Source organism: Lissotriton helveticus, chromosome 5_1, assembly GCF_964261635.1.
Source record: "Lissotriton helveticus chromosome 5_1, aLisHel1.1, whole genome shotgun sequence".
In the NCBI taxonomy this organism is placed as follows: Eukaryota; Metazoa; Chordata; class Amphibia; order Caudata; family Salamandridae; genus Lissotriton; species Lissotriton helveticus.
In genome coordinates, this window is record NC_136065.1 from 1,045,079,994 (window position 1) to 1,045,224,172 (window position 144,179).

At 44.6% G+C, this 144,179-nt stretch overlaps 1 protein-coding gene across 1 annotated transcript; it reads right to left on the reverse strand.

Moving 5' to 3' along the window:
• Positions 1 to 20,369: 20,369 nt before the first annotated feature.
• Positions 20,370 to 83,572, reverse strand: ANKRD2 (ankyrin repeat domain 2). The gene is made up of 9 exons (XM_078641154.1): positions 83,414 to 83,572; positions 70,484 to 70,591; positions 55,867 to 56,028; positions 55,494 to 55,601; positions 48,455 to 48,553; positions 38,988 to 39,086; positions 35,862 to 35,960; positions 27,303 to 27,401; positions 20,370 to 21,070 (listed from the first exon to the last, which is right to left on the reverse strand). Exons 1-9 carry the CDS (start codon positions 83,480 to 83,482, stop codon positions 20,978 to 20,980), a joined length of 936 nt encoding a protein of 311 aa, XP_078497280.1. The 5' UTR covers positions 83,483 to 83,572; the 3' UTR covers positions 20,370 to 20,977.
• Between the last annotated feature and the right edge of the window lie 60,607 nt (positions 83,573 to 144,179).

A 144,179-nucleotide genomic window follows, 5' to 3' on the forward strand; every position in this document is an offset into this window, starting at 1 on the left:
TCCCATGAAAACGCGTAAACAAAAGACTGCTGCCCGCTCTTTTGCAGGAAACGCTCCGAAAATCTGCAACGCCATCCCAGTCGACATCAGAACTACCCCTTCTTTCCAAAATTCAAAAGCCTCCTAAAAACCCTCTACCTCAACCGCGCCTTCCCGAACGCAATTACGTGACGCTCTCACCTCCTCCAGGCAGTCACCTGACAGCGCACCTCCACCAGGCAGCCTTCGAACACCGCACAACCACTACCTACCTCATGCCCTCTCTCTGAACTCTCAGCCCCTGCGTCTGCACCGCGAAGAAATCATTTCAAGCATTAGACTTGCCTTCCTTAGGCTTTGAGACTACCTCTTGACCCCTTTTCCTCAATGCCACTCCTCAGATCCCTCGACCTCTCTACCTCAACGGCACACCTCTGATGCTCAGCAGAACTGCAAAGTTTCTTTTTGAACTTTTTCTGTATTTTCCTACCATGCCTTTGTGCTGTATTTTGTCTCCTTTTTAGGTTTCGCCTGGCGTCGGAGCTCCTAGCTACGCCCAGTAGAAATCTTATGTCCATACAGTGTAGGGCTTAGTCCCGCCCTCCGTTCCATTGGCTAGCTCCATAAATGGAGGCTAGCCATTGGAACAGAGATCTGTCCGTCAATTGCGGAGCAGATTCGGGGGCGTTCCGACCATTTTTACTCATCCTGCCCCTTCTGACAACGTCATGCGGCCGTGGGCGGGGTTCATTTTTTTTTCTCCTCCATGTTTGTTTCGGCCATTCCGCGGCCGACCGCCGCCGGAGGAAGTCCAGGTCCAGGTGAGTGCCGGCCGTTCCCGCCGCCCCCCCTCCCACTGTCCGTGCTCCGCCCCCCCTCCCGCTGTCCGTCCCCCCCCCTCCCGCTGTCCGTGTAGTATCTAACTGGTTGTGCGGTGCTGGGGTTGGGCAGCAGACTCAGATTTTTTTTTTGGGGGTGCTGGCCGTTCCTGCCGCCCCCCCACCCCCCCTCCCACTGTCCGTGCTCCGCCCCCCTACCGCTGTCCGTTCCCCCCCTCCCGCTGTCCGTGTAGTATCTAACTGGTTGTGCGGTGCTGGGGTTGGGCAGCAGACTCAGATTTTTTTTGGGGGGGGGCGCTTATGTCGTTTTGTCACGGCATTGGGCACACTGCCAGTGTGAAATGGTTTCCGAGGGTGTAGAGTGGCTTTTCACTAAACCCGCGCCCCTGCTCTGGGTACGGCGTGGTGCCACAGCTGGCCTTTCCTTTTGGAGACCGCAAAGTGGTGCGAACTTTTCCTCAGGCTACTTCATAAAAACTCCTACAATTAACGGGTCATTTCCATATTTCACATGGGAGCCTGTGGGTGATGGTTTTGAATGAGAGCCTTTTCTCCTAAATGGGGTCGTTACACCCACTCGCTTGGCGCTATTGATATGGTTTCCGGATATTGCCCCCCTATGCAGGGTAATCACCTCACCTGCAGCGATGGGCGCAGTTACCCAGCATTCTGTGTGCAGTGCCACTTACTAACTTGCTTCAACCGGATTGGGCACGAGGGGGCATGGTTGGGGAGGGGATAAGTGGACGGTCGAGGCCTAATGATGAAATCCCTGGTCTGGGTGCCGGGGGCGCACCCCCTTCCAGCCCTCGGTGCTCGTGTTTGGGCCGCACCTGCAGGCCGGTGTGCTGCTGCTCAGCGTGAAGTGATTTACTGCGCCGAGTGTTTCTACGTGGGTGCCTCGGCGGGGCAGGCATCTGGTCGCACTGGTCCTTCCGGTCTGGGGGAGCAGCATTCCTGCCCCGGGCTGCAGTGGGGACATATCTGGGATGCTTCTCCGGGGACCCGCTGGAGATCTCCGTGACCTGATAGGAAAGGGGCGCAGCCCAAGGGGCGGGCTGCAAACTCGGAGCTGTCGGGGCCAAGTGTCACACGGTGGACGGCGAGTCTGCCCACAACGGCCAGGGGGAGGGGTGTCGCACAACAGGTGCGTTCTGCAAGACATAATTTAGTCTATTATATCGGCTTTGATTGCACAGTAAGTGACCCTACCGTGCACCAGGATACTCCCCTCTTTATGGGGTCTCTGCAATGATTCTATCTCCTACCAGCGTAAGGTGTCGGGACCTGTTACATCACACACTATGAAATGTGCATAAAGTGTTGCAAAAAGCTTGGGCTTAATATATTTCTACCCAAACCATTTTTTTAGCAGCACTTGAATAATGAACGCTTTCTAACCTAGATTACAATTGTAATTTATGTACCGCCAAATAACAAAATGAGCTGTGACAAAAGCAGTAACCCGCTGAACTAAGCACATAAAATGCTGTTCTCTTATTTGCATAGTACCTGTTATTTGCAACTGGCACATTAACCCTCTGAACTACTTTAGATGAGTCAAAACTGCCCATGGACAAAACACCAATCCCTCTCCAGCAGGTGCATTAACCACCAGTTTTCTGGGCACTTTTATAGTTGCCTGAAAACTGTGATATACAAGGAACTCTGCAGTGCTCTGCCAGTAAGGAGTGTCCCTCACCCATCAGCCTCCCGGTGAAGCGCTCACTGCGTCCGGCATTGATCCCAGGTCTGCTGGGGCGGACTTGCTGCCGGCCCGCGGTTTTTTCGTGGAGCTCAGAGGTGGTGTATGCATTATGGGACAGCGGCCATTGCTTGCTATTATGCATTGCAAGATTGCGGGAGTGTTCTAATAAAGTCTGGTCTGGTAGCTAACTGGACAGTAGGGACCGATGTTCTGCTGATATCCCGGCTGGTCCAGCCTTTCATCCTTCTGAGGTCCATAAAACGAGTGCTGTTGATTTGGTACAAACATCTGTTGTTGGGCGCCAAGATACCCTTGGGTGAACTTGAGCTTTACAAATACACATTACCGTTATGCCGTTGCAGCATAAACAATGGCCCTTCTCCCAATTTATTAGATCTTCTATAAATTTCCCTTCATTGGCTCCACATAGAGTACACCCTATTCCGGGATTAATATAATAATTCTTTTGCCACATTTTAAAGCTACTACTTGTATAAATGGACATAGCTATCTGAATGTACTCATGATACTGTATTGCATGCAAAGCATTATGGGTAGGTAGGAGTTCCAATATTTTTTTAAAGTTTATGATTTGCAGTACTGCACCTGCCACATCTCGGGCTCATATTATACATTTTTTTGTCAATGCATTATGGGAGTACCATATGTAACAAAGTTTATGATGCTCACTGGGGACCTCAGGAGCAGACGAGCAGTGCTTGTTCCAGTGTCCAGGCCCACTTCTAACATTGAAAGATAAGATGGGGCTTGTGGTTACCAACTCCAGCTGATGGGGGCGCCTGCCCATCTCCGTGGGGGGGGGGGGAGGCTCCGCCGCCTGTCCATCTCCAGGGGACGGTGTGGTGTTTATGGTGGGCGGCAGGGGCATGTGGGTGGTATAATCCTGCTTTTCGCGCTAGCCCCTCACTCGTGTTTCTTTTCTTTCCCTAGGAGCGCTCTGCAGAGATGGCAATAAAGGCTCTGGGTGTGTGTGTGGTAGTAATTGCTGTCTGCTGAGCTCGTCCGTAGGGTTCAATAGGTCTCACATTTGCGAGAGATTAAGCTAATGGCAATGTAAATAACAATGCCATTTATTTATCTGTTTTCAAAACCAACACATAAATACACATTTTGTCATTTACAATGCCAATAGCTCTAACTTTTCCAGAGGCGAAACCATTGCATTGTAAATGCTTGTTCATCATGTTGTAAAGCGCTCCGATACCCGCGGGTCTGGCTAGCGCTATAGAAAACCTCTAAATAAATAAATACATTTCAACTGCCTAGCATTTGCAAAGATCGAAGAGGCTGCAGATCTTTGGCCTTTCTCGCCTCAAAATTGTGAAATGCTCTTACTCTCAGTTTGTGGCGCAGATATTAAAACTCTGCTTTTTGATTCTTGTCTATAGGGTATTTAAACCTCAGGCTATTAACTTTTCCCTTTTCCTGACCTTCACCACTAGCGCTGGGACGCCTCTTTGGAGGCAGCCGTACACTTTACAAATGACATGATTTGTATAAGAGTATGGGCTCTGCAAATCAATCTTTAAGCAGTATCAAATATGGCTTCTAATTGTTGAAGGTTAGGTTAATTCTTGCCAGGCTCAATAGCTACTTCTGGCATCAACAAACTACAAGCACTAGGATGAGGAATTTGAATATTGGAATGTTAGGCTATGAAGCAAACCATATATCTGTCAGGAATCAATGCCTCACTCGTAAATCAAAGATGTGGGCTTCCTTCAAAGAGCAAAAAAGTATATGGTCAAAGAATAATGCCGTCAAGATAACTTAAAAGATCCAAATCAAGTCACATAAAATGGTAACAATTTAATAAAACAAGTCAAATCATACACAACAGAAAATTAGCCAAAGTGATAGCAAAGAGATATTGTAAAATAGAAAAAAGATTCCACAATACTGACCGGCCAAAAATAGTGTAAATTAATCTAGAGTTCGAATTCAGTCAAAGTATGGTTCGAATTTAAATCAGTGGGTCAAACCATGCTTTGTCACCCATTGAAGTGATTATGTCAAGTTCACAGTGAGCTTGCTCAAAGATACAGAATGTGATATTGGAACTCTGGCTCGAAGACGCCAAATTTCCAGCCTGAAGGTATCAAGCTGCTTGATTGGTAACATGAGGCCATAAGTGATATTTTAGTTTCTGATTCTTCGGTTCGTGATATTTTTAGATCGAGCCTTCAGGCAAATTGCATGCGCTATTGCTTGGGAACCTATTGTATCTAAACAAAAACTCTAAAAAAAGGGGCTTTTAGTCTGCCAATTACTTACCATTTGTTGGCATCAGTATCCCTCTTTTTTGCTGCCTTCTAATTCGGCGGTGCGTGCCAGACCGCCACGTCCTGATCTTTGTGTAGAGCATGGACCAAGTACAGATTGATTAGGCTTAATTTGGTGTCCATCTGTTGCTCATGGTAGACACAGTGATTGAGGTACTATTTATTCTTTATTTTATTGCATTTTTATATTGCGCAAACTGAACCCGACTCGAAGGTAATGGAGTGCTTTATAGGAGCACCAGTACATTACACAAGTTCACATTCATTTTTTGCGATGGGGAGATTATGTGATTTTCCCAGAACTACAGGATGCTGAGGCGATGCCAAGGCTAAAACCCAGCTGCCTGGTTCGAAAGGCTGCAGAGCTGACTGTAATGCCAAATATTGTTCCCACTGTGACAAGTTCTTAAAAATGGCAATATCCACCAACACCTCTCAAATTATAGTCCATACTTATTTATTTATGATATTTTGTTGATGGTATATTTTATTTAAGATATATATATATTTATTTATGATCTTTTCTCTATTCTATTTCACAATGCTAGGTTATGATTGAGAAAGTGTATAAATTAGTGTGATATGATTATACAATTGAAGAAGCCTTGGTAGTGTATTTTTTTAGGTGTTCTCCATCGCACCAACCATGTTTCCATGTGGTTATTTCAGAATGATTTGCTGTCCAAAACCTAAGCCTCCTGAATATAAGTACCTCTGGGCAGCATCAAGTGAGTTATTGCTTTTAAATTATCTATCTGAACTTCTAGATTAGACTATATGCACAGGTTGTTCTGGGTAAGTTAGTAGTGAGTGAAGATGTAGTTTGTGCATGAGTACAGGATGCAAAGTGTTGTGCAAGCAGTTGGAATATGCCCTCCTGACAAAGCCAGGGTCCAAGTCGACTTTCTTCAGAAATGGGACAATGCGTACTATTTAGATTGTTGAGCTTGTTGGCGGGAGGTATCTTGTCTGAGGTATGTTTTGATTATAGTTAGAAGGGCCTTCAAAGCTTCTTCAGATGTGGGACTTTACGACAGAGGGCGAGGCGATATTCTCTGTATAAGCATATAATGAGGTAGTGAGAATGTCATTAAGTTCAGAGATGATGAATTTTCTGAAACTACTTCAACTGAGTATATTGCAAGGTGTAAGGGAGAGATGGTGGATTTTTCTCAGTGCTTTCTAAGAAATTTCTGATTGAGTAGATTTTCTATGAAGAAATAATTTACATCTCATTTTTTTCATTGAATGCACCTTCTACAGGAAAGTAAGATATATCTTTAAAGCTTGTTTTTTAACAGATAATTGTAGTTTTGGTGTTTAGTTTTCTACTTATGGAGTGCGGGACTTTGATGTGAGAGTTAGGTTATCAACAAATTGTGTTTTGCATCATTGCCTTTTTTTGCCTGATCGACCTTTCAGCTTTAAACCGTTCTTTGGTATCAGAGGGTTGGGTACCTTCAGTGGAGGGTGAGTGCCCATGTTGGTTAGTAAGGTGGAGCTGTAAGAATCTAGCAGTTTCTCAATGTTGGCCACAGATGTGATTTCTGCAGTGCTGTGTTCCTGCTCAAGTGTTTAGATGAGGATGAGTGTAATTGTTGTTAGGATGGTTTTAGTGTGTCATGGGAGGAAATGGGTGTGGTAAACATATGGTTCAATGACAAAGTTATTTACCCAGTCTAATGGCATTATGGATTGCACGTTAAGTAAGGTGTGGATATGAACACACGGTCGATGCGTGCAGCTTTTCAGTTTGAGCAAGAACTGAGGTTCTTTAATTTTGACTCTATCCTACATTTGTCGTCGTTTTGCGTTGCCTTTACACAGGCTGCTCTATTCATGAAGTGTCTCTGCCCTTTGGACTGCAACGTGTTGAAAACCCCCCTCTGTCCTTGCTTTGAAATCAATCTCAGACACCAGCTGGCCTAACTGCATACAGACATGTCCTGCCATTACTGATTGACCTATAGGTGCTGTAATTGATTTACTTGTGGGTTGGGCAGAAACACGACGCAAGGGGGACGTTCTGGTTATATGATGCCTTGTTTTGAATGTTTTCCTATTGGCTAATATTTTGCAGATCTTGTATGTCCATATTAGGTATTTTGCATGCTTGCAAAAGCTAGGACTGCCCCTTACTTTTGTGCTGAGTTTGTAACCCTAAGCATATAAAAGGCCTCTGTGTTCTGTACTCTTTAGACTGCCTCATTCAGTTGCGAAGGCTCCTGTGTGACGTAGTCTCACTTAATTAAGTTTAATAAAGATGTCTTTTCATATTTCAGCTTCTGTGCCAAGTTCTTTGTATTAGTGAGACCCCTGAGAATGAAGATTACAGTTCTTCAAATGGCGCCCAACAACGCGGGCCTCATCAGAGAAGTGACTTTCTGAAGGAGTGATCTTGTCAGGAGACTGAAATCTACTGAGGAGGACAGGACGGGACTCTACTACTCTGTGCACAAGGATTCTGGGGATTCTTTGTCTCTGCAGCCCAGTATATTTCTGATCTTCCTGATTTTGATCCTCCACATGATGTCACTCCTGACTGAGAACCTTTTTGGCGTGAGTATTCTAAAAAAGGACCGTTAGGTCATTTAGAACTTGGCAGTTAGAATTTGGACAACCTTTTGATTGGTAAAAGTAAGGTAGTTTAGTAACGCTTACTGTAGCTTCGGAATTTTGGAATTTGTGTTGGCCAACTTTTGATTTGTATGGATTTTATATGCAAATTGCAATTTGTGTAGACAGGTAATGTGGAGATTTTTCTCTATTTGGTTTGGTTGAACGGTGCACGTACGAAAAGTACATTAAGCACTACTTTGATTATAACATTGTATATTCTGCCATATTTTTGGCATGCCTGTTTCAAGCTCACATAGAAGAATGTGTTGCTTTATTTGGAAGGTACCATAGTGTGATGTGAAATTAATTAGCCGGCTCTCCTAGAAGGAATACCTAAATAGGTTTAGGTATACAAACATATCGCTTCCTTGGTGATTCTGTATCCCCAGGGAATTAAAATATGGACATAATACATACAAGGATCCTTTGTTCTATGCAATTTTATGAATGAAGATATGCAGAGCGATTTTTGGTGTTCTGCTAGCCAAAGCTAGTGAATTGAGTGTATTTTCGCTTCTTGGACACACATCAGGCTGTTGGGCTGTTTTTGCAGTCTTTTGGAACACAATTGAGAAGCGTTTCTTGTAAATATGACTTACAACTAGTATTTACAAATGGTTTGGTTTAAGTACAGTCTGTGGGCTGTCCTTTGTTTCTGTTCTGAGTATTGGTTTGTGGGTTAAATGTGTGTTTAAATGTCTATGTGGTTTTCCCATTAGTACAATTTCTGTAAGTGAATAGCGATGGCGCTATTCACGAAATAAATGGCTAAAGCGCGCCGTATTGTTTGTCCTGAGTTTTTGACCCCTTTCTGTTTATGTCTGAAATGAGCTCAATGTCTGTTCGTGGTTTTTCTTGATGTTTTCAGTCTATTAAGCAAAATGTCTAAATGCTTAAAAACTAAAATGTAAATTCACATTTACTAGGAATAAAAAAAGCCTCAAAATCGAAATTGTGTGTTTTGTAGGAAAATAAACTTATAGTATTTTTTACTTACATACATTGTGTTAGATATTAACAGGCAAACACTTCAGCTGAAGTAAATTTTTGCTGAATTCAAGCGCATATTATAGAACACGCATTGATATGTTTTAGTTTGAAAAAGATTGCCACCGTGCTCATGTTACAAACATTGAGAGACAAGCTAAATAAACAGGAATATTTACCAATCTCAGGACTTCGCCCTCAGTTGCACGGGTGAATCTTTGCATTTCAGAATGTTGTTTTAAAAAGGTTCCAAAACTAAGGTTCATTATTTTGTATTATAGGAAGACATTTCAATTAAGGGTTTTCCTCTCTTTAAGCATTTCTGTAAGCATATTCTTGGCTCTGTTGCTAAATAATAACTAACCCATGTAATGAAGAAACATTTAAAAAGAAAGAAACAGTAACAGATGCTGAAACAAGATAAGGCATGTGCAAGGTAACTAAAAAGTTAACGATGTCTTGAACATTGATTAGCAATCTCAGATAAAGATCAATCAGGGAAATTGGCTTTGCAAGGTCAGTTTCTTACAGTTCATTTCAGAGTAAACCTGGTTAATGTGTACATGAACTGGGGAGGCCAGGCCACCTTGTTCGACAGCCTACCTTTGCAGGCCTACGTGGCACAGGGCAAAAAAAAAAAAAAAGAAAATGAAGTCAGATTCGAGGAATTACAGAACCTTAATATGTGGAATTATCAAAAATGATTGTGTTTATTAAAAATAATTATTAATTAAGCAAAATAATTATTAAAAATAAGTGCTACAAAATTAGTTTTTTACTATTCATGAAGCTTAATACTTATACTGTGACCTCCTAGCATTATAATTTAATTTAAGTTATGTTATACTGCATAATGAGGACATTAGCATATAGAATTTCACTTGGCGCAGGCGTGACAAACTCATTTTTCTAAGGAATTACATGAGATATGTCTAATATCCAATCTCTGCAATCTGTAAAGAACATTCTGAGGATGATTAATAAGTAATGCAATTGAAGGATCTTTATTTTTAAGTGCCCCAAATATCAAAGTCGAATTTGGGTAACATTTGGGCATTCTTGCCATTTACAATAGCTTTAAAGTGCTTTAGGCTTCAGTAAATGCATACATTTAGGTATAATACAAATTTGCAGGTTGTTCCCATTTGGGTTTGCTTTTAAATGGCTCAGTGAGCCAATGTGCCCGGTGCAGAGGTTTGAGTTTAATATCAGGGTGGAAGGTTTTAACTTTAGCTGGACCTACTGAGACCTTTATCTAATTAAGGTTGATGAAATAAGTACCATTGCAACAAGCATTTGTTCTCAATACATTAAAGAACTTAATCCCAAAGGGAAAATATGAAAAAAGGTTTTCTTTGAAAGTCCCAACATCATGCTAAATGCTCTGCAGAAATGATACATTTGTATCTCTGCTCTAAAAAATAATGTGCACTAGTTGCTTTTATTTGACAAAAAAATTGAGGTATTGCATTAAGTCTTAAACAGAAAATAAGACAAAGCTCTTTATTAAAATTTTGAAGGCTACATGCCTAAGTGAGAACGATTTGCCAATTAAGAATTATTTTTCACAGTGGAAATTGTGGCACAAAGCTAACATGGAGTGTCAGTGAAACAATTTTACTTTTAGTTTAATGTTGCGAGCTGACTGACAAGATGGTAACAGTTAAGTAATGGAAATTTATTTTTGTGTTTATTAATGTGTATCATGTTTTGTCTTCTGATTAAAAGTTATAAAGGATATTTGTTTGTTATGAGAAATGTCTCTCTTTTGTGTGTTGTGTATTTTTTGTGCTTCTGCCCACAGATCATTCATGGATTGTTCTGGGTGATTTTAAGGCTGACAAGACACGTGAGTTTGGTTGGTTGAAAAGAGATGTGTTTTTGCGTAACTCCTTTGGAAAGGAATGTTCATGTGATTTTCATGTTTGTGTATTTGGTCCTATCATGAATTGTTCTTGCTGGTCCTGTATGTCAGAAGTGACACAGTAGAGTGTATTGACAGCCGATAACAACTGACTAGTGACCAGCTGTCAAAAGGAGGGTAAGGAAAGTAAAAGAAAGTGTGAGAAAAGTAAAAGAAAGTGTAATTTTGATTTTAAACCTGACAAATTAAGCAGGCCTGAATATTGGGTTTTGGGCTGCAGGTTCACAGTGCATAAAGTGCATGCAATGGTGTTGTATGTCACCGCTTATTTACATATGCTATTTGTACTTTGTCTATGCTTTTTGTGCTTGATATACAGCGCGTATATCTGATGGCTTGGCATGTGTGTGTTTTTTATTTTTTATTTTATGCATGTTTTTGTTTTATGTTGCTGCTTTAGATACTATTACAAGTTCACCTGTGTTGTGAAGGGTTCTACATGACGATGTATATCTCTGCACAACTGTTGGGTGAATTTGCGCTGATACTAAATTTCACAGATATGATTTTTTATGCTGTGAACAAGACAGACAACACTTCACCAGTGTATGTCAAATTTGTCTATATAGTATTGAAGTAAAATAAAAGAGATATACAGGATCAAAGTGTGTCACCTGCAATTAGTCACAATACTGTCATCTTCCCTTAAGGAACAAGCAGCCCTAGATTTATGTTTCCTTGATTGGACCTAAGGATGAAATTACAGATTTGTGGCTCTTGCTAATGGTGACTTAAACGTTTCATTTTTTCCCTGAAAAAGGAACTGGAACATTAGCTGAGATTACCGTATATGGTTTAGCGGCCAGCGGTAGAGCTAACATTTGTGAACTATTTTTGATTTTTGTTCACCCAAGTAATTCCTTGTTCTTCCTATAGATTTTTCTTTTGTTACTTCTCCCCTGATTGATGTCGCATCGTGCCTAGTTATTGGGGATTTTAGCTGTGTCCTAGTCCCATTTCTCTTTTCCATATTCCTTTCACCAGTTAGCCCTTTTATTATTTTTTTATTGTTCAGGTTCACACTTCCAGATTGCAGTAATGTACCAGAAACACCCATATTATGTATAATTCCCTTTTGTATGACCAGACTGGTTTTCAAGAATTTTCTTTAGGCCTACTCCGATGTTTTCCAGTCTGACCGTCATGGTATTGATGGACTGGTTAACTGACTCAATACTATAGTAAGATAGGTTTTCCACCTCAATAGGAGACACCTTACGTTTTATTGAATATGACAAATTCAATGCCTATTCTAATTTGGTTTTTAGTTCCTTTTTTCTGCTGCTTTAATTTTTGGTGGATTAGATGTGTTCTAAATCATGGAAATACCAGGACTCTCTAGTTCTTGTCTTTTGTTTCCACATTTTGATCATTAGCCTTTGTATTGTATAGTGCACCTGATGCATAGTTATTAAAAGGGAGGTATCTACATGTCCCTGATAATCTGTATCATGTGATTTCTCTTTTGAGGTGTTCTAGAAAAGGAATTTAGGAACACCTAGACGTAATCATTGAGGGAAAGAAATGTTTGCCCCATTAGACAATGCCACCATGTGTGAGGACATCCATTCAGATAGAATTCCCATGTAGCTATCTACCCTTAGATGGTAGAGGATATGCTCTCACAAAACAATTGAAGAAGCTAGAGGCACTGTTCTGTCTACTACCTTTGTCTTTGTATTGCCTTTGAGAATGATAGTGTGTTCTAGACCAGAATTGTCCCATGACGTATGGCCACTCCTTTAAAGATTGCAGGCCACCTGCTTGCAGTCCCCTTGTTATACAATGAACTGTTTTTGTACTTAATTGAAGGAAACTAACAACTGTGTCACATTTTCTACGTCACTAGGTTCTGCGGGGTTAAGTCATAATAACCTGCGGAACTCACCCACAATCCCATCAGTGACAGCTATAGATGAAAAGTCCCAGCACCCAGAAAAGAAGCAAGGCTGAATAGCGATCGCCAGCGCAGTCCCCTTGTTATACAATGAACTGTTTTTGTACTTAATTGAAGGAAACTAACAACTGTGTCACATTTTCTACGTCACTAGGTTCTGCGGGGTTAAGTCATAATAACCTGCGGAACTCACCCACAATCCCATCAGTGACAGCTATAGATGAAAAGTCCCAGCACCCAGAAAAGAAGCAAGGCTGAATAGCGATCGCCAGCGTGCCATCAATGGTATCTCTAAAGCATCGCACTTGCTCCATCAGACGGCATTGGACATCACAGAACCAGAATTTCAGTGCACAAGAGCGAAAGAGAAGGATTCTTGTTGTTTTGAGGCTTCAGTTTTCCACCTGTCATGTGCTGGTGACCTCTGACAGTGTGCAGTCCCTTGAGCCCCTTGGCCTGAGTTTTGGCCACACACCCCTTTTTCTTTGCTCCAACGGAAAGGCAGTGCACCGGAGGATCCAAGATTGGCAAAAGGCACTACATTGTGGTACCTATGATTAAATGAAAGAGCAGCCCGAGCATCCTCTGACACTGAAATGAGAGTGTTGGAGCCTGAAAGTGTTGCTGAATGTGAAAGTCTGTTGCTCTTTCCCGATTAATAGTACTTTGGTCTGCATGAGATGATCTGTGCCCATGACAAACGAAGAGCACAATATCTGTAGTGCCGGCAGCACAGGAAATATTGGTGCACTGCATTGAGACATTGAGACTTTCAAGTGAGCTGTGAGTGTTTGCCAGGAAGGCACTCCAACGGATACTGAGAAGTACCATTTTCATGAAAGGCCTGAATGAAGAGGCCCATGCCGAAGAAAACAACAGAAGCAGATTTGATGGACAATAGAAGCCTGCCAGAGAGGCTTGGACGGACTCTGGGTATTTTCCGTGCGATTGCATAGAATGGGTGTTAGGAGACTGATTCTTATTGTTTTACTGGCATTGTCAATAGTCGCTGAAATAACTAGGAGCCCTGAAAATGTTTGCAAAATAATTTTAGGATTTGCCTGTGTAATGGCAAAAGGAGGGCCTGAGGTTCTTTAATTTTAACTCCATCTTACATTTGTCGTCGTTTTGCGTTGCCTTTACACAGGCTGCTCTATTCATGAAGTGTCTCTGCCCTTTGGACTGCAACGTGTTGAAACCCCCCCTCTGTCCTTGCTTTGAAATCAATCTCAGACACCAGCTGGCCTAACTGCATACAGATATGTCCTGCCATTACTGATTGACCTATAGGTGCTGTAATTGATTTACTTGTGGATTGGGCAGAAACACGACGTAAGGGGGACGTTCTGGTTATATGATGCCTTGTTTTGAATGTTTTCCTATTGGCTAATATTTTGCAGATCTTGTATGTCCATATTAGGTATTTTGCATGCTTGCAAAAGCTAGGACTGCCCCTTACTTTTGTGCTGAGTTTGTAACCCTAAGCATATAAAAGGCCTCTGTGTTCTGTACTCTTTAGACTGCCTCATTCAGTTGCGAAGGCTCCTGTGTGACGTAGTCTCACTTAATTAAGTTTAATAAAGATGTCTTTTCATATTTCAGCTTCTGTGCCAAGTTCTTTGTATTAGTGAGACCCCTGAGAATGAAGTTTACAGTTCTTAAGAACAAAACATGAATTTACCCGGTCTAATGGCATAATGGATTGCATGTAAAGGGAGTTGTGCATGTGAACTCAAGGTGAATGTGTGAAGCTATTAAGTTTAAGTAAGAAGAAAAAGATAGCATTAGTAAGAAAAAAACAGAACTGAAATTATGTTGGCGAATGATATATGACAATTGAGTCCGCAAAAACATAACGTGTATTTGTAAAGCACATGATCGTCCCAGCATGGGTACCTTGGTGCTTACTGAAATAGCAGATGTTTATTGTTACCCAACGGTACTCACTATATTGGCCTATGAAGGATGAAAGGTTGAGTTGAACTGCTGGGGTTAGAATCTGTGGCCATGCAATGAAACACAGATTCCTTTGTGGATGCATTAGTCTACTGTGCCACGAGACTCTACGTTTAATAAATCAGAATTAAATACTATCAATTGAAATTACATGTAATTAGGATGAATGTCAAATTGATACATTTGATGTCCCTTTATTTGATGGAATCTTAAGCATTCTACGGTTTTTCATGCAGGCTTCTCCTGTCATTAAGAGGATCCTGAATTCCAGTTTAATAAAAAGAGAAAGCTACATGAGTGCCTTTCAGCAAAAGAGAAGTGCGCAGTGCCTTGTGTATTTTGGAAGACAAAAAAGTTGATCATGTAAGATGCATGGCAGAATTCGTAGTTCCAGTAGGTGTTGCAGGTACATATTTGGAATGATCTTGTTGGTGCTTCTCACTTGTCTTTGCCACTTTTTTTCCTTTACATGTGTCTGTTTTTTCAATACATACAACCAAAAAGTGATGATGCCTTGTAACGTAAATCGTATTATTTTGTGTTATTTTTTCTGCCCATATATTTTAAATATTTCGAATATTTTCTTAGAGTATTGTTTTATTTATTTTTCTTCTGTGCATAAGTATATATTACTGAGGTAACCTTTACAGAAGTCCCTGGATAGTCAGAGGTTACTGGGCTTGGTTTATGTGAATTACAGCCATTTACCACTGGTTTCATGGTACTTAATTCTACTATTGAAATGACAACTAATCACCAAATACACTACTTTTCTACTTGACTCCAATTGTTGCGAAGTTGAGCAGTTCACGACTTACTCAGGGAGGTGGTGTGGTGTTAGTATATCAGCACTCAACTAACATCAAACACCCGTCAATAAACCACAGCCCAGCAAGTACTTTGGTTTATAAAAAGTACATTGTTACTACTCATACAGCTAGAAATACTAAGCATACTCAACAAAAGGCATTTCCAACTATTACTAATGGGTCCCACTGGATTCCCAGGGATAGTCTATGGCGATAAAGTGCATTGGCCTGTTGCCCTATGAAGGGTCATCTCGGTGGCCCTGTGGGAATTCACTCACAGTCACTCAGTAGTTCCAGTAGATCACTCTTTGCCCCATCTGTGTCTAATGTAGCAGAGCATGCCTGAACATGTCAGTGAGGCAGGACGCCTAAGTGGTGTGCACCTAGCACAGCACACTGAATGGAGGTGAGGCTGTCTTTGCCCTGGGCCAGCCCGATATATTTGCACTTTTGTACTAGGAGTGCCGACACCCACCAGTCCGTTCAGCAGGGGCAGCGATACTACAAGTGAAGAAGGTGCTGTGTCAGAGTTGTGGTTTCTGCGGTCCTGGCAGTCTTGCAGTTTGGTTACTTCCTTGGGCCCAATCACAATCCACCATCGAACCAAACTAAGGGACATATTTACAATGAAATGTTGGAGCACAGAGCTGCACCAAATTTGTCTGCACCGTGCTCCGATATTTCCATAACACAGGGATGCGCCCTATTTACAACAATACGACGCAGCTCTGTGTTTTCCTTAGCATTGGCGCTAAAATTAACTGCCTAGCTCCAACGCAGGCACCCTTACACCATGGTGCAAGCATGCCTGCGATACATGGAATGATTGTATATGGGCAGGAGGGTGTCCCTTACTGTACATAAACAATCCATAATGGCAATTTGTTAATTCAACGTGTGCTGCAGAATGTAGCAAATCGTCATTATTTAATGATTGTTTATGTGCAGGAAGGTGTCCTTTCCTCAGTGCTCTGACATTTTATTGTAAATATGCCCCTTAGTTTGCTTCAATGCTAAGTTGTGACTGGGCCCAAGGAAACGATCATTAATGGCGTTTTGCTCTTTTTATGTGGTCTGCAGAATGCAGCACACATAGAAAAAGCAAAAACAAGGAGAATTAAAAGTATTTCTCCTCTTTTTGCCATGTAAATGTCTGCTCTTGCAAATCTGGGGCAGCGTCAAAAAGCAATAGGTGTTGCAGTGGAATGCCGAGAGCAACACCCATTGCATGCCCCTTTCACACCAATTGATGCGTGAAAAGGGGCCGTATTTCAAGGTGGTGTTAAGTCAAAATAAAGTGGTGTAAAGCTGCTTGTAAATATGGAGATGTTCATAGCACCACCAGAACGTTGCTAAAAGTGACTTTCTGGTTTTGCTATCCCATTGTAAATATACCACAAGTGCCTACTCTGAGCTGTAGCAGTGATATCCTTTTGCTTGTGCAGTCTCTTCACACGTTTCCACTTTACTTGAACTGTGATGGTGGTTAGCTGCTTCCAGTGCCTGCATACTTCTCAGACCTACTCCCTCTGTTGAGTTCCAGCTGGAACCTTCAATTTCAGGTGTGTGTGCAGCGCCTGTGCTGGTGAAAACCTCATGGAGCTTGAGCACCACCCGTAGCACAGAGGTGCCAGTCTCACCCGATCTCATAGTGTCAAGTCATTCTCCTTGGCAATTTCACAGCACCTAGCCCTCACAGAAGCATTGTCCTCGTACAAGGGCATTTCCAGTGCACTTCCAAGTTACTAGAAAGAGGAGTTAACCCAGCCCTGGTGGAACTTTAAAGATTCTCCTGATCTCCATTAGCGTGTTACCCAAGGCTTCAAGTCAGGAAAACTTGGCATGGTGATTCAAAGCTTCTGCTCCATATTCACACTCAAGTTGAAGACAGACATTGTGTATTCCATAAGTTCAGTGCTGTGTTTGGTTCTGCACTTTTCTTATTTCCACACAGACAGGTCCAGAGATGGGTGTTGTCCAGAGTGTGAGCATGGTAGTCTCTAGGCAGGCCAAACCCTTAGCACAGGCTGTGCCTCCAAAAAATTGATGTGGGATTCGAAATATTGTGACCAGAATATAGAAATTCTCTAGTTAACTTTCAATATTTTAGACTCAATATTCTGTTCACGATATTTTGTCAAGGTATACAGATGTGGAGTTAAGAATAACAAATCTATATTCCGTATATATGCTCTTACCTTTCAATATTTTGTCCAAGATATTCTGATGCTTGAAATTCCATAATACACTTATAACAAAGTCACAAAAGCAATGTAGACGGCCCCACTCCGCTACCTGTTAACTTGTGGGGGGAATAGCTCTTCCAGAGGATGAGGCCAGGAAAGGGCAGGTCTCATCCAACAGTCTAACCCACTGCACTACTTTACGGAAAGTCTGAAAAAAGTTCTGCAATTGACGTCTGCTGCCTGATCTCACCCCAACTCTCTATGTTAGGTATCACTTATATTTTGTGTCACACGAAATGAAAGCCAGTGCTGTCATGATCACAGGAACGCATATCTTTCATTCAAAGGAAACATACACATTAAGCATCCATGCCCAGTATGGATGAGCAATGGATCTGGTTTCATGAAGTGGGCAGATATTTAAAAAAAATGGAAGCTGCTCGTAGGCCCGCTCCATAGCAGGCAATAGGTAAAAAGACCTGCCCTGTGGACTAACATTGGTATTGCTGCCACCACTGTCTGTTATCTGCAGCCCTGTAAGGCAATATTAGTCACACTCGAAAAGGAGGGTGCACTTGCTATACCCTTCTGACCTCTGAGCACCACTCTGAACCTCCCTCCATGTCACAAATGGCCTCAGTGTGCAAGCATGATTGTCAACTGTGCTGAGGTTTGGGACAAAACAACTACAGTTTACTATGGTAAACTGGACGTAGGGTTGCATGCTCTCCAAAGCCATGCATGGGACCCTTCTCTGTCCAAACAATTGCTACCATATTTCAGCACTAAAAAGAATTTTGAAATTAAATGTTGCCTGGCCTGCCCAGAAAGAGGGAAAAGGCCACCACATCTTACTTATGATTGTATTGTTGAGTTGGAACCCAGAAAGGATACCCCTCATTGTTTTAATGGTGAATAAATAGAGGCCTTGGAGCATCTAACCAATAAAGTCTTTAATGTGTGGTGCCACACCATGGTCTCCATCTGCTGCTCCACCTACACTGTAAAGCAGAAACTTTGTGATGTGTGGCCTTGTGTAGATTATCAAGGGCTAAGTTAGGGGACCAGTGTGATTGCAAGCAGGTCACAACAGTTTGTCAATCAGTAGATTAAATACAGAATACATTTTATAGATCAGATTGAAAAGGATGTTATACTCTATTGCTTTTATAGGAAGAACAAAAAAATGTTTAAGACAAAATGGGGGCACTTTGAATGTAACATTATGCCATTTAACACATGAAAGGCGTTGGTAACTTTTCTTTGTTAGCAATATTTTAAAGATTACTTTGTTGGATGTTGATGTTGATGTTGATGTTCTTTTGATATTTTGTAAAGACACAAACATCACATAGCGAATGTACTGTACAGCCTAAGAATACACATACACAGTGAGCCACAATCCAAGTGTAATATCCAAGTACAACAAGAAGAATCCGTGGGCTATATAATGAATCCTGGGAATTTGGCAATGGACAACTCTAATGTTCTGGTAATTCAAAAGTAGATGTGACCAAAATTAAAAAAAATATATTTTAAAAGCTTACAGCATTTGTCTATTTTTATTAAAGTTTAATTATGGATTAGGCAGTGTTGTTATTATTGCTGACTAGGTGAAAACGTATACATATGGGTAGTGCTAAGATAAAGAAGTGGCATTCCAGATATTGGAATATGCATTGTACTATGCACCCAGTGTTACACAATCCAATAGTTTCAAGATATTCAAAAATAATATTGGTGCTTTTAGTATACCTGACAGGACCACAATTTTCTCAGCTACAGGAGGATGAGCGTGTTCATGCAGTAGATGAATTCAGCATAATTTAACTACACAATTTTGATAAATGCGCTGATGGTGGGAATATAGGCAATTGGATATTGTAGACTGTAACTTGACATATAAGGAAGAATTTTAAGGAATTTGAGGAGCTTTTTACTTGGCATATCTGAAGACCCCAAGCATATAAGTGAAAGATGAGCTAAATGAATGATTTTCTTTTTCCAGATTCAATTTCTAAGCACCTTCTAATCTGTAATTAATATGACAACGATGTTGTATTGCCAAGACTAAGTGCACATTGGTTCATTGTTGTTACACACTACAGTTCTAATGGGGAAATATACTTTTGTGATCCCCTGTCCAAAACAATTGTTTAGCCCTTGTTCACCATATTTTTTCTGATACATATAATAAAAACCTATGCGTATGCCATTGCTGGAAAGGAGAATGCACATACATGTTACTGTGTAACTATAAGTATTGAACCACAAGCTTGAATATTTTTTAAATGAGTGCCATTCCATATATAGGATATTCAGATATTGATTCTCCCCACTCTATAATAATGCACACATACACGTACTAATTTTATTTGTTTTATTGAAAACAAGCAGACATTCTATTCTGCAAAATGTCTATGACGTACAGCGTTTGCGCAGAAAGAAACAAAGCCCATCTCTGAGGTAAAGAATAAGTGCAATGATGCCAAATGCAGGTCTTATTGCGAGTTAGTGTTGAAACAAGGTACTATTTATCGCATAATTAACAATACCCCAGGGCACATCATTTATCGGGCGTGATAAATAGCGCCTACTTTGAGTTTTCGGGGAATAGTATCTGGATTTTGGCGTTTAGCCCACCAAAACCCGCATGGTCCGGCAAATACTGTACACAGTTCCCCTGTTAAATTTTAACAGGTTTGTCTACTGAAATTTAACGAAGGTTGAGGTATTTAACATAATTGATAATATTCAGCAGCAATAAATAACTTGTAATTCAACAGGTGCCCAACTAGGGGGCCACACACGGGTCAGAATACCCTGACCCATTCGTAATCAGACCCAAAGGTTACAAACACTCAATAACAACTTGAAACGATTATACAACTACTGATTTGTAAATGGGTAGGTAGGTTCAAGAGTAGTATGACTAATGCATGGATGTGTTAGTAGGATTAAGACCAAGTCATTGTTGAAAGGAAAAAAATGGCAAGCGGACTGATAACTAAAATTTACTAAGAAGGAGATAGGCATTTAGGAAAAAAATAAATGCAAAGTTGTCACATTTGGATATCTGTATGGAGATAAAATGACGTAGAATAATACTACCTGCTATCCAATGAATTGGACTCAAAATTCTAACAAAACTCTCAATTTGACCAAACCAGTTGTGTTTGCTAAAGAGAGTATGGGACAGGCAGTCCTGTGAATACAACAGGGGTGTTTCAGGTCTTTCCATTATATTCCTGGAGCCACTGTAAGCATGCAAAGTAGAAAGAGTAAATCAGTTCTCCAATGTCTTGGTCAGGGTCCTGCAAGAAAACAGCGTGAGGTAGAGAATAACGATATAGTCCATGCATGGGACAGTCTCTGCAGCTTTAGCAGCGTCTACTGGAGCAGATGAACATTGCCAACTAATGGCACCTGCACATTTCATGGATCTTGGAAGACTATTTTTCAAATATGGTCAGACAAAGTATATGAAATCGCTTCTAAGACTTTGTTCTGATAACATGATTTTCTTTCTCACTATCCACATAATAGTAAGTTAGAAGCAACCCAATAAAGGTACATTTGCACTCTAAGCTACATCTTTGGGATTTGAAAGACTGATTGGGTAGCCCAGATAACTGGATTTCGGACTTCCAATTTCTAGCAGCTAGATCATTCAAACCCACTTTGGCAGCATGCAGCATAAAACAATGCCCCAATCATAATTCGACTAAGTGTAGTCGTTTTTAATAAATGTTAATTGTTGCTCATTTCATTTAAGCTTGAATTTCCGGTGACATCTTGGTGGATAACACATCCCTTGTGTCAGATTGCCACTGCTGTACCAGATCCATAGGGGTTTTTCCCTCCTGCAAGAGTAAAAACAAAGGCAGAATGTTCTATAAGAATAATATCCAGGAAATGTAATTAACGTTGCCGACAAATTTTCTGAAATAATGTATTGTACAATAACCGATTCACGTTAAACACATGGCATTAAAGTTATAAAGAAATACCGGATGTATGTTTTGATTAATCAGGCGATCGAGTTTGAGGTAGTAATGGCAAATATCAGTTTGCATATTTTCTGTAGGAAATACAGATAATGTGTCACTGTTGGTGTGGAGGAACTGTATCATCCACCTCACTTCATTTGTTTTTTAATTATATAGTCTTGAATGTATTGAAATAATAATAATTTGAGTTTTTCAAGAAATGTTTTTTCTCTGTGCCCGGCGTTCTGGTCCATATCAAGGGTATCTTTACTTTTCCATATTTTTAATCAATATACTTTTCCATATTTTTATTAATATTGATAAACATCTCTTACAACCAAGCTCCAAACATGTAAACGACAGGAGGCAAAGGAGTTCTTCAGCTCTGTGTGATAAGGTGGGAATATGACAGCTTATTGTTAAGGAAGTGCTGTTTTTGTTCCATGATGTGTACCTCAGGAATACTGCTACTGTGTTTGTGCGCCAGAAATAACCACGACCTCTGCTTTCAGTAAATTTTGGAAGCAGGAAAAACACTGTATCTATCGTCCTCCCAACGTTGTTTGCTCCACCCCACCTCTCAAAAGAGGAGGAGAGACTCCATCAGCTGGATCTCAAAAGAGCCTTAAGGTTTTACATTGATTACACTAAAGAGCATTGGCTGGACAATCAGATTTTTGTGGGTTCTTGGGGGGGGGGGGGGGTGGAGAAGAAAGGTAAGGTAGTGCAGAAAGGACTTTGTAAAGGTGGACAGTCCTCTGCATTAAGAACTGCTGCGTACTGGCCACAAATCAGTGTCTGGGAGAACTGAAGGAGTATTCTACTTGGGCCAAGGCTGCTGCTACTGTGATGACATGCAGAGCATCCACCAGAAAAAGTGTTACTAAAAGGTAAGTAGCTTGTTCATAATCTTTAAATTCTATGACAACAGTATGGTTGGGGAAGTTACTTTTTTCTCAGTTGGCACACAATAGACATTTAACAACAAAACTTTCCAGAATAAGAGGATCTAAGATTAAACTAACAGTCAGATAATACTGACTGCTCAGCGTACAGCAAGTTAACCCATCCAGCTTTCACATGTTGGGCTACAGTAAAAAGTCCAAACTGCTCAAAAGCCCAGGAAAAAGCTAAGGAGAACGAAGAACCTTTCTTTAAAAAGACAGAAATCATTTTAGAAAACAAGACACTCAATATAGAAACAAATGGTGTGTAATTGTTTTTTTGGTGTCCAAACTTTGAGAAATATAAAAAGAAGGTTTCGTTATTTGGTGCCCAAAGATTGATAATATAACAAGACATGGCAATATCAATAGGTCCGGCATTAATGTGCTGCACCCTGCACTCACATGGGCATAACTTTCACCCTGTACTCTTTTGTACGCACACCACTCGCCCTGCCCTCCCACATACACAGCTCCAAGTCTACACAAGGGCACTCCAACCTCCTTACAATCACCCTGCAAGTGAGATTTGCCCAGGCAACCATTAATTAGGTGCTCATGAAGCAGGGGATTCAATAATAAAACAACTACCTGCTGGCTGGACTAACAAACCAAATCACTGAGGAATAATTCCAGAAAATGTGTCATCATCAGTCTTGATGATGAATGGTTCTGGTCCATGGTCCTGTGGCAATCAGAAACTCCCAGCTATTATCCCACAAAGGAAAGACTACCCAACTCCAAAACTAAGCCACAAGGAAAGACTCACCACAGGGATGTTTGCCTTCAAACCCATCAGAGGACTGTTAAACAGTGTGTGGAAAAAGTAAAAGAAAGACTGTGCTCTTGCCCCACCCACACACACGTGCAGGCTGAGGCTAAGCTATCATCAGTGCAGCAAGGGATGGCTACCCAGGGGTGTGAAAGGTCACACATTCCCAGGGACTGTCTATGTACTAACTGACTATGATAAGGAAGGCTGCACTATCCTCGCTTGTTATAGCCACCATGAGAGTAAGGTCACTCCTGCCTCTGCACTCGTACAGACTAAAACGTGCCTTCAAAGTGAGTGTTTTCAGTCTACTGACTTTTGTAGCGCCAAGAGTGGCATTGTGCTACTGTCCTGAAAAGTTTACGTAGCGTCCTCTATGATATACAGTTAATCCCTTAAATGCAAAGCTTTTAAACACGAGTTGTTCATTGCTCCAATTGCTTTTGTGTCCACTAATTTGCTTAGTTAGCATGCAAGTCCCATGTTACATTCTGAAGTCTGACTCGTGTGATTTTTTTTTTAAACTATCGGAGGCTAGACTTTTTTTTGTGTGCAGATTTATATAGCACAAACTCGACCCGAAGGTATTGGAGAGCTTTACATGTGCACCAGTTACGTTACACAAGGACACATTCATTTTTGGGAGGCACATGGAGATTAAGTGATTTGCCCAGAATCACAGGATGTTGAGCTGACTCTGAGGCTCGAAAATGGTTCCCCAGCTCCAACGTCGGCAGCTCTGGTTATTAGGCCACATCCTCTCTGGTTACAAGGTACTATGAGAACTGCAGTTTAAATAGACGCAATGCTACATTCCAGTTAAAGGTGTAGATTGGAAAGGAGTAGATTGGATGTAGTCAGAGCTACAATGTTTTGTTAAGAACCCAGGATCTACATCGGCCCATCTGTACCGGCTGAGGGGGACCCCCCCACTTTTTTTCTAGCCAACAAGAATGTCTGTCAGGCTAAGCAAAGGTCAGCCTACAGACGCTCTTCTGTTCAGGTTAGGCAGCCAGGAGCATGGCATGCACTAACTGCACCGTTTCCTGGCTGCCTGAGCTGATCATTGCCAGGCCGAGGGTTTCACAACCCTGTGGGCCTGATCTCCTCAGCCTGGCAGAAGTGCCTCGAGGCCCTCCCCCTCGTGACGAAAGAGAGCGCCACCGATTACCTCGGGCCTGGCTGCATCCGTTTTCCCCTATTCCAGCAGGCATGCAGGCTTCTAGCTGTTTCTGGTGAGGCATAAAGCTCTTCCAGCAAGAGGCCAGACTCATTTGATGTCCACTCACTTCTGGGAAGATGACTTTCAGACAGACCCAAATTCTGGTTGCACATCAGTCCTCTACGTACGCTACAGAGTACTTCCTTCCTTGTCCATAGGCAACTAGGGACTAGTACCACAAGTGGCATAGAGGAGTACCAGTTTTATACAGCAAAATCATACAGGAGATGTGTATCCACTATCTGCATTTTGAGAACCGGTTTGAATGGCTCTCCTTTCAAGTGTCCTTTCTTGGCTGATCTCCAGACATGGCTATTGTATACAGTGATTCCTCCCAGAGCAGGGCAGCCTGTAGCCTGGAGCAACCACAACACAGGTGTGAGGTTTCTCCACTTGCCTGTCATCAGCCAAAGTGAAAGTGTGATCAGGGAAATACAAAAGGTGGGTCTCATCGAAAAGGCCTCCTTCACTCTGCACAACAGAGTCTGCAGTGCTGCCATTTATCCCTAGCCTCCCCAAGTGGTAGTGTTCAGGAAAACTACTCAGCAGCTCATTGTCAAGCAAAAGCCCTGCTTGAATTTCTAAAGGAAACTTGTCTCAGACCTGGGTTTTCCAAAATTGACCCCATGCCTCTATTACTCTGGCACACTCACACACCATGCATGCACCACGTAGGCTACGCACACAAACACACACAATATATATTTAGGAAACAGGAGTCTGGTAATCTCATAGAAGTAAGTAAAACTTTACACTGTAGACAAGAGGGCCTCCACCCTAGTGACACAGATAAAAACGTCTGGTCACAACTACAGATTCACAAATCACAGTACACTGACACCACCACTCTGTACTAAACCCATGACAGTAGTCCAGATCGCAGGACATGTCTAGGATCCTGGACAGGTCAAGGACAATACTCATCTCAAGGGTCAGGCCAACACTTCTGTTCACAATCTATATTAGTGTGACGCCAGGTCCAAAATCAAAGACCAGCATGTAAGATACAAGTGGTAGGGCACTCAGAGCATGGGAACATGACTCTGCATCATGCAAGGGAGATCCAGCCCAACATACCTATTTTGATATATTGGGCGACCTTGGGCAAATTACAGTATGTTGATGTCCCTCAATTCTCATATGTTCCAACCCTAGGAGTACTCAAGACCCAGTCGCAAAACCTGGATTAAGCAAGACAAAAGTGGGCACCATAATTGAAGCCTGAGCAGGAACAACTGCTTCAAGGCTTGGACCTCACCTTATCCGTGGCAACAAATCTGCCTGGAGAGTGTCACAACAAATATCCCCCATGATACAAACTTCCCTGAAATTGAGTCTTGTAATCCAGGGAAGCTTTCAAAACTGAACACACCCCTCATGCTACAACTAAATAGGAGCACATCAATCACCTTGCCAGGTCTATGCATGCCCCACCCCACCACTGCCCAGCACTTAGAGGCACGTGCTGCAAGAACAACTGTTGTCGGAGGGCACATAGTGAACATGCGCTTATATGTGGTCTGCCGGCAACATGTGAACCCTCTGAAGCAAGGCATGTGGATGGGAGGAGCAGAGATCAGGGGAAGGAGTACCAGGGGCTCCCCCTGGTACTGGCCCAAACCCCACTCCACTCTATGCACCCAATGTTCATAACGCTGAAAAACACACGTGAAAGGACTATGTAACACGGACAGGTGACACTCTTGAGCACTTTATAATGCAAAATACGATCATGTCGTGGACGCTTACATTGCACATCTTTTGTATTTCTCTAGCAAATTATACTTCATCCAGCCGGCCATACTGTTGTTATCTCACACAGCATGGAACGCAGTTTTTACTAAAATACCAGCAGCATTTTCTTTTTTTATTGCATTCACTCTATACATTAACTTTACAACTTCATTGCAGTTCATCGTCACTTCAAAATGTATGAGCTGCAATGGAACTTTTTAATGAATGGACTCTTACAACGCTGGTCCAAACAAATATTTGTAGAAGGAAAGATCAACATGTGGATGGCGACTAAGCCCCTCTCTCAGCAATGCTTCTCAATGGCCTTTATGTCAGCAAAGCTTTCTAAGTATCTTTTTCTGTTGCTCACATAAGGTTAGGGGACGACTGTGTTGTCAAGCCAGGACTAACAAATAGGCATAAACCATAGTCATACTGCTGTATTACTAAGCATGTCTGCACTTTTACGTCAAAGTAACCATATTATTATATTAATAATGTAAACTATTAATGTATTTTGCAGGTGAATAACTTATGACATAATTTACTCATACCAGTTGGAATTGAAGGACTGGTAAATGCAATGATACTGTGAGGAGAAAAGTAACATATTTAAATTAGATAATGTATTTTAGATGCAAACTCTAGCGTAATTTGATAGGAATCAAAATTAGCATTTTCATGACAAAATTGTGTGATTAGGTCTGCAAGCACACAACTAACACCAGTGTCATGGAGGCAGGATTGGGGTGGGAGTAGGGGGGCTGTTGGTTCCTGCTGCATGGTACACATCCCTTGATTCTCATAAAATGGTGAGTAAAAATTATTTTACCAGATTGGACATTTTGGCAGTGTTTTTCCTAACCTTTATATTTGCCTAGTGTCCTATTCTCAACTATTTAGCAAGATCAGGTTTTATTTCGGTGAAAGAAAAGTGTTGTCTGTGACTGACAATGTCACATTCTAATAATTAGAATTACAGATGTGGAAAAGACACTAGGTAGATTGATTTTCCAGGTAGGTGGCAAGGGATGAGACACTAGGGATGCAAGGAGAGGTGTAGAGAGGTGGCTATTAAAAGTGTTGTTCGCGTCATTCCCAATTCCATTTTCCTTGACTGAATGAACATTGAAGCTTTTGAAAAAAAATCTAGTATACATACATTTAGGGTGGGAAAATGGGACAATCGCTCCCTTACTGCCATTCAGACGAGTCTTCGGCTGAAGGAACAATTTGTATTTCACTTTAATTCAAACTTGACTCATCAGTCAAAATTGAATGTTGGAAAAGGCATTGTGACAATCAGGCTATTGTCATTTAAGAAGCAATACATTCATCATGTGTATTTTGTTATACCATGCTAATAAATGTAGTTGGCATTCCCGTATTCGAGTTAAAAGAAGAAGAACATGATGTATATAGAGAAATACTTACTCCGTTCTTTGTCGTCATGTTCGCTCCATATATTATCAACATTTTCATAATTTTGTAACGGCTGAGTCTCACAGCATCATGCAAGGCCGTATCACCTTCCTAAAATTAAAAAGAAATGACTCATTCGTCATTGATGTGGGAGCAATAGAGCCTTTGCCTAACTGATGAAAATATTAGTTGGTTAAGATAAAAAAAATACGTTTTAGAATAGCTAAAATATAGATGAGATAATTGGCGAGTTATTCTTTTCCCAAATTGATCTAAAACTCCAGCTCAGAATTATTTCCAACTGTATCTCGTTTTTATTTAATTTCTCTCAATTCAGTCATCTCGTCTTATTCGAATCCCACCTCCAAAAAATGTGACATGGGATATTAGCAATTCCCTGTTTTAGCATAAATCGGCCATTGGTTTCTTAACAATTAGTAGTATTGCAGGAGTTAAAGCAGCCTGTGTAAAACCTTTCTGTAAACTTTCATATGAATACTGCTTTAAGGCCCCATGTTCTTTACCAATTAACACAGAGATCTAGATGTCAGAAACAGACCTTCCAGAACTAAACTCAATCTCATAATAGTATTCCCTGATAGATGGTAAAAAGCAGCTTGCTCAGCACCTAAGGCATCTGTACTCTGCTCTTCTCACATGCACAAAATAACTTGTTCTTTCCAAGAGGCAAAGACTGTAGAAAGTTACGCTTCATTAAATGTTCTGCTCAGTAAATAGATGGGTGTCAAGTTAACTATAGAATACCTAGGATGATATTCAAGCCAGAGATGCAACATTCCAAACTGAAGCCTTTTCTGGATGAGCATGACTCACCATTTCAGATTCACTTACACGATGAGCAACTAAGTTGCGAGACATTTCAAAACCACGCACTTCTGTTTTTATGGTCTGGCTTGACAGCGCAGCTGTTGCCAGACAATTATGCGAGACCCACCAGGAGAAGGGCCTGAGCTCCACCAACATGTTGGGAGCCAGGAGTACATGTTTTGATTGGGCAGAAGTTGTGCGCTTTCACACAAATGTGCAGGCTCCCCATACAGCTGTGATCATTTTAGTTTATTTATCCAGCTGCCTGAGGTTGAACTTTCAAAGGTACATGCATGCTATTAAATTGTGGTGGATATCTAGATAATTCAGGGTGTTTTTTTCTGGCAGAAGCACATATGGGAGAGGGCAGTCATTAATCTACATGGATTTTTAGGTCTGACTTGACAATGCAACTGTCACCTGAGCTTTTACCCTACATCAATATTATTCTGCAGTCCTTTGCTTATCCATTCTCATGCTCTCTACTTGTAGTTCTTAACATTACCATACAACATTATTTGAAGGCCATACCTATTGGCATTGCTAATGCTCGTTTCTATCTTTGCTTTGTGTTCAAGAGCAGCTTTTAACTATACACATATTGTGCATTAAAATAATTTCAGTTGCCCCTCAATCTACCAGTCTGAACAGTTTTTACTGGGATACACTCACTTAACTGAACTTCAGTAAGTGATCTGGATCGTGTTGAAGTGCTTCAAACAAAAGATTCAACTTCTGGGGTCTACAGTTTACCCATCACTGTTGCTGAGCAACTCACTTCTTTTATCAGAAAAATGCTGATCTAACTGCAGAATAAAACAAAGCTTATCAGCTATTAAGGCAGGTATTGGATTAATTAAAACCAAATTATATTTCAATTCCTCAATTGATCGCCCATCAAACACTTTCATTAGATCACGTCTGAGTGATGCCCTTGTCCTTCAGATATTTAAGAGTGGCCTCGTATGCAGGCACATCTAATGTCCATTGTTGGCTTCCAAAGAATTCCGCGTGCTTTGACTGAGCTGAGTATTTCTGCGCACTTGATATTTCCAAAGTCATTTGAAGTTTCCATCACTTCTCATCAGCACATTATTTTTTCTTGGGATTGGATATGCTTCCGACTAATACATCCACACTGACATTTGGGCATTTTATAACAATTGAGGGCAATATACAAAGTGAAGTGTATACTTTACATAATGAAGGGTTCCAAGCTAAAGTTCGGAAGCTACTGAAACTGGTTAATCAGCTACTTTCTTTCAAAGCTTAATTCAGCAATAACTTATCTCAGAAAGTTTATTATTAAATATGTGAGACAGGCCATCTCTTTCTGTGATATCTCAACACTACATATTTAAGCCAAAACATTAAGCTATTTAATCACTCAGAGCTACACTTCCTGACATTTCAGGATTGAAATTATTTGGGGTACACAACAGTTAGGGCTCAAGGATAGATACACAAGATGATGGGGCTTGACATCCATAGTAGAAGCCTCCCATCATAATACTAATATAGATGAGTTGCCAGGTCTCTTTCCAGCAAAGCTTTGGGCCCAGATGCTTTTGAGAGCACTTCTAGAAACATACAGAACAGGAAGTTCTAGCTTGACTCAACTACATTGTATAAAGCACAATTCTAAATACCCCAAAGGCAATAGCTGCAGCTTTTCAGGCATCTGTATGAAACGTATGTATGTATTTGTGTAATATATTTGTATGTGTTAATTAAACAGCACAAACCTAGCCAAACGTCAGCATAACACTGTTCAGGATCAAAAGCAAAGACACAGTCTACATGTGATAAGAGAGGTAGCTGGCTTTGGACTGTTACTATATCATGATGTAGTGTCCTTTAAAGAGGCCAGTCTCCAGATTTTTCTTAAATTGAAGCAGAGTTGTGGGCATTCTAATGGATTCAGAGATATTGTTCCAGATCCTGGGTGTTTAAGTGAGAAGGCCTGTTGCTTTGTTTTCTTTTTTATATTTTGCAGTTCTTCATCTCAAGTCTGATGGTGTGCCGGCTCTGGGGTGCCTAGAGCCACCAGAGGTGGTGAGCGTGTCAGCCAGGTATAAGGAGGTGCCAGTCATGACGTCTTTGTTGATGGTGCAGCTGGTTTTGAGAATGGTGTGGGCCGGCAAGAGGAGCCAGTGGAGTCCAGTCAGGGTGAGATTGATTTTTTCATACTTTTTCAGACACATAATGAAGCATGTTGCATCATGTCAGATTCCCTTGAGGGAGAAACAGCGTGTAGTATGGGAGGTCATGGAACAGGACTTTCAAATATACTTGTGTGGCATCAACTTTGTTTCCATGTGGAATTTTTGTAATTTAGTTGGCTGGCAAACACCAGTGCAATAAAGCCCTGACCTCACCTTCGTTGTATAGATTAATTTAATTCAAGCAATGTTTTAGAGATTGTCGTGACTCAGGTTTCTCAAGATTATTTAACAAACAGTTGTCGCGTTTCCAGGACATGGGCAGAAAAAACATGAGTTGAGCAGTGAGGCACATGTCAATCTTCTATAGACAATGGCATTGAAGTACTTCTATAGATTTAGGTTTTTTAGGATGTTCAAACTTGTACACAGCAAGCATACACCTTAATGCAACAGTACTTTCTAACAAAGGATGAGTTTCCTGTTAAATGAAGTATACGAAAGGTGATGGATAGAGTGCTTGAGTTAATCTCAGCCACTGATAATTGCACACCATGCCAACTCAGGTTGGACATAGCCATATGTAAATCAGTCTTGACCCTGCTCCAGTAGGAACAGTCCAGCCTGAACTACCAGGCCAGGCCCTACCTGAAACAGAACACAAGCAAACCAAATCCGGTTTCATCCTAATTGTGGTTGGGTCCAAACTGAGATGGCGTGGTGTCCAAAATAAAGTTAGACTGGGAAGGGGCCCGAGTATTTACCTTTGTCTGAGATTAATTCAGGCATGCATTACTTTTTTGTATACTTCAGTGCCACTCCCTAAGTGGGATGGGTATACCCAGATGTGGGTCCCACGCACACTGTGCCACTGGAACAAGGCTATACTCGACTGATGAGCTCTTATGAGAGGAATATATAGATCAAGCTATCCCATGTAAACCATTCAACACCAATGATGCGAGTATTGTGGTTATGGCCGCTAGTCAGCACGGATAATGTGCGGTATTGTTACAGGAAAGGACCGGTAGAGAAGAGACAGTTGTTTTCGGCAGTTGTTGTCTCATAGGTGTTGATCTTGCACACTCGGTTGTGGAGCAAGAATCCTTAGCGAGTTGGTGGGGTGTTAACCATTTTCGTCAGTACTTGTGGGGATCCGAGATCATGGTCCGTGTGGATCATAAACAATTAGTAAAACCTTTTTACAACAAAAAGCGGATGTAGATCCATACCTAGAATCACAAATGGGAGTTCAGACTACAAGAATTCTGTTGTCGTACTGAGAACATACATGAGATACATGAGATACATGAGATAAAGAACACAATGCCTTGTTGTCTTTCTAGGTTACCCTTAAAAGACTACGAGGGAGATGAGATTATGGAAGATGAAGAGACAGTAGCTAGTGAATTGCCTGTGGTAACCAAGGATGCCATATCAGAAAGTAAATGGTCGAATCCTATGGAGCAAGACATGGATTTGAAGGTGGTTATTGATTATGTAAATAAAGTTTGGCCAAATTTAATGATAACTGATGCTGATGTGGCTTCAGAGTTATCGGTTGTCCAAAAATTGCTTCACAGGTTGGACATTCTGGTATTATCAGGATCCATGAGATGCAAAATTGTGAAATTAGCCCATGAAGGACACATTGGAATGAGAGCTATGAAAAGGAGAATGAGCAAGTTGTTCCGATGGCCAGGAATACAAGTGGATCAGTTTGTAAGGAAGTGAGAGTTCTGTGTAGCCAGCAACCAGGCACAAAGGGCCAGATGTATCAACCCATTTTTCAATCATAAATGGTGCGAACCACGTGCAATGTTTCTGCAACAATGTGCCATCTACACTAACATGGTAACAGCAGATTGCAACAATTATGCAGTTATGCGATGGACTGATCTTGCAAACCCATCCAATCTACCCATCAGTTGGTGATGACGCCTACAGTGTGTGACATGATCGTGCTGCATTACTGTGTAAAGTTCCTAAATTACATTTGTTAGCTCCATCAAATTGTCCGCAGTGGCGTTTTGGCCTTCTTCCACTTTTGTGGTTAGCTGCTTGATGCCATCTTTGATGCCACACATATTGTTATTCAGTGACACCAACTGTGGTTTGCATTGAGTTCATGTGCTTGCATTGTAGGCGTTGCACCTTTAAAATTGATGCCTACAGACCTCCAAATGCAGCTGGACTGCCACCTTTCTCTGATGCACATCTTACAGCAAGTTTACACCTTCCAGGGGATGGTTGTGGTGCATGGCAAGGGACTGACGTGTGTGGGAGGATCTAATGTCAGATGGTATGTCTGTTGCAACATTATCAGTCTCTGAATCAAAATCAGGGAGTGGAGACACTGTTGTCCTGCGTCTTGTTGGTGCGGTGTTGTGGTTGTTGAAGGCACATTATCTTCTGCCTTTAACTGTGGCTGAGTGTCATGAAGTAGTTAGAAATGTTCAATAAGTGTTTGGAACGTTGACATTTGAATGTGCGGTGAGCAATTGCTTTGTTCTTGATTCCCTGCTAGTCGCACAAGTAGATGCTTAAAGTAAAACAAGAGCCTGAGTCGCTGATGAGACAGGCCTGTTCCCTTCAGCTCCTTTCTGGGATTCTCTTTGGGGCATTCTTATGTGCCTTACGTACACATTCCTCCACTAGTGATCTGGTGCTTGAGGGAGCCCAAAAGCCCAGCTAACTTGGCTTCAGGAATGGGCACAGGAGTCTTTTTGCACAAAATGTGCCCCTTAGTGACCACAGTTTGTGTGCCCCTCCCCCTTCGATTACTTAAATCTACATAGTCCTGTATTTCCCTTCCCCTGTGCGTGTAGCAAATGGTTTGCGCCTCCTTTAGCTAGATTGGAATCCTCCTTCAAATTGCAGCACTCTTCTTCCAACCGACCCCAACCTCTGTTTGTAAACCTTTCTGCCTTGGCTCGTGTTACCTCCGAGCTTATGTAAGGGCCTGCCCATTCCACAGTAGCCACACGTGCTGGAACAGGTTCTTTGTGTAAAGCACTCCACCACCCCTCGGGCCTATAAACTCTGTAATAACTTGGCACAATTAAAACTTATATTTGCTGCAAACTCGAGTGCAGCAGATCTAACCTTAACTGTCTATTTGAGGGTTTTATACTTTTTTTTTATTATAAAGCCCTGTTCCATGTAGTTGGGCGGCTGGGGATTCTTGTGAGACTTAAAGGAGGACTGTAATTTCTGGGCAACTTGCTTGTGAAGAAGTAGGAAGACAAATCAAGTGCCTTGCATCTTCTACTGTACCATCTAGAGTTTACCTTCCCCTTCAAATCTAAGGAGGCACTCTAGGCTTTCCCAAGCCTCCCTCGGTTCTGGTTACACCTGCCTACCTGTGCTCTAGTCCTACTTCAAGCTCTTTTGCTGTAGTCTCTCATGGGCAAGCAAACACTGACCAAGTAAGATTTTTCTGATAGCCTCTCTGCCTTCTCTCTCAAGTCTCACTCTGTAGACTGATTGCCGTGTGCGCAAAGTCCTAGTTTTACAGTGCCCACCCCCCACTGTTCTGATTTCAAGGTTGGGTGATGAGGGGAATTGATAGGCAAACTTCAAGCTTTTTTTTTTTTCTCCTAGACTAGAGCACTATACCTTCCTTCCCAGATCAAGCCAATGGCGGTGGGAAGTGTTAACCCGCAGAACATTTCTATCCTCGAGACTTATCCAGTCCCAGCTGGGGCACTGGGAGGATGGCCCTTCATAAAGTTTCTCAATGTTGAACTGTCTTGCTATCATCACCTACAGGTTTAGCATGCTGTCTGGTGGCGTACGTTAACAGAAGTTTGGATGTTTGACAGAATGGTACCCAGATTTGTTGGAGCACATGGAAATACTAATTCACATCTGTGGCGCGTGACTAAGGATTGCTGGGCTGTCTCCTGGTCAGCAGAGGCATATGAGGTGGTGTGAGGAGCTGATCCCAATGTGATGGCTTCCATGCTCCAATCACACCCAAAGGTGCCACCTCGCGCAAGCAAAAATGCACGGGGTGGCACTCGTGCAGGGCCCGAAGGTGGTAAGCTGGGGCTGCCATTACCAAATGACTTGTGGTGCCCTCTGGTATCAGCTGCTGTGGACGAAAGTCACTGCACTGCTGTGGAGGCAGCTATCGTTTTCTCCGAGGCCCCGGAAGGGTACATCGTGCCCTTTGGCATCTCATCTGACAGCCATATTTTCTTGTCTGACCTGAAGGATGTTACGCAGATATTTCTTTCAACTCCAGCTCGACCCCGCCTCGTGCTTCCACAGGGTTGGTGCGCTTGTGTGTGCGCGCTTGTGTGCGACGGCGGGGGGTGTCTCTGTATGTGTGCGTGCGTGTATGTGCGCTTGTGTGTGTGTCTCTGTATGTGTGCGTGCGTGTATGTGCGCTCGTGTGTGTGTCTGTGTGTGTGCGCATGCGTGCAGGGGGAGGTGTGGCTGTGTGTGTGTTGGAGCTTCCCAAGAGACAGGAGATGGCCACGGCGTGCGCGTTCTCGCACGCGCGGCTCGCTCCGTTCGCCTTTTGGAAGATGCGCGTGGCCAGCACCTGTCTCCTGGAAAGCTGAGTCGCTCACTATAGGTCTCTGGCGAGACCGCACTTTCGCGCGGTTAACGCCACGAGACCTAAAAAAGGATTGCTTGTCAAACTGGTGTATGGTGCATCTTTTCAGGGGAACAGCAGAGTTTCTGACAGAGGAGCCTCAGTTTGTCTTAGAAACCCTTTACTTGGCAGCACTTTTGCCAAAGTTGCCAGGACACAGTAATGGCTGCCCCCACCCTATTCTAGGTGGTACATCTGTCACTGACTTTCCATGCTGATTCCACTAACAGTGGCCCTAACGTGCAGACTACATGCCCTGCAGGTTTGAGCCACTCTGTTTTGTTATAGAATTGCAAGCGATATGATTGCCTGCCATTCATCTGCACCTTGTGTTGAAAGCCACATAGATCCACGGCACGCCACGCAGGTGGCTCTCTACCAGGGCCAGAGCCTCCACTGAACTTGCAGACTGGTGGACTGCCTGACAAGTGCTAAATGATGCCCTAAGAGAAAAACAGTCCACCTTCTATGCTGCTCTAAGCACATTTTTTTTCCAGATTTCAGTGAAGTCTCTTAGTTAGACAATAATAAGGGGGCAGCTTTTTCACACTCCAATATATTTCTTAGTATGTAAAGGTTCTGAATATACAATATTGTTTAATGTTTTGCAATTGTATCAACTTGTAGCAGTCCGATGTAAGCTCTATATCATAACAACCCTAATCACGGAAGATTAACTACATTTCATTGTATTTACATAGTCCTTCATACCTCTGTCAAGGCATCTAAGTACTTTTAGTGGACAGGTTTCCCATTACTTTGTTGATTTTGAACCATGAGTGAGTACTCTCTCACTTGAATATTTTGTTTCTCCTAGTCCCAGTTAAATAGTAAAACTTTAGTGTACACAAGGTAAGCATGCATGACAAATTTGACCTGTGCTTCTTTCCCCAGTCACCATGATTATTAAAGAAAGTTAATTTTCAAGCTACTGTTAGCAGTTCAGTCATCTGATGAGTAAACACGAAAACGTACCCGGTCTTTGTAGTTGATATCTACCCCGGTCGCTATCAGATGCTCCACAATGTCCGCTCGCCCAGTACGGGTTGCTACATGAAGAGGGGTGCTCAAGAGCTAGGTGAGAAAATAAATACGAATTAGAATTAAAAAGAAGGTACTTTTAGGAAACAAGATCAATACATAAATTTTCTGATGTTTTGGTGATATACTACATTCAACTCGTGTTTTTATATTTCACTATTCCCAGCATTCTGTGCAGTCAGCTGCCACTGAACATGGCCTTCAGTTTTGGGGGGCGGCTGGAGGACATGTGCCCAACTGTGATGCCAAACGCCAATGCATGAGGGTGACCAGAGTGCATGCCTGTAGCAAGCTCCAAACCTCTGTGTGGCCAACTTCTGCCGATCTTGGTCCGCAGATTGTGCTTTGGTGTAAATCTGTTCAGTAGTTTTTGAGAAATTAAGGTTGAAAAGTATTTATACATCTCGACGGTTGGATTAGTGGGACTCTTGAGAGAGTCCCCCAAACCCAGTTTTAACAAATAGAGCGTTCTGATTGAGCCAGGTAGATTTTTTCCCGTTGTCATCTTGCTCCCACTCTAATTGGCTACCAGCAACATGAGAAAAATGTTGCTGGCAGCTAGTACAGGACTCAGGGACTTGGTCCCCTGTCCTAAAGTAAATAAAAAAAATATATATATAAGGGGACAGGTTAGGGATACCCTGCTCCCCTCTTCCCTATAGGGGGTCCACAGTGACACCCATCCCCCCTCACACCTATCAGGCCCCAACTTTTTTTTGCTGTGATCCAGCAGAATCGAAAAAACAAAATGGCGGCGTGGGCCTTAACCTTCAATTAAAGGCCTCGGATAGCCCACCCATGGGGCCGCATTGTTTATTTAAGGGGACGAGGTCACACAGCCCCCCTCCCCGACTCCTGGTCAAAGGTAGTAAGCACTATATAAATGCAATTACTATTGTAGGCCCCAGTGTGCTCACCCACGGGGCTGCATTCAATAAGGGGAGGGGACCTGTGGACCCCCTCCTTGAGCCATTATAGGCCCCGGGAAACACCGTGCTGGGGCAAAATTTCCATAAAAGGGAGAGGGCCACGCAGCCCCCATGCCCAAGCCTCCAAAGGCCCCGGGGACCCCTTCCCACATCTTCCAGGGTAGATTTCATTAATAAAGGCCAGGGGAGGCATATGGCCCCCCTCCCCTCTCTGAGCCATTATAGGCTCCAAGGAGCCCACCCTCGGGGTGAATTGTTCCAAAAAGGGGAAGGGGACTGCGGGTGCCCTGGGGTTCCCGCCGCAGCCCCCGAATGTATGTTGGGTTCCCTGGGTGGGCGCCAGGGCACCCACCTACATTAAATACACGTCCCAGATGATGGGGTTCGCAGGGCCAAAAAAGGCTTTGGGGTCCAGGTGGCCCCCCTCCCTTTTCAAAAAATATGGCCCTGGGGGATGTGGTCTCCAGGGCTTTTTAAAGGCTCGAGGAGGGAGCTGTGTGACCCCCCCTCGTCTTTAAAAAAACAGTCCTGGAGGTTGAGGTACCCAGGGCCTAAAAAGGCTCAACAGTGGGCCACTTTGCCCCCATCACCTTCAGAAATATAAGGCCATGGGGATGGGTTTGGGGAAGGTGGCCGCGTTGTCCAACCCTCCCCTTTAAAATAAAAAGGTCCTGGGGAATGGGCTCTCTAGGGCTCAATAAGGTTCGGGTAGGGGGCTACTTGGCTCCGCCACCCCTTTAAAAACATAAGGTTCTGAGGGGATGGGGTCCCCAGGGCCTAATGGGGCTTCAGGAGGGGGGCATGGGCCCCCCTCCTCTTTTAAAAAAAAGATAAGGCCCTGTGGGAATTTGCGGCCAGGCTCTGTGGCCAATCTTCAGCCGTGTACGGCCAAAGGCCGTGTGCGGTGGAGGAATTGGCTTTACATATGGTAATAAAATACTAATTTACATTTTTTAAAGACTCGAAATTCACTGAAAAAAACAAAGGTCAAAGTAACGTTATAGTTAGGTGAATACATCAGTGACAACATTAACATTTTGAACAAAAAAACACAGATATTCACCATTTATAGTTAGCAGAGTTATATAAAAACACACACTCTCTTAAATATACTTACCTTTCATTGTAATGGCATGCGTTGTTAAGGCATATTTGTGGTAAAGGCATTGTGTAGTAAATGATGCAGGGTAAAGCCATGCCATTGAAAGCACCGTTTTGTAAAGGCTGTTTCCCTCATGGAATATTATGCTTGCTCTTTGAGCCTCACTTCATATAGCTTCAGAATTCCATGGAAAACTAGGTGGCGGTATTTTAGCAAGTCTGGCTTTGCCTGAAGACCTGAGAGTCACTGCTGTTCCTAACGCATTGCACCCGGTACGCATAGACTATAAGTGCAGTATTGGTGCCCTGGGATCTAAAGCCATTTTATGCTCACTTGCTTCAACTTTTCAGCACAAAATATCTATTGTTCCAGAAAGTTGAATGACGCTGCCTTTTACTCTGATTTGCATTGCGCAGAGTTGCTTAGCTCTGTGTGAGCATTTGCACATGCGTATAGTAAACAAGGCTAGTTGTAGTCTCCTAAACACCAGCTCAGCAGTACTGCATGTACAACACATTTATAAGAATATTTTCAATCCTTATCTACTCTATCTTCGCCTGTGTTTTGGTAAAATAAAACTTCTTCACACCAGACCACCAGGACACTTGGTTCATCCAACTAAATCCTTCAGGAGCCAAACCGTCTCCCCTTGAAAGGTGAAAGCCATTTTTCACCCTTGCTACCTAAGATCCGAATTGTCCCATTGCAGTTTTAAATGTATCTCTAAAAAACATTGATTTCAAGCTTTTCCGTGTCTATAGTTTTTTATTTGCAGAAAGTGCCCTAAACAGTAATTCACTCATAAAGTTCTCTGTCAACCAGTGCTTGAACCCTTATTTTCTATAAAGACACAGAAGACGTAAAAAAGTAGTGGTCCTAATACAGTTCATAGTTACTGTTGGTCAGGAGAAGACATGAGCGCAAAGTTTGCATCATTCACTATCACTTCTCAGCAACATTATAAATGCATTCTGACGGAATAAAAGATGATAAAAACCAAGTGTTTTAAAAGAATGCCTTGTCCCCTACCTTGTCTTTCATATTGATATCTGCTCCATAGTCCTGAAGAAGTTTTACTACCTCTAGTTTGCCACCTCGACAGGCCCAGTGCATGGCAGTAGAGTCAAGCTGCGAAAGAGAAGGAATTGAACATTCAGACGGTTTTTACAAAATAAAAGATCTTTTTATCATTTAAATCCCAGTTATAAGTTATAACCCTCACCCTCTGCCTCCACATACAATTGTTTAAAATGTTGCGCAGATCAGGGAATAGTCGGCCAAGTGCAGTGAATTGAGGCGAACCTGTGTCACACGAACCCTACTTCTCCTGTCACTTAGTCATCCGTGAACTTTCTTCTGATCTTCTGGTGAACATTCCAGGGAAGGTGTACAGACTCTACTAGCCATCTGAAGCAAGAATTTCTTGCGGTATGTAAAATCGTCAAAGAGAGAACACATGCCCTGCAGTAGCATGCCCCTGTTGGATGCTGAGGCATAAAGAAAGCACTGGCATCTTAGAAAAGCTGCTGTTTCAGAAGATTAGTAGACTTGTGCTTAGTAAGAGCAGTGCTTAATTTGTAAAATATGAAGTGCAGGTGCTCACAGTCTTTAACGAGGCCACACACACTTCCCCAGCTCCGTCCACTCCCTCCAGTGGCCTCACCCACTTCCCTTTATTGACTCCACCCACATCCACAAGCCTCAACACATCGGAGTCACCTCCTCCCTTATTGAGTTCCGCAAGAAGATGAAGGGCTGGCTCTTCACAAAAGCAACTCAAGCACCTCACACATACACACCTGCCCAAATTCCTGGATACCCTGCTGGGTGATTAGTGTTCTATACAAATCAATATAACATAATATAACATATTGGAAGCCTATGACAAAAACTTAAAAGTAAACTCAAATTAGAGAAAGGTCATTTGAGGACTTGAGGCAGATTTGCAAACAAAAGAAATGGTGCTTGCACTGTGCTGTTTAAAAGAAAGAACAGAATGAAGGAAGGAATACATTAAAGAAGGCAGTAACAAATGCAGGCAGGAAGAGGAGCACTGGAGTAAGGAAATAAATAAGTAATGGATGAAAGAAGGAGGAAATAAGAAAAGAAAGTGAAAGGAAGAAATGAAGAGATAGAGGGAGAAACACACCATGTATGTTTGTAAAGCACATATTCACTAGAGGGGGCCTTGGCACCAAATTAAAAATGTTGTTATCCAGCTCAATTACACTAAATGTATCTGAAGATGAAATACTGAGTGGCCACACCAAGATTTCAATGTATGACCCTGAGATAGAACACAGAATCCTGGAGTAGATATAAACATATGTGCAAGAAGGAAAAAATAAAAGGGAAAGTGAGGGCGGAGGAGAGGTCTAAAGTCAAAGATAAATGCAGTAGACAATGTGAATAGATATGTGAAAAGCAGAGATTGGAATTGCAATATTGGAGTGGAATGTGATGAGAAGGAATAGTGAAAAGTGGAGAAAGGAGAAAGGCAAGGGAAGAAAAGCAGACAATGGGGAGCGTGTGAGAGTAGAGTGGAAGGGAACGATGGAAAGGTGAACAGTGAAAACCATTTAATGAGAAGAGGTGGCGATTAAGAGAAAACACAGATGTAGGGCAGAAAGTGAAGTAAGATTGTAGAGAAGTGAAGGAGTGAGGTGTGAAGGGGAGGAAAAATAGCAAATACTGAGATAGAGCAAGCACAGAGCACACCTCTGCTTTATTAAATATGCAGTCATTAATTATGTAATGTTGAGAGGTGACAGGAGTGTATCATTCTTGACCTGTCTCATCAATGCACAGCAGTGTTGTCCAAGACACACAATAGCGATTATTTAACTGTGTTAAGTTTTTTGCCATAAAAAATGTTTTGTTATGTCACAACAGTAATTCCTGATAAAACATAATAACGTGTCAGTTATACCATTGGGATTACGCCTTGATGGAGAACCAGACTCTCATGCTTCAAACAAATAGTTCTACTACATGATCAGACTATAAGTCCCAAAATCCCACTGCCACCTATTTTCAAATGAAGTCAGACATTCAACTCCATTCAGACAGGCTTCCACACATGCTTTTTAACTAATCAAGCACAAAATTCAATTGAGACAGTCGCCTGTGCGATATTAGGATTGTAATTTATGATCAGCGAGTAACAAAAGGACGTCTGACAAAAAACAGAAACCCACTGAGCTATCCACATAAATATAGTTCTGTCATCTGCATGGTACATGTTCTACATTGCCCCGCTGTGCTACAGTCAAAACTTCAACTAGACAAAACTCTGATCTCTCTCCAACAGGGACATAAGGTTGTAAGTATGCAGAAGGGGTTTACGGGACATCGGTCTTTGGAGGTGAAGAGAAGGTGTGGGGCGATAGATCTCAGCAGGCTTGTGGAGGTGGGGGGAGGTACAGAGTACTCAACACAGCCTACCCCCTCTGATAGCACATTTTGAATCAATGCTATTTTTCTCCAGGTCAAAGGTGAGAAATTCCCTGTGTATCCTCTCTCTGGCTAGGGGGTAATTGGGAAAGCCTCCTGGTTCGAGTGGCCAAGACTGAGAATGGCTTCGCGGTCTCACATGCACACTCAAAGTATGGATACTCAGGGCCCAGTGCATGCTTTATTACAAAGCGATGGTGGGGAGGGGTGCTCTGAGAGTGAGGGAGGGAGCCAAGGGGTACTGTAACAGTAGTGAGTGAGTGTTGTTGCAGGGAGGGGCATTGCGATACAGAGGGGAAGGGGACTGTAAGCAGAGGGGCACTGAGATACAGGTGAGAAAGGCACTGTGGAGAGAGGGGCACTGGGATAGTGGGATAAGGCTACTGTGGAGAGAGGGGCTTTGTCGGAGGTAGCGGTGGGGCACAGTCACAGTGGCAGGGATGGGAGGTGTTCTTCAAGTTGCTTGTGGCTGCAACGGTGCCCATTGCAGAAGGTAGAGGACGGGTGTGATAGAGATGAGATGGTACTGGCACAGGTAGGAGCGTGGTACTAATACACTGACTGGCAGGAAGAAATGTTTTCACTTTCAGACCACCCAGAGCTGCTTCCCATATTTTGTTATTACGCTGCAAGGCCTTGTCTGGGCTCCTGAGGCAGGCAGCTACTGGGCAGGTTCCTGCAGGTGCCACTGTGCAGGAATCGAACGATGGTGTCCCACTGCCAAGCACTATTCTGTCACCTATAGGATAACAGTTGTGTGTACAATAACGCACACACAACTCACCTAGCCTTGCAGCTTTGGATACGCTGGAAAGCGCAGACTGTTGGTTAGCACAGCTGAAATTATGCTCCCAGTTCCTCGTTCGTGCAGGTTATACTGCGCATGACACAAAACACCTCCCCTTCCCCCACCCTGAAGACCAGGCACTGGTGCACGCCAAAGCAAGCACACTAGCAGCATGCACCAAATCTGAACGTACAGCTGCACAAGCCTCGCTCGAGGCTGGGGCTGTTTAATGGCCTGTTCACAGTGCTGGCTGTGCATGGGAGAAAAATTCAATAGACCCGGCCCTGAGAAATAGGCGCCGGTGCTCAGCACCTGAAAGCACCTGCACAAATTAAGCACTGAGTAAGAGTAACCCAACAGTATGATGATAGCCATGTGTGGTGAAATGCATTTTAAAGGTATTTAAAGTCTCTACGTCCCTATTATCATACTTTCCGTCTGCCATCATGCTCCAGTATCCAGAGCAGGGGCGCAGCTTGGGCAGTAAGATTGGTGGGGGGAGAGGAGGCGGGGGTCAGACTTCCTAACATTCACACTGGTTAAAATATATTATAGGAGAAGCAGGGCAAGAGGGGAGAGGAGTGCGGCTTGTGAGGCATACTTATAACTGTGGGGCATATTCATGAAATTATCATCTTGCTGCGCAATAGGGAAAGGGCAGGAACGCGCTGTACTTAACAATAGACTGTTCATTCCTGTAATTTCCCAGCTCTGGTGTTCAATGTGCTGCCTAGCGCCAAAGCAGGCACCCTTCCACCATGGTGCACGAGTGCCTGCGTTGTACACAGGATTGTTTTGTGAAGGAAGGGACCCTTCCTGCACAAAAACAATCCCCGGAGGCATTTTCCTGCAAAATGCAGATCACATAGAAAGAGGAAGTAACAAGGAGAAATTAAGATATTTTTTCCCGTTGCACCTCACCTGGGGTGGGGGGCGTAGAATTTTGACACATTCCCATGTTTACCACTGATGGTAAAGCTGAGAATGCGCAAAAATCTATGGGTTGATGGATGGGAACACCCTCACTCCACCCATGGAGCGCCTCCCTGGTACACAGTAACGCAACGCAGCGAATTGTGCTGCGTTGCGTTACTTTGGATTTACCAAGCCACACAGGGCCACGCAAGGTCGACATAAAACCTACCTCAATATGCCCCTCAATGTTTTGTAAAATAACCATTTTTTAAGGTCTTTGAAATGGAGACAAGAGTATATATATGGGTATGTTTATGTGTATGTAAAAATCCCAAGTGAAATCCAACAAACACCTGACTGAAAGCACCTGTACCCAACTATTTATTACAGAATATATTTATTAGGGGGTGTGACCAGGGGCATAGCTTGGTCAATAAGATTGGTGGGGTATGAGCTTCAGATTTCCCAACAATCGCGCTGTTAAAAAAAACATTATACGAGAAGCAGGACATGAGGGAGGCCTTAAGGAGCAGTAGGAAGGGAGAGGAGTGTGGATTTTGAGGAATACTTATAACTCTGGGACATATTAATGAAATGATCATGTAGGGATGCGTGGCAAGTCACCTTGCTGCTCTGTGTGATAGGCAAAGGGCAGGAATGCACCATACTCAATGATATACTGTGCATTCCTGTCATTTCCCAAAGCTGGAACACACTGTGCTGCCTAGCGCTAACCTAGGCATCCTTGCACCATGTTGCAAGTGTGCCTGCATTGTAAGGAGGATTGTTTTTGTGCAGAAGGGCACCTAACGAGGAGAAATAAAGAAATTTCTCCTCGTTACGCCACACCTGGGGAGGTGTAGCATTTTGACGCATTTCCAGGTTTACCACTGACGGTAAATCTGGAAATCCGACAAAATCCATCGGTGGATGTATGGGATCACCCACGCTCCACCCATGGAGCGCCTCCCTGGGAGGAATAAAGCAAAGATTTGCGCTGCCTTATGTTACTCTGGATTTATCAAGACACTCAGGGCCACACAAGGTGCCTTTGCGTGGCTTAATAAATCCAACTTGGGTTTTGCGTCATCCTTGTGTGGCACACGGGCAACACAAAACCTTTAGAAATATGCCCCTCAATAATTTGTAAAATAACCATTGTTTAGAACCTCTCTCTCTCTCTCTCTCTCTCTCTCTCTCTCTCTTCTCCCCCGCCCCCATGGGGATGTAAAAATCCCATGTGAAATACTACAAACACCTCACCATACCCGACTTATAGCACCTGTACCCAACTATTTTACTACAGAATATATTGATGAAGAGGGTGGAACACCCCAAACACCCCCACAACAGCTACCCCCCTGATCCAGAGGTCTGATTAACAAAAGCTTTAGTGCTGCGTACTTAAACCTAGGAAAGCAAAAAATGTCATCTTCTCCTGCAAACGGCCAGTCATGAGTCACAGAATTGGATTCTTGGGATATTTAAAAGGGCAAATGGCATGGCAATTTCGGAAAGTCTGTCAAACGGAAATACTTTGTTCAGTCTTGTAACAAACACAGTGGCAGAAGGAACGTTTACAGGGTAGTGGCCACAAGCAATGTTGATGTGTATTTACAGACATTCTCATTCCCAGGGACTTTTCTCTCCCCAAGTGCACCCCTAATATTAATTGTAAAATAAACGATGTAGTATATGCTTGATTAGGATAGGAAAGATCCCGAAATGCTCCCTATTTTCAAGGGCTAGATGATAAGGGATTTCTTTACAAGGAAAACACAGGTCTGGCTGTGGTTGCTGTGCAGCATTGGCTTATGGGTACAACGTACTGTCTCTTTCCACTGGTGCACCCAAGATGTCAGAAACAAGTGCACTCCTGTTGGTTTACAAAAGAGTTCATTTAAACTTTTGGGTGACCAACGTGGCAAAGTCAAGCATTCAAGGCTTCCTCCAGGTGGTGATAAGGTTTTGGAGCTGAGATACAAATTGATTCAGCAATCAAACACAATAAATCTCCAGCCAGGATTATTGCAGTAGAAAATAATAGTTGGGAAGAAGGTTGGGTCAATTGGAATGTAAAACAATACAAAACCCAATCCATCCTAGCGCCTTCTGGACCTGAGCAGTAAGCCAAATAATGTTTGTAGTGCTCCAATAAGTGTATTGCACGAGGTCAAAAGACAGAAGTGCAGTGGGCACTATGTGTACTCTTATTGTGAACAATGTCTGTAGTGCTTCAAAATATTCCCTCATTTATTCCTGAGGGCTACGTCCGACACGTCAGTATGAGTCTATCCAATTGATACCTGCGATGTATTGTCAGTACGTTGCCCTGATTTCACCTGTATCTCAAGGTTCGGAGGGGGGGTGTAGCTCAGCTGTTGCAAGCGTGTGGCTCATCAATAGTGTGCAACGTCCAATAGCTTTGTCAGTCTCTCCATAGCCTAGTGGGAGAGAAGTAGCATAGAAGCCAACATTCAGAAAATTGCAACATATTCCTTAGAATTTTGTCAATTCTAAATAATGGATAAATCTGTCTCAGTCGCAGGTGTAATTCCACAATGTGTAGATTCACTAATTTCTTTGTGAATAACAAACTTAATGCTTAGCCTCTATCAGCTCCTAGGACAGTTTACCTGCCTGCAGTTTCTATGTTGCATCAGCCACTCGGTGCTTTGACCTGATTAAGTCGAAATAAAAACACAATGTGACTGCTATTCGACTGTGTCTTGTCTCAGTGTTTTGATATTTTCCTGTATGGTGCAACTAGGGACTTGCCTTTGCTTGTCATCACAACCTCCCAGTCTAGATCCTGTAATGCCCAGCATGTTCTATTCCTCTAGTTTCTTTGCATTGAAGGATTCTGGAGAACATAGATATCAACAGCCCATCTCACAGCGCTGCTCTAACTTGAACTGCGAGAAGGCAAGTCCTGTGCCCTGCACCTGATGTGCAAACCAGGCCCATGATAAAGTGGCTAAGCACTGTAGGTTTCATGACCCATCTCGTTAACATTAAGGAAGCAAGAATCAGCAGCAACAAATACAAATCTCTTTACGCATCACGGCGAATGAAGGGACTGATGCCTGTGAGGGTGCGGCTGCATTCGATGTTGCCATGAGGCAGACGTAGAACCCACTCCCTTCAATGGGCAAAAGATAGTTAGCTGGGCTGCAAAATATGTTGCATGGGTAGGCACTTGCCACTTAGACAGCAGAAGCTGTCCGTCCTGAGCAGCCCCCACTTTGTGAATGGGGACTTGTGCTTTAACACCGCACAAGAGTTAACTCAGCAGTGACACCTTTCCTGGTAAGTTGTGAGGAGGAGGGGCCATAACGGACCCATTTTCATCGAAACTCTCAATGTTGATGCTGCAATTAACAGACATATTTGGAATTGCAGTGTTACTTTGCACACTGTGCACAGTGCCATCTTTGCACCACAAAAATCCTTTCATGCATCTGTCCTTTCAGTTCTGTAGCCGCTGTCTCACCTCATTTACGCCATTGCTAATTCTCCACTTCCTTTTGTATTCGCCAGACCCATCCTCTTCATTCAGGAGTCCCATTGCCTCTCACGAGTATCTGATCAGTTTCCAACTCGGATCAGGAGTCAGTAGAGCAGTTTACCCATCAATTACTGACAGCTGTTATCTTATCATGACACTGAAAACTGGGTCCAGCACCTTCTCGTCTGCATTCCCCTGACAATATCTCTGACAGATATTCATTTATATATTTATTATTGGAGGTTTGTTGAGCGTTGCCACATCTCAGCCACGTCACTGTGCTGGGATACAGATGCTACCCTCTCCACATAGTAAACAGATCCTGGAGTTACGCTGTCTTCTCGCTCTTGTTGCTGGTGTGAATGAGTTTGGTAAGGAGGTGTGCCGAACTGATAGTGGAAGAAGGAAAGGATGTTGAAGCCGTACCTGTTGCTGGTTAACCTGTGGTAGAAATGTCAGATTGCACCTAACATTGCCTTTTATAGTTTGTTGCATGCTAAAGTTTAGTCTAACAAACCGCTATTCTTTTTAGTTTGCTCACTGTCCGGGGCACGTGATTTAAGATAGCTCAACCTTTTCCTTTGTAAAGTTTCCCTGGTCTTATTGATTTTTTAGCAGCTGTTAAGAGAGTGGTCAACTCAGTTTCTCCTAGGCTTCAGAGTCAGTGGTGCAGTGTGGAGCCTTATCCACCTTTACTGGGTGATTCTGCTACATAGTCTTAAGTTAATCAACGCAGCATTGAGTATGGTAATGTTCATGAGTTTCCTGAATCAACAATAGTTGGCTCAAAATCCTAGACTGTGTAGTCTGGTGCATCTGCCCTATCTATGTTTCTGCCATTTAACATTTTATTGGAGAAACACTTTGGATTTTGATGATGTGGGAGCTCCGATTGGCGGTTAGTGGGGTGGATGTGCCTTTTATGCCCTTGGCTTTCCTCCAATCATTCTTTCTGTGTACAGTGCACTGATTATAGGATTGTTATCCCTGGCCTAGCCAGGACCCCGTAAAGGGCCTTTAGTGACCCGTTAGACCCACATTTAAAGTCTGGCGAAGCAGGAGTGCTTCCATATTCTGTCCGTGGCCCCAACACCACCAAACTCACTGACCCCCCTGCCTCATTTGGTTAGGAGAACCACAGGATTCCTGCCATTGGACGATCAGCTGGCTCTTCCATCGGAAACCCTTGACCGTAAGACCCATCTGCAACATGAGCACCAGGTCACACCACAAAGTAGGTGGGGAGACAGTCACTGTTTTTTCCCTGCCGGGGATTCCTATACGAGACATGGTAAACCCACATAGGGAAAACAAACAATGACCCACTCCCCATGTGCAGGGCAAACTCTGACTTTGGTTATTTGTGTGTGAAAAAAAAAATGCCAAGCTGCCTAAAAATAAAATGACCACGCACTCTGCATCCATCCACTTATGGCTCAGAGATCCCTGCCAGGGAGGTGGGGTCTCTTAGGTATGGTGGGTAGTCGGACACTGGGGGTGAGGGGGCGCGATCTCTGCTGACCGGTAGGCCAGGCGAAGCACCCAGTTCTATACACAAGGCATGGTTGTTGCCCTGTCTTTTTAGATTAAGGTCGAATCTGGTTACCTGCTTTGTAGCACCAATTCACATCTGCGATTCACTTGATGGATGGTTTGAAGAAACAGCAAGATTTTCCTGATCATGGACATCTGTGGGTTTGTGTTCTTGGCAGGTGGGGCATTGTATGATGACTACCTCACTATATAAGTCACGTGACTTTGAAATGCAGTGATGTTTTACTGGAAGCAAAAGGTAAAGAAATGAACTATCGGGGTCAAATGTTTAGCACTTACCCTGTCTCTGAAGTTTACTGATGCTTTGCTCCCCAGCAGTTTCTGCAGAATATTCACGTGGCCCTCCAGAGATGCTCTATGGAGTGCTGTCCTCCTAAACTGAAATAAAGACAAAAACAAGCCGTAATTCAACTTAAACATTCTTAAATCCGATTGCAAAGGAAGCCCCTTGTCACTTTTTCCTTAATGCACTGAATGAACAGAACAGTTCTAGGATGGGATTTAGAGCAGTTACCACATTTTTCTCCATCCCAATGCCACACAGCAGCATCTGCTCTGAACAGCAGTCATGAGTTTGCATTCCAAGAGGGCCATCTTAGCCTTCCATCCTTCTGAGGTCTGCCTGTTAAGTACATTTAAAGTGACTGGTAACATCTGTTATCCACGGTGCTTAAAACGACAGGCGATGCGTTGACCAAGTAACACACTTTTTTATATGCTACCAATGGAATTCTGGATTTTCTAACTGAACATGGAAACACATCTCAGTGTGAGGGTTGCCCCCCCCAACCCAAATATTTATGCAATAACTGGCTGATACTGTGCACTTTTATGCAATTCTATGCTTTTTTGCAGTTTAATATAGTGCGAACTCGGCCCTAAAGTATTGGAGCCCTCTACATGAGCGTCAGTTACATTACACAAGTACACAATCATGAGTTTTTAGGTCTCGTGACCTACAATGCGCGCAAGCGCATTGAGGGATCGAGAATTCAAGTGCTCGAAATCCTCGTCAAACTAAGGGCTTCTTGCACTGCGGTTTTCTTACAGTTCACGTGAATGACGTGAACAAACAAGCACGCGCATTCACGGCCGCACAGCACATCAAAGGGCTTCGCCCAGCGTGCGCTCTGCGGCTTCTCCTCCCCTAAGGCTTCTCCTCCCCTAATTAATCATGGCTGGCTTGCCGGCCGGCAGGCCGGCCCCCACACACCATCCCCCTCCGCTCTCTCCCCCACGGATTGCTATTTCTTTTTGCCCTTGTTTAAAATGTGTATGTTGTGAGAATAAATGTATCTGTCAAAGGAGTAATCACCATATTGCTGACAAACGTTAGTGGGATAAACAAGCTCGTCCGCTGACTTTCCAGGCTTAGTAAACAGTCTGCATTTTACAAAGTAGAAAGCAACTACACACCACCCAGAAACCCGAATGTTGCCAAGAGGGGCGGCCCTAAATAGTATCACGAGCGGGTAACACTAAACTCTGTTATCAGGTGGTGCAATAATGGTCTTTGTTAACAAGTTTACAATTTCTTGCAGATTTGCAACATCTCTTTGAGGTGTTGTGTCCCTTTAACGAAAGCAGCACATGTTCCGAGTAAAAAACAGGACATCTCTTTCCTGGCACATTAAACCATGAGTACTAAGTGTTCGTGCAGATGTGAAGACAGGACGCAGACAACTGGAACTCGCCCAAACGCTATTTTTAATCCAAGCGTTTCCTCTGTGGATGGCGACACATGCATGTCAGTGTGATCTTGGTGGCGGAGTTCCATCGACATGGGCCCACGATCAAACAGGGGCACTCTACCAACCCTCCCGAAGCTTCAGAGGAGGTGGCAAATGCCGTGGATATTAAAACAAAACAATCTCAGGCCTTCTTTGCAGAAGTCAACCTTGTTTTACGTTTTTGATGTTTTTCCCTGGAAAAGGTGGTCACAAAGGAACGTAAAATTTCACATCAATAGGCCTTCTTCAAATTGCTGTAAAATTGAACAACCGAAAAAGGATTCTGAGCAAAGCAACAAACTTGGAAAAGACGAAGCCATTTGTCTGGTTTTTTTTTAACATGGAGTTCACGTTTTCTTTTGCTATGGTACTATGGCGTGCTCGGCTTCAAGGTCTGACATAATGACTGCCTCCAGGCTGCGCCTCAAGCACCAATTTGCGGTTGTCATTTCATTAGAGGCGGCATCTGCTGACAGGCTCCTCTGCCTCTTGACCTCGCTGTGGCATCTACGCTATCTTGGCTCATAGCTATGCAGATCTAAAGTACAAGTGACATGCTCTAACGCAGGCACAGATGGACTGAAATCTGTCCACTTGACCAAAATAGACTACTACTCCGGCTCTCCATAGTTGTCAATGAAAATTTTTTAGAAATCGAGGTAGATGGCTTTCAGCCTAAGAAAACTAATCTTAACTGACCCCGGTGCCTTTCTGAAAAAGGTTTGTGGATTTACTCTGCGAGAAAATCACTGGGAAAATAGCACATAAGAGCACTCTATGACAATTTTACTCCATTCCAGCCATAATGCAAGCCATGTTACTTGCTTTCTCGAGTCACAAACTAAAAACACTTTAACTATTAGTGACTCACAGAAACCAATCGGAATTTTTATTTTTATTTTCCCATTATGAGGGAAGGTAAAGTATAGAACAGCAGTAAGGGAACTCGCGGCACAAAAAAACAAGCATTTACAATGCAATGGTTTCGCATTTGGAAAAGTTAGAGCTATTGGCATTGTAAATGACAAAATTTGTATTTATGTGTTGGTTTTGTCATTTACATTGCCATTAGCTTAATCTCTCGCAATGTGAGACCTATTGTACCCTACGGACGAGCTCAGCAGACAGCAATTACTAGCACACACACACACACACACACCCAGAGCCACACACACACACACCCGAGAGCCACACACACACACACACACACACCCAGAGCCACACACACACCTAGAGCCCCACACCCACCCAGAGCCCCCCCACACACACCCACCCAGAGCCCCACATATACACACCCACCTAGAGCCCCATGCACACACACACACCCAGAGCCCCACACACACACACACACCCAGAGCCCCACACACACACACCCACCTAGAGCCCCATGCACACACACCCACCCAGAGCCCCCCACACACACACACACCCAGAACCCCACACACACACACCCAGAGCCCCACACATACACACACACCCAGAGCCCCACACATACACACCCACCCAGAGCCCCACACGTACACACCCACCCAGAGCCCCACACACACACACCCACCCAGAGCCCCCCACACACACACACACTACCCAGAGCCCCCCCCACACACACACCCACCCAGAGCCCCCCCCACACACACACCCACCCAGAGCCCCCCACACCCACCCAGAGCCACACACACCCACCCAGAGCCCCCCCACACACGCACACGCCAGGTGAAACCTAAAAAGTATAACAAATGAAAATGCAGAAGGAATAGGCAATATACAAAATGTACAACCTCTTTTTACAAACTACTGTAGCAGAACCACAACAGTGCTAACCTGAACATTACAAAAAAAGTGCAGTCTATTACCAAAGAAGGGATCTATCTCAGCGGAATGCAGTAAGATCGCAAGGCAGGAAGAAGCGGGCTCAAGTTTCAGGAAATGTCTAGTCTAGAATCCATTACGTTAATTATGGAAGAGTGAACATGTAAATGCGCGTGATATTATCCGCAGCGTTAAGCCAATTTAATTTTAAAAAATCCTGTATCAGAAAGTGTCTTACCTCACCCACATCAATCTGAGATTTAAAAGTTCAACAGTCTGGCTTTTAAACTCAGTGATGGGCTAATGGGCTGAGTGCAGCATAGGTCCATCTAAGCAGCAGTCCAGGCTGTACTCACCGGTGGAAGTACAGGAGAACTGAGCGTCATAAATGAAGTAGTATTATGAGAGAGCCCACTATTGGTGTCACACTATTAGAATAGTAAGTAAAACAAGAAAAACATCCAATGGTTACAATAGTCCTCCCGAGAGATGTGCGTGTACAAAGAGAGACAGTTCCAGCAGTGAGAGTGGGTGGGAGACACAGAGCTCATAAATGCATGAGCAAAACAAAGAACAAGATTTACAGGCCTATTTACAATCGTTTGCACACTCTAAATCTAAAGGCAGGGGGAGCAGCTATGTGGACCGAGAGCCTTCCCATGCTGCTGAAGACCCCTCGCAACAACACTACAAAGGAAGCCCCAAAAACAAAACTCAACGAATGAGCGTGTTTAAATCAGAATATAACAAAAAACATTACCGTATTGCCCCAAAAAAAAAAACACGCCCGCAGATCAGAAAGCCTAAACAAGAGACCTTACAATACCACTTTTTTTTATTTTTTAGAAAGGCTCCGGTTGATGGATCTTGTTTTGGGCAGAAAGCAAACAAGCACTGGCGTTGCCAATAGGTCTCGCAGTAGGAAAGTTGGAGCTATTACAATTGCAAATAACAATGCCTTTTATTTTTGTTTTCATTTTAAAAACATAAAGGGCTTTGTCATTTACAAAACCAATAGCTCCAACTTTCCTACTGCGAGACCTATTGGCAACGCCAGTGCTTGTTTAGGCAGGGGGAGAATAGTGGTTTGTCCAGAATCACAGGATGTTGAGCCGACGCCGAGACTAGAACCTGGGTCACAAGTCCAAAGTTGGCAGATCCGGCCGTAATGCCACTCACAATGGGGTGACGCAGCTATAAGCCGTGCAGTAAGCATTGGTAATGTAATTCCTGACATTAACATGTACAGACCTTTAGAGAGACAGGCGCAGGAACGAGGGGGTTTGTTGATGCTATTGACAAATAACAGATGTTTATGGGCATGCAAGCCAATGGTGCTTACTTTATCAACCACAGAAGGATGAAAGTCTAAGGTGGCATGTCAAATTTTCCAACTTGTGACTATAGGGTCAAACACAAACCCTTGCTGTGGGTGCATTACTCCACTGAGCCATCAGGCCCGGTTCATTCCACCTAGTTCTGCAATGAATACTCATCGCCCTTCGAATTATGGAGGTTGGTTTATTTGAGAGGGTTGTAGGCAGTACAACAATCAGTTAATGACCATCCCCCCCTTAATGAAGCTATCAGTAGTAACGTCAAGGTATTTCCAACTATATTCCAGATCCTGATGAGTGATGGTAAAGATTTGTATCTTTCTTGCTAATTTTCTTCTATATCCCTCTCTTTATTTCTTTCTCCCCCAAATCTCCATCCCACTTAATGACCTTCACATTTATTCGTATGCTCCTATTGCAACACTCTGTCATAGCTAGTCCTACGTATGCCAATCATAAACATGTTTATTGATAGTTAAAACCATTACATCCTAAAATATTCACTGGCGTAAATTAAAATCACACATTTTGGAATGCAGTTAATTCCGCAGCATATAACCACATTAATATATTTTACGAATCTACTAATTAAAATACCACTAGTGCATCAAAGCATAAAAGAGCTGAGAAACATCTTTTTAAGTTAATTTCCCGGGGTTTTGAAGTTAAAAGCCTTTTTCTATGTGTGCATATGACTCTCTCAGCACGGACATAAGCAACAATCTGTATTTTCTCTTTCTAATATTTCCACCTTTGCGCTACCTCGCCCTCATCAAACAGTCCATCTTAAAACCTGACCTTGTGTCTCCTATAAAAGTGCAACGTCAAAATAGTTTTTTTCGTGCTGATTTTTTAAACGTTCTTGCTATTAGTGGGCTATTTTGCTTTCTCTTACCTCCTAGTACTTGACTCTTCCACGTGCAGGCCTTGCATATAGCGACTGTAGCAGAACCTTTCACTCTAACATTGTTTTGATTTTGATTTGCTGAGCACGACAGTTACCCAAAGGCATCATGCACTATAGCCAGCCATCCAGAGCTAAAACCTAACTGTAAATCCACCTGAAAAAGCTGTCTATAATACATAACGCCATGTTTTATATGCTTTCCTGAAAGGCAGCGACTCTGGGATAGCCCTCAGGCTTTGCAGAAGAGAGATTCAGAGTCTTCTTGCTGCAACCGAGGAAGCTTCGTCTTCCACTTTCTTCTTTCTAGTCCTAGATACTGTAAGCAGATGTCGGTGTGCCAAATGCCGGTTCCTACCTGAAGATGCCAGTGAAACATATATTTAATCCTAGCTAGACTGGGGACATAAAGGGCTTTATGCACTGTACAGAGTGCTTTAAATATAATGCGCTTTCTGATGGGGAGCCAAACCCATAGCAGCCGATTGGCACCTGGGAATGTCAAGAATTATTCTGGCAAGTGCATTCTGTACTACTTGGAGTTTGTTCTGAGTGCTAATGTTGGAACCCAGATAGAGAGATTTACAATAGTCCAATCTGTACATACTCAGGGTGAATGCAACCAACTTTCTTGCTGGCTGAGGGATAAGATTAAACATTTACCTAAGCATCCTTATGAGTCAGAAGTAGGTTGCCACGGTGTGATTGGCTTGGGCATTGAGTGCAAGTTCAGTATCTAAGAAAACTCCAAGATCTTTGGCCTTCTCCACTGGGATGGGACATGTGCCTAAGGTGTCTGGCCACCAATTACTATTCCAGCTAAATGAGTATAGGCCAAAGAGCAACACCTCGGTTTTATCGCCATTTAATTTCAGAGAATTCCATCCCATCCAGTCTGCAATTGCCTACATGCATTAAGAGAAGTTTAATGCCGTGGTGTCCGAGTTCTTGGGAACTGACACGATAATCTGTGTATTATTAGCATATAGCACCTACCTCCCAGAAGCCCGAACTATATCTGCAAGTGGGGACACATAGAGGTTAAAGAGCATGGAGCTTAATGATGAGCCCTGTGGCACTCCACACAGCAGGGAAAAAACCTCAGAGTAGTACTGCTGTAACATCACCCTCTGCCAACTGATCCCTAAGGAAAGAAGCTCATGGCCCATTGCAGAGATGAAGAACTAAACGTCTGAAGAGATAAAGCTGGGAGATTCATTCTCCAGGATTCCAGTGCTACATAGAAAGCCAGCTGCCTCTCACTCTTGCCAATTGTTTAGACCTCCTGAAAGTATGCCTGCTCTTTTGGAACCTTTGTCTATTGCAAGCAATATTCCTCTTAACACATATATCAACCTTAATCATGATTACTAAATTCTTGGGCGCAGCACAAGTAACTCATGTAATCCCTCCAATATTTTCAGTGGGCTGGACTGTAATGAAACCTACTCCACAAATGCGACCGTAGGTTCATTCCCAATCGAACAGTGAATGAATGTTATTTACTTAGGTCGCCTGATAAATTCATTTTCCTGTTGTACCTCATCGCAGGTGTTTACTGAGCCGCCATCCTCTAGGAATTTTTCGATGATCTTTATTTTCCCCACTACTGCAGCTTTGAGGAATTCTTCTGATTCCACTGGACCCATCTGAGAAGACACAACAGAAGAAAGAACTGTGATTTTAGGTGTACTTTGCAGTATCCACAATGGGAACCATTTAGTTCTAGTACTCTTGGCGCAAAACAAACCCCTTGTCACTGCTTCATTGCTCTGACACTAGACTTTGACAGAACAATAGTGATTCAGGAAGAGGAACCTGGGTAACAGACTCGAATTACTGAGCATGTTTAATGATGGTGGATACACTTCAAACCCATGCTAAAATATTGCTGTAGAAGACAAATGTACTTACAATTTCCTCATTCAGCGGCGGGAGCTCCACGATGGACACCCTCGACCTCCTCTTCTTTTTCTCTTTCCTTTGCTTCCTTAACTCCATCAGATTTTCAATGCCGCCAACATCCACAATCTCTCTTCGCAAGTCCAAGGAGGTCTTCCTGACCCGCTCTTCTGCCTACAAGGGTTAAAGGCAGTCTGTGAGTACCGGGATCTAGAATGTGGTGGGTGATACAGCAGCATAGGGGAGACATCACAAACACACTAACGCAGAAACAGCGTAGATATATCAGTGCCTCAAAATCACAGCTATTTTAGTAGAAAATGACAAGGAAGAAGGACACTAGGTGCATGTCATTTACTTAATTTTTTAGAAGTCTCTGCTTTAATAGCCTCACCTAGTTAATTTTGTAATTTGAAGCACATAAAAAGTTGTATTCTGTTTAACATCCAGTTACCACCACCTTTCAATGGTCATAATTGTCGTCTGCTATTCGCAGACTAATAAAGATGACAGAATAAATTGATACAGCACTGGGAAATTACATATTCCAGCATTGCCATCAGTCTGTACCCATAAGTAGAGCGGCATAACATTTCAGGCATACCGGCAGAATGAAACATAGGCACAGCACGCCGCTCTTGCCTGCAGCTTCACTGCCATATTACCAGTCCGCATTCTGCTGCATTGACATGACCTTTCTGAAGTTGTGTGCTAAATGCTTTACTAATTAGGCTGAGTGTTCTAACATTATCCTATTGAAAAAACTGACCATGATTGAATGCTGCTCAGTCGCTTCTACGTGACATGTTGAGGTTGCATACTGGAGTGAATCATTCCTCAGCATTCTTGTCGGCTGAGAGAGATGACATCAACTCATAGGGCTTCATATACAAGAAAATGACACAGCGTGGCGCCGCAAGCCATTTAGCGACGCCGTGCTGCGTCATTTTCAAAGCATAGGGATGTGCCATATTAACAACAATACAATGCTTTCCCCTGTGCTGGTGCTCAATTGGCTGCCATACTCCAGAGCAGACACCCTTGCATTATTTTGCAAAGGTGCCTGAGCTGCGGGGATGATTGAAGGGACACCTTCCTGCAGAAAAATAAAAAGAATGGCATTTTTCCTCTTTCTATGTGTGCTGCAGAATGCAGCACACGTAGAAAGAGGAAAAAAACGAGGAGAAATAAAAGTATTTCTCCTTGTTGCGCCATTCCTATGACTCCCCTGGGGAGGCATAGGATTCTAATGCATTCCCAGTTTTACAAAATGTTGTAAATCTGGGAATGCATCAAGTTCCATGGATATTGCGCGGCAACAACGCACAGCAACACCCATGGAAGGCACCTTTTACGCAGAGTAATGCGTGAAAGGGGCCTATATTTACACGCTCATGAAAAGTCACGCAGGGTGATTTTATGTAACCTTATAAATATGAGCAAGCCCATTGCGTCGCCAGTGCATAAAAAAAAGTGACTCACTTGCAGCGCGATGGGCATGTAACAAAGCCCCCATGCCTTTAGCAGCAAACAGGCCAAAGTAAGGTGGATGTGTTTTCGGCCATTAGTTACTTATTATTATTCACCTCATCTGTGTTTTTTTGCTGTCACATTCTTCTCTCCATAGTAACTCTGTCGCACTCTTAGCTCCAGTAACACTGGTGCTCTATACAGTAGTACTTCTGTAAAGCCTGCATGTGTCTGCAATGATGTCCAGCTATATCCTATGTCAAACTTAATGGTGAATTTCATGAGAATCACTCTGTCCCTGGGATTTTAGCTGAGCAGCACAAGTAAAAAAATATGGAATACCTATTTTTCCAGTTATATTTTAGGTGTGGGATGCAAGGTTTGTAGGGGTATAGGGTAGAAAGTTAATTAGTTAATAATTGAATAACAATTATTCACTAATTGATCATTCTTTTATTGAAAAGTAATGTATGTTGATACTTTATTTGTATTACATATATATTTTCTGTGTTAGTTATTCATTTTTATATTACGAGTTAAATATTTTTGTACATTCATGGTGTTACTTAAGTATATATTTTTTTAAGTGAACTATTTTTCCTACTCTTGTTTGGACTGCAGTAGGAATAGTTAAATTAAACTCTTTCAAATCCACAAATTTCCCTACTATTCCGCTTTATGGAGTTGGATTAGTAAATCTCACCCATCAAAAATCCAAAGCTTTCCCTACAGTTTCACAGACTGGAATGGGAATAGTAACTTTTACCCCTCCAAAGTCCAAAACTTTCCCTACTGTTGCACTGTTTGGAATAGGAATGGTAAATTTCACCCCTCTGAAATCCAACACTTTCCCTACTGATACTCCGACCGGAGTAGGAATAGTAATTCTTTTCCTTTAAAATCCAATACTTTCCCTACTGTTGCGCTGACGAGAGTGAGAGTAGTGAATTTCACCCCTCTGAAATCCAACGCATTCCCTACTATCACACAGACTGGAGTGGGACTCCAAAGTCCAACACTTTCTCTACTATTAAGCTGTTTTACCCCTCTGAAATCCAATGCTTTCCCTACTGTTGTTTCGAGTAGGAATAGTAGATATCCCCTCTGTGAAGCCGAACACTTTCCCTACTGTTGCAGTTTGGAGTGGCATAGGTAGATTTTACCCCTCTGTAGTCCAACACTTTCCCTACTCTTGCGTTGCTTGGAGTGGGAATAGTAAATTTTTACCCCTCCCAAATCCAATGCTTTCCCTACTGTTGCATAGACGGGAGTGGGAAGAGTAAATGTTACCCCTTGGAAGTCCAACACTTTCTCTTCCGTTGCTAAAACTAGAGTATATTTAATATTCTTAGACTCCAATAGTTTTCATAATGTTGGTTAAATGAGATCTATAGCATTATTTGTTTTATTTTTGTATTTTATATTACTTATTTTTACTTTTAAATGTATTTTAATGTTTATAGTATTAATAATAAATGTGTTTTTTGGATTTTTCATATCTTATTTAATGTCTACATGAATTAATATATTTTTACTTATTCAGATGTTCTATATTTGCTATGGTTTTATTGTGTATGTATGATATATTAATTTTCATATAGTTATTAGTACAAATATATATATGCATATATATTTCCATATTAATAGATTTAAAATAAAAAAGAATGGCAATCTACTGATTTGAATACTAATACATTTAAAAAACTAAAAAATATTATAATGAAAAATACATTTTGTATTATGTTAATCATGTTTTATTATATATATATATATATATACATAATTAATTTAAATATTTACTTTAGTCATATTAATTTTAATATGATTCTTTATTTCTTTGTACAAATATATATATATATATATATATATATATATACATGATTTTTATTAATTAGATTATCTATTTATTTTCACAGACATACATTTAAAATAAAAAAGAATAATATAAATGAAAATAAATATTTGTATTAATTATGTTACACTATAGGTACATACATGTGTGTGTTTGTGTGTTTATACAAGTATATATAGATACAGTGTTAATTATGAGTGGAATATAATAAGTTTAGAGTATATTAAAATGTCATATTTAGTAGTCTAAACTCTATTTATATTAAAAGTCAATATTTTTGTCTACATTTGGACAATATTAGTGTCAACAATATTTTTTATAATAATTTTGTACTTACCATTATAAATATAGGAGCACAATATTGTGGTAAATGATAATTTAGACAAGATATTTTTGTCAACAATATTGTTTACCACAATATTGTGTCATTGATCCCTCTCAAATTATCTTTACTACATTGTGACCCTGATTTTGTGGTTGCAAACCCATTATTTTACGAATCTCAAGCTTTTTTACCTCAAAATCCGCTCATACATCAGGCATAATTTCCCTTCATGTATGTTACCTGCACATGCACCCACATCCTATTTTTCCCTTTATATACAGCTGGGTATCTACAGCCACATGTACCAACAAACCTCTTTGACTCAGTAGGCTAGCATGCACTACCGGTATATGCATGGGAAGGTCAGAGAACGTTGTATACAGACTTCCCAGATGTCCCGTTTTGTATTGCATGTATTGCCTTCTCCAGTGCAACAAGAGGGCCTTCACCAGCTTCTTTATATGTTATCCTAGTTGTATTGGCTTCCTACATTTGCTTTCAATGAACCATTGCGTTTACTTAATCCTTGCCCTTTCCACAAGCCGTTTCTTTCGGTGATTCCACCAAATAACTTCTCACTACCCTTCCCATATTTACTTTTCCTCTAGTGTCTGCTTCCTGCACGTGATTATTGTGCCCTTCCCATGGGCTTTTCCAGTGGTCCATTGCTCTGGCACCTGTACCCTACTTGCCCCTTCCACAAATGGTTCAGCAGCACAGTTCAGCAATACATACATCCTCTTTGTGGACTTTGTGCTCTTCCAGCATGTTGTCCCCGTGACTCTTACCTCTCGTATGTACTCCTGCATACCATGTGTTTAGTGGGACATTCTCTGTTGTACACTTCCTACACGTGTGTAGGGTTTTGTATTACATTGTAGTTTGATTAAATCCATGTTTGAACTCTATTCAGGATGTGTGGTCAGGTACTTCTCTGATCTAGACAATCCCCACTGCTCAAGAAAACACCCACACAGGAGACCCTAGTGCACCAGCCAACTCTTGGAGAGGTCTGAGAAGAAACGGACAGTTGCTAACCTTCGAAGAAGATGCTAGCTTGGCTACCAGGTACCCTTCTTCAGTACTGGAGCCCACTGTCTTGTGTAAAACATCCCCTTATTTCCCACTCTACTGAAACTAATATAATGGTAATAATGGCATGTGATTGGTGGTTCTGTGACACTATTAATGGAAAATTACCACATTGGCTGCAATAAGCTGTTACGTCATACATGTTCTGGCTCTGATTTGATAGTGCTAATTTCTTTGTCAGCTTTGTATAAATGGTTGTACTTTGGGGTGCTTAGAAAGAACAGATAGACTGGTGACTTGTGTGATGGTGAGCTGTCACTGTGCTTTTCTCATATGTGATCCATACTATGTAGCTCCTGCACGATATTGTTCCTTTGATTGCTATAGCAAGGCTGATGAAGATTACACAGGCGAAAGCCCAAACTAGGTTAGCAGTTTCAACATGGTAAAGTCTATTCTTCCCACCTAGTGAGAATGGAAGCTCATGTGGTGGGTAGGTTCCCTCTTTTTCTGATCAATGGTACTCCTGAATAGCCTGAAGAGAGGAGTAGGCAGATGGGTGGTAACTCCACTGACATTCCCCTGACAGCAGAGATTAGCAAAGGAGCAGCTTCGATTCTTTTTACCTATTGGGTAGGACCTTTAGGTTCTGTTTCTCCTTGCTTGTGTATAAGCAGCTGCAACAGATTGTGGGTCAATACGAGAAGAGGACACATCCAGAGGGCAGAGAAACAGCACTAGGTGAATTTCACATCTAGTACAGTAAATGCTGAATAATCATTGTATGCTCTTTCATTATTTTTATGCATGTTTCATCACATTATCTCATTACATTGCACTTTCCCTCCACCTCTCCACCTTTGTAAACGGAGCGTTTAGAATATTGTCATAGGGATTTATATGGCAGTTGGGACATGCGCCCTTCTATTTGTTTGGATGTGCTTTCACAGAAATGTTTTAATAAACGGCTTAGGCCCGGTTACGATGACGGTTGGAGTTGCCTCTGACCGATACTGTTTTGGTGAGGGAACCGCCCGACCATAGCTCGGCGGTTCCAAACACCTAATAACGATGCGACTGCACATGGTGTGGTCGCAAACTCCCGTTTTTATATGGGAGCTTGTGTGGTGGGCATAAACAGCCCGCAGCACAAGCTCCCATTAAGAAATGGGAGTTTGTGAAAATTCCTGCACCGTGTGGCAGTTACATGGTGTAGGGATTTTCAGGGGAGCACCATAGTTTCCAACCCACCAGGCCCAGATGCGGAGAGCCCAGGGGCAGGGGCCCTGCTAGGGGGCCCCAATGTCTCTTTCTGATAGCCTTTCCTTGTCGGAAAGGCCGACATGGAAAGGCTGTCGGAAACTGACATGATAATCCCGACGGCTGTTATACCTAGCTCTTTCAGCGGGTTTATCTCCAGACCTATTTGCCTTTGGGCCTCCTGTTTTTGATCCTGTTTTTGTTGATTTTAGGACTTTGGGCACTTTACCACTGCTAATCAGTGCTAAAGCGCATATGTTCTCCATATAAATTGTGTTTATGGATTGGTGTTTCCATGATTGACTTACTACTAAGTCCCTAGTACCATGCACTGTGTGTGCCCAGTGCCTATAAGTCAAATGCTGCTAGTGGGCCTGCAGCACTGATTGTGCCACCTACACAAGCAGCCTTTCAAAGGGATCTCAGACCTGCCAATACAGTGTCTGTGCGCAGTTAGGTACTGCCATGTCGACCTGGCATGTGCACCCACTTGCCAGGCCCTAAACCTTCCCTTTTCTTACATGTAAGGCACCTCTCTAGTAGCCCAAGGTACCCCCATGGGCAGGGTGCAGTGTATGTGAAAGGCAGGACATGGACTGGTGTGTGTGACATGTCCTGATAGTGAACTATAGCGTAATTCATTTTTTTACTATCGAAAGGCTATCTGTCCTATAGGATAAAATGGGAGTTTATTTATAACATCTTATAAGTATAACTTCCCATTGGGACAAGATAGAAAGATGGAGTTTAGTATGCCTGAACTCAGAATATAAAAAAAAGCATCTTTTGGAAAAGATGATTTTTATATTGTGTGTTTGAAAATACCACTTTTAGAAAGTGGGTATTTTCTTGCTTAGCCATCCTGTCTGCCTTTGCTGGTTTGTGGATTGACTGTCAGGCTCTCACGTGACAGGGGCTGGGATGTGCATTCACTTTAGACAGCCACTGGTGGGGTTGAGGTGTGTCCTGCATTTCCTGGATGAGTCTGGGCTATGCTGAATAGACATGGGCTGCATTTAGAGTAGTGGGAGGAGATTTCTTTGCACCTGAATGGGCCTTGTCTGCCTTACACAATGCTGTCTCCACCTCATGCCGGGAAGCTGGACCAGAGAGGACAGAACTGGTTTTTAGTGAGCACATAGCCTCTCTGCCACAAAAAAAAAAAGATACATTGAGTAGAAAAATTGGGGCCCAGACCCCAGAACTTTAGAATACGTCTGGACTCAAGAGGAACCTCTGCCAAGGAGAAGAGCTGGGAAAGCTGAAGGAGAAGTACTGCCCCTTTTCTGTGTGCTGTCTAGGGTTGGCCTACAGTGGCTGTTTCTGCCAAGGAGAGGACAAATACTTTGCTGTGTAGTGTGTAGCCTGCTTGGAGAAGATCTCCCTTTCTGAAGTCTCAGGGACACAAAGATTTCACCACCAGCTCCCCTGGACTTCCTTGCTAGGAGTTCGGACCTGCAAGAGGTGCCTGTTCCTGTGTTGACGTATCCGCACCCGTTTCAGACACAAAACGCTGTGCAGTAAGAATTCCCACGCATCGCCATCGTGCAGCTGAAGAAACAGATGCAACGCCTGCCTGCAGCTGGCGAAATCGCTGCATGCCAAGTTTCGTGCACCGTTCTCCGAAGTCCGAGATCACTGCACCGACTTCAAAGTAGGCCCCGCTGTGTGACTGCAAGAACCGATGCATCGTGGGACCGTGGCTGGAGAGATCACTGCCGCATTGAGAACCAATGCATCTCCAAATCCCCACGCATCGCACCGGGGTTCCAAGTCTACAACAACACCAGGGCTGCAGTAAGAAACTGACGCATCACCTCCCCGCACAGTAAGAAATCAACACATCACCTCCTATTCAGTAAGGAGCCGACGCATCAATTTTTTGCGGGAAAGACTAGGCAAGTGGATTACAGTTAATATTAAATTACGGCCATGAGAACTTATTCCAACATGGTTGTTATGTGAATCTATTGCCCCTCATATGCACCTGTGGATAGTTAGTACTTCCAGAGTGATGGGTGAAACAAAAGAGAGGATTCGAACATTGTATTACGTGCACTAAAGTAATTTAAATCATGGCAACGACTCAAAAAAGATATTGTCTTTCATAAAATGCAACATATCTGCCATTTTGTAAGTTCACAAGGATGTAAACTGTGATATAATAGTTATATACTAGATATACTAGTTATTTGCTGCTAAATATAAAACCTTTATTGTTGGTGGAGAAGTGTGGCTCAGGGGTTAGAGGCAGCAGACCCGGAAGCTGAGATCGGTCCTGGACCAGGGTTCAATTCCCCGCCTCGGCGGGGTCTTGGGCTAAAAAAAAAATTCCACGAACTCGATAATTCTCGCCCCGGTGCCTCCTCGACTCACGGGTTCACACTCTGCGACTCTGGGCAATAGCTTGCTTAATCTCCACAACGGCCCCTCGCGGCGGGATGCCTGACTTTCACCTTGTGGATACCCTGCTATCTCACAGGGGAATACCAGGAAGGGTTCCCTAAGCAAGCGCCGGGAAACCCACTGCGGGTAGCTGTGCGCTATATAAGCTCAACTACATTTACATTTACATTTACATTGGCTAATTAGGCTGAAATGAACCAGAAAATATCAATTGGAAAAAATACTTTAGGGCTCCAAATGTAAAAATAAAGGTATATGGGTTAGGCCTACGAATATAAATATTACAGTCTAACGAGTACAGTATTACGAATCTAAGTATTATAGTTCTTATCATTGAAGATTCCTATTACCTACCATTGGTTTCCCATATTATTTGTAATTGAGTCCTATCTTGTGCGTTTTTAAAATGAATACCCAGAATGTTTCTCTCCTTTTTGCATTTCAGTCATATTCTGCTGTGTGAGATCACCCTTTGTTTTTCGATGAGTCACCTCAAATCTGATTCCTAATGCTTAGTTAGTGTACAATGTGAAACCAAGGTTGCATCCATTTTTGTGTCCTAAGCACTGATTTGTGTCCCCAAAGCACACTTCGAATTCTCTCTGTTTCACTTACATATCCCATGTTGCATGGACATAAGATGAGGTACACTATCTTGCTTGAGCAGCAGTTTGTCATATCCTTACGCTTAATAGAGAAACCATTGTGTACTAGTCTTTTCACCACATTGCACTATTGCACGCTTGACTTGTGCCACATTTGTGGTTGCCCTCAATCAGATGGATTTTTTTAACTATAGATCCATGCATACACTGCTTGTTTTCAGGCAGGTTTTAAATTTGCATTCCGCCAGAACGCATACATTGGTTTATCCAACATCTCATCCTCCTCGGTAGAGTTAAGGATGTGCCAATTTAAGTTTATGATTTTTCTAATCTTACTGTTCAAATTCAATTGTTGAGGGACACATACTATTCTCACTTGTTTCTGTTTTTGTCTAGCTGTAAACATTGCTACCCTATTAAAGTATTGGCTCTCTTGTATGCATGCCTGACTGGGCGACATGGATATCTTCTATTCCCTCAAATTTTTTTAAGTCTTCTGCATGTATTTTAAAATCTTCCACAGAGGAACAATTCCGCCTTCGCCTTAAAAAAAGCCAAATGGAAAATGCTCGCACTGACTTTTAAAGGTGAAAGCTTGATAAATGCGATAGTTTGTTCCTTGTTGAGGTTTTTCTGAATAGGCCCACATAGACGGATCCCTGTTTGTCATAGATACATATGTCCTTAACCCCTTCCACGCTCATGACGAGCTGGGCTCGTCATGCAGTAGCCTCCTGCTACGCTGATGACGAGCCCAGCTCGTCATGAATAATGGGGTTCATGGAGTTCCAGCACAGGAGAAAAAAGTCTGCCCGTACTTCTGATTTTTTGGGGGGTGAATTTCAGGTTAGCATCACACATATTTATCCACCCTATAAATTCGCCCACCATATCATCAATATATCGACACAAATTCCTACTACTTTCGGAGAAAGGAGCAACTTAATTCAAAAATAATTTCTCCTCAGATATCGCCATATAGATGTTTTCAGCATTTGGGGCACCAGATGCACCCATGCTAGTCCCTCTTGTTTGATGACATAATTTGTTATAAAATTTAAAAAAACTTGAGGACTATCTTGAGGACTATCTGGAGGCATTCTATAATTAATTGATTTGGCCTATTTCCATATGTTCGTGGAAGTAAATCTGAACAGTTTAAGTGACACTCGTGTGGATATAGGTATAGAGTGCCTCTATGTCTAGTGTTCACAAAATCTCCTAGTTTGCATTAAAAGGGGGAATTTTTTACTATTTTGAGCATTTGTCCAGTGTGTTTAGTATATGACTTTAAGTTAGTGACAATGGGCCATAAAAACATATATGTATTTGGATATTGGTTATGTTGAAGCACTTATACTGGATTAAATGGATCTCAACAGAGGACCTAGCTCATTCTTATGAAATGTAGGTACCCCATACATAGTATGGGCCTTAGGGTAGCTCGTTTTGAGAACTTCAAACTCTTTTCAACACATGCCCTTTATCTCCATTGCTCTATCCATGATTTCATTCATGTCAGTTTTCACACTTTCAAGAGACCCAATATGTGTTTTCTGATAATGTGCTGGAATGATGCCATCTATTACATTTCTGTTCTTAGGGTGTCTTGGGCTTGCCTCTTCCATCAGCCTTCCACATATTTGTATTTCCTCTAGTCACTCAAATACAATTTACATTTAAATCTATGCTGGTTCTTCCCTGGACCCTGTCCCATGGCAATTGTAAAAAATCTTGACACTTCAATTATGCTTAGTTTGACGTTACTTTGAAATCAGTCCCTTTTGAATAGTTAACTTGCATTTAATTGCAAGAAAGCATTGGTGTCCTACTTTTAAAGAACCAGTCTTTCGACTCTACCATTACAGCATAGTTTCAAACTATTTCTCTTTTCCCCTGTTCTTAAAATTCTACTAAAAGCGTAATTAACACCCAACTCTGCTCTGTTTTTTTAAGAGAAATATACTTAGCACGGCAATGCTGGTAATGGTACTCAACGATCTACATCTTTATTTAGAAGAAGCTAGTTTTGTAGCCCTGGTGCACTTAAACTTCTCAATAACATTTGAAACTGCTTCTAATTGTATTCTTCTTGACTTTTTCTGCGAGATGGGGTGTGTGAGATCAAACACTTGACTGTATTGGTTCTTTCTGTCCAGTCGCTCCAGGTTATATCCCTTCCTCTACAATTTCATCCTTCTGGGGTTACTGGGCTCTGCCCTGAACCTGACGTTATTTAAAATCGATGTTGCCCCTCTTGCAAGACTAATTCACTCCTTCCATGTCCCTTTTTTTTCTTACACTGATGGTACCCGGCTTACCGTCAACCGTAGTGGTGATAATAAATTCAAGTAAGAAGAATGTGCATCTGGTATCCCAAATGTTATGTTGGCCACAGTGTCTCACTAACCTAAGGTGTGTGCAATGGCCTAGGCCTGTCACTGAAGATGCAAGGTCCAGGACATGCCCTGTGGCCTGAAGGGGCACACTAAGCATGCCCTCATAGTGGATCGATTATTGCCTGCTGAAAGAGGAAAAGAGCATGCCTGGCAGGAGGAGAGTCTGTCCAGCTCAAGAAGCCCACCATGTTCCCAGGTTGGGTATCACCCCAAGAAAGTGGACTGTATTGCAGGGCAAAGCAAGTAGCTACTTACAGCATGAGCGGCTTTCCTGATTTCTTTATGTGGTTCTGGTTGAGAACTGCCCCCAAACACTTACTCACTTGAGTGCGGTTGTGTCCACTGACAGCCTCTGTGAACTGCAAGATAATGCTGCAGGTGCCAGCAGCTTATTTGCCTGGGAGACAGCAACTACACGTCACTGCTAGAGGAAACTGGTTGGCCTTGAAGACAGCATCTGGTGAAGAAGCTGTGCCAATGCACCGGACTGGACATGCAGTGCTTTGATTGTCCATCAATCCTGATGCATCATCACTGAGTGGAGTCAGACGGCCCGAGAGTTACACATTTGTAACTGTAAGAACAATGACCTGATCTGCAGCTGTGCCTAAATCATGACTCTACCACAGATTATGTATACTGTAACCTTTAGGGTCCCAAGGGTGGGTTCAGAATGCTGAAACAGTGGATTGCAGAGCTTACGGAGGATGCAACCAGGGATACAGCCCTCTGTTTGCAACTTAATTCCACGGTATAGTAGTTAGTTTCATTATTTTATTAAAGCATTTGGTTTTCCTAAAAGACAAGCACTGAGCTGGACATTAAGTTATTGTTTGTCTGTTGGCTAGTTGTTGAGTTCTGAGCTTTTGCCCCTGACAATAACATCGTGAGATGTGTTGGACTGCGTGACCTTGCTACCCTCATAGTCAAGTGGGGAAAGGGTTTTACTTGGGCCAATTTGCAGAGCAATAGTAGGATGGACACCAGTGGTGACCGACCTGAACCACCATGGGTGGAAACCAGTAGCTGCTGTCTACCCTGTGTGCCCCAGAACGGGGTCTGACATAGCCATTTTGAGTATTAGTGTCTTCATTGGCTCTCAGTGAATGTCTTGAATAGGGTTGGCTAATAAATTCACACACTAATGTATGTAAAAAAAAATTGACATTTATTTTTAAAATGTCAGTTGAAGGGACATTGTGGCTATGACTGCAAACTAAAAACCAAAAACAATGTTCCACCTCTTGGGGCCTAATGTTCCATTCCAATTCACAAACCATGGATGTGTAATCTGCACACTGCCTGATTTGTGAATGTGAATGTAATTTGGGATGCGACCTCTGTACTAACAGGCTGAATTGCAATTGGGGGAGGTAGCAAAGGGACCTTCCTAATGAATATTAATTAGGTGTGTTGCAATTTGCAACCCTCTCTGATTGGCTGCCTGTGCAGGGACAGAGACCTGCAAGAAAGAGCAGACCTTTCTACCTGCATTTGCATTCCCAAAAAGGAAACTATTTTACAAAAGCAGCCAATGTCTATTGAAGAGGCCGTTGCTGCTTCAAAACCAAAAGTTTCCTGTTTTATTAGACAGCAAGCGAAGCAAGCAGTGGCCCCTGATACAACTGCCTGCTCCCTTCGAGATCACCCAACCTGATTCTCAAAGAGGAAGGGATCCCCAGGGTAGCCATTTCCCATAGCAAATCAGTAGCCACTTTATTTGAAATTTCTGTAGCTGATCAGTTGGAAACCATTGATACATATATTACCAATTATCAATTGGAAAAAAATAACCATGTAACACCCCTTCCTAATTTCAATATGGGTTGCAAAATGGGTTTTGTACGTAGGAAATGGCCATTTTGTGGTCACAAACCCTGTGATTTTGCAACTCACTCTGCGGCCACAAAATACCTTTGTGAAACATGCTCTTAGTAGTTGACTAACAAGCAAATGTAAGAACGTTTTGTAGTGATTTTTAATGCATATGTATTCTGAATCCTACACTGCAAACTCTACATCCTACGCTTGTTTACGAAAACCTGATTGTGAACAGGTTCTTTCCTTTAACATTTGTTCTTTCATATAGAAATAAATGCAGTTATTTCCAGCTCTGTACTTCACAGAAGACATAGGAGACGCACACAGAAACCCCAAAGAAGAGGAAGGAAAGCAGCACAGCCATTGGAAGCGTAGGTGGGGACAAGACAGCACCTATTACGCTATTATTTACAGTCTAACACGGTAATTCACAGTTCTCTTCAAGCTTCATTTTACTGCTCAAAATTTCTGCATTTTTATCTGCAGGAAGGGGCTATCATGAGAAGTACATTGACCATTTTAAAGCTTATTTAGATACTTGCCTTACAACCAGGTATGCGTGTGCTGCAGATAGGGTCTGAAGTTAGTGACATTTCTAGTACAAAGTTGTTTAATGGGTGAATGGGAACTGCTCCACCAAATAACTACAGGTTCTCCATTTCCTATTTTTGGTATTTCTCTCTAGAAAGTCGGGGAACAATATAAATATACAATATGGCCAACCCCGTAGTGCCCCTTCTCTTTTCCTTCAATGTGCCTCTTATAAAAAAATGTATACACTGCCCCCAAATAGAGAATTATGAAGATACTTCGCTCACAGCTCATTTAATATATTTCTGTTGTGCGGTTTAAAACAATGGGTTTTACTACTCTTATGTCAGAGCATTGAAGAACCAGGCTTGAAGCCTTTGTGGTGGTGGAGGTGGACACTGAGCCATCATCTCCGTCTGGTCTTCGGAGACTGAAGGAAGGCACTTTATGGTCTGCCTTCTCGCACCCATCTGAGGTTAGTGCAGACCTGAGGGAGAAGAGTAAATGGGAGAGGAGCTCCTGTGCCGTCAACCGCCATCTTACCAGCCTGTCGTGGGTCTGCAGAGATTTCGGCTGACAGGGGAACATTGTCAATGTTGTTGAAGGGCTCTTGTCGAACCTTAGATACCGGGAACCTGGCTTTCCGTTCTTACATTAAAAGTGGAGAGTACCTCTTCAGGGAGGGAGGTGTTGACACCCCCACTATTGACAGCTACCCCACTGCTCGCCTTGACCTGATTCACACTAGTGAACACAAGAAGAGACCTGTGATAAACGAATAATCGATTCAATCACATATAGGCAGCTATTTCATGTGGGTGACTCTTGCCTGTCTATTTTGTGGTGTACATAAAATCACTACATCACTTGTCATTTTAATCTACGGTTGGATAAAATAAATGGCAAACTTTGGCACTAGGATTCTTACCTTAATTCTGGCAGCTTCTCGATCTAATGGATCATGGTACTTTTCTTTCTGAAGATCCAGGATTTCAATGCTAACCAAGCCTGTTTTGCGGGTACGTCCTTTCATTTTCTACGTAGAGAAAAATGTAAAAATGTAATGTGTCAGTGCTAAAGCAGATATACTCATGTAAGGGGCACATTGACATTGAGATTCTCAATCAATCAATCATACGGTACTTGTATACCGCGGGTTATCACCCGTGAGGGTATCCAAGCGCTAGGCAAGGGGTTTCAGTCGAACAGCCAGATCTTGAGTCCCTTCCTGAAGCCTGTCAGTGAGGGTGAAGATTCTGCTTGGCAAGTCCAATTGTAAGATGTCAGTAACATTGTTAGAAAGAATACAAGCCAGAAGACTTGCCTGCACCGTGCACTGATCACTGGGTTATAAAAAAAAACCTTTATGATTTTATCAATGCCCTAAATCAAAATAATACTCAACTATAAACCTTAGTTCATGTCATGTAGACTTATATTTTTTCATTCTTAGTCCATCAAAAACAGACAATAAACATTTCTCATTCATGACAATACATGTTGTCCATAATGTAAACAAAAATTTCAATGTATTCTTGATAAACATACTGTTTCACAACATTTGATAATTTATGTCATAAACAATTTCAAAGTGCATGATGCTTTTCGGGACCTTATCGTCTCTTCCTCAGAGGTAGGCCTTAATGGAAGATGTGGCGTGACGAGATATTGTCACTACAACAACCCTCTACCACCTCAATGAAAGTCTCAACATTCCCTATGCCTTTCGTTTGTAACAGCGTTTTCAAGATTGCATGAAGACCGTGTTCCGTTTTTTTCCTGGACGTTTTTTTGTGTAAAGATGTAGATTTGGTCATAACTTTTGGATTTCGTCTTTCATTCTGGTGTATTTGAGCACGAACGGAGGTACCTTGGCAGGGAATGTTTTGATTTAGAGCATTGATAAAATTATTAAGGTTTTTTTTCATAACCCGGTGAACAGTGCACGGTGCAAGCAAGTCTTCTGGCTTGTATTCTTTCCATATGTTTAGACGCTTGTCATGGCAGCAAGTGTAGCACTGTTGCACTAATAATTTAGGTACACAAATATGATCAAAAGTTGTCTCATTTAAATAATAGAAGGTGTGCGCTTCCAACCCCAACTTATTTAGTAACATTGTTAGGTCACAGAGGTGCCCCCAATGGCTTAATGTGGTCAAGACCTTGGTGGAACTGGGATACTGAAACAGGTGTGTGCACTCAGTTCATGAGTACATTATCCATTTACCAGAACAGTTGCTTATATGGCAAGACTATGAGCATGCGATTTTAAGTAGTCAAATATATTCAAATAAAAGTTTAAAATACTCAAAAAAGTTCACATACATATATATGTAAGACCACAATTCCCCTTTCCAGCACTCCCACAAACTGCTCCTTGGGAATCTTCCAGATTGCTTGTACACAATCTCCTTAATTGTAAGGTATCCATTCCGCCTTCATTCAATTCTTTCACTTTATAATAAATAAATAAGACAACGAATGGACCCATCTGTTGCCCAAGTAACCTGTTCTCAATGAAAATAGTTCAAGGTCATATTGTTAAAGCCCCTAATAACAGAAATTAATTGTATCTTATATCAAACCAGACCTCCACTCAATAATCTGAAAGACTCTTGACTCAATGCTGAAAAATAAATAATTTATATTGTGCGTACTTTAAGACTGTCATCAGGTTTCGGCTTTGTCAATACATGTGCAAATAACCATCCTCCCACATTCAGAATATTTATATGCATATTTATAGCATGATTATTCGCTGCATGGGTCTGAAATTACTTCAGTCGATTTAGCCTCCAAGTCCAATGAGTACCATTATCTAGAGCAAATACAGTCTAGGACTTCTGAACAATGTTGCGTTTGTCGTACACAGTGAAGGTACTAGAAAAAGCATCTGCCACCCAACTTGAACAACCTCTTACACGCCACTAGGCCTGTGGTGATGGATAATCTGTGCGCCAATCCTACACAGAGATGGAGACTGCCTGCTAGGGCAGAAGGAAGATCTAGGGTTTATGGCAGGACTACGTTTCCCAGGTGTTGACTTCATTTTACTCCAGTGACTAGAAGAGACATCCCACACTCAGAGCAAGTTCACTTCTGAAAGGATCACACCTTAGATATAGCCCACTCACAAAGAGAAACATGAACATTCCCTTTTACAAACAAGGACTATATTGCCTATGCCAAGGTATGGAACTTGTGAGATCCACTGACCAATGTCTTTCAAAATAGGAGCAGTAGCACAGTCGGACCAAGCCCAGGAAAATATCACACAAGGTTATTTTCCAGTTGTATTTATTTTACTATGGAGCTCCCCAAAGAAGGGGAACGACTTGATGTTGAGAAAAATGAATAACTTAAAAATAAAAATGAAATTCAATGTAGACACTGCAATACTTTCAACTAGATAAGCTACAGATAATCAGTAAAAAGTGGAATTGTGATTCTGAAAAGAGGTGGCAGTGCTATCTTGGAGGTCGAAGGAATCACAGCGGACGATGAACAGAAAAGTACAATAAGAAAACCAAAGAGGAGCTTACCAGTAGAACAACTTCACAAATAGGAGAAAAGAAGACCAGGCAAAGTACAGCTGTTGAACCCATAATTTTGTTATGTATTCTCAAGCGATAAAACTGAGAACCTAGATGGGCTTCAGCGACATGTTTGGCAGAGGATGGATGCTAGCCCTTATACAAGAGATAGAATCTCATGGAAGACGCAAGTCTTACAGATGGTGAAGTACTGGGTCCGAAAGGGATACACAGTGGGTTACTAAAGGTGGTTAAATCGGTCTCCTGCGCTTGTTTGAGAAAGGAAAGGTTGGGAGTAAATAAAGAAGGGCATGTGGTCACACCACAAGACTGGGAGTAGAGAGGTCAGCTACTCCGCCAAAAACAATGGAGAAACTGATATAGTCACAAATCGAAGAAGAATCAAACACATTAAAAACTAAGTTGAGATTCACAAAAACATGCTTTACCAGCCACTGTTAATTAATATAATTATGTTTTATGACTGAGTGAAAATAAAACAAGGCACAGCATTTGACAGGCTTTGCAGTTAAGCCTGTTGCTCCATTGCCTCTGTAGGGGTGTAATACAGGCCTTATAATTACTTTATGTAAGGAACACAGTATTTACCTGCCAAGATAGCTCAGTGAGGTAAATATTTTCCACTGCCACTTGCATGTTACAAGTTTGAATTCTGGCAAGACCAACTCAGCTGTCCAGCTTTGGAGGTCAGTAAACTGAGTAACATTACATTGGGCATACGTTCCAGGTGGTATTTACAGAACTTTAAGCAGGCATAACTGCACTCTTAACTGCCAAGGTTTCATTCAGATTGCTATGTGTGACATTTTCATAATTCCAGTGTAATTATGAGCGACATTTCAATGACTATGAGTGACACTTTCTTGTGAGGAAAATCAAGCAATGAAGACGAGGGAAACATATATATCAGAAATTGCACCCATTTGAGCAACGAGAAACTCTAAGAAGATCTTGAAACTGCAGCAAAGCACCAGAAATGGACGAGCACCAACCTAGCAAACAAGCAGTAACTCCCAGCTAATCTTCATAAAATACAGTTTTGCGAATATACATGGTTCATGTTCTTTTGTGAAAACTGTCACTAGACAAAACGCTGATCTCGCCCACCACTCCATTATTCACCAGAGTTACCTTGACCTTTTTATTGTTGCATGAAAACTCCTGGACACACAAAGAATTTAGCCCCACTGCCAGTTGGTTTTAAACCCATGTTATTTTTCTGGGCCTTTGCAGAATCTTAAAGCATGATTCTCTGGGAGAGGTGGGGACCCTACTGGCCTATCCAAATCCATTTTAACCCTATTCATAACTTACCTAGGGTGTCTTCATCGGGCCGGGAGGAGCATGGGAGTGACCAGGCCATGATCTGCATTGCTGAATACTGCATGAGAGAGACTGCCTTAATCAGCCTGAGCCGAGCGGGCCTCCTGGCTCCTCCCTGTTAATCCTCAAATAATGCAGCATCATAAATTGGTACACAGGGTCTGTCCAGGCTCTCAGTCCCACGTGGGACTCTACTGTACAACAGACAGGGTGTGATAGGCCCCAGCGAGAGGAGTCACAGTCGCAGTCTGCAGCCTTGCAGATGTCTCCTCAGCAGCTTTTTAGCATTCATAATCACCCGGTTTAGTACCTTTACACATTCCTTCAAAATACCCCCAGGTGAGGCACCAAGCCTGAAGGAACTGGTGAGGGAGGGGATGGCCTCATTGCCTGGGACACTCCGTCTGTGGTGTACTAAGCAAACCAATGACATCACCGTAAGGCACCACCATCATAACTGTGTCTAATGGACTTCAACTTGCTGCACCTGCAAGAGCCTTTCTTGTGCTGGAGGTTTGGGTCTCTTAGGATGTTGAGCCATGCCCGGTAACAAACCTTTTTCCCTATTGGCAGAACTGCAGGAGTGAGGCACTGATAGGGAAGCAGTGGTGGTAATGAGTAGGCAGGCCAGGTGATCAGCTGAACTCCACTTAATTGTGCGGAGAGGTGCAGACAGAGACTCACTGCAATGCAAAGCTCACAGCTGTACTAACTTTACTTTTAAGAGCGCAACGTTCAGAAAGCTTATAGCTACAGAGAGCAGCTCTGCGTGCAGTCTGCACAAAGTTAAGTTCAGCCGTGCAAGTAAATTACATTAGGAAGCCAAGGAGAAGAAACAGTGAGAGACTCTTGGCGTACTCTCTGTCAGCCGCAAGCTCCATTGACGGTACAGGCCGCCCACAATGACTCCCCCGGCACCATACAGGGCAACTCGGCAACCGCGGTTCAGGTAGGCAATCCGACCGACTCACATGTCTTTGACTGCAGTGAGGCTCCTGAGGCAGTCACTCACCATCACTCTCAGGCCGCAGTCCGTTCCCAATCATTGCACTGGCCGGGTCACGCGGTGTCAGTTGTACCAGCGGGCTTCAAGATCGCTGCCCTACTGTTCACGGCGTCTATGGTGATTGGGAAAATTAAATCATGGGACAGACTCCTGACGTGATGTCAGTGATTGCCTCTGCCAGTGTCGGTGAAACAATGTACCCAGCCACAAGCTGAGCCAGCCCCTAAACCTGCAGAAAGCTGCCTGCTAGGAGCTTTGGCAGTCAGTGGAGGTACAAGTTAGCAGCACTCCGGCAGACAACTAAGGCACTATAAATGTGTGATAATGCATTTCATGCGGACCACCACACTGAAATGCGTTAGTCTAATGCCTGATGCTTGGTACTTGGCAGGACTGTGTACTATGACTACCTACATAAAAACAGGATATTACACAGGGCAGGAGTGTTTCTGTGGCAGAAATCTATAAACAACTAAGATAGTTAATGAACTGGGTCTCTTGCCATCTGAGCAGGAGCATATGAACACTATAAGTGAATTAAAAATATGCATTTGACAGATATGGGCAAGCACCAGGTCTGAATATGGGTAAATAAGAATAATACATAAGGTCTTTCTTTGGCACCAGGAAGTACCTGAAATGACAACTATGACCCACTTTCGGTGTAGGCATTCCCTTGATAGCCCCTTTGGCCAAAAGAGCTTGAACTTCCTGCCATCAGATGGACAATGGTACCTTGTCTGTCATTCTGGGGATAGTGGAAGGTGCAGCAGAACAGCCATGAAAAGTGAGGTATAACCGGTCTGTATAATTTGCAGGACCAACCTGTCCGATTTTATAGCCTGCCAGCCCAGTAAAAACTGTTGGATCCTCCCTCCAAACGTACAGCTGTGCTCCACTAAGGGCACACTAAAGGTGGCAGGTGTGATTGCCCCTGCCTGAGCCACAGAAAGATCAAAAGGGTTGTGTGGTTGGCAGGGCAGACAAGCCCAAGGAACTTACTGTAGCCCTGCTTTCTTTTAAGTGCTCCAGAGCAGAGTCCATTTAATTCTAAAAAGGAGAGTCTTATCAAAGGGCATGTGCATAAGAGAAGACTGGACATCACTGAAGAAACCTGTGCATCTCATCCAGGCTTGGCGACGGATAGCAACACTAGTGCCAATGGCTTGCCCACTAGAATCTGTGTCATCCAGGCCACAGCAGTTGTAAGCTTGGCAACACCACAGCCATCCAATATGACTTGGATAGCAATGGCCGAAGCCCTTTTGGGACACCTTGAAAGACTTGAGTAACAGTATTCCAAAGAGCATGAGAATAGTGGCCTAAAAGACAGCTGGCATTGACCTACCAGAGAAATACATTTTGGAAGAAAAACTTCTTATTTAGGGGAGTCAAAAAGTCATTAGGGTTTGTCAAGCTGGTAGAAACTTGAATCAACAAGCTCTCTGGAGAAGAGTGCTGGGTCAAAAAAGCGGGGACACAAGCGGCAGGGTGATGGCAATCTGTTGATTCGCTGTAAGACCAAAACAAGGTTTGACCCAGGGCCGTAAAAGGATGTCGGTAAAGGCCTCATTAAAGGGCAACTGGGGCTAGGTATTGTGTGCCTGGGTTGGAGAACTTCGGTTAGAGCATTAGTTTTGACCTCTAAGGTGGGGAGTTGGAGGTCAAGTACCTCTGCCGCTCTTTGCCCACTGCAAAGCAGGCACTCTCCTCAGTGGCTGGGCCTGGAGGTGAGACTAGGCCAGTATCAAGAGAGGCATAAGTGCAATTAACAGAGTGGAGGCCCTCATGCCAATTTTCCACATGGTAATGTAGCCCACACTGATCTCCCGCATGATACTCATTAGCTGTTCCAAATAGGGAATGGAGAGTGTGAGACCTGTCCTGCAGAAACGGGGCGCTGAGAGGCTCAGTTGGAGTGGTCAAGGGCTGCAGCTTGAGAACACCAATTGTGGCTTTGGTCAAGAAGTGGGTCCCTTGCTCACTGTGCCACTGGATTCATGCTAGCCTGGCTGATGAAGGGTAATACCGAGATACCGGTCCCAGGATGCTTGTTTCTGATCCAAGGAGTTTGTTTCTGGTACAGGGAGCTTGTTTCTGGTCCAGGGAGGGCTTGGCAGTTCGGTCTGACTGTTCCCATGAGGCACAGGGTCAAGACTGATTTGCATATGACTGGGTCTAAACTGGGGTGGGATGGTGAGCAAAAGAACGATGGATTTAACCCAGATCTCTTGACTGGGGGTGAATGTATGATTAATTCAGCATTCCGTCCATCATTTGTTTGCGTAGCACTTTTCACCCTAAGTGGGATGGGTATGCCCAGATGTGGGTCCCTAGCTCACTGTGCCACTGGATTTAAGCTAGCCTGGCTGATGAAGGGTAATACCCAGAAACCGGTCCCAGGATGCTTGTTTCTGGTCCAGGGAGGACCCGGCTTGGCAGTTCGGTCTGGACTGTTCCCATGAGGCACAGGGTCAAGACTGATTTTCATATGGCTGGGTCAAAACAAGAGTGTCATGGTGAGCAAAAGAACGATGGATTTAACCCAGATCTCTTGACTGGGGGTGAATTCATGATTAATTCAGCATTCCGTCCATCATTTGTTTGAGGAGCATTTTTGGTCAGGGCATCGCTGACTCGGAGAGCACAATGGGTAGCGACTTACCCTCCTGCATCCACGGAGTCGGCATCGGAGTATCAGGAACCAGCGTGAAACGTGCAGCCGGATGCAGAGTTAGCAAAGATGCCAGTAGGAACCCAGTGGCTGGCACAGAAGGTCCAACTGAATCCAAGAACCAACCCCCAGGTGGTATGCCAAATTGAGAACTTCTCAGCCCTGTGGGGCCTGCAGGTGCACCAAAGGGCATCAAAAGGGATTCGAAGAGTCAGGGCATGGCCTTGCAGACTCTTGGATCTGCCTCAATGTCGCAGACACCCCCAGAAACCTGGGTTGTGCTGGGACAAGTTGTGGGATTGGCTCTGATGTCGACTGACTTCCGGAGCGAGATTGAGAGGCATGATGATGACCTCACACCTTCTCAGGTGTAAGAGAGCAGCAGGAAGGGGTTGATTCCTGCTTGGGTTTCTTATGCTTTTTCTTTGACTTAGCAGAGGATTCAGAGTGCGACGATGAATGGCCTTGGGACTGACTTCTGGACCGAGAACCCGATTGAGGCTGACCTCTGGACTTAGATTGATTCACACACGGGGGCTTTCATTGTCTGGGGATGTACAGCTATGCCCCACAGTCACTAATGGCATTCAGCTCCATTAACTCACAGTCACTGCAGACCTAGAGTTGAGAGCCGACCACAGAAACAAAAGGGAAACCTGAAGGGGATCTGTCAAGGACATTTGCTTGTGACACGCGTGCAAGGTTTAACCATTGTCATCTTGAGAGGTTACATTTTTTCTTATACACTGGATTTTTTTAAGTTGTTGAGGTAAAAAGATACTTCGAAGAGATAAGAAATAGCTCTGGCTCTGCTTCTGGTGGAGCGGAAAGAAAGAAACTGACATTTGCATGCAGGAGTAGCGGCCTATATTCTCTCTAAATGTAATTCCTGGGGCAGAACGGTGTCAGTGGGGAGACACAAGGCACCACCTATCGGTACGCAGAGGTACTGCTCGAAAGTTTTCAAATGCAGTAGTCTCTATCAGAAACGTTTTTTATTGGTTAGGGTGCCTCACCAGAAGCCCTTGACACAATGTTGGAGAGATGTGAACCCTTTATTGTATAGGGAAGAGGGTCTGTAGTCAATGTATAAGACTTGTAGGTCATTGTTGTGTGCACCACAGTGGCACAAGCTACAGTAGTCAAGACAGGAAAGGCCCAAAGTGTGCACAGTGCTTGAGGTGGAAAGTGTGGAAAGGTTGAACCATAAGAAGTAGACGATGCTTTATGCTCTTCAGCAGCCTTAGATGTCACAATACGCCCATGCTCCTCCAGTACAATCGTACCGCTGGGAGTTCAACCGGACTCATTTAGATTACTTAGTTACACTAAAGTTCTCATGGCTCACTCCCTGAGTTGCTGTGTTTTTCCCTAGCAATACTAGAGAAGGGTCATTTTGAAGAAAAGAGGGACTTAGGCAGTAGGTTAGACTAGAAAACTATGTGGTGGAGCAAAGGCAAGTTTTTTAGTCTCCTTTTCTGCAGTTGAAGCCACCTCTGCAGAAGCCATGTTAGATACGTACTGATGAGTGGCGGTCCCATTTTTTACAGCTTAGCAGCAGTGTAAAAGATATGTTGAGCTAAGTGCTTTAAATTGAAAAACAGAAGTACTCACTACATTGATTGGAGTGGATCTGGAAGGGGCGTGTCTGGGGGCGTGGCTTTGAGGCAGGCATGTACAATAATAGCATTTTCTTCTTCAATTCAAAGTGTCCTTTGGCCAAATTCAGCTCATAGGTGCAGGGCATAGTTGGTATTTTTTCCCGTTTTATATAGCGTGAACTTTGCCCAAGGGTATTAAAGCTTTTTGTACGAAAAGCAGAAGTTTTACGTGAAAGCATACTTTTTTGTTTTTGTGGCACAGGGAGATTTATGTGATGTGCCAAGAATCACAGGATGTTGAGCCAATGCTAGGATTTCACCTCCCTGTGCCATAAAAGCAAAAAAGAATACTTTCATGTAGAACTTCTGCTTCTCATATAAAGCACTTGAATGCCCGCCTGTCAAGTTTGCGCTATGTATAACTGCAAAAAAGGATCAATTGTGCCTTGCACACTCGAGCTGAACTTGACCGAAGGGTGTTAGGAGCTCTGACAGACAATGGTGAGTGAATTACAGGGCTGCAACCTTACACTATAGCTGACAGCATGACAGTTTCAGTGTTGGGAGCTCTAGCCGTCAAGACACATGTCCTTATTCCTGTCGCCCTGTCAGTTAGAGTGTAAAGCTGCAGGAGCAAGCTGCCTCTGGAATACACTCGCCATTAAATGTCACATGCCCATATCCCAGAGCCCGACACCAGTAAGCTAATTGGAGTACCGGTACTCTCTTGACACAAGGAGATGTCCCGGTACTCAATGGGAAAACACTGTGAAGTGTCAGTACTCAGTACCGGTGAGTACCAGCCCCTTTAAAGCACTGGTTGAGCTGTTACCCAACTGAGTGATATGCATTTTATCCACCGCACTTCCACAGTAACACCTAAAATTGAGCTTTGTACCTTACCACAAATTCTTGAGCTCTAAGATGTGTGTTCCTCTAGTCTCACACGTTCTCTGGAAAAGACAGTCAGACACTTAGGGTCTGTAGAATAGAGGGCAGATGTACGACCATTTTTAGCAGGGATTCGTGCCGTTTGCGACTGAAAAAAAGGGCTCTAGCATGTATCAACCCTATTTTGGTTACCCACACGCGAAATAGGGTTTGTACATGGAAAATGCATTTTATCAGTCACAAACAGCTCGATGGTCCATTTGTGACTGGTAAAATGCATCGTACATCAGGCCCACTAGGTGTTACAACAATTTTGTACACAGCCATCACACGTATTGTACGCTGTTAGATTTTGTGGGATTGTTAAGAACTAAGCAGCAGGGCTTTAAGTGGGCCAGATCTCAAGGGGTCTGAGCACCGGCAGTTTTTTAAAGGGGGCCCCAAAACGGGTCTCTATCGGGCTCTGTTTTGAGCCCTGGCACAGGCGGTACGTTTTTTTCCGAACTGCAGTGACAGTAGTTTGCTGTCACTGCAGTTCGGAAAAAAAGTGCCAGGGTGCAAAACAGTCCGATAGAGACCCGTTTCGAGACAGCAAGCACATCGATGTGCACTGCTCACTTCTCACTAGTGGAGAAGTTACAGCATGACGTCATGCCAGATGAGCGTTGTGGGGGAAGGGAAATCCTTTAAAGAGTCACTTTCTTTGTGGATTTCCCTTCTCTTTGTGTTAGGCAAGAGCAGCAACATTGTGGTAGGGTCACCAGGGCTTTAATTGGAAGCTTTTTCAATATTATATGTAACTAGCCATAGTTGCAGCTTATTTATCTTATGCAACTAATAACCATTGACAAAGCCAATAGTCCCTACTTGTTGTAGGTATGATGTTACTTGTTGTATCACATATCTGGATGCAATGGCAGAAACAGCAAAATACAAGTCGGGCGGCACACTATGGTAAACAACACAGATTTTTAGCGTGTTTTAAAGCCACGCCCCTAATTACACTGGCCACGCCCCTGTGAGAGACCCCTCAGTTTTTTCATCCCACTAAAAGCCCTGCTGAGCAGTATGAGGTAGTTTAGTGTGATGTTTTGTGCACATGCCTCCTGTCTGATGAGAGGTGTGTGGGATCTCGGTGTGAACTGAATGCTGTGCTTGACGTGTATGCCTGCGCATCCTGTCTTAATGGAGGAATACATGAAGCACGTGTGTTCCGCCTGAGTGACGGCTGAGTCAGTAGTCAGCAAAAGGACCCAGAAGAAGACAGAACAGCACAGATCCGAGACAGATATCCAGATTCGATAGGTGATTATTGTGCTTGTATTGAATCTGCCCGCGTGTAGACACAGTGCCCGTCTGTGTCTACCGTCGGCATGTTATTCCGATTCCCATGTGGTCATTTTAAGTACCTACCCAGCCTTTTGCACTGCAAAGGCCTAGACTGGAGTGACCTACTTTTGAGGTAAAAGAGGGATTTTCTCTCTGGAAGTAGGTCTGCCACTATATATTCAAAATAGAAGGCCCATTCTTGGAGGAAGGTTTGCTCATTGCAAGACGTGGTGAGGGTAGTCCCATCCTTGTCACGGGGACCCTATTTTTCCCGTCCTTGGCTCTCAATAACAAATCAGTGCATTCTAGGAATTTTACACGTATTTCAGTTCAGCACACATAATTAGACCAATACACCGAAACCAATCATCTGCAAAAGGAAACCCTGGCACTGAAAACATGCCATCCCATGCGATGGAGTCACTTGTAAACCTTGAGTGCCAGCGTGAGGGGTGTTGCTGAATCCTGACTAAAATTCCGGACAACTCAATCAGACACCGAACATAAAATCAAAGCATTTGGACTGCGCTCCCCAACCCCAAAACTGTGGGGTCATGTACACTGTGGGGGTAGCAGGGGTTACAGTTAAGCACTTGCTTATTGCCCTGACAACTTGCAATTAAAGTAGGTGCATAAATCAATTGATGGGTTCTGAAAACATCAAGAAACGAGGAACACAGATCTGTAGGGAAATCAGATTTCAAGGTGGGCAGGAGCATCCGCAAAGGCAATGAGGTGGAGACCATGTAGGTTGTATGGCAGGCGCTAATGAAAGTCAACTGACATCAACCCATCCCTGGCATTCTTTCAGATACTCCGACTCTCACTCTTTCTGACACAGAGACCAGTCACCTTTATCAAAGATGGAAGCTTGTGCTCCATGGCAGTGAGCAATAGATTCAAAGTTCGGAACCCACCTAGGAAATGCAATATAGGGTGCAGGGTTTTAAGTGGGATGAAAAAAACTGGGGGTGTCTCAAAGGTGCGTATCCACTGTAATTAAGCCGTGGCTTAAAACAACATAAACTAAAAATCTGTGCTTAGCATAGTGTGCCACCGGACTGGTAATTTGCTGCTTCTGTCATTGCATCGAATATATAATACAACAAGTAACATTACACCTACAACAAGCCAGGAGTCTTGGATTTGCCAATGGTAGTTAGTTGCATAAGATAAATAAGCAACAACTATGGCTTCGTTGAATAGAATATTTAAAATGCCTCAGATATGAAATGAGGAGACTGTGAAACAACTATAACGAGTCTTTTCGTAGTTACATCAACGGCAGTGAAGGCACTGCTGCAGCGTTAAGCTTTGTTTTCACCCTGAGGGTGAGGGCAAAAGTGGAGAGCCCGACAGGGACCCGTCTCAGCAGCACCTGCTTTTTAGAATTACTGGTGCTGAGCGCCGGCAGGACCCGGTCCACTTAAAGCCCTGGTAGGGTGCACACAAGCTGTACTAGGTTCACCTTCAGACCCACCTCATTCTTCTCTTCAAGCTCCAGCTTCTGGTCAATCAGATCCGTGGCCCACTTCACCTCCTTCTCCATGGCTGACCCCCAAGAGCACCCTGCACAGACTGAAGCGGGAGCACGTCAGCAGGTAGTACAGACCCCACTCAGCTGCTGGGAGAGGCCGCGTGCAGATGCCGCAGAAAGTACTTCACTAAAAGTCTTCTAAGTACAGAGAGCAACACTTTCGACAGCTCCACCAATCTAGAACATTCGATGAGGTGTCACCGGTCCAGCTCCCGCAGACACCGTGGGCGGTGCGCGCGCGCTCCATCTTTTATAGACAACAGGCGGGGCCGCCCCCTCCCACAGGGGCTGAAGGGGCACCGCTCTGAGGGACAGGTGTGGCCCCTGCACGTGACCTTGGAGCCTGAGCGCCCAGCTCTGCCCGCTGCATTCCCGCGTGCCTCACTCTGACCTTGTCCCAGTCCCCGCCGCAGCCCCAGGCCCAGCCGCAGCCACTTTCTCCATGGCGGGCCTGTCAGGCCCGGCGGACGGCTTCATGAAGATCCCTCTCCGCCCTAGGGTCGTCACCGGCTGGGTGTGGATGTGCGCACACGTCTGTTGTCCTGCTAATCCTTGTGGTACTGACGCTGTCCGTGTCGACACGTGTCAGCAGCTGCGCTTCACACGAGCTCTCGTCAGAGCTGCAGGAAGAGCCGCGCTTCATCCAAGTACTACCACATCCTCCTCAATTTCTGAATCTAGGAATGTAAATCTGGTGATGCGATGCGACATATACCAACAAGCATTTACAATGCAATGGTTTCGCCTTTGGAAAAGTTAGAGCTATTGGCATTGTAAATGACAAAATTTGTATTTATGTGTTGGTTTTGAAAACAGATAAATAAATGGCATTGTCATTTACATTGCCATTAGGTTAATCTCGGCAGCCACTCTGCACTCCCTAGCATTCTGCAGTCACTCTGCACTCCCTAGCACTCCCTAGCAGTCTCTCTGCAGTCCCTAGCACTCCCTAGCACTCACTAGTCACTCTGCATTCTCTAGCACTCCCTAGCACTCCCTAGTCACTCTGCACTCTCTAGCACTCCCTAGTCACTCTGCACTCTCTAGCACTCCCTAGCACTCACTAGTCACTCTGCACTCTCTAGCACTCCCTAGTCACTCTGCACTCTCTAGCACTCCCTAGGCACTCTGCACTCTCTAGCACTCCCTAGGCACTCTCTAGCACTCCATAGCACTGCAGCCAGCCTTCCCGCCCCAGACTGATAGCCACTGAAGCGACGAGGAGGTCCGGGCACTCCCTGGGACGCTCCGTGCCAGGGGCTGAGGGTGGCGATTAGCGAACGTGCATTCCACCGGAAATCTTTGAAATAAATCCAGTTTAAAGAAAAAGGAGGGTCGGTGGCAGTCAGAATAGAAATTCTATTAAAAAAATATATAACCTGCAACCCACGGGCTGGTCCAAGCTACGAGGGGAGATACGCAGCAGCGCGCGTCACCCGAAATAAACCCACGCAGAGAATAAAGTATCTAAGAGAAGAACTGGGCAAAAGCAAGACAAGCTGGTTAAATACAGTAAGACTTGTGGCAATCGGAGGTTTGAAGCCTGGCAACAATGTGATGCAGCCTAGATGAACAAGGCTTTGAGGCGCCTTCGGACCCGGGAGAGCAGGTGGGAAGCCGGGCACAGCGCTCGAGCCACATCCGGGGAGCCCGACTGGCAGGTCGGTGCCGGGGCTAAGGGGCGTGTGCACTGCCGCGGAGCCGGTGGGGCGGGCCAGAAGTCACCTTGAGGGTCCGCTCCGATAGAAGACAAGCGAAAGGACACCATGAAAACTTTCAGGGAGCCGAGCCTTCCAGCTGGCAAGACGAGCAATTCATTCCAACCTCCCCTGTCTGTCTCCCTCTCGTGGCCTCCTCCTCTCCCCTTCTTTCTGCCCTCCTCCTTCCTTCTTTCCCTCCCCTGCACTGCCCTGCCGCCCCCTTTCTGCCCTTTCTGAGCTATTGGCATTGTTAATGACAACATTTTTATTTGAGTTGGTTTTGAAAACAGATAAATAAATGGCATTTTGTCATTTACAATGCCAATAGCTTACTCTCGCAGCCTACACAATGGATACGCTCTACGTACATCCTCCAGATGTGTCTGCAATGCATGCCTTCACACCACCCAGTACCACCTTAATACCCAAATCAAATCAACAGGTGAGCAACACGCCATCCAGAACTCTCTGCAAAGCCTCCTCACACCATCTAAAGCCATGTGCACACCCTCCCCATCACCAGAGGAGGAGTACAGCCCCCCAGAAGCTTGTGTACAGCCCCTCACATCTTCCAGTACCCTGTGCACACCCTCTTACATACCCAACAAGGGATACAGCCTTCAAAACCCCATACGTGCCCAGTTCACAATAGCCAGTGCACTTTGCGCGCACACTAGACCTGGGGTACAGCCCTCATAACCCTTTCATTGACCTACTCCATCTAGTGACCTGCGCACACACACACCAGACGAGGGGCAAAGCCTCAAAAACTCACCATAGGGCACCCTGTGCACACCCTCTCACGCGCCAGATGAGGGATAGACGGTGCTAAATTTGTTAAATAAGTAAGTGCCAGGGCCTTCATCAGGAGGCCACTGCAGCTTGCACCTCCCATTGCCCCTGCCTGCTCTTTCAGTGACAGTACCAACGCAATTACTAACCACCACGCTCTTACAAGTGAGACAATTAGGACTATTCCGGGTCTCCACAACTGTAAGAGTGGCTTGGGTGGCAGGTATTAGTTATTTCTAAGGTCTGCTCTATTGAAATAAGAAACAACGTGTGCTCATCTCTAAATTAGACAATGAGCGCTGCCATGTTGCAGACTGTCAGATGTGCCGGTGTTGATAAATTAAGTGCCCATGTCAAGCACTGGAAACCACTGGATCAAATTAAGCACTGGGTATAGAGCCTCCAGAACCAGCTGCATGTCCTACTCACTCCAACCAGTGCTGTGTGAAACATCCTCTAATACATCAAATAAGTGATACAACCCCAACAACACTTTGCACGCTTCCTCACACCGTCTAGTGCCATGTGCACACCCTCTCACATAGCACACAACAGATGCAACCCTCATAACCCTTTGCACGTCCTACTCACACAGTCAGGTGCCATGTGCGCACCCTCACATATACACACACTAAACAAGGGACAATGCCACAAGTATCCATGCCATCCAATACCTTGTGCATAGCCTTCTCACACACGGGGTCACACACACACACACACAAGTGCATCTACCAGACGTCCCTAAAGTAAACATTAAACGTGCCTACTCTGAATGGAGAACATATGACACCTTCCTGCAATGCACCAGCATGTTACACAAGGCGGGCAATGCACTAGTATTGCATTAAATTTGTTTGGGAAAGTAATAGCCAGAGCCATAAGAATACAGCGTGTGAAAACTAACACTGATGTGGGCCGTGAGAGGCGGTGAAAAAAGTTAGAATACAGGATCGATTCCATCTTAAATGGATTGTGTTTGTGGTAATTTTGTGTGAGGGACATAAGACTTAAACCTGAACCAAACAGCAGATTCCCATACATGCAAGTACAGCGATGCAAATGTTTCACAGTGCAGAGGATGCACAGACAGCAGTGACTTGCGAACTGAGACTGGTAACACCACCGCCACCCACACGCTCATCCTACAGCAACAACAGTGAATTGTAAATCTGTAGACTTAGTATACCCAAAAAAAGTGACTTAGTAAAGCGGCCGGAGCTACTAACAAAGAAATGGGTTGTGGACAAAAGGCAAGTATATCCACCAATCAATCTTCTGTTCCATGTTTGAGCAACAGCCTATGTTGTGCAAAATGAAATTGAGAAACCGTGTACTCCAGGAACACAAGCAAGTAACAAATATGGCCAGACCCCACTATTCAATGAACTTTATCAAGCAAACTGATACTTTGCAAATAACAATGTAGAAACATACAGAATGTTGAGATCTTAGTCTCCAGCTCTGCTGTGTCCTGTCACAGAGGCGCATATGGAAGGGGTTAGGTCCAAAGTGGGGAAAGAGAGCTGGTACTAGATGCCCCGGCACCTGACATTCCAGGGATTCCCAGGTATAATTTACACCGCAGCCTCCAGTCTCCAGACTGCAGGAGCTGCACGGAAAGAGAGTACCAGTACCTCAGTGCAATTGAGAGCTGAACCCACTCACCTTACTCTTCACCTCCACGGTGCTGTTACTCTCCAGGAAGCGCAGGTTCTGCGACCTGCTGAAGCTGCGGTTTATGGCCACTGCTGCTTCGGACGCCTTGGCTGCGCTGGCTGGGGATGCAGGTGCCCCTACCGGGCGCGGAAGGCTATATGCAACTGCTTGTATCCGGGGGCTGTGCGCACTCCGGTGGGTAAATTCACTACCTCTCCCTGGACGCTAAGGATACTCTCCCACACCTTGTTCCCGCAGTTGCTCCAGACTCCTGGGATTGCTCACTCCTTTAGGTAGGGGAGGGGCCGCTTGCTGCTCTGGGGCAGTTGCCACTTCCTGACTGGGTGCAGCTTGGGCACGGACCTGGAGCGGCCTGCACCCAGGGAGTAGGCCGGACTGAGGTCTCCGATCTGCATGTACCTTTAATGCAGCGCAGCTGGCTTCTAGCGTTCCTCCTTGCAGGCCGCATGCAGGACGCCACACCTGTGCCGGCGACACCGGTGGGGGAATATCAGCAGTGTTTTTTTCTGGGTTTTTTTATTTCCTTTTTTTATGCGTTTTTATATAGCACGGACTTTACCCGAAGGTGTCCGAGCGCTTCACAATAGCAACAGTAGTGATACATGAGGAGAAAATTACAAGTGAACAAATTACAAAAGCAAACGTTGACTCCATCTCCTATCCCATCAGTGATCGCCGTGCAAAAGAGATGCAAAGTTTCACGTGTAAAGGCAACACCGCTCTGTTTCAGACCCTGTCGTGGCCTGCCACCTCGCCTCCTCCCACCCAAAAGACACAGGAAGCGGGGAGGCAATATCAAAGACCCGAACTGCCTCGGAGAACCAGGACTGACCGCTGGACCCTCATGGGGCCTCTTCTAGGGAGCCCGCCCGAGCCTGGCACCCGCACAATAAGGGAAGCACGAAATCTTGAAAACTGGCACAACATGCCCCTTTCTCGAGTTCCATTGGTCCGAGTGACCCCCCGCCACCAAACGGATCTAACGCACAGAGACGATCATTCTGGGCACACACTGAAGTCTCCTGGAAGTGGAACATCACTCCCTCCATCAAACAACTTAACAGCAGAAATGCTGCATTTTAGGAACATTCTGACCTCCCCAATCCATATATACCCCCCTAAGCCCGGATACAATTCCCCCAACAACAGATCTGTAAATAAGTGACTTGGGTGTCAGACACGTTGCTGCTCCTACCCCCTCCTCTAGGCTCTAAACACACTCTCAGCGCACTGAAGGCGGCCCCAAGCGATGTGCGCCCAGACATCGGTGTGAACTTCTGTGGCTGTCTCAGCTCGTATCTAACACCGAGCACATGATGCGGGGCACTTCTAGTGGAAACACAGGAACTCAGAGACCACAGGCTCTCTCCCCACACTCCATACCCCCCCCTTTACCGGGGGCACCCACTGCCTTTTCTACCCCCAGCCGGGCAGCGGGGATGTCGCCCAGACTCGAGCACAAAGCACAGCCCCGCACAAAAGATGGCAGAAGTTCGGGTCCTACCTTGAGACAGAGTGTCCGAGAGAGTCAAAATCCAGAAGAGCAAGATCAGCATGCTCCCTACTGCGGCCCCCAGGCGGCGGCTGAGTGTCGGGGGGCTTGACAAGGGGGGTGTCCGTTCCTTGGCGTCGCCGTCCTTTCTTCCTCCTCAATGTTCCTCCAGATAAATCATCCCCCACTGAAACGAGCTGCCAGACCGTCCGCCCCCTTGCCTCTCACACACTCTCGCGCAAACAAAAAAGTCTTGTGTTAAGAGTCATGAAGTGAACACAGGCAGTGACGGCAGGTGGCTACACTGCTTCAGTCCCACTTGCAGTGCGAATTCGCTGCTCTCACCCTGCCTTGGCGCTTCAAGCCAATGTGCACCGGAACCAGCCAGGACTCTGAGCTGTACTGGGGGGGCGGAAAGGCACAGGGAGGGGGCGGGAGAGGACACGGACGGCCGGAAACGGCCGGAAACATTGCCAGGACAGCGAGGGGGGGCGGAAAGGCACAGGGAGGGGGTGGGAGAGGACACGGACGGCCGGAAACGGCCGGAAACATTGCCAGGACAGCGAGGGGGGGCGGAAAGGCACAGGGAGGAGGCGGGAGAGGACACGGACGGCCGGAAACGGCCGGAAACATTGCCAGGACAGCGAGGGGGGGCGGAAAGGCACAGGGAGGGGGCGGGAGAGGACACGGACGGCCGGAAACGGCCGGAAACATTGCCAGGACAGCGAGGGGGGGCGGAAAGGCACAGGGAGGGAGCGGGACGGACGGCGGGAGGGGGCGGGAGAGGACAGCGCTTCTGAATTCACTTTCAGTGAAAGGGGAGGGAACGGGAAAAAACGTAACTCCGCCCTGGGAAAAAATCTCCGGAACGCCCCCGAATCTGGTCCAGCCTTGATGGACAGATCCGGCACTCAATGGCTAGCCTCCATTTATGGAGCTAGCCAATGAGAGCCGGGGGACGTTCCAGGAGTCCTTATTGACGACATAGGATTTCACCTGCGCTGAAGAGCTGCGCAGAGCGCAGCCTTCGGCAGGCGAAACCCAAAAAGCCCCCCATGGAACTCTCAGTAGCACTCTGCAGGTGCAATTCACTAATCTGCTCGTTTGAAAGTTAAGACTTTGCAGCAACACCAGGGCCTTTCTTAAAATTAATTTATGTTTGTTTCCAACATATTGGACGCACTTTCTTGAACATAGCAGAGAAAGGGTTACATAACTCAACAATTGAATATATGAACTCTCAGGCCCATATATTCTTTCTAAAGTCCTCTCAATGAACAACGTCGCTATTAATTCTGAAAATCTATTTACATAGCCATTCAAGTACTGCTTAATTGGTTAAATAAATAAAAATCCCTCCGTCGGTGTCGACTATACCCGAATGCCAGGGTAGTCGTAAACGCTGTCTGCTTTGCCTTAATTCCCACTCACACTTCTTTCTTCCACTACCCTACTCTCCCTGTTTCTTTATCTCACTCTATCGGATTCTTTTTCATCCTTGTTTCTCTCTGTCACTGTTTTCTTACATTTCTTTTCCTCTTTCTTGCTATGAGTTAAAGTCTAATGATGATTCGGAAGTCCTGGTCCCATAAAATAAATGTCGGAGGCCTCCTCCATCTGCACAAATTAAGCAAGTCTACAAGATATTCAAATTATAGCACGCGCCGCCCCTTTCTGAAATTAAAATGTACTCTTTGGAGTCTACGATATTCATCTTCTGGTAATACTAAAGGGCACAATATATAAAGGGATGTTTTTAAAAGTGCTAGTGATGAAGAAACATGTTGACCCCACTTTAAGTGGAAACTCCCATCATAATCTGTGGTAGTTTTCCCACACATAGCTTTTAACCATGTCTAAACTGACCAGTGAATAAAATCTTTTTGGTTGGTACAGTTTCAGAAATTTTTAACATCACTTTTCACATCACTGTCACGAAATCCAGCTACCGCAGTAATCTGGCGTTGTAGCACACCAGGGAGGCATTCGGTTTCTCCTGGTGGGCCCGATGATGAAGCATGTCACCAACCAGGTTGGTGAGTGAGGGCTTCCAAAAAATCCCTTGAAGGTTTCCATTGTGTCCTTGAGAGGGTATTTCCTTTCTTTTCTTTACAGTCTTTGCCTCTGTGCTTTCGCACAGACCCCTTTGCGCATGACACTCTTCCTTTGTTTTATATACTCAACCTGGGGGACTAAGAGTGCCTCCTACCCTCTCTCTCTAATTGTTTCATGGTGTTATCATCGGCACCAGTGCAGAGCCAGTCGTGCAAAGGGTGGTAATGGGGTACAAGCACTTACATCAGGTGTTCATACACTGACAATGTAAGGCGCGCCTTAATAGCTCATTCCTTCCGCACTTGTGTAGCACAGATAGTTTCCTTGTGGCATAACCATAGCCTGAGCTCATAACCATAGCCTGAGCTCATAACCATAGCCTGAGCTCATAACCATAGCCTGAGCTCATAACCATAGCCTGAGCTCATAACCATGGCCTCAGCTCACAACCATAGCCTCAGCTCATAACCATTTGCCTGAGCTCCTAACCATAGCCTGAGCTCATAACCATAGCCTGAGCTCATAACCATAGCCTCAGCTCACAACCATAGCCTCAGCTCACAACCATAGCCTCAGCTCACAACCATAGCCTCAGCTCATAACCTTAGCCTGAGCTCACAACCATAGCCTGAGCTCACAATCATAGCCTCAGCTCATAACCATAGCCTGAGCTCATAACCATAGCCTGAGCTCACAACCATAGCCTCAGCTCATAACCATAGCCTCAGCTCATAACCATAGCCTCAGCTCACAACCATAGCCTGAGCTCATAACCATTTGCCTGAGCTCATCACCATAGCCTCAGCTCACAACCATAGCCTCAGCTCACGACTATAGCCTCAGCTCACGACCATAGACTCAGCTCATGACCATATATACTCAGCTCATGACCATAGACTCAGCTCACGACCATAGACTAAGCTCATAACCATAGCCTCAGCTCACAACCATAGCCTCAGCTCACAACCATAGACTCAGTTCACAACTTTAGCCTCAGCTCATAAACATAGCCCAGTTCATAACCATAGCCCCAGTTCATAACCATAGCCTCAGCTCATAACCATAGCCTCAGCTCATAACCATAGCCTCAGCTCATAAACATAGCCCCAGTTCATAAACATAGCCCCAGTTCATAACCATAGCCCCAGTTCATAACCATAGCCCCAGTTCATAACCATAGCCCCAGTTCATAACCATAGCCCCAGTTCATAACCATAGCCTCAGCTCATAACCATAGCCTCAGCTCATAAACATAGCCCCAACCGGAGCCCTCAGGGGCCTTTTCGTGTTGGACAGTCCGACTTGGAAAGGCTGTCAGAATCTGAAATCGTAAGCGGTCGGTTGGAATCGCTGTCCATTTAGCTGTACGAATCGTCTCCGACCAACTCGAATTCTCCGAATGCCGGTCGGAACTGATTCAGAATGACCGAACGGTTACCTTCCATTGTAATCAGTCGGTCAGAAATGTTTCCGAGTCGGTGGGAAACATGGGATCTGACACGAGTTAGGAAAATCCGAATGGCATTCGGAACCTTTCCAACCGACATCGTTAATGAGGCCCACATTTTTTAATGTAGATCAGTGAAAAATAAATAGTTCGATTTTGCATCCCCAATAGTAGGTGTTGTAGAATGTTTGTATGATAAGGTTGGGTTAAGTTTTGAGACCAATTTACTTATGTGGGTACTTTTTTAATAAAGGGCTGGTTTAGATTGCTTCTTTAAGGGGGGGTCTGGGTAGGTCCCTCAGATGTGCCTTTATGGGATTCCACAAATGGGAGCCCTCATCATGATGATTTCAGCTCCATGCCTCTTTCACCTGATGTTGGCTTGGCTAACAATATGAAACAAAAAGGGAGTTCCCCCTTAATCCTATCCGGGACGGGGTAGCAAGTGTGGAAGAAGAAAAGTCCCACCTAGTGTCTGCTATATAGCAGTGACTCTAGTTTAAGTCAAAGAACCCTATGTCTCAGAGGTTACTAAAGTTGTTATCCAAACGTTTAGGCATTAGTTTAGGCAATGAATTTAAACCTGTGTTGTAAGTCCACAAAAAATTACATACGTGAAAAGGAGTTCTATGTTAGAAAAACACATACATACATAAGCATATTTATAAAATGTAACTTTTTATTATTAAAAGCATGAGAGGAAAACCCTCAGTCAAGGATAGAAAACACAATATGTACTGTTACAAAAGTTATTGTTAAAAAAAGGGATTAAAAATGACACAATAATGTCATAGAAAAACCAGAAAAAGTCGACGCTGCGTTTCGGTGCTTGCATGAAGATGTGACACCTTCTTCAGGACGGTTTATCTATTGGAAAGATTTATATACATTTAATACATACACTCCTCTTGATTCTCACGTACCAAAAAACATCATCAATAAATCATTGTGCAACTATTACATTGTATGCTGAGTTAATACAAAAATTTTCTTTACAGGAGAATTTCTGAAGCTCAGATCCTTATTTTTTAAGCTTATTTATACATCATATCTTTTATAAAGTTTGATAGTAATACCTGACTTTTCCTTGTTCGTCTAAGACTATTTTTCAGGTATTGCTAAATCATAAAAAAAGGGCTGTGCACATACCTTAATGCTTAAAAAGACAAATGTTGTCCAGACAAGAGACTAGTACAGCTTTGCTTTTTTTAGGAATAGCGCTCTTGTGGATTCCGTTTTGTATAGTTAAAAAGCCACCTGAATTAAAACAATATATACATATATAATATTTGCGAGATTGTTAGACTTGACATTCTCAACATCAGATTTTGTATTCATTACGTCTCATACCTGTTTAATGAAAATCAGGAGTATTAGCGAAGCTGTGTGGAGAATGGCCACCGTATCTTTTTCTTATTTGTTGTACATCAACAGTATTTTTCCTGAACAGAAATACAAGCCTTTGTAAAAATAAACTTCTCCAAAAGTCTTCGTAATAAGCAAAAAATAATTTTTTGATAAAATTTGTACCTTTGTGTACGGCGTATCGCAGCAATGGGGGCTTCTGCTTGAGGTTGTGTAGATTTGTGAGGGCAAAAGATATTTTGACTTTTCTCTTTGCCTGAGTTCGCCTTTTTGAATTAGCGGTATTCTCTACCAAAAGAGAGAGATGGAGAAATATTCGGTTTATCTCTTTCTCTCTTGTACATTATTATTTTTTTAATAAGTTATCTTGCCGCCTTTCTCCAAGACTAATATTAGTAACACTAATATTCGTAGTGAAATCTTACATTAATCTGGTCGGGTGGGACATTTATTCCCATACCCTATTGTCTAGTAATGTCCACAGATGGTGGCATCTAGGGGTTATTTAGTCGGAATAACCGCGCAGTATAGCATTATTGTTTGGTACAATTTGAACAGTGTTATTATTTATAAAGCGCCGAAGAGCTCGGCTTTTCTCGGGGTTCTATTGATCTGCCCTGTTTTTATTATTGTTCACAGAAATCAGACTAGTCCAACCGGCAGCATAAAGTTAGGTAAAGGCAATATGTTATTTTAAAACGAAAACCTCCTGTTAGTTATCTAGACCCAAGACTCGATTCAGTGCCTACCTTTTGAGCGAGTGTCGGCCTCCCTGCCTTCTCCTTGCCACAGCTTCCGGGTTGTGATGATTACCTATGCCCTTTTTCCTTTCTATTTATGCGGAGGTTTAAAGGTCAGGGGTCAGGCATGTAAAGTTGCCGAAAATATTTATAGCTCTAAGTGCATTTTTAGGATAATCCTTACGGGTAATTATCTAGAGGACGTATTAAAGTTTCAAACCGCCCAGCACAGGTCTTTTTTCTGACGAAAATAGATGTCTAGCAAATATGATATAACGGCTGTCATTTATGCAAAGTATAAGTTAGATGTACCAAAAAAGATACATAAGATTGGTGATTGGTGATGGGAGCTAGAACTGCCCGTTCTAAGATGGCCGAACCGTATTTAAAGACGCAATTGGGCCCTCGTACGATTCGAGCCTATATACTCATCCCAGACTAATATTCCGGTGGTTCATAGTTGAAAAACGACCTCAAGATATTTGTCCACAAGGATCATCCTAAAAAATTATATTCAGAATTACAATAGATTTTGACAATGCCAATAAACCTCCCCGAATACCTTCTGAAAATATAATCGGGTTTAAATTACGAAATAGAAATTATCTATAATGCTATGTAAATATAACATCTTGTATTAAAATAATTTATACTAGATGTTAGCAAAATAAAATGTTAGCTTTACGCACGAATGAAGTTAAAAACATTAGATTAATAATGGTTACTAGCACTGTCCGTTCTAAGATGGCCGACACGTATCTCAATACGTTACCGTGCCCGTTTCATGCTTGAAACACGACTGAAAATGTGAATTTATTTTAGTCTAACTCTCCGGCGGTTTGAAACTTTAATACGTCCTCTAGATAATTACCCGTAAGGATTATCTTAAAAATGCACTTAGAGCTATAAATATTTTCGGCAAGTTTACGTGCCTGACCCCTGACCTTTAAACCTCCGCATAAATATAAAGGAAAAAGGGCATAGGTAATCATCACAACCCGGAAGCTGTGGCAAGGAGAAGGCAGGGAGGCCGACACTCGCTCAAAAGGTAGGCACTGAATCGAGTCTTGGGTCTAGATAACTAACGGGAGGTTTTCGTTTTAAAATAACATCTTGCCTTTACCTAACTTTATGCTGCTAGTTGGACTAGTCTGATTTCTGTGAACAATAATAAAAACAGGGCAGATCAATAGAACCCTGGGAAAGGCCGAGCTCTTCGGCGCTTTATAAATAATAACACTGTTCAAATTGTACCAAATAATAATGCTATACTGTGCGGTTATTCCGAATAAATAACCCCTAGATGCCACCATCTGTGGACATTACTAGACAATAGGGTATGGGAATAAATGTCCCACTCGACCAGATTAATGTAAGATTTCACTACGAATATTAGTGTTACTAATATTAGTCTTGGAGAAAGGCGGCAAGATAACTTAGTAAAAAAATAATAATGTACAAGAGAGAAAGAGATAAACCGAATATTTCTCCATCTCTCTCTTTTGGTAGAGAATTCCGCTAATTCAAAAAGGCGAACTCAGGCAAAGAGAAAAGTCAAAATATCATTTGCCCTCACAAATCTACACAACCTCAAGCAGAAGCCCCCATTGCTGCGATACGCCGTACACAAAGGTACAAATTTTATCAAAAAATTCTTTTTTGCTTATTACGAAGACTTTTGGAGAAGTTTATTTTTACAAAGGCTTGTATTTCTGTTCAGGAAAAATACTGTTGATGTACAACAAATAAGAAAAAGATACGGTGGCCATTCTCCACACAGCTTCGCTAATACTCCTGATTTTTATTAAACAGGTATGAGACGTAATGAATACAAAATCTGATGTTGAGAATGTCAAGTCTAACAATCTCGCAAATATTATATATGTATATATTGTTTTAATTCAGGTGGCTTTTTAACTATACAAAACGGAATCCACAAGAGCGCTATTCCTAAAAAAAGCAAAGCTGTACTAGTCTCTTGTCTGGACAACATTTGTCTTTTTAAGCATTAAGGTATGTGCACAGCCCTTTTTTTATGATTTAGCAATACCTGAAAAATAGTCTTAGACGAACAAGGAAAAGTCAGGTGTTACTATCAAACTTTATAAAAGATATGATGTATAAATAAGCCTAAAAAATAAGGATCTGAGCTTCAGAAATCCTCCTGTAAAGAAAATGTTTGTATTAACTCAGCATACAATGTTATAGTTGCACAATGATTTATTGATGATGTTTTTTGGTACGTGAGAATCAAGAGGAGTCTATGTATTAAATGTATATAAATCTTTCCAATAGATAAACCGTCCTGAAGAAGGTGTCACATCTTTATGCAAGCACCGAAACGCCGCGTCGACTTTTTCTGGTTTTTCTATGACATTATTGTGTAATTTTTAATCCCCTTTTTTAACAATAACTTTTGTAACAGTACATATTGTGTTTTCTATCCTTGACTGAGAGTTTTCCTCTCATGCTTTTAATAATAAAAAGTTACATTTTATAAATATGCTTATGTATGTATGTGTTTTTCTAACATAGAACTCCTTTTCACGCATGTAATTTTTTGTGCACTTACAACACAGGTTTAAATTCATTGCCTAAACTAATGCCTAAACGTTTGGATAACGGCTTGGCTAACAAGCCTGGGGGGGGTCCGTTTTCCTGTTTCTGCCTGGTGTGTAATGCACAGCTAGTCTCCCAAGACAATCCTGGTCTGCACGCACAAAGACTTTGTGTCTGATACACAAAACTATAAAGTTGATTCTTTGTTCTATGGGGATCCAGTGGAGTTCTTTTGGGGCATGGAAAAAGCGGTCTGTTTTTCCCTTATTTGCGCTGATTTTGGAACCCATATTTTGGGCGCCATGGAGATGTTTGGATTTATTGTTTTTGGTGCATGTAAGAAAACATGACTCTTGGCAGAGGTCCCCTCACTTTTTGGCCCCATTTGGACTACTGAATAGTGTGTGTTTTTTGACTCTGACAGTGCACTGGAGTCTGCTAACCAGTCCTCAGTGCCAGTGCTCCATCCCCTAAAACTGTTAAGTGGGAATTAGTAACCACAATTGGCAAGGACTTTACCCCCTTATAAGTCCCCAGTATATGGCATCAGTGGTATCCAAGGCACATGCTCGCAGCACTGATTATGCCACCCTGAGAGACCCAAGTAAACTGCTGACAGTAGGCCTGCCTGTCAGGATCCACAGAACTGGAAACCAAAAACCACAATGAGTAGCCTGTGTTGCTACCTTAAGTTGAGCTTCAATGTTCTACATGAGAAATCTCAAGGTGGCTACCACTGATAACTTCCAGTGAGCGCTCTAGTTAACACAAATGACCTTTAGAGTTCTCAAGCGGTCTCAGTCAAAAGAATCTTAAGAGCACACAGTGTTCTAAATCGTGCACTTCACCGAGAATGTTGTCCCTGACTAGACCTTCATGCGCTAGGTGTGTAGCTACCTCAGGAATAGTTAGGCGTTTTTGGAGCCTCTTCAGTAGTTAAAGCGTCCATTGTTCATTGGCATAGTTGTGTGGCATTTCTAGTATTGTGCAGGCTCAAATGTTTTTGTGTGCTGGTCAGTAATTTGTCAGCACTGTTATGGTGTCCCATGTTATTAATCCCATGCGCGGAGGGTTAGTGTTCCTACCCATAGATAGGGAAGAGTTTCCAGCGTGCATCTCCATTCAAAAGGGGTAGACATAAAATTCATCCTTTGCCTGTATTCTGTGACTCGTTATTGCTATTGTTATTGGCATCTCGAGTCGTGGAGACCATGCGCAGTAGACTAGTGTTTGTCACTTCGCTTCTGAAGTGAGGTTTTTTCCCCAGTGCGGAACTTCCTTATTGAATTAGCGATCCCCTTAGATTTAGCTGCCTAATTTCCCATGGCAGTCATGAGTGAGAGCAGTTGAACAATTGAGAAAAGGCCAGAAGCTCAGCAATACTTAACCGGTTTCACAGCGCTCTGTCAGCTGACGAAGTATTATTAATTTGTAAGGTCCCTGTGATCAGTATATACCGTAACCACATGTCTGGCTCCCGTCAAAAAATTTCTCCAATCTGTAAAGGCATCCTTGACGGCCAAAAGTTCTTTTTCTGCAATGTGGTAGTTTCGTTCAGCTTCATTAAGCTTTCTAGACATATATGCCACTAGATACAATTGCCCCACGGAAGGGTGTCTTTGGAACAGTATGCTCCTAATGCTAACTCAGAGGCGTCAGCTTCAACCACGTATGGCTTTTCCGGATCTGGGTGTGACAAGACAGGGGCTGTCATGAAGGCTGATTTCAAGGCAAGAAAAGCCTCATGGGCTACAGGATTCCATTTAAATTTCTGTGATTTCCTCAGTAGTTGCGTTATCTGAGCCACTAATTCAGAAAATTGGTTGATAAAACGTCTGTAGAAATTGGCAAAGCCAATAAAGCATTGCACATCTCGCACATTATGAGGGGGAGGCAATCCCTAACAGCCATGATCTTGCATTCCGCCATTTTTTGGCCGGAAGGACTAAGAATGACCCCAAGGAATTCCACAGTGGTCACATGAAAGTCACATTTACTCAGTTTGCTGAACAAATGGTGTCTCTGCAGGATTTGAAGCACTGATTCCACATGTTTTATGTGCATCTTCTCAGTTTCAGAATAAATGAGAATGTCATCAATATATACTACCACGTAGGGGTCCAGTATCTACCGAAGCACGTCATTGAGAAAGTATTGGAATGCCATAGGGGCGTTGCATAACCCGAACGGCATTACCAAATACTCAAACAAACCATATCGGCTCTTGAAAGCCGTCTTCCATTCGTCGCCGCTCCTCATGCGAGCCAGGTGGTAGGCCACTTTTAAATCCAGCTTAGTGTAAATGTTTGCTTTCTTGACCTGCTCAAGCAACACATTAACTAGCGGTAAGGGATATCTGTTTTTAACGGTTATTGCATTCAGGGCTCTAAAATCCATACAAGCTCTTATTTGCCATTAGCCTTTGGTATAAAAAAAGCGGGGAGGCGGCCGGAGACTTGGATGGGCGAATAAATCCTAATTCCAGGAGTTTGTTCAAATAGGTTTTGAGATGGAGATTCTCAGGTTCCGTCATGGTGTAAAGTCTCCCGCTTGGCACGACTGCCCCAGGAACAAGGTCGATTTGGCAGTCATACTGCCTATGGGGAGGAAGTTCTTCCGCCTGAACATTGTTGAATACCCCCCTCATACTTCTGATATACAGTGGGCAACTGTACCTCCTTTTCTGCCGCAGTGCCAATACACATTCCACAAGCTAATGCTGAAGCAGGATGTTCCGGGATTTTGGAACAATGATCCCAGCAATAAGGAGAGTTCATCATGATGATTCGTGTAACCCAATTGATTTCAGGGGTATGATTTTGCAGCCATGGTAACCCCAATATGATCCCATATTGAGGTGCGTGGATGATGTTGAACTTGATTGATTCCTTGTGTGTGGGTCCGTATTGCACTTTGACATCTTCGGTATTGTATCCAATGGGTCCTGTGACCAGTTACCTTCCATCGATGGCGTAGACTTCTTTGGGTGTGTCTTTAGGTACAAGACAGATGCCGTTGCGTTTAGCTTTACCTAGATCCATAAACATGCCAGTGGCTCCAGAATCTACCATGGCATCATTGGAAATCCATTCGGTTTGTATCAATAACATAACATCAATGAATAAATGGCTGGTTCCTGCTGGATCCTTGTTTAGTAAAGAAGGGATGTATGCATGACTCCAAGAAACCCCTTCACCATTCTTAGAGTCGTCTAGTTTTCCGAGACCTTGTCCAAGGCAGCTGTTGTCACTCTGCTGTTACGGAACCGATTCATTTTTGGCTTTACAGGACATTCCCTGACGAAATGTCCTTTGTTGACGCTGTATAGGCTGAGTCCTTGTTTGTGGCGGAGATCTTTTGCCAACATTGGTTAAGGCAGCCCTTATGTTTCCTATTTCCATAGATTTAGATCCTGAGGCGTGGCTTGACTCCGAGGATTTCTGATGCCCATAAGAAGGTATGTGTCTCGCCTTTCTTTTATGGTCACCCTTACGCTCGCACAGCCTATGGTCTAAGCGTGGGTCTTCGCAGGTTGCAGGTTGGGGATCGATCTGAGCAATTTTATCCTTGAGGTCATCTGGTAAACCTTGATGAAAAAGTGCAGCTTGTTTGGCCTCAGCCCGCTTGGTTTCTGTGACAAGCCGCCTAAAGGAGTTCAAATACGCCAGCAGGTCCTTGTTACTCTGTCGAAGCTCCAACAATTCTCTATCTACAGCGTAAGATTCAGCTCTTCTGTCAAATATTTTCAAGAACTTGGCCCGAAAGACTTCCCAATCGTGTATGAGGGGATCGTCACGGTGTACCAGTGGTACTGCCCATCGCGCTGCATCTCCTGCCAGATAAGAGATAAGAAAAGCTACCCTAGCCTGGTTAGTGGGAAAAGACCTTTGCTTACACAAAAGTGTAATATTACCTGCCTCAGAAACACCTGTGTGGTATTGGAATTCCCATAATACCGCTCTGGTGTAGCCAAGGGAATAGAAACCGGCATCTCAACAACCACCACACTAGGCGGTGTTGCGGCCGATATCCCTGCACTAAAAGGATTCCTCTGTATGCCATCCAACCTGATTCTCAAATCCGCTGCTTCCTGTCTAAACGCAGCTAATTCTATCTGTACCGTGGCAAGTGCAGCTAGCACATCATCAAGAGTGGCCATACTCAGCACCACCGACCGGGAGGACACAATTTTGTGGGTCGGAAATTCTGTTACTTGTCAGACCTCACGATCGGTTTGATGCTCAGAAGGGTCCACCTCTTGATCTAACCAAGCTTAGATAGCCGTAATGGCATAGATCAGTGGAAGGATCAAGCGAGGGAAGGTAAGGAAGGGAAGAGCTGGGAGGGAGATCTGAAATTACAAAAAAGAAAATCATATAGCCTTATTCTTTTGGTTCTATCGTCACCACTCAATATGACTAATGCATGTTTTACTTCTATACCTGTAACAAAAAAGAACTGATCTGGTATAAGAGGATACTTTCATTTATGGCGTGCCTTCTGTGTGGTGATACCATGGGTTATATTCTAGCCTTCTTTGACTCCAATACGCATCACAGAGATAGAGCGTAGGCATGCAACTTGTAAATAAGCCCTGTTAGCACTGGAGTCAGAATAACCCAACTGATTTGATATGTATATACAGTCGTATAACATGAACTGATGGGAAGGAACTGTGTAACAAAACGTCCAATAGAGGGTTACTTCACCCCATGAACCATCCAGAGTACATAAGGAACAAAAAATTTATTTTGAGTACCTCAGTAGAGCCTTCCCGGCCGACAATACCGGGCGAATGCACTGTGAGGCTAGAAACCATCCTCCGCATGAGCTGTAATCCTACTAGCTCACCAACGGAGGACAAGACTAAGAATCGGCCGACAATGCCAATTGCTAATGACAAAACCTTCCTCCACACGAGCAGCTAGCCAGCACGCTCACCAATGGAGGACCTTTGGGGAAATAATGGCCGACAATGCCGCTCGAGTGCTGCTTATAACAAAACTCTCCTCCGCACAAGCTTCAAGCATGCACGCTCACCAACGGAAGACCTGCGGGGATCTAGCAGCCGACAATGCCGTTCGGGATTCAAACAGGTGAGTTTAGTAACAAAACTGTCCTCCGCACGTGCTGCAAGAATGCGCGCTCACCAACGGAGGACCTTCGGGGATCTAACGGCCGACAATGCAGTTCGGGATCCTAACAGGCGAGTTTCAACTGCGCAAGAGCAGCTAGCAAATGCGCTTGCCATCGGAGGAGTAAACGCCGTGTTGCATGGGTCTGAGAACAAAGGATTGATGCAAAGGCACCCTTACCTTTCGTGGGTCGAGTCTCGGGTAACAACGTGAACCTTGTAGGACAAATTTCCGACAATGTTCCGGGTTCACCAACTTCCTTAATGGGCAGTCCTTGCTGCGTCGTGCGTGACACGCAAGGCATGATGGGAGGTGTAGTTCTTCTCAGGGTGATGTCGTTGTTCAGGAGAGACTTCGCTTTCTGGCAGTCATGACGGTGCGCTCGAGTCCGGCGCATGTAACAAATAGTGCTGAATCAGGAGTCAATAAAACAAAGTAGCAGTGAAGGCAGTGCTGGAGCAAGAACAAGAACTTAGCAAAAGCTCAAAAGTGCAGGCAGTGCTAGTTCAGGAACGGGGGAAACTGCTGCAGCTAAGAAACAAGGAATGTTAAGGCTCAGGAGTCAAGGTAGCCCTGTAGGCAGTGCTAATTCAGGAACAAGGAAATTAGCTGCAGTTCAGGAACAAGGAATAAGCTCAGGAAACACTGGAAACAAGGATATCAAAAGGTCAGGAAACACTGGAAACAAGGGTCGGTCTCACCAGTGAGGGAAGTGACCTGATTAGAGCCACCCGGGTCACTCACAACCACCTCTCAGCCTTCCTCACAAATGAAGAGTTGGTCAGGTAGTAGAGAATACAAACCAAAGACATTTATTGAAAGTACACTCAAGTGGAGTGCGGTCTGACCAGCCTCCTTCGATTGCTGCAGAGGGACTGACTTCAGTCAACATACCAAGGCATAAAGTACATTTCCAATACCCCTAAAGACATGCCCAGACTTGAATTTTCCAGTTAGTAGCTGGTGAACAAAGAAGATACATGAAGGATGGGTTGCAGTCCTGGGACCGGGCACTCATTATCTTGCAGTCAAGGTTACTCTGTCCACACTCGCTGCTCGGAGCGGTGGGAGCAGCCCTATCTAGTCAGAAAGTGTAGTAAGGGTTCTCAAGGAAGGTCAAGCAGACAAATCCAAATTGTAGAGAAGAGGTATTTATTGGAGCATCCACCTTCTTGAAGATCAGCAGAACGACTGTTCATAACTGATCTTTCAAGATGTACCATAACAAACAACATTTTAAGGATACACAGAGCAAGCAGAGAACATAGTACAGAATACATTCTAAAAGGAATGAATCATGAGAATTCCAGGAGGAATTCTCAGATGACAAAACATTCTAATATAAACCATACTACAGAAAGGTATGCTATAATAAAAACAGTCTATTCATTAGCACAGCAAAACTCAACCTTGGAGAAATACACGCACAGAGGATACATTGGCAGCTGCTTTTTGAGGAGGCAGACACAAAATGAGACCGAGGTTAGTTTCGATCATTGCTCAAAATGGTGGCTAAATACAAATTGGCGCAGCGAATGCTAACTTAAATTGTACAGTGCATAGAGATTTCGGCAAAAGCATTTTTCTTAATCCAACATCCTAGTATACAGCTACAATGACCAACCCTGGACTGAAGGGTGCTGGAACTTAAATGAGCTCACAGTAATCATTAGCATCAGGTGTGAGCAGGCTAGCAGCAGCCAGCCACAGGTGAAATGGATTCCTCCACCTCTCCTTGGCCTGCAGGGATGGAGATGGAGCAGTGAGCAGGGAATTCTAGGTAATGGAGTTTCAGGAAAGAGTAGCTGGCTTCAAGCATGAGCTGGCTTCCACAAAACCTGGCATGCATTGGGAATGGATGGCCATTTCCAAGTAGAGTCCAAATGGCTGGAAGTCAGTATGTGCATGAAGGGGAGGGTCCAGCAGCTTATTATAACAGTGGAAAGTCCCACAAGTAGGCCCCCTGGTGTAGGGAAGGAGAGTGCAGGGTGAGATGCATGACAGTGGCATTGGAACATATTGTCATTCTGCTCCAGAGAAGTTTTCGGACCTGACAGAGTGAAGTGCCCATGTTGGCTACGCTCCTAACCAGAATGGCAGAAGGTTATGATTTAAAAAGTTTGGGGGAGATTTAAGGGGTAATACAAAAATAATTAGTCACAGTCAGAGAACAGAAAACAAAAGTCTAAAACAAGACATAATAGCTTCTAGGAGTGAAACATCAGAGTTAACTGTCAATATGGGTGGGTTAATAGCTGGAATAAATCTTGCCCCCTTAATTCCAGTAAATAAGGCCTAAACTTCAACCTCAAACCGAATGCAAAAATCACCACTCAAATAGTTCACTCATTGTCCTCAGTGACTTCTTTAGCCCCACACGTTTTAGTGGTGACACTCAGAAGGGCAAACATTTTCTAACTCAACGTTCCCTTTATTTTATGTGCTGATCTTTGAGTTTTTCGTGACGCACAATCACGGGTGGCCTTTATGTTGTCTTATCTTAGTGGGGAATGCTGCAATCTGGTCTATGCCCTTGGTTTCAACAGATGACCCTATTCTATATGACTTCGAAGAGTTTAAAAAAAGAGTTCCTCAGAATTTTTGACAAGAGTGCAGTAGTATACATCAATGATATCCTGATTTACTCAGCATCAGAAGATGAACATTGAGGTCATGTCAGAGGAGTTTTGCAGAAGCTCATAGAAAACAGCCTATATGTCAAACTGGAGAAATGTGCTTTTAGAGTTCACTCCATAGAGGTCTTGGAGTTCATTTGGTCTCCCAATGGCGTGACCATGGATGAACAAAAAGTAAAGGCTGTTACTGAATGGTCATTTCCCACTTATGTGAAAGAAACTCAAAGTTTCATAGGCTTCGCCAACTTCTACTGAAGATTCATTAAGAACTTCTCCCAGAGAATAATTCCCCTCACCCAATTGTTTAAAACGGGAGTTCCCTTCAAATGGTAACCAGCAGCTGAAGAAGCCTTTAGATCATTAAAGAAAGAATTTACGACATCACCAATACTGCTCCATCCAGAGCCCTCAGAACCATTGTATGTGGAAACCGATGCATTCGATCAAGCCATAGGTGGAGTGTTGCTTCAGAGACACAAAGAGACAGGACAACTTCATCTGGTGGTTTATCATTCAAGAAAATGTTTCCCCTACCGAGATGAATTACACTATTACAGAAAAAGAACTGTTGGCAATGAAAGATGCATTCAGGGAATGGAAACACTACTTGATGGGAGCAAGAAACACAGCCACAGTCTTTACAGGTCATAAAAACGTACAGTTCCTGAGATCAGCAAGAACACTTACTCCAAGGCAATTACGTTGGTGTTTGTAGTTTACAGATTATGGCTTTGTGATCACGTATCATCCAGAATATAAAAACAGAAAAGCTGATGCCCTGTCCCGAACCAGTGTGGAAGCACCAAGGAAACCAATCAAGATTCAAAGAATCGCTTCAGAACCTAATATTGTAGGAGCTATTTCTAGTGGAAGTCTGGAAGAAATGGTAAAAAAAAAGATAACTTCATCAGAAATTCAGGAATGGGATAAGGAAGAACCTAATAGAGAAATCTGAAACCAGTTACCATATTGTGATGGAGTTTTCCACATACCGACTTGAGATTTACAGGAGAAAGTTTTATATAAATGCTATGACAGTCCATTAGTCAGGCACAAAGGAATTCACTAAAGATTTGATTAAGCATCTGTTCTGGTAGCCTAACATGAATAGAGGCACTCACCAGTATGTGACTACCTGTGAGATTTGTGCCCATGGAGAATAGGATAGACAGACTCAAAAAGGTCTTTTACAACCATTACCCACTTCCCCTTCGCACAACTGACCATGGACTTGATAATTGACCTACCTTCCAATAAAGAGTTTTACACAGTTTTAGTTTTTGTAGATGCTTTCACACAAATGGCCCATTTCATTGCTTTGAATGAGGTTCCTAATGCCAAACAGTTAGTTCAGAAATGTAGTCAACACATAGTAAAGATTCATGGCATTCCAAAGGTGATCATTTCAGAACGGGGATCTCAATTCTTGTCTCATTTCTGGAAGGCCTTTACTGAGGAGCTATATATTGAAAGTAGATATTCCACTAGTTATCACCCAGAGACTGATGGACAAACTAAAGGAGCTCATAAGGAATTAGAACAATATCTCAGGATTAGCTAGGTGCTTTTGGTGCCTCCTCAATAGTTAGAGTGTCCGTTGTTAGTTAGTGTAGTAGTGTGGCATTTCTAATATCGCACACGCTCAGAAGCTTTAGTGGGCTGGTTTGTAGTTTGTCTGGACTGTAGAGTGTCCTGCGTCATTAAGCCCATGTGTGGAGGGTTAGTGTTCCTACCCATTGAGAGGGAAGAGTTTCCAGCGCTCATCTCCACGCAAAAGGGGTATACAAAATAGTCATACTTTGGCTGTGTTCCGTGACTCATTATTGCTATTTGTTTACTGTTGAATTCGGAGGGTAGCATCCTCCTTCCCTCCCAGCATGCCCCTAGTAAGAATTTATGAGACAGGGAACCAGTTTAAATTGAGTTTTCATTAGGTGTGCACTGCACAACCCCTTATTGTTTTATCATTATTGCTATTGACATCTCGAGTCATGAAGCCCATGAGCAGGAGACTAGTAATTGTCACTTCGCTACTGAAGTAAGGGTTTTTCCACAGTTTTTCCACAGTGTATAACTTCCTTCTTGAATTAGTGATCCCCTGGGAGTTAGCTGCCTAATTTCCCATGGCAGTCGTGGGTGACAGAAGTTCAACAATTGAGAAAAGGCCAGAACCTCAGCAATACATTCAGTTTTTACAGCACTCTGGCAGCTGACGAAATGTTCTTAATTTTTCCTGCAGCTTCTCCAGTCATGCAAGTATCCCTATACGGAGTAAAGAGTTCAGACATAATTATTATTGCTAACTAGAACTTTTGTAAATGTTCTAACACCACAAAATATGTAAATACTATTAGAAAGTCAAACAAGTTCAGAAGATAGAAGAATATTCTATGAAATGTAAAGGCAAATAGACTACCAAAGAAAAGTTTGTCATACAGAGCAAGAAAAGTAGAAGAAAAGCTAAATCCTTAGTCCTGAGACCCTCTCGGGTAAGTAGCGCACTATATAAACCCCTGATTGATTGATTAGTTGATATGTTGAATAAAGAATGACAGTATTGTTTGGTTATATGAAAATAAGTTTGATTTTAGAAAGGATAATATATATTAAGTTGAACCATTGTTTGTCACCTGCACAATAATCCCACACACCAAAAGCGAGGTAAGAGAACCATAGAAGATCAGGATGAGGCAGTTTCTTCTGGTCTATTCCCATCCCCTTCCCCCCGTAGACCATTTTAAAGCCTCTAGTTATATTTGGAGGTTCTGAGGCAGGCATTGGGACATATCATCATAATGCTCATGAGAAGTTTTAGAACCTGACACTGCAATTGCAAACTGCAGGAGCATTGCAACCTGCTTGAACTCGACTGTGCCCTCACCAAGTGTGGCTCAGTCAATACGCTATTTTTAATATATGTCAGTCACCCCTAAGCCCATGAGGCAGGGTGCAGTATATTAAGGGTGTAGGTATGTAAGTGCAGCCTTATATGTCTCTATAGTGCTGTTGCCATTAAAGGACACTATAAATCCATGGGATAACATGGGCTGGCACCCAGGCAAACAACATGCCTTCTCACCCCTGTATCCAGGTGGCACCTTAGAAGTTGCCCACTTGGTTTCCCCAGCTCCTCTGTGCTCTGGCATGTTAGCCTGCATTTCCCACAGCTGCTGCCGCCAAGACAGGATTTGTACCTCCTGCCAGGCAGTGTGATCACTCCCAGGAGTCAGGAACAAAGGCTTGGGCAGGAAGGAGGTCACCCCTCTGTTCTGCCAAGCAAGATAGTGAAATGGCACATCAAGGCAGTGAGCTTGAAAGGCTGCACTGCCTCTGATATGCACCAGGGCTGACTCCCAGTGGAGGAAACAGCCCTCCCCCTGCCCCAGACACATTGACACCTGGACAGGCAAGAAAATAGTTAGTCAAGGAGGTGTACACCTCCAGAAGGCAGGCTACCCCTCCAGGGTGAAGCAGCCTGATCTGTACACTAAAATTAGATTGATGCCATCTTTATAAGTGGGAGAATAGAGGGTTCTAGGTAGTAAAGATGACACATACTCCGGATGTGGTCCACTCAGGTGCGGATTAGCTGCAGGGAGTAGCTACCAATTGGTTACTAGCTCCCACACCCTTAACTTCCCTAATGCTAGGAATTAAGGAACCACCCTGACACCAGAACCTCAGTTCAGATCCATCTTGCATCAAAATGACAACAGAAGAGACCGTAACTAGTGGAACTAGTCCCCTGCAAATTGCAGGTAAAATGACAGTCAGGAACCAAAAAGTCACTGGCCATCAGGCCTTCCGAGGGAGCAGCAGAATCTAAATAGACTAGTGCATAGTGGGACTTGTAGCCCCGTCTTCACCTAAGTTTCAAGCCGCTACCACACTTTCCTGGAGCTCCAGACATCGAAGAAGGTCCCAGCTGAGCTTACAGCTGCCTAGGCTTGTTGATTGCCAGTCCGGTAACGGACCCCTTAACTTGATACTGCATAAAGATGGCATTCCACAATATCTGTGACCAATGTTGGCAACGACCCTGCTCCTGTGTTTTTGCATCTTGTTTCCAGCAGTACTGTGTAAGGCAGTAAAAGTAGCTCCCCCACAGCTTCCATTCAGCACCAAGGACAGCCAGGACAACTCTGCACCCGGACTCCACGGGCCAGGAAAAACTGAACTGACTGTAATGGCTAGGTCCTGGGACCTGCATCACCTTTACCCTGCAAGGGTACAATACAACTCGATCTCCAAGTGACCGATTGTCACTAATGGTCTTTGTCATTGACCGCAATGTTAAACATTCCCTGTATTATTTTGCATTGATTTTCTATTACTTCTAAAAAATTGATAACTCTGGTTATATGCCTGCTATTCCATTCATTTTGGTGTCTAAATTAAGATAAAAAGACACTATTTTTTATAAATTGGAGTTGTATTTCTCTTGAGTCGTGTCAATTACTTATCGTCCATGTTGGTACTGTGAAATGCTTTACACGTGTTCCTCTAGTAAAGCCAGACTGCTCTTTGCCACTCTACCAGGACTGAGCTAAGGATTTATTAGTGTCAATCCAAATGACATCTTTGGGGTACTGTGATATTATTACACAGTAGACACTACCCCCCCACCCCACACCACATAATACTCCACTTTCCTATAGTGATCCAATGCACAGTAGATTGCAGTAAAACAGGCATAAATCATGATTCCATCTCTGTGGTTCATTTGTAACATCACAAGTTGATGGTCAGTGATTTTCACAATCACAATAATAGTCTTTGTGAAGGAGTTTTCCGTATCCCACAACACTCTGCAACTCTTGACCTTTGCATGACCGTTGGTGCTGCTCCAGTCCTAGTGACCAACCAAAAGATAACATTTGTTCTTACATGTTTCCTGTCACCAGAAAGTGACAGGAAATAGTCTCCTTTAGGCACAGAACGTTTTGTTCCCTTGCATTGCAGTGGCAAAAGCGCATATTCTTGGAGCACACCACACATAACCTTTAAATCTGACTAAATGGAGTTAACAACAACATCATTTTTCTAGATGCCCACTTTAAAAAAAAGTACAAATAAATGTCCTCCTTTCAGGCCCAAAACCCCAAGTATTAGACCCGAGGGAAAATAGGAGCCTTTCCAATTGTCAGTGCTACCGGATGCAGAGTCCTAAAGGCCATACAAACCAACATGTAGATGTTAATGCACACTCTTTCCGAGACAGTCAAAGGTGTGAGCTCTAAGAGTAAGATGCACCCTTGTTTATGGAGAAAGGTGTCAATGGCGCTGTCTTTTTAAATGATTCCCAGTTGCTGTTCCATGTTGTATCACATCTCACAAACCTACTCAACAGTGGCGTAGCTAGACCTTTTGCCACCCATTGTGGCCCCAGCATTTGCTGCCCCGCAGCAGCCATATTTAGGAGCGGGGGAGGTAAAAGAGGAGGGTGCTGGTGATTCCTGCGTTTGCTCCCCTGCGGCAGCTGTAGGTAGGAGCAGGGGGGTGCTGCCGATTCCTTTGTTTGCCACCCTACGACGGCTGCAGGTAAGAGCGGAGAGGCCACCGCCCTCAAGACTCATGACGCCCGGGGCAGACCACCCTCCCCCCCATCACCCACCTTGTTACGCCACTGCTACTCAATCGCAGTGGGATTCAATAGATGTTCAAAGAATACAGTATAAAATTAATGTCGCCATCATGAAAGGTTTAAAATTAGCTTTGGGTACCTGAAACCATTAATGATTATAGAAGCAGCTGTATAAGTAGGCATTTTCCCTATTGACAGTAGAGAATTATATCCCATAAAATGGAAAGCTTTAATGAGAGTTTACCTTTATTTTGACCTCTTTAATTCAATGCAATAGAGTAGGCGTGAGGAGGTCAGGTCAAGAATTCCAAAAGGGCCATCGAATCCATCCTCCTTCAGAGGGTTTTTAGCGCTGGTCTGCTATTTTGTAGCGCTGCATATAACGTGCTAATATTACTGCATGCAATGTTGTTAAATAAGTGTCTGAATAAGACACAAAGAAGCATATTTACAAGGAAATGGCAGAGTGTAATGCTGCTGCAAATTTCACACTGTCACGTTCCACCATTTCCAAAACACAGGGATTCGCCATATTTACAACAATATGGTGCACCCCTGTGTTATCCCTAACACTTGCCCTAAAAATAACTGCCTAGCGCCAATACAGTCACGTTTGCGCCATAGTGAAAGGGTCCCTGCATTGCAGGGATGATTGTTTATGTGCAAGGAGTTCCCTTCCTCCACATCAACAATCAATAATGGTGATTTGTTACGTCTGTGTGTGCTGCATTCTGCACCACACATAGAAATAGCAAATCACCATTATTTAATTATTGTTTTGGTGCACAAAGGGACACCTTCCTGCACATAAACAATTGTTAATGGCATTTTGCTATTTCTATGTGTGCTGCAGAACACAGCACACATAAAAGAGGTAAAACGAGGAGAAATAAAGGCATGTCTCCTCGTGGTGCCATTCTAACGCCTGCTATTGCATGGCATACTTTTTGTGCTGCCTCAGATATGCAGATCCTTGTAAATCTGGGGCAGCTTCAAAAAGCAATGGGTGTTTGTAATGGAACGCCCACAGCAGCACCCATTGCACGCCCCTTTCATGCAGATACCTGCATCAAAGGTTACCACATTTACAAACGGCGTAAAGCCATGCAAAGTGGCTTAACACCATTTCGTAAATATGGTGCAGGGCATTGCGCCACTGGAACATCGGTAAAAGTGATTTTCTGGTGGGTGCAATCCCTTCTAAATATGCCCCTAATACCAATAAAACAGCTAAAGAAAGGGACATATATACAATGAAATGTCAGAGTGCGGAGCTGCGCCATATTTGGCAGCGCCATGCTCCAACATTTCCAAAACGCCATACAGTGCACCACTGTGTTTTCACTGGCGCTAAAATTAACTGCTTAGCATAAACGCAGGCACCCTTGCGCCATGGTGCATGCATGCCTGCGTTGCAGGGAATGATTGTTTATGTGCAGGAAGGGACACCTTCCTGCACATAAACATTCCAAAATAGCGATTTGTTACTTTCATGTGTGCTGCACAATGCAGCGCACATAGTAATAGCAAATTGTAATTATTTAATGATTGTTTATATGCTGGAAGGTGTCCCTTCCTGCACATTAACAATCATTAATGGTGTTTTGCTTTTTCTATGTGTGCGGCAGAAGGCAGCACACATAGAAACAGCAAAAACGAGGAGAAAACATTATTTCTCCTCATTTGCCATTCTAACTCTTGCTCTTTTGGCGCTGCCTCAAATTCACAGATACTTATAAATCTGGGGCAGCGTCAAAAAGCAGTGGGTGTTGCGGTAGAACGCCCACAGCAGCCCCCATTGCACACCCCATTCACTCTAAGTGATGCGTGTAAAGGGCCCGTATTTACAAAGCAGCAAAGTGGTTTAACGCCTCTGTAAATATGGAGAAGCTCATAGCGCCACCAGAATGTCACTAAAAGTGACATTCTGGTGGCGCTATCCCCTTGTAAATATACCCCAAAGTATTATTAAATAACCTTAGTAAGCTGCTGGCTGTAACGCACTACTGTAATTTCAGCCACATACTAAAGCAGGTTGAAACAGGAAAACAAACTACGCACAAGGAAAAGGCTGGACACCACAGAATGTGAGCTCTAGTGAGGCCACCCAAACCGAAAGTCCATCTGCTGCTTTAAACATCTTCCACGTACTATTTGCCCTTTGAACCTTCTTTATGGGGGTCAGAGAGGGCGCGAATGAGTGAGGTATTAAGTACAGCCCTCCTGACTAGGCGAACTGAGTGAACTTGGCAGCTCCACGACCACCAGAGCAAAGAGGATCTAAAAAGCGCTTAGAGTGGCGCGAGGCCGTCACTCGAGCGCTTCTTTCAAGTGACCGAGGCCCAGCAACGTGTCAAGGGACGGGGGCTGCAGCTCAGGACAGACGCCTGCCTGACGACGGAAGGGAAGCACAGGGCCCGATACTTGTAAATCACTAGACTCCTGCGGTTGAAAGGGAATTCCCCGAAGTAATCCCGGCTTAGCCGCATGAGAGAACTTGTTAATGTGTGAATTTCTGCAAAGATACAGTGGACTAGAGAACGGAGTCATGCGGGGTTTTGAGGGTAGAGGACAACATGGAAGATAATTCTGGACAGGGAATGACGTCGCCCCAGGAGCATTTGCTTTGTAGTGTAGAAAACAGCACGGGCAACACATGCCATGAAGATTCCAGGAAGCTTGTAAATTCTCAAGGCACTGTCAGCGCACTATATCACGGGGCTGCAGGCGGTGGTGGACATGGGGGGGGATGGGGATCTATCTATCTATCTATCTATCTATCTATCTATATATATATATATATATATATATATATATATATATATATATATATATATATATATATATATATATATATATATATATATATATATATATCAATAACTAGACAACCAGACTTATTGGCATGGCCATTGCTGTTCTTAGAAGTGTGCCCAGGAGGCGTGATAATTACATAGCATATGATAGGTTATTCCTACATTTATTTATGTATTGATTTAAAATCAGATGGACGGCTTAAGAAACACAAACAAAACTGGTGCAGACATACACAGGCGTGTGGCGCTAGTAGGAAGGCAACCCACATTCTGATGACTTTCTACTCCAGTACCCAAATCACTGTACCCACCTAAAAACAAAACAAATTGAAAAGTTTTAAGTGGAATATTGAAAAATAAAAATATTTGGTTTAGGCCGACCACTCCACTCCCTGGCATTACCGACAATGTGTCCAGTCCTGGGCTTTTGCGTGATAACCTATTGCAAGATGGGTATTGTAGTCTTGGTTTTCATCCACTGACCTAATAAGACGAACACATCGGGTAGCATTGATTTACAGGTGAGAAATCCAGGATTGGAAAAGGAGTTCCTTATGCATGGAGTGAGATGGTCATTCCAGGCTTTTGCCACTGAACAGGCAATCCTGGTGGAAGTGGAGGCAACAGAGCAAGAAGATCACAATAACAAGATGCTTCTCGTTGAAGCTCATACTACAGAGGCTCTCCGACAACACCCCTGGGGGAAGATCTGACTGAGCAATCAGACAGCCCTAACAAGATGGTTCTGAGTGAAATGCATGCAGAGGTCTTGCTACAACACTAAGGCCCTCATTACAAGTCTTGTGGAGTTTGGTGCAGGGACGCCAGCGAGCTGGAATCTCAGCTAGTATTCACACACCTAAATCTGTCAGTTACCAGACTTGTCCCCAGATTTGGAAATAACACCTGAGACCTAGGAATACTGGCTCCTTCTCCAGTGATATTTGCCCAATTCAGGAAACAATTCCACTGACACTTTCTACCAGGCCAGAACAGGCGGAAATGTCATCAGGAGGAGTGGTGGAGATCAGGGTCTGGGGATAAAGAGGGTCCGGCAAGTTAGGGTTCGCCTGGGAGTGTTGTCTGCTCCCCCATGTTATGCTCTGCATGAGCCATGGAGGTGAACTGAGCCCCAGGTCTCTGCCTGTGATCCAGAGTTTGCTCCGTTTGTACTCACACCCGGCGTCGCTGAGTTGAGGGCGGTGAGTTTAGTTGGGGAAGGCCTGGGACAGATTGGGTCGGAGTGCTCTATGCTCTCCCTGTGGTACGCCAAGAGTGGAGTGGGGGCTGGACTGTGCTGCATCTCGCAACCCCTGCAGCAGTTGCATCTGCTTAAAACAGGCCCTGGATTACCTGGTCAGGAATTTGGTGACCCAGCAATTCAATAGCGATGGACATCAGGTCAACTTCAGTGGAGAGTGACAGTATTCCAGCCAGACTTAGTACTACAGGTAGAACACCATCACTGGTAATGAGGGCCTAATAAGGAAACCCTGCAGGATGGCCACACTGTTAAGGGCTGTAGGACTAAGAAGGTAGTGTATGGCCTAGATCACGCAATGAGAAGGCATTAGTGGAACAAGGTCCCTCTCCAGAAAAAAGGCCAGACGTTTTGGACATTACCATCAACAATGGCAGGCCTGGCTGCTACTGCTGCAGCTCCACTAGGAACCTAATACACAGAGAGATGCAACTGCAGATCTGGGTCTCAGAGGCAGTAGGAATCCGACTTTCCCAAGATGCATGTGAGTATGTGCATGCAGCAATACTTTCCCTGTGACGAAAGGCAGGGGCGGCCTTAGGCATGTGCAAGCTGTGCACCTGCACAGAGCCACCAAACCCCAGGGGCCACCACGCCAATATATATCCTTAATATAATAATCCTCTGAGGATGGATACATATTTGCGTGGTGGCCCCTGGCAGGGATTTGGGGGCCTCCGGCTCTGTTCCACTTCCAAACACCCTGACCCCCCCCCCCCTCTTAACTGGCCTCCGCGCTCTGCCCCGCCTGGACCCCCTCTTCCGCGCCCCCTACCTACGCTCCCTGCCCAGGGCCGCCATGAGCCTAGAGCCGCCCCTGCGAATGGGTGTCCCCAGTTAGTGTGCATGTTCACATTGGTCTATTACAGTGGTCTTCAAACTTATTAATGCTGCAAATAAAAACAAAAACCATGGGGGGCCCCCCTCAGAATTTATTTTCACAATTATTCTATTACATTGGCAATCTTTAAATATGTCCAGACTTATTTAAACATTGCAGTTAAGTTCTGTTACCTTTTAAAAAATGCAATCAAATACATGATTGCCAAACATACTATTGTGTTCAGGCAGGCCTTACTAACGTGTAAAAGTATCCACAATGTGATTATTAGAAGTGGGAGTGTTTAAGACTATTTGGAGTCCCTTCTCTTTTGACAAATACTCCCAGCTAGAATATAAATGACAAAAGATGTTAGTGATGGCCAATTACAAAGTGGCTAACTTACGCTCATTTTTCTCCATTTAAAACAAAGCACTGTTACCAGCATAATGCTTCTTTTGGCCAGAGAATGGGGCCCCTCCTGGGATGCTCCAAAGGCTCGCCAGATCTAGTGAAAACCTAACTAAAATGTAGCGCTTGCTTCATGAGGTCTTCTCTGCTCGTGATACCTAAGGATGGTATCCTGTCCATTACAGACGCCCGCTGAGAACCTGCCACACAGGCTGAGCCGAGAAGCCGGAGCTCCCCTACCACTGATGCAAAAAAGCTGCCTAGCGCCAGTGTAGGCGCCCTGCCGCCATATTGCAATGGCGCTGCAGGGGTGACCTTCCTACACATAAACCATCAATAATGGGGATTTGCTTTTTCTATGTGTGCTGCAGAATGCAGCGCACATAGAAAGAACAAAAAACAAGGAGAAATTAATAATTTATCCTCGTATCGCCATGCTAAGACCAGGTATTTCCTGGTGTTAGTTTTTGGCACTACCTCAGCCTTGTAAATCTGGGGCGGTACAAAAGGGGGTGGTGATGGACGGAGCATCTGAACCAATCAAACACTCACACCCAGTCAACAGATCTGGGTTTAATCCATCACCGTTCTTTAGCCCACTCTGCCACCCCAGTGCAGACATGGCCATATGCAAATCAGTCTGACCCTGTGGGAACAGTCCAGCCCAAACTGCCAAGCCATGCCTTCCCTGGACCGGAAACAAGCTTCCTAGGACCGGTTTCTGGCATTCCAGCCGTTTTCAGCCAGGCTTTCTTGAATCCAGTGGCAAAGTGAGCAAGGGACTCACGTCTGAGCATACCCTGCCAACTTATGGTGACAAAGTGGTACAAAAGGGGGTGGTGATGGACGGAGCATCTGAACCAATCAAACACTCACACCCAGTCAATAGATCTGGGTTTAATCCATCACCGTTCTTTAGCCCACTCTGCCACCCCAGTTCAGACATGGCCATATGCAAATCAGTTTGACCCTGTGCCTCATGGGAACAGTCCAGCCCAAACTGCCAAGCCATGCCTTCCCTGGACCGGAAACAAGCTTCCTAGGACCGGTTTCTGGCATTCCAGCCGTCTTTAGCCAGGCTTGCTTGAATCGAGTAACAAAGTGAGCAAGGGACTCACGTCTGAGCATACCCCGCCATCTTATGGCGACAAAGTGGTACAAAAGGGGGTGGTGATGGACGAAGCATCTGAACCAATCAAACACTCACACCCAGTCAACAGATCTGGGTTTAATCCATCACCGTTCTTTAGCCCACTCTGCCACCCCAGTTCAGACATGGCCATATGCCAATCAGTCTGACCCTGTGCCTCATGAGAACAGTCCAGCCCAAACTGCCAAGCCATGCCTTCCCTGGACCGGAAACAAGCTTCCTAGGACCGGTTTCTGGCATTCCAGCCATCTTCAGCCAGGCTTGCTTGAATCCAGTGGCAAAGTGAGCAAGGGACTCACGTCTGAGCATACCCTGCCAACTTATGGCGACAAAGTGGTACAAAAGGGGGTGGTGATGGACGAAGCATCTGAACCAATCAAACACTCACACCCAGTCAACAGATCTGGGTTTAATCCATCACCGTTCTTTAGCCCACTCTGCCACCCCAGTTCAGACATGGCCATATGCCAATCAGTCTGACCCTGTGCCTCATGAGAACAGTCCAGCCCAAACTGCCAAGCCATGCCTTCCCTGGACCGGAAACAAGCTTCCTAGGACCGGTTTCTGGCATTCCAGCCATCTTCAGCCAGGCTTGCTTGAATCCAGTGGCAAAGTGAGCAAGGGACTCACGTCTGAGCATACCCTGCCAACTTATGGCGACAAAGTGGTACAAAAGGGGGTGGTGATGGACGAAGCATCTGAACCAATCAAACACTCACACCCAGTCAACAGATCTGGGTTTAATCCATCACCGTTCTTTAGCCCACTCTGCCACCCCAGTGCAGACATGGCCATATGCAAATCAGTCTGACCCTGTGGGAACAGTCCAGCCCAAACTGCCAAGCCATGCCTTCCCTGGACCGGAAACAAGCTTCCTAGGACCGGTTTCTGGCATTCCAGCCGTCTTCACCCAGGCTTGCTTGAATCCAGTGGCAAAGTGAGCAAGGGACTCACGTCTGAGCATACCCTGCATTAAGCCATGTTAAGTGGCCGAGGGTCACCTTGTAAATACGGGAAATGTCACTACGCCACTGGAGCGTCAAAAATAGTAACTCTCCAGTGGCGAATGGGGCTTGTAAATATGCCCCTAGGTGCGGTAGTATCAAACATGCTATTAACGCCATGCTCCTCACTCGACACAGGACCATGGGAAACAGGAAACGCATAATAAGGAAGAGGTTCAGTTCAGAAAAACTTTATTTCGGTCAATACAACCTAAAAAAGTACAGTCCTAAAATCATATACAACATACATTCATTTGTGTTTGTTTACAGTTATCGTACTTAGGACATAAGGAAGAGGACACCTGCATCCAAACTCCGGTGCATGTCAAGGAATTGCGACCCTCTAACCGTCCTTGGTCATGCAGCCAGTCACCAGATGCGTCAAACGGCCGCTTTGTGTACTTGCAAGGTTCATATAGGCGACTACCACATTCTATTACCATCCTCTGTCCGGGCCAGTCCTAACCCACCATTGTCCATCCCTGCTGGAGGCCATGGTCTCTGAGCACCAGAGGAAAAAGTATTTTTCAGGGAGAGGGTATCAGGTGTTGACTACAGGAGCCCTTTAAGCAGGAGCTGAGGGTGATGTGTCACCGACTGTGAAAATAGCACCAAAAGCAAGGACCAGCATTTGGCAGAGCATCACTGGTAGGTGCATGCGGTGTCATCACAACACATGACCGTCGAGGACTGCAAAGAAGGGTCAACAACCTTAAGAGACGGCTGTTGGGCTTTTGCTCCACAAACCGGAGAGACAGGCCACTGGGGTCGGAAGCAGCACCAAACTGAAACCAAAGGAGTGGGATCAGAGTGTGCAGCTCAACCTAAGCAGTATTGCTAGTTGTTGCTCTGAGCCGCACCCTCAGAAAAGCACTTTATGCAATTCAAAATGACTACTTTTTAACTCTTCCTAGAATATTTGTGGAATGTATAACTTCCCCAAAATATTCCAGGACTGGAGTTAGGGTAGTAAAAAGAGCCTCATGGAATATATGGGGGAAAGGTGCTCTACATAAATATTCTAGGATTGGAGTAAGAATAGTAAATTTGACCTCTCAAGTGTTCCTCACGCCCACTGCTTCCCCGAGGGAGCATTTCAAACCCAGTCTTGTAGCAGAATCCCTAAACCTGACAGCTGAGGGGTGTCACAGGGCGTCCAGTGTTACTAATGTAAGTGCTTAAAAGGTTTTGAAGAAGAGCCCTGAGCGCTTTATCCTTCCACAAAAGGGGTTCATGCCATAGACTTGAGCAGCAGGTAGCTGACTGGCTTGCCCATGCAACACATATGCACCTCACCATGATCTCGTATGCTAAATTTCACAGGTACATCATTAATGTGATGCAAACTACCGAGAAAATACACAAATAAATCGTGCATACTTTAGCATATATTTTAATGATATGTATTAATATGTTAACAACCAAGCATGTATAAAAGATCCTCTACTGATTAGCAATCCCCTAAGTTAAACAAATTATCCCACATGCAACTCTAAAACAGTGCGTCACCAGCATACATGATTACAAATATGTGCTACCTTTTGGGCTGCCGGGGTCTATTGTCCCAGTCCTAAAATGTCTTCATGCAACGAGCAAAGTTATGGGGGGAAAATGGTAAATGAGAATAGTTGACCTCTTGCGCCACCTGCCGGGTGGTACTCGAATGGTAAATTCTACACAAATCATAGTAGTTCATCAGTGGGAATAATTCACGCATACATTGTACACATAAATTAAATACAAACAAATTAAAACTGTTATTTAAAAAAAAATAAAGGTGCCTTTCCATTAAAGGTAAACAGTCGTTTTAGAAAGAGGTAAATAATAATTGTTCGTTCCTTTCTTTCCTGACGAGAATGCTCTGTCTTGCATTGACTGGGTTTTCTTTTACGCAGACGCTTTCCAAGCATAAACCGAGTCACCGTTGCTCTTTGTGAGGGTGCAAGCCACCAGCCTCTGTTACTGTGTCAAGAGGCAAGCTGCCAGGCACTGTCCTTGTTTATGAAGGTACAGGCAGCAGTCTTGGTTACTCGTTGAAAATGCACAAACCATCAGTTACTGTTACTTTTCGGAAAGATGCAGGCAGCAGGCAAAAACGCAACTCATTTGTCACTATTAGCCTTTCCACATTTACAAGCTACCAGACACTGTAAAACACAAGCCATAGGTCGCCGTTACTCTTTGTGAAGGCACAAGTCATTAGTCACTGTAACTCTTTGCAAGGGCACACTATATGCCCTGTCACTTTTTGTGAAGGTTCAAGTCATCAGTCACTGTTACTCTTTGCAAAGGCACAATCCATACTTCGCTGTTTCTCTTTGTGAAGGTACAAGTCATCAGTCACTCTTAATTTTAGTGAAGGTGCTTGTCATCAATGTTAGTATTTACGAAGGTACAAACTATCAGTCAATGGCACTCTTTCCCAAGGTGCAAGCCACCAGCCACTTTCACTCTTTGCGAAGGTGCAACATATCAGTCCCTGTTACTCTGTGCAAAGGTACAAGCCACCCACCAGTCACTTAGTGTTTACAAGGCACACTCCATGTGGTACAAACCCCCTGTCACTGTTACACTCTGTGAAAGTACAAGTCATCATGCACTGCTACTCTTTGCTGCAGACAGATCTGATCGCCCTTGATGGCTGGGCTCGACCTCTCACCCAGGGCTTTGCTCCGTCTCCCAGGCTTCACCACCTTTACTACCGTCAGAATATCTATGATTGAATGGAATTCCGATTGAAAAGCAAGTGCACGTGCGTGACCTAGATGTTGTGGTTTTAGTAGGACAGAATAATGGTTACATAGAAAGGTTCAAAACTTTTATTGATCTCAATAATTCTGTAACAGTTTAAAGAGTCTAACTACAGTAAAACGTTCACAAATGACCTAGTTATATTAATGCCACACATTCAATCAATCAGCATTTGTAAAGAGCAACACTGTCACCCCCAGGGGCATCTGGGTGCTGCGTCTCAGTCGAAGAGCCAGGTCTTGAGTCTCTTTCTGAAGTCTACCAGCGAGGCTGGCTGTATGGAGCTGGAGGGGAATGCCGTTCCAGGTCCAGGCAGCGATGGAGGAGAAGGAGCGGCGACGGATGCAGGGTGTGTGTCCGAAGACGAGTGAAGAGGAGAGCAGATGGAAGTTCAGTCAATGGTTGCTGTAGGCAGGTCCTAGGTCTTGGAGGGCTTTGTAGGCATGTGTGAGGGTCTTAATCTGGCATCTCTGCCGGATGAGGAACCAGTGAAGGTCTCTCATGTGGGGAGCGACGTGGGTCTGTTTGGGGAGGTTCAGGATGAGTCTGGCGGAGGAGTTCTGTATGGTCTGGAGTCTTCTGAGGAGCTGGGTGGAGATGTCCATGAAACGCGGTCTTACACCGGCGTATGGGGGCTGCCGTAGTAGAGGTGGCTGGTGATGAGGGCCTGAGTGACTGTCTTTCTAGCGTTGGTTGGGATCTATCTGAAGATTAAGCGGAGCATGCAAAGTGTGTGGAAGCAGGAGGAAGAGCCTGCTTTGACTTGTCATTTCATGGTCAGTTGGCTGTCAAGGATGATGTCGAGGTTGAACGCGTGGTCCATGTGGGTGTAGGTCTGAGTTCTGCAGGCCACCAGCAGTGGTGTTTTTCCCAAAGATCAGTACTTCAGTTTTGTCGGAGTTGAGTTGAAGGCAGCTGTCACTCATCCGTTTGCCTGTGTTGGTCATGGCATTGCAGAAGTTTGCTTTGGCATTGGAGGGGCCCTCGGTGAGTGGGAGGATCAGTTGAGTGTCGACTGTGTAGGAGATTATGTTGTATCTGTGGGATCTGATGACATCTGCAAGGGGTGTCATGTAGATGCTGAACAGGGTGGGGCTAAGGGATGATCCTTGTGGTATGCCACTGTTACCTCGGGCTAGGAATTGGTAGGAGGCGAGTTTTTGTTGTAGTTTGTTTTAATTTTGCCAACAAAGTATCTGTACAGGTCTTTCTTGTAGAGCCTCTGCGGGGTGATCGGCTTCTCTCCAGCCGGGTCTTCCGGAGTACTCCCTCCTCTCTTCTCCGTACGGGGCTCCTCCTTCTGCTAGGCTCCGAAGGCTCCGTTATGACCGCTCTCGCCGAACACCGAGGGAGCAAACAGAAGAGAGGACAAGTAAGTATTCAGGTGTAATACCCTCGGTATGCAGAGGGGGGTTGGGGTTAGTGAGGGACGTGAGGGAGGCACCCGGTGCACTTTCTAACAGAAACGGGACAGTGTAAAACAACGGGTGTTTGCTGGTGAGGGGAACCCAGACGTTTCAGGGAAACTATTTTCACTACGTCAGGCGTCTGCCTTTCTTCCTCCACCACCCCAGGAATCGCTCACGTACCTCGGCTAGCCGTACCCCTCCTGGCGTACGGCTGGGCGGCTCGTGGGGTTGGCCTCCGGGCTTCGCAGGTCCTGCTGATCGGCTCTCCGCACTTCCAGAGGTCTCCTCGGGTCCCGCTGGGTCTTGAGACGACGGTGCCGTACTCCGTCCTCTGCTCTCTGGTCTCTCTGCTTTCGATACGCTCTCCTCGCTTATCCACCTCGCTCCTCTTCTCCACTCCTCCTCGATGCTTCCCGCCTCTCCGCTCTCCTTCACACTGTCCGCTCCTCCGGTGTAGTAACACACCTGTGGACTGTTGATGCTGCCTTTAATGAGAGAGCGTGGCTCCTCCTCCTCCATCAGGCTCCCAGTCCACTTAAAGGGCCCCCAGTCCTCTTCTTCCTCGTCGTCACAACTGTAGCTCTCCAGTCCCGACCATCCGGGGGGCTGCGGGGGCTGTGGAGATAAGAGGGGAGGGTCGCACAAGATTAATTGGGGCCCCTCTTCGAGGCGTGAAGGCGGGCCCCGGTTACAGCCACATATGATGTGTATAGGGGCGGAGGTGAAGGGAGGCAGTCGGATGCTCTGTGTGCATCCTGTAAGAAAGGAGGTGATCCACCTGAGGGCATCTTTCTGTATGCCTATGTTGTAGAGTCTGTTGATGAGGGTGTTGTGGGAGACGGTGTCGAATGGTACAGAGAGGTCGGGAGGATCAGGGCCACAGTTTCTCCGCAGTCGAGGAGTGTTCTGAGGTTGTCTGTGGCGGCACACAGTACGGTCTCAGTGCTGGGGTTGGCAAGGAATCCTCATTGTGAGGCATCCAGTAGGTGGTTTTGTAGGGATTCTATGAGCTGCTGGTTGATGGCTTTCTGGAGTGCTCTGGCCAGGAGGGGGAACAAGATCAGACGATAATTTTTTAGATCGCTGGGGTCAACAGAGTGTTTCTTTAGGAGGGGTGTGACATCTGCGTGTTTCCATCTGTCCAGGAAGTTTGCTGTGAAGATGAAGGTGTTGAGGATGCTTGTGAGTTGCATGCTGATTGGGTTTGTTGCAAGGCTGTAGAGTTGGTGGGGGCTGGGGTCGGTGGGTGCTCCAGAGTGAATGGAAGACATGATGGCTGAGATGGTCAGGGCAGCGAGCGGAAACCAGGTGGTAATGGTTTGGCTGATGTTCACTGTTTGGTAGAGGTCTTGGGGTTGAGGGTAGTGGGTTGGAGGTTGAAATTGTTGTAGATGTTTGGTGATCTTGCTGTGGTAGTATTCTGAAACAGTGTCACAGAGTTCTTGAGAGGGGTGGATGGTGTTCTCTGTGGCTGTTGAGTTGGAAAATTATTTGACTATTTTGAAGAGTTCCTTTGTGTGGTTGGCCACAAAGTTGATACGGTTGGTGATGGCTGCTTTCTTGGCTTCCTTGATGTGCCAGTGATATTTGCTGAGAGCTGTTTTGTGAGCTGCTCTGTAGGCGGGGCTCTTAGTGGTGTGCCATAATTTCTCCAGCTAGTGGGGTGTACCAGCTGGCATGTTTGGAGGTTTTGTTGTATTGTGTAAGTTTCAGTGGGGCGATACTGTCGGCACTGTCCGTGATCCAGGCAGTGAAGTTCTGGAGGGCCTGGTCGTGGACTGTTGAAGCCTCAGGTTGGGAGGTGGTGGGGGCCTGTGACCATTGAGTTTCGGTTACCTTGCTCCAGCTTCAGTTGGCAGGAGGGTGGGGGGGATGGGACGCCTGGTGGTGGTGTGCTGGGTGTCGGTGATGATGAAGTATGCAATGATGTGGTCCATCCAGGTGAGTTCTGTGGTGTGGCTGAATTTTATTCTGTCACTGGAGGTGAAGTTGGGGTTGAATGTGTATCCGGCATTGTGCGTGGGTTCAGTAACCAGTTAGGTGAGGCCGATATTGTTCAGGTTTTTCAGGAGGGTGATGGAGCTGGAGTCATTGGGGTCGTTGATGTGGAAGTTGAGGTTGCCAAGTAAGACATAGTGGGAGTGAGGGTCGATTGCTAAGGGGGCGATGAGGTTGGGGATGGCATTGCCGCATACCAATTGGGGTCCTGGGGGTCTGTAGGCGAGGGTGCCTCTTATCGTGGTCTTTGTGTCAGTTTGCAATAGGAAGCTGAGTGTTCTGTGAGAGGAGCGGGGTCGTTGGTGATGGTGCATCTGCTGGATTCCTTGCAGATGATGGCGATGCCTACGCCTTGCTTATTGGCACGTTCTCGGTCTATCCTCTTGTAGTCTTTGGGAGTAGCAGTGGTGATGTTGGGTTTTCGAGGAGGGGATGAGCCACATTTCGGTGATGAATGCAATGTCCGTGGCCAGGGTGGTGATGGTGTCCTAGATTTCTGTGGCGTATTTGCAGAGGGAGCAGGCGCTGAGCAGGATACAGTGGAGCGGTTGCAGGGTGTTCTTGCTCTTGAGAGCAGGAGTGTTGCTGGATCTTTTGAAGGTTGTGTGGCAGGTAAAGTGGCAGTGTTGGCAGGTAAAAGGTCCTTTGGTGGATAGTGAAGAGGATGAGACACAGCTGTTTTGGCATCCAGGTCCAGGAGGTCCTTGGCGGTGTACTGTTGGGTGGCGGGAGGTCCAGGGGTCCTGGCACTGGATGTTGTCCAGCTGGCGGTGCGTTGGTGGCACGCCCGCTGTACGCGTCCGCTGTGTGGCCACGCAGTGGGCTCCATTAGTAAGTCTCCTAGCGGATGTAGCGCAGGGGCAGTGACAGCAGGTAGTGAAGGGACAGAGACAGTGCAAGAGCAGGGACAACAGGCAGCGCAGGGGGAGTGGCAGTATAGGGATAGCGCAGGGGGAGTGGCAGCGCAGGGGTAGGGAAAGCAAGGGGGAGTGGCAACGCAAGGACCGCAGGAAGCGTAGTGACAGCCCTGCACTACAATTTAGAAATGCTGACACTGCATTTGAAAAAAATTCCAGTTTTTATATTAAATGTGGTCTTATACAAACAAATATTGCTCTGCATGAATCAAAATGGTGGCAAATTATAATAACCCAGACGATGCCGGAAGACTTTACCATCAACACCTTAGATGAAGTCTGGGACAGGATATGCACCCAAGTGAAGCTAGCTGAAGGGGCAGCTATGCTGGAGTTCCTTAAAGTGAACCAGGCGCTATACTGAAGGGGTGCCCCAGGGGTACTGGTGAGAAAGCAGGCTATATTCTCATGACATGGTGCTGTGCTTCAACAAACTACATATTGAAGGAAAGCTTGAATCAATCTCAGCCACCTGAGATTGCTCAGAGCTGCATGCATTCCAGTCCATCATTTTTCACTCACTGTACCACTCTAGACCGAGCTCAGCCGACTGCATATCGGTCTTGGACCCGCTTTTACAGGACAAGTCCAGCTCAAAATGCCAGTCCCGGTCTCCTCCTAAAAGAAATACAACAAACCCTGCTGAGCGTCAGGGGTCAATCTTAACCACAGCCACGATTGACCCCGTTAGCCCCAAAAGAAGCAGGGGTCCATCCATTTTACCATTCAAAGTGACAAAAATGGACAGGTATTGCCCAACGAAGCTCTACTGAACTTACCCAGAGAAAGTTTGCGTTTTGAATGCAACAGTAATACCAGTCAGAGACACAGGGTTTTTTAGTGGGGTCCCTTTACCCTGTGCTACAAGAAATCTGAAGCATTATTTTAGAAGGCTTTATTTGAAGAGGATCTAATGCACAGCACATGCAGAATAATGAGAGAAGATACTTAGAGAAGCATGGTGATTAAAAACAAACAGAATAAATATTACAGACAACATGCCACAGTTTATGGATTCCATTCTTGATAATCCTACCTAATAATAATTAATGCTCAAATGTCTGCCATTATGAGGGCCGCCAAATATTTGTTGCATGCCTTGAAGATGAATGTTAATAGCTTGGAGCACCCTGCAAGGACACTTTACATTTCAAAGAACCCAGTGTGTTCCTAGTCTGTAGCGTCGGCGGGAAAACAGCTTCTCCACAGGTCGAAATGTCCCTTTTTACTCCAGAAGACTGAAGCACCCCTTTTACACTCATTCTCAAACCAGTGTGAGGAACTGTCCTCGTCATTCATAACATGACGTGAAAGAAAACAGGCACATGAGAATTAAGTCTCCATTTTGTAACAATCTCTCTACATTAATGTTAATACATTACCTAACATATTAGTATATCGACATGGAAAACAAAAACAGAGCATCAAAATTAAAAATTCATATAACCTATATTCCCATTCAATAACATACATAAGTGTAGAAAAAGAATTGTTATACATGACAAAAAACATATGAGGCCCTTATTCCTTACAGGAATGATGAGCAGCTGCATATGATATGATTGGCACCAGCACAATTAATACAAACGCACAACACCCGAGGCTGCTTCCGGCCTCCTTGGGCCTTATCAGTGAGGTGACATGGCCCAGAATGAATAGAGGGGTCTCAGACCTGATGGGTAAGAATCTAGTCGTCAGCAATGTGTGACAATGAAATGCCTAATTCTGCCTTTTAAAAGCATTTTATTAATTTCATTGCACGGAAAATAGTTTGCGACTATGACATTTGAAGGAAATAAGTAAGCCGTACAATATATCTGAGAAAGAATAATGGTCTGATTCCATAGGACTACTTTTTAAAAGATTTATAAATCATGTACACGCGAAAATGAGTAAGGAAATACTTAAGAGAAGATAGGCTTCTGCCACTTGAGGAATAAGTGGTGGAGTTCCACCCTTCCAGGCTTCAGGGTTTCAGAACCAGCCTGTGGACCTCAGAGTCAAAGGACAGGTTCAGGCCTCAGCACAGTTGCTGGATTAGCAAGTGAACCAGGCCATAAAAAGCCAGAGTACCAGATACCACAGGTAGGTTGAGCACTCAGGGCAGGGGTGCATGCCCATTTACCATGCAGGGGACATTCCACATCCTGCCACAACCCACAGAGCGCAAGAGCTGTGTCAGGGGCTTAAGGTTGAGCAATTTCTATAGGAATGGGAACTAGGGATGATATTTGAGTCAAGAATTGTATGGAGGAAAACACTAGCTGTTTGCTCTGTTGTGAACCATTTTAGGACACTATTGTAAATTTCCCGATTCATGCCCTTATATAGGTATAAATCACTATGTCCTTATATAGGCATAAGAATCATAACCATATTTAGACATAGTTCATGCAGTCCAAATTCGGCAGGACTACTTCCACTAGTTCCGAAAATCTACAATGATTTCTTGGAAAACTCAGCTTCTACGACTAGGGACTTCCCCTTGCTCGAATACTGACTTGTCCAAGAACTCATGGTATTTTCAAAGAACTGAGAGTCTTTAATGATGTTATTATGTCCACCTTTACCTCAAATGCGGCAACTTCAAGGTATAAATATGCCCACACTTGCCATAGCAAACACACAGTGGTTTGGAGCAGTTCGACTATCTACTTGCCCGACGCGCCCTGCTACTGCAAGTGCCGAAGGAAACAACCCTCCAGCAGACGCACTGAGAGAGACGCTGTCTTTTCTCCTGCCGATAAATCCAGCTCCAGTGTTTTCAAGCTACCCTTGCGGGTTGTTGGGAAATCGAGTCCTGAGCCTGACCTTCTTCATTCCAAATTAAGGTACGGAGCTGATTAGACCCCAGGAGAACTCTTGGACAGATTCTTGGCAAAAGAATAATCTATTTATTCTACACCTCACTTAATTCTCCCTCGTACTAAGATTAGGTTAGGTACACCGGGGTAGGCGTATTTTAGAAGCACCAGTTGAGTACTTTTAACCTCTGTTATTTATGTATGTATTTATTTATGGTCTAGGAACCATAAAATGCTCATACAGTATTCTTTTATTCTACTCTTTTTACTGTATGTATTATATTTTGCAACCAGTTTTACGATTGTAGCAGTTAATTTCTTATGCTTGAGAAAGAAGACTGTTCAATAAATCCTTTTATTGAAAACGCCAGTGTTTCTATTTTCTCTGCACCTCTGGTGAAACGAAGCATGCACGATTGAGTAAAATATCTATCTATTGTTACCACGACTCTGAAGATCAGTTTTATCTTGGGGAAACAAAGTTGTCGTGTTTATGCGGTTGTCCGAGACTAATCCCTTCTAGTGAATTCGAGAAAGTTTCTAGTGACCTCTGAGCTAGCTGGCACTCACAATTAAGTCTAATATATTCGATAGGGACCTAGTAGATATAAGTCCTACGTCACATCTATAGGATATATTATTCCAATGCGCAGAGCCTATTGGGAATATAGGAACTACTCTACAGCTCCTAGTGGCAGAATAACCGCATTGTGAAGTTTGGCAAACAAAGGATATCCCACAATTAAAAGTTCCACATTCTTCCCCGGAAGGTGAAGACTTAACTCCACCGGAAATGGTGGTAGGGGTGGCGGGCTAACATCCCTCATCTGGAGTGGTTAATCATCAACCACCATGTCTGACCGAGTTAGTTAGGTGAAACAACCACAGAAAAGGTGGCAGATTCAGCCACTGTGGAAGAGAGCTCTGAACATAGAACATGGAATGTCACCCGCCACCCTTTGCAGAGTAGGAAAGTTTGCTAGAATAGAGGACAGATGTACCACTGCCCAGCATTTGAATCAGGCCCCGGCTTTGGGTTATGAATACTGTTAGCAGCCTTGATTTTGAAACAAATAATGAAAAAGGTTTATGCCACAGCGCCGACCGAGATAGCCATCAAGGGATCCCTCGTCATGTGCGACACCTTCTGCAGTTGTACTGTAAGACTTGTAGTTTTGCTTTTAAGATTGGACATATGGGTTTAAAAGTTCCAAGATGCAAAGTGCTGTTGGCCAAAAGACCAGAACTGGGAGAAGGTGCCACACATGACTTGGCAGCTATGACCAGTCCTATGCTTGGTGGGTTATGAGGTGTCCTCTTTATGCAGGTGACTAGCATGTACCCTCTTCCTTGTTGACCTAATCAGATCCTCCAGCTTGCACAAGGGTGTGACTTTCCCACCAGTGACAGCCAGCAAAACATGTTGTGAAGTTAAGTAGCAGAAATGTGAGTCTCCTGGGCTGAGTTACAGCTCTGCCTATGGGACCACCACAAATCATGGCTCCGGAGGTGCAGAGGTTTATGGTGAACCAATCACGATGCCTTTTGGGGCAGACGGAGGCCTTCGAGGTGAGGTAAGATCTTGGGTGATAGTAAGGATCCAGCAGACCAGCAAGGTCTGGAGGAAGAGTGGGCCTCTTGGACAGAGGGCCTGTGGGGGAGGGCGAGGATCAGTGGCACTGGAGGCAGTTCCTAATATCTAGAACCTTTGATGTGTTCATTTACAGTGACCCCTCCTCCCCCCCCCCCCAACATCCCCAGGACAGGATATTAAAAAACCGGGAAGAATTACATTAATTCTATGTCAGGATAGGAGGCTCCGATTATGCCATCTCATTTCTTTATTAGAAATGCCCAGCAGCCAATAAAGTAAAGAAAAACCACAATACCCATGAACACTTGGGTAACAACCATAGAGTCTGCAGTATATAAAGGCATGTAGAGTGTCTCACTTCCTCTTTCTTTGCTGCTCCGCAGCCAGTTAAGTGCTTTTGGTCTTACCTTGCAATTTATTGCTGTTGCTTGCATTGACTTTTCTTGTTGCTTGTCTTGCCATTTAGCTTGCTTTGTTTTCGCGCTGTCAGCTCTGCGGTGTGTTGTTTTCAGCGTGCTTCTGGCATTGTCTGGTTTCTGCTTTCGCCGCCTTGCAGCGCTGCGGTGTGTCGTTTCCAGCGCGCTTTTGCCGCTTCTCTGCTTTCGTGAGGGCGCATGTTCCGCCTCTCCGTTACCCGGGCGCAAGACGCCCGAGTTTGTTCTATTTCTTTGAGTGGAGCGGGAGACGGGGTTTTTGGGGACTCGCGCGCTGGTGCGCGAGCTCCTCTCCTTCACGCCTGGCATCCGGTGTTCCGCGCATGCGCGGTTTACATTTCCTCATTCCGGATCACCTCAGGAGACCGGAGGTCACTGAAGGACGTCTCTTTGCCCACAGCCAGCGCGTTAACCCCTTCAGACGCCTATTGCTTGAAAAGAGGCTTTGGGCTGTATAATAATTGCATAGGCTCTGCCTAGAGTGTGTTTTTGGTGCACAGCGAGCCCTCCCTCCACATTCAACTAGCATTTTGGCAGTTTTTTCTGCATCTTTTGGCTTGCTGTGGGGTTTTTACACTCCCCCTGATATTAGCCATTGGTATAACAGTCTTTCAGTCATCCAGTGGGCATTTATTTCTTCACTCAGTGAACCATGAGTGCTAATTATTATGGTGATGACTATTATGATGAGGACGACCCTGAGTCCTTAGAGTATGATTTGGTGGAGGCTCTTGATCAAGGGGTACAGCACTCCGTCAACAAAGCATTGGTAAGAGCCATTAAGCCCCTAAAGCGGCATTTAACACAGTATGCACAGCAGCAGGGGTGGGTGCCTGCTTCGCGTAAGTCCTCTGCCTCTCCACCGAATCCACATTCTTCTGATTTTCAGAGATTGGCGAAGTCATTAGCTTCTGTCCGGTCCATGCCCAATATGGGCACGTCGTCTGCTGTTTCCCCTACGGATACGGACGACCAGCATTCCTCCTCCTCCTCTGATCATGCGGAGCCTCCTCCCAAGAAGAAGTTATGCAAAGAGCATTTTGTTGATGCTCCCACCCACCCTCCTGTCCTTACATTTGAACCTTCGGACATTGTCCATCCGAACTCATCGTCCTGGCTCCCGTCCCCTGCAGTGACGGAATATGTGCAGACTCACATCCGCCGGCCCTTCGACAAAGATGTTCGGGCTCGCCTTCGATCAGAATGTCAAAGACCTGACCTGGTGGATCACCTCGCAGACACCCCTGAGGTGGATCCCACAATGCTCACATATCTTCGCAAGTGTGCGAAGGACCCGAAGAAGGGTCTGGACCGATATTGGCGCTCTTGCCAGGATAAGGTTCTGGATTTAATGGGCCCGCTCACTGAGATCCTGGACCTTGGATTTGTGGCCAAAAAGTCTTCAGCGATGGTAGATCCTGATGAACTCATAGAATGGGCTCAGAGGGCCATTTGCCAACACGGAAACGCGAATTGTGCCCTTTCCAGTGAGCGCCGTTGCTCAATTCTCCTGAAGCTTGACCTGAAGCTTGCTGAACTATGCACGTTGGAATCGGGGCCGGAGGCTCAAGGTCTTCTCTTCGGCCAGCCGTTCTTGAAGGAACTGACCAAGTTTGTGAATACGTTCAGTGGCCTGGACAAAGCTGAAGCCTCGCTTCGGCGAGCCTTTCGTCCGGTTTTCGGCAGGGCCGGGCAAAATAGGGGACACTCGTCCGGCCGTGGTCAATCCACCCACAGTGGAAACCAGTCCCATAGAGGAAATAAGCAAGATTCCGAATATTCCCAAAGATCTAAATTCTATCCATCCAAAAAAGGACGAGGCCAATACCAGAAAGGTCGTTCAGGAGGATCGTATGGTGGATACCAGGATTCCAATACATCAGGTGAGCCTAATTCCTGCATGCAGTGTGATTCTTGGGTGCAGGATACGGTTTTTCCTAGACAATTGGCGATTAATCTCCAGCGATGCTTGGGTGTTGGAGATGGTTCAGGGGTACAAAATAGAATTTTATCACCGTCCACATCAAGCCCACCATCCCTCTCCTCTTTGTTTTTCACAGCGGGACCAGGTGTTCATTTCCGCGGAACTGGAATCTCTTCTTTCGAAGGAGGCAATTGTTCCGACCGTGCGCCATCCACAGGGGTTTGCCAGCACGGTTTTCCTGGTGGAAAAGAAAGGGGGAGGGTCCCGATTAGTTCTCAACTTAAAGGACTTCAACGGGGGGGTGGTTTACAGACACTTCAAGATGGAGGGCATCCATCTGTTACGGGATCTTCTCCAAGATTAAATTGTGAGTCTCCTGAGGCGGAAGCCGGGAGTGAACCTCTAATTTTAAAAACTTTGTTGTGTGATACCTTGCTCATTTTAATCACTCACCCCTTGCACTAAACAGCGGATCGAGCGCTGCAACGAACCCTCATTTCGCCATCACTGAGGGCGAGGCGCCACGGCGGACACGCCCACCTCAGCTGGCCACGCCCCCTTGCTCTTTCTTATAAGTGCGCGCAGCTGGAAAGCGTGTCACTTTAAATTGTGAGTCTCCTGAGGCGGAAGCCGGGAGTGAACCTCTAATTTTAAAAACTTTGTTGTGTGATACCTTGCTCATTTTAATCACTCACCCCTTGCACTAAACAGCGGATCGAGCGCTGCAACGAACCCTCATTTCGCCATCACTGAGGGCGAGGCGCCACGGCGGACACGCCCACCTCAGCTGGCCACGCCCCCTTGCTCTTTCTTATAAGTGCGCGCAGCTGGAAAGCGTGTCACTTTAAATTGTGAGTCTCCTGAGGCGGAAGCCGGGAGTGAACCTCTAATTTTAAAAACTTTGTTGTGTGATACCTTGCTCATTTTAATCACTCACCCCTTGCACTAAACAGCGGATCGAGCGCTGCAACGAACCCTCATTTCGCCATCACTGAGGGCGAGGCGCCACGGCGGACACGCCCACCTCAGCTGGCCACGCCCCCTTGCTCTTTCTTATAAGTGCGCGCAGCTGGAAAGCGTGTCACTTTAAATTGTGAGTCTCCTGAGGCGGAAGCCGGGAGTGAACCTCTAATTTTAAAAACTTTGTTGTGTGATACCTTGCTCATTTTAATCACTCACCCCTTCCACTAAACAGCGGATCGAGCGCTGCAACGAACCCTCATTTCGCCATCACTGAGGGCGAGGCGCCACGGCGGACACGCCCACCTCAGCTGGCCACGCCCCCTTGCTCTTTCTTATAAGTGCGCGCAGCTGGAAAGCGTGTCACTTTAAATTGTGAGTCTCCTGAGGCGGAAGCCGGGAGTGAACCTCTAATTTTAAAAACTTTGTTGTGTGATACCTTGCTCATTTTAATCACTCACCCCTTGCACTAAACAGCGGATCGAGCGCTGCAACGAACCCTCATTTCGCCATCACTGAGGGCGAGGCGCCACGGCGGACACGCCCACCTCAGCTGGCCACGCCCCCTTGCTCTTTCTTATAAGTGCGCGCAGCTGGAAAGCGTGTCACTTTAAATTGTGAGTCTCCTGAGGCGGAAGCCGGGAGTGAACCTCTAATTTTAAAAACTTTGTTGTGTGATACCTTGCTCATTTTAATCACTCACCCCTTGCACTAAACAGCGGATCGAGCGCTGCAACGAACCCTCATTTCGCCATCACTGAGGGCGAGGCGCCACGGCGGACACGCCCACATTAGCTGGTCACGCCCCCTTGCTCTTTCTTATAAGTGCGCGCAGCTGGAAAGCGTGTCACTTTAAATTGTGAGTCTCCTGAGGCGGAAGCCGGGAGTGAACCTCTAATTTTAAAAACTTTGTTGTGTGATACCTTGCTCATTTTAATCACTCACCCCTTGCACTAAACAGCGGATCGAGCGCTGCAACGAACCCTCATTTCGCCATCACTGAGGGCGAGGCGCCACGGCGGACACGCCCACCTCAGCTGGCCACGCCCCCTTGCTCTTTCTTATAAGTGCGCGCAGCTGGAAAGCGTGTCACTTTAAATTGTGAGTCTCCTGAGGCGGAAGCCGGGAGTGAACCTCTAATTTTAAAAACTTTGTTGTGTGATACCTTGCTCATTTTAATCACTCACCCCTTGCACTAAACAGCGGATCGAGCGCTGCAACGAACCCTCATTTCGCCATCACTGAGGGCGAGGCGCCACGGCGGACACGCCCACCTCAGCTGGCCACGCCCCCTTGCTCTTTCTTATAAGTGCGCGCAGCTGGAAAACGTGTCACTTTAAATTGTGAGTCTCCTGAGGCGGAAGCCGGGAGTGAACCTCTAATTTTAAAAACTTTGTTGTGTGATACCTTGCTCATTTTAATCACTCACCCCTTGCACTAAACAGCGGATCGAGCGCTGCAACGAACCCTCATTTCGCCATCACTGAGGGCGAGGCGCCACGGCGGACACGCCCACCTCAGCTGGCCACGCCCCCTTGCTCTTTCTTATAAGTGCACGCAGCTGGAAAGCGTGTCACTTTAAATTGTGAGTCTCCTGAGGCGGAAGCCGGGAGTGAACCTCTAATTTTAAAAACTTTGTTGTGTGATACCTTGCTCATTTTAATCACTCACCCCTTGCACTAAACAGCGGATCGAGCGCTGCAACGAACCCTCATTTCGCCATCACTAAGGGCGAGGCGCCACGGCGGACACGCCCACCTCAGCTGGCCACGCCCCCTTGCTCTTTCTTATAAGTGCGCGCAGCTGGAAAGCGTGTCACTTTAAATTGTGAGTCTCCTGAGGCGGAAGCCGGGAGTGAACCTCTAATTTTAAAAACTTTGTTGTGTGATACCATGCTCATTTTAATCACTCACCCCTTGCACTAAACAGCGGATCGAGCGCTGCAACGAACCCTCATTTCGCCATCACTGAGGGCGAGGCGCCACGGCGGACACGCCCACCTCAGCTGGCCACGCCCCCATGACGCCCATTTCCACAGACATAAATTATGTGTCTTGCTAGGAAGCGCAGCGGGCGCGCCGTCAGCGCGCCGAAGGCGCGCCAAAGGCAAGCCCGTCTGGGCCCGTCCGGGCCTGGACCGGGCCCAGGGCCAGACCCCCTGCCTTCTCCGCCGACATCGTCCGTACGTGTTGGACCAACACCCAACTACACCAACTAAACCCCCGCCCTTGCTCGACTAGCACTCGCTGCATCCCAAACCACCTTGAGTCTGCCCATTTTCTCTGTCCGCAATGCAACTACACTCTCCTGCCTTACCAACCTTATCTCTCCTCTCGTCCCCCATCACAGCCACCCTCCTCTATTCAGCGGACCCTGAAAGCTGGCTTGATCAATTGCAGTTCTCTCCCCCGTCATGCCAATGACATATGGATGTCTATTTCCTCAGACGAATGGGATATTTTATTCCTCACTGAGTCCTGGATCACTGACTCCTCTTCCCCGGATCTTTACCTGGCCATTCCCCCAGGTTATGATATTAAATGCTTGAACCGGGCTGGCGGTAAGTCTGGAGGCGGTCTAGCCGTCATTCTTAAATCCTATCTCCAGTTGACCTTCACCAAACTTACTAATATTGGTATTATTGAAGCCATGTACTTCTCTATATCCGACTCCGCGGCAGTTATCCTGGCGGGCTCATTAGTCTATAACCCCCCTACCGCCTTCTCCCCCTTTCTCACTGCCCTCTTCCACCAACTGGCTGATTTATCCCTCAAACACCAATATTTCTTAGTCCTTGGTGATTTTAACCTCCACGTAGATAACCCGCTCTGCGCGAAGGCAAACAATCTGCTGGAAACTATGGAAAGCCTTAATCTCAAACAATTAGTCGTAGGTCCCACTCATGTGGCTGGTCACACCTTGGACCTCATATTCGCCAATTTCTCTAATATCACTGTCCTCCCACCCCTCCCTCTCACCTGGACTGATCACTACCTCATCCCCTTCTCTCTTGCCCTCGGACGAAAAACTGCCCTCCTGGCCCCTAGGAAGGAGCTGGGAAGAAAGTGGCACAAGGTCACATGTGCCACCTTGGACCCGGTATTCCACTTTCAGACGGAGTACCTCTCCTCTGATATAGATGAAAATGTCTCTAGGCTGAATGCTGCTCTCGTCAGCGCGATTGACTCCATTGCTCCTCAGAAAATTATCACCTCCACTAGATCGCGACCCTCTGCTCCCTGGTTTTCTACCCCCCTCCGTGAGGAGAAAAGCAGATGCAAGGCTCTCGAACGCAAGTGGAGACTAAACTATGACCCTGAAGCTAAACTTTTATACAGATCTACCCTGAAAAAATTCCTCAAACACAAAAAACTCGCTATGAAAGATCACTTTGCCTCTCAAATCACCAAGGCCAGAAACTCATCTAAAACCCTATTTAGCATTGTCAAAGACTTTATTAATCCTCCGGCCAGGGCTCCTCAGAACACCTCGAGTCAGGCTCTATGCGAGGGACTTTCAGACTACTTCCTCGAAAAGATAAATAAACTTTGTGTCTCCTTCCCCACAGGGCTAGCCCCCACGCCTTCCCCCACTAGTCCCCCAGAGTCCCCGTCCTTTCTCTCTTTTAATAAACTTAATCAGGATGATGCTATCAGGTTACTCATCCATTGCAAATCCGGCGCCCCCTCCGATCCTGTCCCTGCGAAACTCATGGGAGAACTGGCGCCTTCGCTAGCCTGCTCCTTCCTTTCCATCTGGAATGCCTCCCTCCATCATGGCTTCTTCCCGACCACCTGGAAGGAGGCCTTGGTGATTCCCATCCTAAAAAAAGCGGATGCAGATCCCACTGTTTTTGCTAACTATCGCCCCATCTCACTTCTCCCTAAACCCGCAAAAGTCTTGGAAAAAGCCGTGCAGTTGCAACTCACGGAATATCTGGAAAACCACTCTCTACTGCACGAATCACAATCCGGATTCAGAGCTGGATTCAGCACTGAGACGGCATTGTTGGAAGTCTCCGAAACAATTCGGGAATGCGTGGACAGGGGCGAGGAGGCCATGCTGGTCCTCCTCGACCTGTCCGCAGCTTTCGATACGGTCTCCCACCCTATCCTCCTTGACCGACTTAAACAGATAGGCATTGGTGGCACCGCTTTCAGCTGGATCGAGTCCTTCCTCTCGACAAGAAGTCAGAGGGTATTGTTGCGACCCTTCAAGTCAGAGAAAAGACCCCTGTCTTGCGGGGTGCCACAGGGTTCTGCCCTTAGCCCCCTGTTCTTCAACGTCTACCTTGCCCCACTGGCCGACGTTGTGGAGTCCTACGGAGTCAGGGTGGTCTCTTATGCTGACGACACTCAGCTGGTGTTTTCCTTCAGGGACCACTCGGACTCCGCATTCGCCAACTTCCGCCAGTGCCTCAACAACATCAGTGTCTGGATGACCGCTAATCACCTCAGACTGAATTCAGATAAAACGGAGGTACTGTTTTTCAATCAAAAAGCCTCCATCCCCCCTACTTGGTGGTGGCCCACGGCACTTGATCCCGCCCCATCTCCCGTTCACTCGGCCCGGAATCTGGGTTTCCAGTTTGATGACTCCCTATCATGCAAAACTCAGATTAATAAAGTGACCTCTGCTTGCTTCCTGAAGTTGCGCATGATCAGAAAAATTCTTCCTTATCTCCCCCTGGATTCCCGCCGTACAGTTACCCAAGCCCTCATCACGTCCCACTTGGACTATGCTAACAGCCTCTATGCTGGTGCCCCCCAGTATCTGGTAGGCCGGCTGCAGATTGTCCAGAATGCTGCAGCCAGACTGATTGGTAACATCCCCTACCGCCAATCTGTTTCTGCGTATCGTAAGGAACTCCACTGGCTCCCAGTGGCCAGCCGCATCCAGTTCAAGGTCCTTACCCTCACCTATCGAGCCGTCAACGACCGCGGGCCCAACTACCTGAAAAAACGTGTCTCGATATCCCGCTCCACCAGATCCCTGAGATCCAATGACCTCCGCCTCCTGATCTCTCCCCGTTTCAGATTATCTAGAATGGGTGGCAGAGGGTTCAGTGTCATTGCCGCTAAACTGTGGAACTCCCTACCAATCGAGTTGAGATTCTGTCCCTCCGAATCCATCTTCCGAGCCAAACTCAAAACTTGGCTCTTTTCCGCACTTTGAGTCACCCTACTGCTTCTCCTTGCCCTTGCTCCCTCTTCCCCTTAGAGGCTCAGGTTTTTAGCGCCGGGACACCCCTTCGGGGGTAGCTGTGCGCTCTATAAACTACATAAAAATAAAATAAAATAAAGAACAAGACTGGATGGTTCGTCTGGATCTCAAGGACGCTTACCTGTCTGTCCTGATCTTTCCACCTCATCGCCGCTTCCTTCAGTTCCAATGCCTGGGGACATGGTACGAGTACAAGGTTCTCCCGTTCGGCCTTTCGTCAGCACCATGGTGCTTCACGAAACTTCTGAGGCCAGTCGTCGAATCTTTATGCGCTCGGGGTGTTCGTCTGATCATTTATCTGGACGACATCCTCATTCTAGCGGAATCTCCGTTTCAGTTATTGACCCACCTGGACTGGTCCATCGATCTCTTGCAATCCCTGGGGTTCCTTGTGAACGTCCAGAAGTCGGTTTTGATACCGACACAGGTGATAGACTTCTTGGGTTTCCAGGTCAATTCTCTTACCTGTCAACTTCTGTTACCCACTCAAAAAATGTGTTATATCAAGAGGGAGTTGACTTCTGTTATTTCCAAACCGACTGTGTCGTTGAGGTCGTTGGCACGTGTTGTTGGTCTGTTGGCCTCCTCCATTCAGGCGATCTTTCCGGCCCCGCTGCATTATAGGGCGTTACAACGCCTAAAAATCCATCATCTCCAGAAAGGTCTTCGATACTCGGACCAGATTCCTCTTTCGGAGGAGGCGAAGTGGGAAATGCAGTGGTGGTTAGATCACATGGAGGCTTGGAATGGTCGAGCTCTGTTCGGCTCCTCGCCGGAGTTGGTGATCAAGTCGGATGCCAGTCAATGGGGTTGGGGAGCCCGGTGCGGCTCCGTCTCGACGGGGTAGTCGGCGGTCTCCCCAGGAGCTTTCTCTGCACATCAACTGCCTGGAACTCCTGGCGGGATCCTTTGCGATCAGGTGCTTCTCTCCCTCTTAATCCCATTGCTGTATTCTTCTCCGAATGGACAACGTGTCGGCAGTCCGTTACATCAACAAGCTGGGCGGCACTCGCTCGAAGCTTCTGGCGGAGATTGCCAAGGATTTTTGGCACTTTTGTCTGCAACAGAAGATCACAGTTATTGCAGAATGTCTCCCCGGCCGCGACAATCAAGTTGCGGATTGGCACTCCAGACACCTGAAAGATTTCAGCGACTGGAGGCACCATCCCCGCGCGTTTCGCGCTCTTCTCCGGACTTGGGGTCAGTGTCACATAGACCTGTTCGCCTCTTGCCTCAATTCTCAGCTCCCGCTGTTCTTCAGTTGGAGACCGGATCCGGAGGCCCTCGCCACGGATGCCTTTCTTCAGCCGTGGCCATCGACTCTGTGTTATGCCTTTCCCCCTTTCATGATGATACCCAGGGTTCTTGCTTACACGAAACGGTATCAGTCGGAGTTGATCTTCATTGCTCCTCTGTGGCGAGCTCAGGCGTGGTTCCCGGTTCGCCTGTAAATGAGTTGTGCAGTGCCGCTCCTTCTTCCCCAGAAGTGGAATCTCCTGTTAGATCCTCTTCAGAATCCGCATCCCCTGATTCTGTCAGGCTCTCTCCTTCTGCTAGTGTGGCGGATTTCGGGCAACGCTGGTCGGTCCCAGGCCTTTCTGCGGACGCTTCCAAATTCATTAGTGACGCCTGGTCTTCCAGTACCCACAAACGCTACAGGGGATCCTTGAAGCGTTGGTGTGACTGGTGTGTTCAACGGCAAGTTCATCCCGCTTCAGCGGATGTCTCTGTGATGGTGAATGATTTGGCCTGAAAAAATTAGGGTGGTGGAGGGTCAAAAGGGCAATTTTAACGACCAAGGCGACTTAGGCCCCTATCACTACTAACAGAACACAAGAAAGTGGCCTGGTCAAAATTATTGTGGGTATGCCATGCTGAGTCAAAAAACCATTAACAACACTGTGGTGATAGCACTGGGCTAGGAAAAGTTCCCATCAGCCCACCCATCTGGTGGAGTATCGTCACGTGGGAGATGTATCATAAATCCAATGCTTGATCAAAGCACCTAAGAATGATGCAAAGATGGATTTTGTTTATATAGTCTTAGACCACAGTGCTTCACTGGTGATGCCAATGGAGTGCAGTGCGCGTGAGAGGTGAAAGTAAAACTAAGATTGACTCTAAGGACCAAAAATAAGTTTAATAGGTATGGTACTAAGGTCAAATCTAAAAACACAGCCCAATAGTTTTAAAAAATAACTACGTCAAGGCAAGGTGTGATGTGGTCGACATGTTTCAGCTAGATGGACAAAGTGGTCCTAGCTTTCTTCAGGACCTAGTGAATACCGCGACTGCAAATTAAAGTAAATTTACAATAGTAGTGAATTTGTGCACTGATAATAATGGATAAATCCTACCAGTTACTCTGAGCCCAGATGTATACTGGTGATGATCCAATCATACCGTGTTTCCTAAAACAAGGAATGATTTGGCCTCCCTGGCATCGTCTGGTTTGGCCTATCGCACGGTGAACAATTTTGCCATTTCCGCGGGCCACCTCCCGGTGGATGGCAAGCCTGCGGGTGAACATCCTCTAGTTTCTAAATTGCTCAAGGGTATTCGCCTGGCGAATCCTCCACGTCCTAAATATGTCTCTTTATGGGACGTGTCGGTTGTGCTCCGTTTTCTGGAGGCCTGGCCTATCAATTCTTTACTGTCGTCCAATGTCTCACGGATTACGAAGTAAGTACTGCTTCTTTGCGTTCCAACATGCAGGGTCAGTTATTGATTGCTTTGCAGAAGCCTTTTCGCCCCGTTACCCCGGCTACTTTGGCTAGATGGGTGCGTTGGCTCATGACGGAAGCTGGCATTGTTGTTTCTGTGTTTGGGACACACTCAGCTCGAGGGGCTATGGCTTCTAAAGCTTTCTCTCTGGGGGTCACTATGTTTGACATTATGAAGGCCGCTGATTGGTCTTCTGATTCTGTTTTCAAAACGTTTTATGTTAAACCTATTGCTACTGTTGCTTCTGTGGTGGTGGATCAGCTTTAAACAAGCATAATCGGAGCCTCCTGTCCTGACATAGAATTCAAAATTTGCAAACATACGTGACAAGAATTTTCAATTCTATTAAGGACAAGGAGGCGAGGAGTATCCCACCCATTGTTGTATGCATTTTTTCCTGCTATATACTTGTTGATTGTATGATCACTGTGAACTTTATACAACTACCTTGCTTTTCTACCCCCCCCCCCCCCCCGCCCCCCTTATTTCTGAGCTCATTTTGCCTGGAATGTGTATTACGGCTCTCTGTCTCTTTTCAGGATATGATCCCAAATGAAGCCGTTCGGAGCTGCCTGGATCTTCTTGCCTGCTCCTTCAAGGATTGTGGATCCTGTATTCTTCGTTTTGCTTGAGTTCTGGATTTCCTTGTCCGTCCTGGATTGGCGGTGGTGTTTTCCTTACTTGACTTTCCGTGTTGGATTTTTCGGTTGCCTGAACTGTTTTCTCACCAAAGAAAGAGGAAGTGAGACACTCTACATGACTTTATTAACTGCAGACTCTATGGTTGTTACCCAAGTGTTCATGGGTATTGTGGTTTTTCTTTACTTTATTGGCTGCTGGGCATTTCTAATAAAGAAATGAGATAGCATAATCCTCGCCTCCTTGTCCTTAATAGAATTGAAAATTCTTGTCACGTATGTTTGCAAATTTTGAATTGATACCAAATGGCTACATACAAACTGATGCAGACTAAACTTTCACACTTAAAACTGAGTTTTTTTCTCACCCCTTCTTCCCCATGAGGTGGACTTTTCAATCGGTTTTTTTAGTTGGGCACCTTAAGGTTCAGACACACAACGTGCTCAATTCACAAACCCATTTTTGCATCGGAATTCACATTAGGTGTGGAAAAGACATGGCTTGACCCAGGCAATATTAAAGCAGTAAGGTGTAATATTATCTAGTAGTAAATTTGCTTCAAAGGGCTGGGAATGGTCATCGGAGCTATGCAGAGTTGGTGTACATCGACAAACGTGTATGCTTGTGAGTAGTCACAAAAAGTTCCATCAAAAGTGCCCATCATGTACACGTCAAGAGATTTGCTCCTGACCAGGGCAGGAGTAAATCCATACCGAGTGTGAAAATAGGGAGAGGACCCCACCAAATTGGAGGGGGTGTGAAAGATAGGAAGGATTTCTGAAGGGAGAACAATATTTTACCTCTGGGGAAAAATATGGAACCCAGAAATTCCATTACACTAAGCTTTCACACATGCATAAATGAATCAATCCCAATGGTGACGTACGCATGTAGCTTAGGGTGACCAGGTGTCCCCGTTTTGCCAGGACGGTCCCTGTTTTTAACTAGCTGTCCCAGCAGATTTCAAGAAATTTAGCTCCTGTCCCTGTTTTTAAAGAGGGTTGACTGAAAACGGTGGGAGATGTTTTCTATATTTTACAAAGCAGGGATAGTTAGCAGTTGTTTCAAGAAAGCAATTTAATTAACAGGCAAGCTATTAGGTTTAAAAATTGCATTTTAATTAGGTTCTTACTGCCTGTTCTGTAATTCTCTGCTGAGGAGCGCTCTCATTGCTTGAAGTAAAATTGTAGTCCTTCTATTTTTGTGAAATGTCCCCGTTTTTGGCTTTAAAATTCTGGTCACCCTAAATTGTAGCTAGTTCTAGCAAGCTATGCTGATTGTGGTTTCCTGGGAGCGCCCCCGTAATGTTTTGACAGTGCCAACAAATGGGTCATTCTATCCATACAAGCATAAACCTACTGGGTGAATGGTGTATTATTTTCTGTGAAAACGTGGTCAACACGATTGAAATACCTTTCTTGTGATGGGGAGGTGGGGAGCCGTGGTAGCCGGTGCTCAGCACCGGCACCTAAATGTCAACACCACACTTAGTATAGTCTGCCACATGGTGGCGCTGCTCATCTAATTTAGAGATGAGCAGAACAACTGCTGTTTATGAATGCAATATACATAAAAAAAATACTAATACCTCCCTGCCTAGCCTTTACTTTACCAGTGGGGGCCTGCAATAATCTGAACTGTCGCACTTGCAGGCGAGAGTAGTAGTTGTTTTGGCAGCGATGACAGGGGCAATGCGTGGTGCAAGCTGCAGTGGCATCTGGTCAGGGTCCTGGCACTTATTATTTTACAAATTAAGCACTGCTGAGAGCACAGGAAATACAAATTGTGCCCTCTTCAACTACTACTTGAAGGGGTTTTGGGTGATGGTCGGTGGGTAGGGTAGAAGGAGAAAAGTATTTGACGTCACCCTTTGTATCTCTTTTATAAAAGCTTGTTGAGAAGGTCCACTACATTTTGTGAAGAATCCAGCATTTTATCTGAGCTAGCACCGGGGAGATCTTATTTTGCCCTGGGTAGGAGCAGAGGAGATGGTTGCCTTTATTACAAAGTTAGGAACCAGCTGTTTTTCCCAGTATGTGGTGGTTTTGTCATTAAGCTTGGAGGTACTGGGGCGTAATAATCTGAAGAGATGGGATACCTGGTGGCCTATTCTGTTGAGATTCCCCATGTATTGGATGATCGCGAGTTTGTGTTTTGTGAGTTTTGTTTTGGACAGGGCTGTTCTAATTTTAAGGAAGTTGTACAGTTCTATGTCTGGTAGGTTGTGCTTAGCTTTTAGCATGATGAAGGTGTAGGGGCTTCCCTCCTCCTCCAGCTGAGCGGGGTAGGAGATCTCTAGTCTTTTCCATGTGTCCATAGATAGCGTTTTCCCCTTGTATTTTATCTTTGTGTTTGCCCACACTGATTCCCACCTTCAGTTTTTTTTATGCTATGCTCCATCTTGTGGTCTATTTTGAGCAGTGCGTTTCTAGTGTTTTTAAATATCGGGTTTGAGTTTTGAGTCTGCTTGTTGGTTGTAAGGAGGGCTATTGGTTCAAGGTTGTTTAGTATGGCTTTCTCAATAGTGAGCCAGACAGGTGTGTAGCCCTGGCTCTGCATGACCCAGTAAGCTCCCTGTTTCACTAAACAGGCCGTTTGGAATGTTCTGAAATCTGCCACATTTAGCCCCCCAGTTCCTTAAATAGTCTTAGTTTTTTCAGGCTTATCCTTAGTTTTTTGTCCCACCAC

What these genes read in the sequence shown, in the direction of transcription:
- ANKRD2 (XM_078641154.1), bottom strand. Translation starts at nt 83,482, where the DNA reads ATGGAGAAGGAGGTGAAGTGGGCCACGGATCTGATTGACCAGAAGCTG. An exon ending in ATATCAATATGAAAGACAAG is followed by an intron (nt 35,961 to 38,987) that starts GTAGGGGACAAG and finishes TTTCTCACCTAG; the next exon opens with CTCTTGAGCACCCCTCTTCA. An exon ending in ATATCAACTACAAAGACCGG is followed by an intron (nt 27,402 to 35,861) that starts GTACGTTTTCGT and finishes TTTTAATTTTAG; the next exon opens with GAAGGTGATACGGCCTTGCA.